At 44.1% G+C, this 144,179-nt stretch overlaps 2 protein-coding genes across 3 annotated transcripts; one reads left to right on the top strand and one right to left on the bottom strand.

The window, feature by feature from the left end:
• Positions 1-20,096: 20,096 nt before the first annotated feature.
• Positions 20,097-21,109, bottom strand: LOC147624090 (EPIDERMAL PATTERNING FACTOR-like protein 5). The gene is made up of 3 exons (XM_086820951.1): positions 20,955-21,109; positions 20,691-20,785; positions 20,097-20,586 (listed from the first exon to the last, which is right to left on the bottom strand). The coding sequence occupies exons 1-3, from the start codon at positions 21,058-21,060 to the stop codon at positions 20,377-20,379; spliced, it is 411 nt and encodes a 136-aa protein (XP_086677077.1). The 5' UTR covers positions 21,061-21,109; the 3' UTR covers positions 20,097-20,376.
• A 50,733-nt stretch (positions 21,110-71,842) lies between these two features.
• Positions 71,843-122,434, top strand: LOC147624089 (uncharacterized). 2 transcript variants are annotated; one of them, XM_086820949.1, is made up of 6 exons: positions 71,843-71,977; positions 72,069-72,183; positions 73,090-73,440; positions 74,964-75,118; positions 80,087-80,204; positions 122,104-122,434. In XM_086820949.1, the coding sequence occupies exons 1-6, from the start codon at positions 71,963-71,965 to the stop codon at positions 122,304-122,306; spliced, it is 957 nt and encodes a 318-aa protein (XP_086677075.1). In that variant the 5' UTR covers positions 71,843-71,962; the 3' UTR covers positions 122,307-122,434. The 2 variants fall into 2 exon arrangements, with proteins under 2 accessions (XP_086677075.1, XP_086677076.1); XM_086820950.1 differs by lacking the exon at positions 80,087-80,204 and having other exon boundaries at positions 122,104-122,340.
• The last annotated feature ends 21,745 nt before the right edge of the window (positions 122,435-144,179 follow it).

Raw genomic sequence — 144,179 nt, 5'->3', positions numbered from 1 at the left:
GATAGGACCACTACTCCTAGTATTCATAACATTCCTGGCAGTGTTCGTGTGGATAGAGTTCATGTATTTGAGCAGTCAGGGACAGTGCATGAGAGTAGTGATGATTTTTATCAGATTAGACCTCATAGGAGAGGTAGGTTTGTGCACATGGATCTAGAGGGCTTTGTATTTGATTTGGGCATTTTCCTAGATCCAAAGATTAGAGAGATTGACCTATCTTTAGATATAGGTTATACATGGATTCCGTTCATGGATGTAGTCCATGATCATGATGATGATTTTACAGATTGCGAGGATGACATGGTTAGTGATTTGATTGGATGATGATCATATCCATAGTAGATCATATGGTATAGATCTTGAGAGATTTGCATTTGATCTAGACATCTCCTTAGATCCTATACTATTGGAGATAGATTTATCATGGGATTTAGTAGAGGAATTATTGATGGAGATACACCATGATTATGAGGATGACCTTGGAGGCATTGAGGATGCCATAGATGATGATTTAGGAGATGATACATTTATCTTTCATGTGAGGATACCTCTTCATTTTTTTTAGTGATGACTATGATGATGTTGACGATTATGTTGATATCTTAGATTATCATACACACATAGAGGGTCTTGCACATCAGGATACAGTTCATGGGTTTGATCACACTCATGTACTCATGTCTTTGACTTTTTGAGTAAAGCTATGGGGGTTGATGATGGCATGGGTTTCCATTTGATTTTACATGAGGCTGATGCTGAGATGAGTTCATTTGGCTCCCATGGGTGTCTACATGATCCTACGATCTTTTGCAGAGATGGGGTATTCATCTTTGGGTGCATTCTATGCCACTTGAGATGCCACTTGAGACGTACGGTGGATGATTATGTGGCACGACACTCAGATGCACCTGCGACACACCTTTGTCCTACACGATGATTCTTTTGTGCCAAGACCATTTTTCATTCTGACCATGTGTGATGGTTTCATTTGGTGGATTCCATGGATGTTAGATTTGCATTATGGTCATGAGGATGGACTTATGAGCTTTCCTTACAATCTAGGGGCTACTACATCAACATTGGAGGTTTGTGATGTGCACCATATCTATCTGCTTGACCCAAGAAGGTTGACCAGCCACGTCATTGACATTGGCTCTCCACATTTTTCATTCAATCCAAGTGGTTCAAGGTCCATTTTGCTTTGGAGTCTACATGGCTTGGTTTTCTCCTTTATTTAGGCAGATGTGGATGTATGGATTATTTCATCTTCAGGGTGACATTTGTATCTTTTCCATTTGACCTTGGATACCCGACTAGACTCATCATCTCGACAGGAGTCCTTTGTATTTTCCATTTGACCCCGGGGGTCATGAGATCCATGTATTGGTATTGGTGCTCTGCGATGGTGTCACTTGGTCATGTATTTGGTTCATTGTATATAGCCTTTGTATTTGTTTTGTGCATGACTTCCCTTCGATTTCAAGGATAAAATCATTGTAGGAGGGGATAGATTTGGTTACACATGCACATAAGGGATGGGACCTAGGTACTTGGGCTTAGTCATTTTTACATGTACTTTTGGGGTCTTTGGTCTATATTAGGCATATGGCTCATGGGAATCGTTCCTTTTTTATCATATTCACTCTATATAGACATCTATCTCTTCTTGGTGCTCATGCCCAAGCTTCCATGGCCTTCTTGGCTATTACCCTAGGATAGTGACCTACACCCATGATTACTCCATGCCTTGGGTATTACCGTAGGATGGTGACCTACACCCATGTTATCACTCCATGCTTTGAGTGGCCAACCTTCTTGCAGTGATGCACTCCACTTTGCAGCTAGTGAATCTCCTCAAGGTCTAGCATAGACAACTCTATGCAATGACCATTTAACCCAACATGCAGCTATCATATTAGGGTGTCCAACGCGAGCGCTCTATAATGCCAACTTTATGCAACGACCATTTAACCCAACATGCAGTTGTCATAGCATTATGGATTCCAATGCCTTGGTGGGCTAATTGGGTGAAGTAAAAAGAAGTGGCCTGCCTGCTTAACACCAACATACCTCACATCATCATGGGCTTTAAGGTGTTCACAAGCATGCCAATACCACCCTCATGCTTACCCCTGCCATTAAGTATCTTTGCTCTTCTTTAGTAGATTCTAAGCTCCAAAAATAGCCACTATTGAGACAAGAAGCCCAAGCCCTACATGTATGAAACCAGGGCTGATAAAAAGCCCTGCATATTCTTCATGAAGGGCATGCTAAGGGTCTTCAAGAATTGGCAGTAGAAGTCAAAGGGTATGATTCTAAAGTTGGTCAGAGCCTGCTAGGGCTTTTCTTGTAGACGGTATCTATGGAACTTGCCAATGACCTACTAGGGTTTGTAGAAAAGGGTACCTAGCTCTGTGCAGCATCAAACTTAAGTTAGAGGAGCACACATTTAATAGATAATATTTTGGTTTGTGGTAGAGGTTTCATTACAACTAAAAGAAGTTCAAAGTTTTCACATGGTCATTTGGAGTAGTTCATAGATAGTTCTTTACATATCACCACCTCTTGGATGTGTATTCATTGTTACACTTATGTACCTTTTCTTTCATGTGTACAAGTTTTTGTGGTTGTATGGATGGTATTAATGCCAAAATTAAACATTTACATATGAGAAGTTGTAGGAGCCACATGGTGCATGGTGCAGTAGATTAGGAGCCAAGGGAGTAGAGAATGAGAGATGCCCTTAGTGTATTAGGGAGAAGATGATATGGTAACATGAGAGCTTAAGTTTGACTCCACCCTTCTCATGCGTATATGATTGATAATGGTTTTATTTATAATTTGGTTTGTGAATATTACATGTGTAATATATGGACATTGATCACTTGGGTTTTTTCTATTTTCTATTTGATTCTACGCTTATTGTTGTGAGTCCTTGAGGGCTATTGTCACTATTGCATAGGATAATGGGTGACCAAGTCCCATGATGGTTTTTTATAATATGTTTTTGTCTGCAAAATGCATAGACTACTTGGCTATGCACGATATATTGGATCAATGACATGGATGAGACTCATATTGTGTATATGTTTCAGAGGGATTATGGAAATCTCATCCAGGATTAACCTCGTGCAATATCCAATTTTTGATAATATTTTATCATCGGATTCTCTGAGTTCTCTATTCTGCACTTTTGTGTGCGGTGGTGATTGTCCATGATGATAACCTAGTATCTTCTTTTGGATATGGGCTTATGATAAGTGGCTGTATACAATCTTGTATCCATGAGTGCTTGGCTGGATGTCCACGAATAGATAATAAACCATATATATAATCTCTTGTCTAATCATATTTGGGAACTTCTAAACTCATTATGACACCATGCTGCTAAAACAATAAGCATTCACGATACATCTCTGAAGCTCTCTGAATTCTTGCAAGATATCTTGGTCACAATAAGATCGCAGCAGCAACCGCTGGTGCGACTCATGCATATAGTTTTTGTAAGAGTAAAACATTAGCTAAGATACTCGGATGTTTTATTTTTTGTATGCTCTAGTTTCTAACAGGTTCACGAATTTTGAGAATGCATTAGCCTTTGTATATTTGTTTGACCTTGGGTAAACATCATGTTTGCAACTGCGAACATACTAATTGTTCACTATTCCGGGTTACAACAATTAAACTTGCATTAGTGTTATGAATACATAGCCCCTATTTAACCAGTTGGTTGGGGCATATTAGGAGAATGTCTCCCAGTTGTTTAATTAAATTGTCAAAGGTAATAACCTCGATTAAGGTATGTGGGAATCAGCTTTGTAGTGATCCTGAGTAGCTACTAGTCTTATCGTTAACTTCTTAAGTAGGATAATCACTAGATACAGTTGATATATTTATAGGGTAATTGATCACATAAATTGGGCAACTACAAGACTTGATTTCTAGAGGCAACGCTTTTTTCCTCATCCATGCAAGGCACAGCCGCTGGCCTAGTCTTCTAGAATAGAGTTGCCCGAGAACCTATTTATCCAGCGTAGGGCTTTCACTTAATCTGTTGGAAAGCTACCCGACTAATCGGGTCCACCCGCGTCCGTAGGATGGTGCCGTCGGGGCATTCCATCCTCCCACTTTCCACCCTACTCACGCGTCAATTTGTTTTCTAATTAATCCTACCACACTGTTTGACATAAATAAACATGTTCCTTAATTAAGGCCCTTTTCACAAGGTTTGTTAAAACAGCCTTTTTCTACAATACAATCATACCAAAGACAAGATTTATAAAAACAAAGTTTAAACATGAATCAATTTCATACAAGCCAAACCGGCTCTCTTATTCTTTTCCTTTATACCGCCGATGATCTAGAATTCGGCCTTCCAGCCTCTACATGCTGGGCAAAACCCTACGGGACCATACACCTCATCGTCGGCCGCTGGCAAGGACTCAAGCCGGCCTGTCGCCCTCTCAGGCTCCATCGCTCGATCCTCCCGCCCCTCAGAGGGATGTCTACGCACTAGGGTGGGCTAATTCACCGCACTAGCCTGGGCCCTCAGAACTAGGCAGCATCATAATCACTCGCCTCAATCGGCAAACCTCATTATCCCAATGGTATGAGGGATACCATGGGCCAACTCCGGGCCTTACTAATGTCTCCGCCGTCCGGCTATACAAGCACAAGAACGGGGCAGCGTCAAGGCAGGGAGAAGTTGTACCTGTACCTTAATTTAACCAAGATAACAATCCATTTACTCACTAAACCATAGGACTAGAATTCATGTTACCTTCTTAAGAAAACAATCCTTTTCTCACACAGATTTTAGCATTTCAACTTGAGATTGCGATAAGACATTCTTTATTAAGGCATATGCTGTTGTTTAAAAGAATACAAACTTTAAATGGTAAATCAATCAAATAGATCACTATAACAATCAATAGAGAATCCGGGGCCATACCTCAACCCCTAAGAAAATGATATGTAATTGAAAAACAAAATATGTATATACCTTGTAGAAATTTGTCGTTTATCGTTGCCTTTGCTCGTACAAGACGTATGAGAATAGAGTCTTCTCATACCTTGTCTTATGATTGAAATCATCCAATCATCCCCAAGCTTTATCTCCTCTTACTCGTACTGTGACTCTTCTCTCTTTCTAAGGTCTATGGCAAAATAGCCTTCTCTTACAGGACTACGGTCTACTATTCTTTCTCTACAAGAAAAGCTATGGAGTTTTGGTCTCTTCCTTCGAAAGACCATAGAAATCTAAGCTTCTTTTCTAAGATATTAGATAAGAATGAAGGGATATATACATCTCAAACTCTAGGATTACCTTGAGACTACTTGCTGCCTTCTCACAGTTTTCTCTGTGTAGAGACCCTAACAGAAACAGCAAATTGTTTCGGCCATAACTCTCTGATAAAAACTGAGAATATAGTCATATAACCAGTCAAAAGAACGGGAAGACATCTAGTCTACAAGACAACGCGGGCAGAATAGGCAAAAACGTCTGTATATAGCCACAAACGCACCATCTTTAGAAACGCGTTGTTTTTCCACATTTTTAGTATGCATGGACTCTAAATGTGTAAAAGTACTCTAAATATGACCTCTTATTACCTAAAATCGAAATTCTATTTTTGGGGATACTTATCTCTTAATAGAACTATTCTTATGTTCTTTTTTCTTTTAGGATTTTTGGAGCTAATATTTTTATTCTAACACTTTTCTAATGTTTCTAGCCTTATTGTCTCACTCTTTCTAATTACACTCTCTTTTCTTATTGAAATCTATATTAAAAGAGACACATACATACATGGCTTGGGAGGGACCTTACAATCCTGTTTTCTTCTACCCATATGCTTTTTATGTTTTTATGCATAGTTAAGTGCTCTTATAAAGCATATTTACATGAAGTACAAGAATTAAGTCATATAGACTCTTATTGAACTACTCTGTGGTGTTTGAAGTAGTCACTTGTTGGTGAGGATTGAAAGAATTACATTGACTTGCGAGGCTAATATAGATATCTTCACTAGGGATTGAAAATCATTGAGTTGTGAAGATTGTGGCATTGTTTGGAGAGGTTTGTAATTTGAAGGAAAATTCCAGGCGATGGGTTGTACCATTGACCAGGCTTTCGCCCACCATGGCCCCCCATCCAGAGATGTACCTGGAAGTTGTCGATGGTGAGGCTTTGGTGCAAATATTCTCCAGTGCATATGGATATGTACTCATGGAGTAGCTGCTACATTAATTTAACCAAAAGAATAGTAAGCAATAAGCTTAACAAATATATAGTGGCTATTGTGTGATATGGCTTAATCCATGATGAGACTTAAATCGTGAAAGTGCAGGTTCTTAAGCCTTGAGATGGAACTCCATGAATTTGTAAATTTTGACCTCGATTTTTTTCTCCACGTAGACTGCTAAGACGTGAAACACTAAGGCGTGAAAGACTAGACATGAATGGTCAGGACGTGAGCCATCATGACGTGAATGAGCAGACATGAGACACCAAGACGTGAGCCATCATGACGTGAATGAGCATACATGAGACATGAGACACCAAGACATGAAAGACCATGATGTGAAACATATGACATGAATGAGCAGACGTGAAAGTCATGACGTGAATCTGTAGACGTGAAAGTCATGACGTGAATCTGCAGATGTGAAAGTGCAAACGTGAAAGTCATGACGTGAAGATCCAAGACGTGAAATCCATGACGTGAATCTGTGAACATGAAAGTCATGACGTGAAGATCAAAGACGTGAATCTGCAGACGTGAAAGTCATGACATGAAGGTCCAAGAGGTGAAAGTCATGTCGTGAAACATGACGTGAATGAGTAGACGTGAAAGTCATGATGTGAATCTATAGACGTGAAAGTGCAAACATGAAATGAAACTGCACAGCAGGGACTGACATGGGCCGTGAGTTTACAACTATATTTGCACATGCTTAAGATGGATCATTTATCATTTCCAGAGGGGTGGCAAGAGCATTGTTATTTTGTTCTTGATGTGCTCTTAAGCCTCCGTATTTGATCTTGAATTTGTTACTGAAATGATGTCGAGGTAGTAGAGAAGACTGCTGCTTAAACAGACAAGCTCTTGTGTTGGTGCTGAATGCACGAGAGTGGTTTTGTTTGCTTGCTATTGCTTGGGCCTCCATTATCGAACTTTAGGTGAAGTTGTTGGGGTTGAAGTTGGTGGTGAGGTTTTCTTCATGTTGTTCAATTTTGGCAACCATATGATGATATTACCATCATAGTATCCTTGTTGTTGAAGCACAGGCACCCATCTTTGATGAACACTGTAATTTGGTGGCCGATGTGATTGGTGTTGAGGCTTCCTTCTTTGTGCAAGCTTAGGGGACTTGGTGATACGCTTGGGGACCCAAGCTTTTGTATTTCTTTGGTAGTACCCTTGTGCTTGCAATAGTGTTTTAGGTACCCACACTTGTTGCATTGGTGGAGTTCTTTGAGGAACTTGCATAGGCTCTTGTGGACGGTGTTCTGGAGTACTCTTCTTCTTCCTTGGCTTTAGAGTACTTCATTTTGAGGAATAGGTTTTGATTGTCGAGGCACCCAAATTTGATTGGCACCTTCATAGTAGCCTTGAGCTACAAGTAGCTGCTTCTCCACCCACATTTTGATACTATTAAGATATCGTGATTGTGGTAGTCTAGGTGGAGTTTTCTTTAGGGTTGATGTGGAAGGTTTGGGGCCCTCCTTGACTTTGGTTGACACTGAGGCTGTAGGTTTGAGACTCATTGGCATTGTTGATGATGAGGTTTAAGTCTCTTGTGGAGTGGCTGTCGATGACGAGGCCTTTGAGCATGTGGTTATCTCCTTTGGTGAAGTTTGTTGATGAAGATACATAGGCTCCGAGGTCTTTCCTTTGAGTTCCATGTTAGAGATAGATGGTTGGGATCTGGGAAATTCTTCAAGAATAGCTGCTTATTGCGAGGCTTTGGCATCAAACTTCATAGGTGAGGATGGGGTTGAAGCAGTAGAGGCTTTATGGAGTTGGTTGTTGACGCAGATGGTAGGTCCTTGTGTAGAGGGGCTTTTGTGGAAGAGGCTTGTATCCTTTTGCATTCAGCATCATAGATATCCATTAAAGTTAGATCCTCTTCCTCGCAGTATGGTATTGTCAACTTTTTGTCATTTTTGACTATCATGTGATGACTCTATTGCTAGCAAAGCACAGTGGTGCTTGGGCAACAAGAGTCCATTTATGCCCCAAGATCAAATCTGCTTCTAACACGTACTCAAGCACAAAAAACTTGTAAGTGAGGGGGTTAGTTTCAATATATATTGTATGTTCAAAGTACCCCAAACATGGCATGTTCAAGTCTTGTGTAAAGGTAATCCGTTTAGGATGTGCCGTGAGTGTTGATTGACCTAACAAGTCCCATAGCTCCAGAGTCATGAGATTGTGTTCTCGTATTGGATAAAAATGTGCTTGAGCTGTGGTGCTTTTATTGGCAATTTCCAAACCAACCAAAATCCTAGGGGTCTTTTTATTAAGATATGTTAGAAATTCCAGCTCCTACAAGGCTTCTTCCTCCCGTAGCAATTGTACATTGCATGCAGGAGTGTTCAAGGTGATTGTTTGCATGGATTCATCTAGTGAATACAATGATTCACTTATCCAAGGTCCACCAAGGATGACATGATACTCAAGGGAATCTAGGGTGACATGAAATGTAAATTCCATATCACCATCGATTGTTCGAGTAGTGTATCTAAAGTAGCCTAGAACTTCAATGTTTTGTTCATTGGTTCCTTTTGCAAGACCATTGCTTGCCGGGGTGAGTTCAGGTTGTCCCACAATGAATGTTATGACTTACTCGAGGATCAATGCGCGTTTGCACTAAACATCATTGCCTATAGGGAAATCCAACCATACCATGATAGAGTCTTCCAAAGGAACCATGGGTGCTTCGGTTAGTTTTTTGCTTCAGATCCTGTGTCTGTTTCATATTCCCATTCACTTTCATCCTCTGTTTGGGTCTCATCTTTTTCAAGAGTACCCAATGCGTACAATGGCACACTTGGCCCTCTGATAATTCTTAATGAGTACTGTTTGGAAACTTGCGAATCCTAACATTCTTGGTTTATTTAGTTCGTTATGTCCTTGTATAACTCAGGTTGAGCTATTAAAGGTACAAGTGTTGATATATGATGCTGGCTTTATCATGAGAGAAGAGCATTCCTCCAAATGAGGTTTTGAGAGACTGTTTTAATTTTGTAAGGGAATTATCGAATTCCTTACATGCTTTCTCAAGCCTATAGTTCGTATAATCTGTCTCAAATGACTCTTCTGTAGAGAATGTCTTCCTCTTGAAAGGGAAAGCGATACTCCTCTAGGCTTTGTATCTTGGTTGCTGGTGTAGGTTTGGCATTATGAGGCTCAATCACAACCGGTGACCCTGTGAGACATTCAACCATCCTAAGCATGCACTCTTGAGCCCGTTTTTTGCATTGTGCATATGTCATGTGATCATTATTATCCATTTGGGGTGGTTGGGTGGGTTCTAGTTTCTTGATTGGTCTATGTGGTGCACTGAGCAAAGAGTAAGAACTTGTCTCATCCTCACTTAGTGATGTACTAGAACTTGTTTCGTTCTCTGACTTTCTTTGGTTTGTCAGTTTTTCACTATGTCTACCCATGCAACGAGATCGAATTTTCTTTTGGTTTTTGTATCCTATGTCGCACATATGGGTGTTGAGGTTTGTGTGGTGGTCTTTGAGGTGGATGCATCTACATCATGTATAGCTTTTGGCTCTTTTGAGTTTATGTCCCCTTTTGGGTTTATGTCCTCTACAGATTCCTTTTCCCTATCTTTTACTTCGACTTTGGTTTCGATAGTTTTTGTCCCTTGTCTTTCTTGGGTTTAGAAGGTTTTGTTTTCTCTTTTGGGTTCTCTTTTAAAGCATGTTCTTCTACCCATGTTGAGGTGTTGTCTTTTACATTCTTTTTGACTGTTTATCGTGCCTTGGCTTGTAAGAGTGTAAGCACATTCAATGGCACTGTGGACAATTGCCTGTTTTGTACACTTAAGATGTTAAGAGTTGTATTTTGTGAGACAAGTTGCATTGAAGCAACTCGTCTTGGGCAATCTTGGAACATGTGATCAATGCCACATCGTTCACACATTGGTTGCAAGGTGTCAGTGACTATAGACATGGAAGTATTCCAAACTGTGCACTCTGCCACCTTGTGAGGTCCACGACAGAACACTGAAGTGTCCAATTAACTGATTCCTAAGAAGTTTCTACCCTTTGGACTGTTTTTGTTTTGTGCACAGGAGATGGAGGTTTTGAGTCCATTGTGGATGAAGTGGGACACTTTTTAGTATCATGATCAAAGGTTTTACAATACATGCAGTATAGAAAAACAGGTGCCTTGTATGTATAATGAGGATTAGGATGGTCGCAGTGATTGCATTCAACACAAGGCATTTCGCGCTCGTCACTTTTATAGACATTAAGAATGTTTGGTTTTGAAGGTTTTCATCTCTTCTGGATATGTTGGCTGTAAGGTTTTAAGCAAGACTGCATAAAATTCCAAAAATGTCAATTCTGAGATCAATCTTTCTTTTGCCATTGCTTCACTTGGTTTAGATTAGGAACATCTCATAGCATGATCATCTTCTAGCATGTTGTCATCTAAACATATTGCTTCTTTTTGCAACATTGATCGAATGTTTTCGGATTGGATACAATGATCAAGTTGTGTAAGCTGTTATTCTTCAAGCCCATCATGAAACATCTCCTCAATTGAACATCGTTTAATTTTTCCCATGACTCACAACGTGAGTCCAGGAGTTTTATCCGAAGGATAAAATCTCTAATGGATTCATTGGGTTGACGTTCAATTGAATAGAGTTCTGTTACTGCACTCCACCGATCACCTTGTTTGGAAAAGCCATGTATAAAGGCTGATTTCAAGGTTTTGAAGCTGGTCTTGATTGTCGACATTAATGCGATGAACCATTGACTAGCTTTTTCTTCTAAGCATAAGTTCAATGCATGTACCTTAGTGGGATAGTTGGGATTTCCAAAGGCTTCACATCTCTGTTCAAACATTTGAATGAATTGAACAAGGTCTGTTGTTCCGTCGTATTTGCCCATAATTTTAGAAATTTGTACGATCGTATTTCTATATGAGTTATTGAAGCCGTATGTGAGTGCTCTTGTTGGAAGAGACTCACTGAGTCCTTGGGCCACCCCCCTTCTTAGACTAGTTAGTATGTCCAAGATGTGGGCATCCAGGAAAGGGTTCGTACTTATAAGATTTGCAAGAATGTTAGGCAAGGGGCCAAAGCTTGGTGGAATCGAAGTGACAGGCGGTGTAAAACCTGATGGCACGCTTGTTATTATAGGCATGGCCAATGGCATTGGGAGCTGAATTTGTGGCATGGATCTCAATGGCTCGAAGATGTCAGCCATTGGGTTTAGTCCTTATGTGATTCCTTGTACTCCCTCTATTGTGGCCATGTCAGAGTGCCTAAATGCTCCTTAATGAGCAGTTACAAATTATTATTTTTTGCTTTTTATACATTCCCACATCCCGTTATAGCCTCAAGAGGCTTGGCGTACTCTTCGTTGGATCAAATGGGTGTCCGTTAGCTTAAGCACTATACTCACGTAAACGACCCGAGATATTTTTTTGAAAAATGTATATGCTAGGAACTTCCCAAATGGAAGAGGAGCTCCTAAAACCTATTTTCCATCTCTGTCTCTAAACGAAAAAAAAAATCTGAGAATGTTTTCCTATTTTGCAGTACATTTTTAAGGGTGATCCAAAAGGAATTTTAAAAAACTCTGTATGAGGGAGTTGTAGTATTTTTGGAGTACTACAACTTTGTTTCCTTGAGTCGTCCATGATTTTGTCGTTTAGACCCTCAAAAAGTAGCCCGAATATGGCTTGTTGTCATTTTCGCGCTATTTTTTGCAATTCTTCGTGGTTTTTGGGCTGTTTTTGCCTCGATTCTTGGGTCAAATTTTGAGGCTATTGGTCGGAGGCCAAAATGATCAATTTTGACTTCGAACGACCATGTCCAAAGTCGAAGAGCTCGATGTCAGCTTTTCGATGAGCCCTAGAGTGCCTTCATCGAATCTACGGTTTAGGAGATATGGGCCTCCAAACGGGTGGTTTTCAAAAACACTTTTATTTTTTTTATTTTTATTTTGCCTCATGAACTTCTGTTTCACGCCGTGAAACACTTTTCACGCGTAAATCGGACTTTATGTGGAAATTAAATTACCATTTTTTTATTTTTTTAATTTCTAATTTTTTACCGCGTGAACTGCACTTCACGTGGATATTAAATTTTCTTTTCTTTTTTTTTTACCACGTGAACTTCTGTTTCACGTCGTGAAACACTTTTCACGTGTGAACCGGACTTCATGTGAAAATTAAATTACGATTTTTCTTATTTTTTATTTTTTATTTTTTTTCCCACAAACTTCTGTTTCACACTGTGAAACACTTTTCACGCATGAACCACACTTCACGTGGATATTAAATTTTGATATTGATTTTTATTTTTTTTAATCGGGTGAACTGTTTCACGCCGTGAAACACTTGTCACACGTGAACGGGACTTCACATGGAAATTAAATTACGATTTATTAATTTTTTTAGTCGCGTGAACTTCTGTTTCACACCGTGAAACACGTGGATATTAAATTTTGATTTTTTTTTTACTTTTTATTTTTATTTTTTTCGCGTGAACTGCTGGTTCACGCCTTCCCCCATAAACCGAACTTCACGTGGGAATTAAATTATGATTATTATTTTTTTGTCTCATGAACTTTTGTTTCATGCCGTGAAACACTTTTCATGCGTGAACCGAACTTCACGTGGATATTAAATTTTATTTTTTTAACTTTTTATTATTTATTTATTTTGCCGCGTGAACTTGTGTTTCATGCCATGAAACACTTTTCACGCGTGAACCGAACTTCATGTGGAAATTAAATTATGATTTTTTTATTTTTTATTTTTTATTTTTTGTTGCGTGAACTTCTGTTTCATGCCATGAAACACATTTCACATGTGAACCGGACTTCACGTGGATATTAAATTTTGATTTTATTTTAATTTTAATTTTTATTTTTTTGCCGCGTAAACTTCTGTTTCACGTGTGAACCCGACTTCATGTGGGAATTAAATTTTGATTTATTTTTATTTTTATTTTTTTGGTTGCGTGAACTTCTGTTTCATGCTGTGAAACACTTTTCACACGTGAACCGGACTTCACATGGATATTAAATTTTGATTTTTTTAAAAATTTATTATTTATTTATTTATTTTTGACACGTGAACTTTTATTCCATGCCGTGAAATGCTTTTCACGCATGAACTCCTCTTCACGTAGAAATTAAATTATGAATTTTTTTATTTTTATTTTTTGCCACGTGAACTTCTGTTTCACACCGTGAAACACTTCACGTGTGAGTCGGACTTCACGTGGATATTTTTTTTAAATGTTTTTTTTCATGTGAACTGTTGTTTCACGCCTTCCCGTGTGAATCGAACTTCACGTGAGAATTAAATTATGATTTTTTATTATTTATTTATTTATTTTATTTTTTTTGCTACGTGAACTTCTATTTCACTTGCCGTGAAACACTTTTCACACGTGAACCGGACTTCACGTGGATATTAAATTTTGAAATTTTTTTCGCGTGAACTGCTGTTTCATGCCTTCCCCTATGAATTGGACTTCACGTGGGAATTAAATTACGATTTTTTTTTTTTGCCGCGTGCGTGAACTTCTGTTTCACGCTGTGAAACATTTTTCACGCGTGAACCGGACTTCACGTGGGAATTAAATTACAATTTTTTTACCGCGTGCGTGAACTTCTGTTTCACGTCGTGAAACATTTTTCATGTGTGAACCGGACATCACGTGGATATTAAATTTATTATTTTTCTGCCGCGTGAACTTCTGTTTCACGCCGTGAAACACGCGTGAACCGGACTTCACGTGGAAATTAAATTATGATTTTTTTTATTTTTTTAGATTCAAGTGAGAAATACAAATTTTTCTTTTTGGGGGGGATTTTTTTTATTAGAATGAAAGAAATATAGATATTTTTTCAAAAAAGGTTAGTGGAATCAAAAAAGTCATCCCTTTAATGACACACACCTTACACCCTTCATAAATGACCCCCAAAATGGACAAATCGACAACTCATGAGCATCTTCTCATTGAATGCTCATTAGCCTTAATGAGTTATGTAAAAAAGTGATTGAGAATTAAGCCAAGATTAATCCTTTCACTAATCTTTCCCTCTTTTGTACTAATCAAGGACTCATTAACCACTAATCCCTAATTAATTCACACAATTGAGCACACCATTGGATAGAGCAAGGAAAAACTAATCTATGTGCATCAACAATTGTATAAATTAATCTAAATTAAAAGATTAATTAGACTCTTAATTATAGTCTCTTTTTTAAGGTAAAATTAAGCAAAGAGAGTCAAATTTCTCCAATTGGTCAAACAATTGATGTGATTAGGTGTTTTGATGCATCTAGATGCTCTCAAAACACTCAAAAATCCCAATTTTGACTACTCATATGATTAATTTAGACCCCAATTAACATGTTTTCTAAATTTTTTAGCCTCTTGAACAAGATTAATCACCCTTAATGATAAAAACTAGTCCAATAAGAGAAATTAGTCAAATTCAAGGATTTTTTTTATGGTTTTAAATTTTTTTTAAAAAGATTAATAATGCTTGCTAACACTCTAATCCAAACAATTTCAACAAAAAGCACACAATTAAACTAAAATCAATGATCTTAGATCTATGTTTAAACTAAAGAGAGCTAACATTCACTAAGAAATGCATTCTCTTGCATTGTTTGATGCAATGGATGCAAACTAAGCCTAGTAAAAACTCTTTGCAAACCCTAAGCACATGAAAAACCATAAAAATAATAACAAAATCAACAAATTAATCTAAAAATTAAACAAAAAGCATTCTTTTCAAAAATAAAAAAGAGAGCTATGCTACACCAAATCTCACACAAATCACCATCAAATCCACATCTTTTTCATGGAAAACCACTAATCAAGATAATGGGCAATGGGTTATGCATAGATTAGAGGCAAAACGATGGAAAAAGCCAAGGGATGGCTCCCCGACAGCGGCACCAAAAATGTTAAGGCTCACCCTAACCCTCCTTGAAACACATCCAAAAAGAGCTTACCTGGTGAACCGCAACTATCGTGAAGATCTTTCCAATGGCCAAGCTCGTAACCCTTGAGGTCTCCAAGCTCTACAACTCCTTGAGAAGCAATTCCACTGCGTCTCCCGCGAGCGTTGTCACACTGTCGCATTGCACTACGGGTCCTCGTCCCTCCTCTCACCTCACTTCACTCATACACACTCACTAGCATGCATTAGGGAGAGAGATTAGCAAGAGGATTAGCAAGCAAGACTCAATTGCACAATGAGAGAGTATGTTGTATTATGAGAGAAATTCACTTATATACATGGCCATAAGTGTTCACACTCACTTAAACTGTGGAGAGCAGGCACTTTAGGCTCATAAGAGGCCTAATGCTATTACAATGACTACTCTCATAATATATCCATGAAGTGCATCACTTAGGACTTCATCCTATCTTGCTACCAGACGCTCTTAAAGTGGAAATTGCCATAAATACTCCATCACACCATTACGGGCGCCCGTCCAAGTTGTAGCTTTGGACACTATTGCTTGATATCTTGAATGCATGACCCTTTGGTATATCTACCGTGAGTCCTTGATGTAAGATAATGGCGGTAGCTCTTGTTAATTCTAGAATTGGATTAACAATGGTGGAGGAGATAGATAATATGAGGCTCAACAAATTTGAGCCACTTGAGGGAAGTGCGAATAAGCTTGGAGTTAATTGAGCTTATCCACACTTAAGGGAAGTGTGGATAAGCTTGGAGTTATTTGAGATTATCCACACTTGAGAGAAGTGTGGATAAGCTTAGAGTTAATTGAGATTATCCACACTTGAGAGGAGTGTGGATAAGCTTGGAGTTAATTGAGCTTATGAAGTGATTAATGCTAATAAATTTGATATCTAGCTAATGTGAGCTAAGAGTAGTGCCTAAGCTTGCAATGGAGAAGCTCATGGAGAGCTCATGACAAGAGGGGATGCTCTGATACCCATTAACACTCTCTGCCTATAGCAAGTCTTGGGATCTATGGCACAATATTTCTCAACAGTATCAAATATTAATTGTATACTCTAAATCTCTTGCAAACAATTAGGACTCACAACTTTTGGCCATAGTGCTTGGCCAATTTCTAGACCATCACTTGTGACATCATAATTGGATCATCTCAAGAAGGTCATGTATAAAAACCATCACCAATTTCTTCCATATGATCATGAGAAGAAGTTTGTTCCATCTACAAAGGGAGCTCCCCCACATCCTTTAATAGTAGATCATTAGAAAGTGGTGTGGCGAGGATCAACCCAAATGCCACTATCGGTACTCAATCTTATTTTCGCTTCCGTACTGGACAAAGCTAAAAATCAATCATCTTCTAGATCCAATGCACATCATAAAAAATATGCCATCCAACATTTGGGACACTTAATTGGTAAGAGATATTCTCTTTCAGCTCGAGAGAACTTGAGATTGATTGATCATCTCCTAACCACTTGGCCGAGCATTCAGGAGCATTCAACAAAACAGAAAGGTGGTTTTACCCATGGAACCTTAGATCTTAGCAAAGAAAGAGTATAAGAGAGTGAAGGATCAAATTGCATCCTTTCGTACACCTAAAGTTGTCATGCTTTCTTCTTTAAAAGGAGCATTCACAAAACAAAGAAGGAGCAACACAGTTGTATGGACTAAAAACACATGATTGGCAAAAGATGTTAAATGTATGTTCAATCTTTATTTATAGTTTTCATGCTTTTTTAATTATGATAATGCAACATTAATTACAATTTTTTATTGTCATTCTTCCCATATGCATTAGTGGGTGTGGAGATCAAAAGTGTGCGAGGCCATATGCAAAATGGGAGTAGTAGTAAGATATGCACAAGAGAAATTCAAACATGGTTTTCTTTTGTTATAATGCTAGTTCAAAGGGTTGGTTGTGCATTAGGGGAAATTTGGATTCAAATTGGGCCCTTTAAGGATTTGTATACATTCTCTCTACAAAATGGGCTCATGGTGAAATTTTTGTAAATCAACTCAAAAGTGAGCGGAGTTTGGACATTTAGAATCTACTCTTTGAGACCTTTCTAATGATATATAGCAAGTTTGCAAGAGATTTGTGATAATATAAAACACTTAGCTAAGGTGGATGTAGCCTAAGTACACTCATAATGATGAAAGATTAACACTAATAATACTTAGACTCAAGTTTAATTAGATTAATTAGACTTAACCTTGAGAGGTTGCTTGAAAATGACCCCTTTTATGTAAGGGAGATACATATTAGCTTTACTTGCTCATGTGGGATTATTCTTGCTTGCTCATGTGGCAACATGCTAGATTAACACTCTCTCCCTAGCAACTCTTGGGATCCATGGCACCATATTTCTCAACAGTATCAAATATTAATTGTATACTCTAAATCTCTTGCAAGTAATTTTTCATATTCAAGAAGTCCCCAAATTCGATGATGATGTCATCACCAAATTTGGGGAATTCTTGAATATGAAAAATTTCCTATCATACTATATATCATTGGAAAGGTCTCGAAGAGTAGATTCAAAATTTCTAAACTCCACTCACTTCTGAGTTGATTTGCAAATTTTTTCACCATGAGCCCATTTTTGTAGAGAGAGAATGTGTAAGGGCCCAATTTGAGTCCAAATCTCCCCTAATGCTAGTTAAATTGAGTCATCTACATTCTACAGATACATAATCTCCAAGGAGATACATTCATCCACTATTGATGCTGATTGAGTAATGGAGGTGGGAGGAGTGAGGAGAACTTCCCAAGATCTAGACTCGTGACTAGCTAACTACATCTTGTGGTACACTTAATAGATGAATTGTCCATGTGTGGTGTTATGCATGCTTGATGGATGTTCTTCCTCGAGCAGCTCATGAAGACCTTGAAGGATTTTTTAAGGCAAAGAGCAAGGCCAGAAGGAAGCATGGCAAAGGGGTGGTTAGGGCAAGAAGTGTGCATATTTTAGATTATCTCTCACGATAACTAACCTTACATCACATCCAAAAGATTGTAATATTGAAAGGCTTAATGAAGAAATGGAGAAGACATAAAAAATATGGAGAGGTGGTGACTCAGAGGAATGTGAATACACAAGAGGATGCGACCCTCAAGTAAGTGTGCCTCTATATCTCTTAACTAACCTAAATAGAGTCACATTATATGGTATTCAGTTTCAAATATATAATTCATTTGGTGTGAGTCGTAGTATAAGGTTAGTTTCATATATATAATTCATTTGGTGTAGTCATAGTATAAGGTTTACAATACCATGTGGTCCGAGGGAACGAACTTTCACACTCGACATATAGATACAAAGAGAAATACATAAGATTGTGGAGCTATGCAAGTTTTGAGCAAGAGAGTGGAGCAATGCTTGATTATTGTGGCATATTCCACATTTATATATTGGATGTGAAATGGTTGAAGGATGTGGTGTATCGAGGTCCTGAAGCAACCGGTGAAAAAGTATCCAAATAGATTTATGGCTCTATAAAGTTTTGGCAAATAGAGAGAGACACATTTGAGCTACCTCACCATGGCATTAAAAAAAAAATTCTAGTTTTTGTTATATAGTTCCTTTTGCATGTTTAATTAACAATGTGAGTTTTTTCGTATTAGGTTGTGTTTCAATTGGACCTACATAAAAGAATTGGTGGAAGTTACTCCTCGTTCAAAGAGTATTTTTCAAGAGGCGGATGTTGAAGGGCTCATGAATGAAGTGTGAGTTGAAAATGAACATGCCAAGGATCAAGTGCAAGATGCAAGATGCAGAGAGAAAGATACCACCAACCAATGAAGATGAAGGTGTCCCTATCCAAGATGAGGACGAAGCAATCGAACCCGAATACACTAGTGATGATGATGATGATGATGATGGCAAGTCCACTATAGCTAGCAATGGGGTACATTATTTATTTTCTCAATTAGTAACGTTAATTTCATATTTTTCATATGAGTATTTCTTCTAAATATAATCATGTCAATCTCGGTCCTCCTCAAAAATAAAGATGCACCACGATTGGTCTCTCTTGGGCATCTATATTACCTCCCAACACAAACTAACACACATTAGCATGATAATTAGTCTCTCTTGGGCATCTTCATTACATCCCACCACAAACCAACATTTGCTCTTAGATGTCGGTGAAAATTATACTATTGTGTATGCCTCTCGAATTCTATCTCAGTACGTGGCTACATCCATGTGTATAGTTGTGTGTATAGCCCCGCATGCTGCAATGTGACCTGTAATGTTCACTCTTTGTAGCCACTGTCACCACTCTCTCACTAGTTGCACGACTACATCACACGGCTATGCGCTCATCCTCTTGTAATGTTAGATGTAAAATGTAAAATGTAGGTATCTCTACATCCAAAAAGAAGTATTAAGAATATAATAGCACCATTTCATCATGTGGTTGTTGACACGGTGAAAACAATATTGGCATTCAAGAATAGACACAATACATTGTCATGCTAATATGTGGTCAATGCTTGGTTGATATATCCTTGCCTCGCTTTTGTGACCTATTCAAGGTCAATGCTAAACTATGAGACTTTTCAAAAAAGAATCGGCAATGTATATATTACTCTTGGATAGCTCTTAGAAAGAATTGGTGGTATGTGAACACTTGCAATGAATTGCGGTACAAGCTTTGATTCGCTTCCATTGAAGAACTCTTTTAAAACTAATTTATTCTCTCTCTTTCATATTCTCTCTCTCTCTCTCTCTCTCTCACCACAACATTCACACACAAGCTTCGATTGGTTTCCATTTGGAGAACCCTTTTAAAATTAAATCCCTCTCTCTCTCTCTCTCTCTCTCTCTCTATAAAGTTCAAACCCTTTTTTCATGGTAAGATCGCAACCAAAGGATAAAACATATGTAGTCATATCATTATATGAGCGATATACTCTATGCCATCTCGGAAAGCATTGAAACACCTCCCAAAGACAAAACTTGTAGGGCGAGAGAGAACAGGCGGTGTGGTTGTTTGGCCCGAGCACATAATTGGAGGCTGGAGCAGCAGCAAGGTGAGGCCGCCACCCATGATACAGAATGAGTTGTGTGCGGCGAAATTCTACGTTATACAGGAGTAGATTGGTATTACGTATTAAACAGCTATAATTGAAGTATGAAGCGTTGCAGCAATTAGGGCATGTAGATCTTCCCCCCGCATTTGCATCGCCAGGCCTCGGGGTAATAGCCGGAGACGTTATGGGTGCCGGGATGGACCACGACTCGAGCCGGGGTGCATGGCCTGCAGCTGCCGCACTTACAGATGCATTTTGGCGGCCTCGATCCCAAGCGGCTGTTTGCATCCTCCACCACTGGCCCCTTCATCTCCTCCTTAATGCCCACCTGCATCAGTTACGCATTATATACTCACTATAAATGTGCTCGCAGCCTGTCAATACGCAAAGCAAACTCACACGCGCCATAGCTTCAATTATCACAGCTTGTACCTTATGAGACAATGTAGGCGTCCGCACTTGCAACCTACCACAGTGATCATCGCCGCAGCGCAGTACACTGCTGTCTGCTCTACCAGAAACAACTCCTGCAAAACAGAACAGGTTAATTAGGTGTTATCAACCACACTCTACAACCCCCTAGATAGTATTCTGTGAGAAAAATTAAGGTGCTGCGTTCAGCAACCAGCTCCTTGGCTTCACTGCTTGGGCATCATGACAACAGCGATTTTTTCAATTGCAGAGCTAGCCCCTTACCTTGATTATTATATACAGCCTGGCTACCCACGAGAATCAGTAAGAGAACCCTGTGCAACGACACTGTTCTCAACACAGGCGCGCGGCTTTGCCCTCGTTTTGTCATGCTTTTTAGCTTTTTCCTGTGCACAATTATCAACGAACAACAGCATAACCCATGTGAATATATTGCAAACAAATACCTAGCTGTCATTATGGTTTCCCGTGTGATCTTATGGTAAACGGTCCAAATCTATCCAACACGGAAGCTGGTAGAAAACACAAAGGTCAGAGTTACCAGTACACAGTGTTAGACAATTGCAGACACCCAAGTCCTTCGCCCTCGCTGCAACACGTACAAGGCTCTTTGCTTTGCTACCTCTCGTTTTCACTGTCGCCACTGTTCACAACACCTATCACACTGTTCACAACACCTTTCACACGTGAACTCAGGCTAGGGATTATAAATAGACCGACGTAGCTGCCTTGCTTGCACACACCAATATTTACCCCTCTACTTCACCCAAAAGCCTTCCATTAGAATCCCATTATTCCCAAAAAAGAGCCCGATTTCTGAGCTCTAATTGCTACCTGTGTAAGAAGAGCAACCTACTTCCTTAGGTTTGCCTTTCCCTGGTGTGTATGTACATTGTCAAGATCTTGGCGATATTTGGAATGCAAGGTCGCTACAAGAACTAGCTGTGCTGGTACAAACGCCTGGTGGTGGAGCATCTCCGCCCTGAAAAGAAGTGCATGTTTGGCCATTGCTTGAAACTTTTCCCGGGCCTTTCTGCCTCCATTGTCCTTAATTTTTTGCAAGGAAAGGGATCGAGAGAGAAAAAAAAAAGTACATACATGTCCTTTTTTTCTTACTCCACTTAACACAACAATGCCCATGATCACTTTGCATGCAGGGCCTTGTGGTTTACTACACCATCTCCAGTGTGAAAGCCAAGAGAGAGTGCCCATCATCCATTGTGAAGCTCTGCATTTAAAAGCACTCTTTTGCCCCTTACATGGCATTTCCTAAAGGGCCTAATATAGCACACTCGTTTTGGCTTCTTTATCATTAAGGCGTTCATGTTTGGGACTTAAAATACAAATGAGTCCGATGTATTCCATAGGAGTGATAGACAACACTATGTAGAGAAGCTCCAACCAACGAGGTTTGAACTCTCAAGATGCATGTTTGGGATTTCAAAGGATGCCTTAGGAAAAGAAAATCAACAATTACTTGTGAGTTTCTTTCTTTTTAGAAGGATGTCCTTTTTGGATTAGAATTTACCCTTGACATGTGCCATCCTCTGTGTGTGTCAGTCTCTCTTTACACACACACACACGCACGCACACGCACACACACACACACACACATACATAAATACATAGATACATGCACACACACACACACACAAATACATAGATACATACACACACTCATACATAAATACATGCACACATAAATACATAAATACATGCACACATAGATACATAAATACATGCACACAAATACATAGATACATACACACACACATCCATAAATACATAGATACATGCACACACACATAAATACATAAATACATGCATGCCTCTTGCACGCGCACACACACACACACACACACACACACACACACACACACACACACACACACACACAAATACAAGGGCTGCTGCATCAAAGGGGGATCCACATCCTACACAACTATATGAGCCAGCGACACAAGCTCCATTGAGAGGATCAGTAACTACAATAGGGGGGAGTGGACGAAATGTATGCAGCCCTGATGTCTCAGCCATCCTCTTTAGGCCAGCACAAAAACTGGTGTGTGTAGCTTCCTTTGTCAGTTCCTCCTCAAAGCTTGCCGATACAATCTACAATACAAATAATAGAAAGAAGACTTCAATCTCATTAATCATGGAGAGTCCTAACACAATCTAGCTATATGATAGTATTTAGTTTATGCTTCATAATACAACTATATAGCAATCATCATCCTTAGGTGGAGGCTTCACTATAGCTATATAGCACATATCTCCCCTTGATGAGACCTCTTGAATGCTATGTAGCACAAGGTGTGCTATATATCATAAGGTGGTCCTTAGATGGAGGCTTCACTATAGCTATATAGGAGATATCCCCCCCTTGATGAGGCTTCTTGAATTCTATATAGCACAAGGTGTGCTACATAAAAGGAGCCTTTCTATGACACAATCTTTCTTACATATAGCATGTGTTGTGCTATATAGCACAAGGTGTGCTACATAAAAGGAGCCTTGCTATGACACAATATTTCTTAGATATAGCATGTGTTGTGCTATATAGCACAAGGTGTGCTACATAAAAAGGAGCCTTGCTATGACACATAATCTTTCTTAGATATAGCATGTATTGTGCTATATACCACATTCTCTACTATATATCACATTGCTATATAGCATCATCAGTACTGTATAACATACTCATTATGCTAAATAGGATCATGAGTGATATTTAACATATTCATTGTGCTATATAGATAATGTACCATGATATATCTAAGACAAATTAGCTATATAGCACACTAATTGTGCTATATAGGAAGCTTACCATGCTATATCTAGGAAAAATGATCTATATAGCATACTCATTGTGCTACATAGAAAACATACCATGCTAGATCTAATATAAATTAGCTATATAGGACACAAATTGTGCTATATAGAAAGCATACCATGATATATCTATGAAAAAATTCTTATATAAAGCATGGTAATTATGCTATATAGCAAGCATACCATGTTATATCTAAGAAAAATTTCTTATAGAAAGCATGGTAACTGTGCTATATAGCATTATTGGTGCTACATCAAAATAAAGTTGATACACAATAGGTAACCAATGCTATATAGTACACTGGAAACATAATGTAGACAAACAAATTTTAAAAAAAATTATAAGGCACACACCTTTGCATCATTTACTTTCATCTCTAGCTTGGCAATTTCATCCTATGGTGTGGCCAGAAATTTTGCTATGAGCTTTATGAGGCAGTCTCGATCACCTTGATCTCTGTGTGCAAGCTCCCGCTCGAGCTGACTACTAACATAGCTACTATTGATTTGCTGAGAGCACCCTCCACCCTATGCGATCTCTCATTCTATCTTCTAATGTCTGGTTTGATTGCTCTACAAAGCATCTCACATTCCCCAACTTTTGAACCGCTACATTGTGCAACTCAACTAGCTCACTCAGCTTTATCTGGGTGAATTGAATGGGTGTTGTCGGATGTGGATGTGCACATGGACCTTTCACAGTATGTTGCTTTGCATCCTCCTCAGATACAATCATCATCTGCTCTTCCCAATTTAAGCGCTTCTTTTCTAGATTGTGTCTCTCCTCGCTACTCTTCATTGCCCTCTCTGCGAATGGAGCCCAAGCGATGGTGTATTGCTCCTTGTTGCTCTCAGCCCTTTTTGCAGCCTCACAATTCTCCAGGGCAAATGCTTTTGCAAATTGATGCCCGATCTCGTAATTAAATGGTCCTTCTTGTTGATAGACATCCCAATGTCGATGGACCAAGCATTCTGCAAACTCTGGCTTCACATGATATGATTTAATCTTCTTGCTATTTCCTAGAAGGGGCTTTGAGCAGCACACAAAAACAGAGCTCCAATTTTCATGAGAGATGTCATTCTTCCCATACAAGGTGTGGGGATCCACTCCTACAATGGAAAGACCCCGATCTTTATGAAAGTCCTGTGCATATAGTGACAAAATTTTTTGTGGTGAGGTGGGGCAACTTCCTTGATCATGGATGTGCTTCCCTCTACTTTCCCAGAAGAAGCTTGTGTCTTCATTGATTGAAGAGCCTGACCTTCCTATCCTTCAGCACCACATGCCAAAAAAAACACCAATTTAGCATTGGATGCATTAGTATTCTTGAATGAACATAATCAGGAGAGAGAGAGAGAGAGAGAGAGAGAGAGAGAGAGAGAGAGAGAGAGAGAGAGAGAGAGAGAGAGAGAGATTAATAAAATGCATGCAAGCTTGTGTGTGTGTGTGTGTGAGAGAGAGAGAGAGAGAGAGAGAGAGAGAGAGAGAGAGAGAGAGAGAGAGAGAGAGAGAGAGAGAGATTAATAAAATGCATGCAAGCTTGTGTGTGTGTGTGTGTGTGTGTGTGAGAGAGAGAGAGAGAGAGAGAGAGAGAGAGAGAGAGAGAGAGAGAGAGAGAGACCTGTAATATTTTAGCAACGTGCAAACTATATGTGTGTGTGCAATATGTAAACAAGAGAACCTGTCCATGTGTGCAATATGTAAACAAGAGAACCTGTCCAGTATGTATTGCATGTGTGCAATATGTAAACAAGAGAACCTGTCCAGTGAACACATAGAGTGGGAATACACAGATAGTAGAACAAACATAGAGCGGGAATACACGACAAGGAAGATAACACCCTAGGATACACCATAGTCCAAACGAGTTTGAAATGATTGTGGGCTCATTATTGTTAGTAGTGGCCGTCCTATTGTTAGTAGTGGGGAAGTTGGTAGCCCCCTTCCTATAGTAAGAGCCTTTGCTATATAGCTCTTTCATAAAATAGTTTAAAATTGTTATGTGCCAACTAAACTTATGCTATAAATTTGGGCTATATAACTCATATAGTATTCCACCATACCATGCTTAGACCCTCATACCCTCAAGTTGTACATACATACACACATACATAGACATTGAATATGTATCTACTCACACACATGCACACACACACACATGCACACAATATGTATGTACTCACACACATATAGACACACACACACATATGCACACACATAGATACATTGAACATGTGGGACCATTGGCTTACTACTAATCATAATAACACCATCATCTACAACCTCTCTATGTTCCTCTCTTGGCTCCCAAGAGGCTACACCATACATGGCTATTGGTCTTACTAAAGTGTCAAAGAGCCAGTACTTATTACATGGCTCTAAGAAATGTGCTCTAAGGCACTATCTCTTGGCATGGTATATGAATGCATGGTATGTCTATGTGTGCATGACATATATGAATATCAAATAAGCATGCAACATAATACTTATGCCAAGTGAAAAGATTACAAGAAAGCTATTTTTTCAAAAGTAAGCTACTTTTGAAGCAAAGCTATTCTTGAAGAAGTTGACATATTTGTAAAGCACACTTTGACTTCATGTTTCCTACCCCACCTGCTGCCCATTTAATCTCAGTAGAGAATGAAGCACCAAACACCCTCACCATAACATCTTCTTCCTTGGGTATAACCCCTTCACCACTCTCCTTAACACAACCTGAGCACCTCACCACTTGGCAGTTGTCACTTGTACTCAATTCAAGGCCATACAGGGAATAGCACCATTAGTTAAAGAGCAAGGGGAAATCTCTTTGCATATTCCTCACAACTTAGTGGATCACACATTTTTGGAAGCCTTCAACAAGATGCTTTCCTAATGGTGGACACGCCTGTGCCAATTGTCCACTTCTACCTAGCACAAAATCATCAAGTTTCTCAATGGGGACTCTCCTTCAAGAAACTCAAGTTGGGGTGTCAATCTACCAAATTGTTGGGAATTTGCCACATTGTTAGGCACCAACTAGGTTTAGTTTTCCATCAAATGGAGAGAGAGGCCTCAGTAGAATCTCATAGTGGTGGTGAGTAAAGGCAAGAAAAAGGTAAGAAAATTGCAAGGTTCATGGGAGTTGGTTTATCCAGTGCCTCCCTCACAGATTACTGAAGTCCCCAGCTCACAGTGCAAATTAATGGCACCTCTTTGCCTAACGCAATAGTAGATGGTGAATCAAGTGTCAACTTGATGCCTCCATGCAGTGGGAATTCATATCACTCGTCCAACCAACTTCTATGTCCGCATGGTAGACCAACGTAAAGTGACCCTCTTGGGTTAGTGGAAGGTGTCAAGGTACAAATTTAGGATACCACCTTCTTAGCTCATTTCGTGGTTATCAGCCTTCTAATAGTCAAATGTGCTTACTCCTTACTCTTGACCTTGGTTAAGAGGTGCAGGTGTGCTGCATGATTCGGGGAGAGATACGTTATACCTTCCTTAGTAGCGGGGCTCCGAGGAATTCCAGTTGGAGGAGGGATTATACCAAGGCATGCAAGGGGCTACAGTGACATCCACATTGTGTCCATGCCAACAATAACTAAATCTGAAGAAGGCATAGTGCCTTATGGAGAGGAGTCAGAGCTATCAGATGATTGGTTGGAAGTTGCCCAGGAGATCACATGCTACATGGTTGAAATTTTTGAGCTTCCTCCTCCACTGCAACCCTCAGAACAATTTGGAGTGGTTGGCCTAGGGGAACCAATTACGGACCTGAATTAGGACAAGCAATTAATCACTCATTCGCTACCCAACCAACCAAGGATAATAGTTCCACTACTCTTTGTACCACTCACCGACACCAACAACATTGTGATTTCCCTTAATGAGCCTACCATCCGCCTAGAGGAGCGCACCCAAATTCATGGAAAGAGGAGAAATATGGGGAATTTTCACTTGCCCTTGATCCGCACCATGCTCATGACCCAATTGCCCTCTCTAAGGCAGCCAAATAGGTGACCATTCTAGCGTGCCAAGATCTAGTGAGGGAATGTTAACCAAAACATACTACCTTGCATAAGAGAGGGAGAGAAGAAGAGAATGATGCCATGCAAGGGTCGATTCAGAGACTTACATTTAGCCAACCCTAATGAGGGATAAGTCCCCTATGTGAGGCCGTTAGGGGCTCACTCTGCCACCACTTGTGTCACCAAAGTGGAGATCTACAAGCTAGGTAATGAGCAAGAAAGAAGGGAGCTATGGAAAGATCTACATCCACTCAATGCCAATGTGCATGCAAGAGGGATCTTCTGAGGAAGACAAGAGAAGGGAGAAGAGAAGCTATACTAACACCATCCACTCCATGCACACACAACAATTAAGCAAGCAAGCATTCACAAACACAAACATGCAATGATAAGCGAGAGAGAGAGAGAGAGAGAGAGAGAGAGAGAGAGAGAGAGAGAGAGAGAGAGAGAGAGAGAGAGAGAGAGAGAGAGAGAGACTCAATTGTGACAAATGGGATTGCCCCTTTTCATATTCCATAAAACCATTTATATACATGAGCTCACTTTTAACAATGGCCGATTACCCATTTACAATTGGGAGCCCAAAATTGGCTTCCTAGCTCTATGTACATCTAGCTCACTATGACTGGCATTACACAAGCCGTAAGCTTAGTCATCCCATATATCTTTTTTCAATAAGTGCTTAGCGTAGTTACAAAATGGTAGATTACAAGAAGCATAACCACGCTTGAAAAAGGATGTTAACCATAGTGGTTAACATAGCCCCCTCCTTAATTCAAGTCCGTCCTCGGAGCTGGCAAGGGATCTAGTGGTGTAGTATGGGGTTGAATTGTCATTCTAGGATTTGCAGTCCAATACATTGCCATTATGTCACCTAGCCAGCAGAACGTTTTTCTCGCCTCTCATTTAAGGGGGGTGACCCTAGTAAAGGCCACCTTACCCACTGGTACGTCGGAATCTGATTAGTCATGTGAACATCGTGACGTGTTGCTTTTCATGAATCCTAGCATACTCCCAATTGGGATAGGTAAGACTAGGCCCCTTTGTCAAGCTTTCCCCCCTATGAAAGTTTCCCTTCATATACGGCTCGAATGCATTCCAAGAGGCCCACCCAAGTAAGAGCTTAAATCCTCACTGGCTCTGCAATCCCTAATCAGAGAGCCTGAACATTCGGTTCAGGCCTTGGGCCGGGAATAATATGCTAGAATTCCCGTTCTACCTGCATCTCTAGACATTTGTGGCTAAGGTCCTATGTCTTCAAGTCAGCCTATTCTTTTTGAAGAATCTCATTAATGAAGTCGTGTCGTGAGGTGGGATGTGGGGGGGCCAATGGAAGACTCTCTAACTGGTCCAGAAGGTTGTCTTCATCATATCTTCGATTGTTTGGAGGCACTAGGCAAGCATCCACTGGATGCACTCGTAGTAGCTAAAACGTTGCTTCAGCATTGGGCCTTTGTTGAGGTCGAAGGCCAATCCTTGACTGCCTTCATGGTAATGGCACCAATCTGGGAAGGTCTCCACGAGAGTTATGATGACATTAAAGAACCAGATTGTGGTGGCCATGGCTAGATCTGGTACTTGCTCTGCTGATGAAGTCATGGAGGCGCTTGTCCATGGTTTCTTTGGTGTAGGGGTTCTGTTGCATCGGAGAAGTGAACCATGGGAAGTTGTAAAGAAGTTTGGGATTCCTAGCTTGCTCCTGATGGAAAAGATTCTAGGCCAAGTGGTAGCAGATCAGCAGATATTCGGGATTGATCCGGAGGTGTCACAGCACCTTGTAGTATTGGTCCCATATGTAGGGATTGAGTAGGTAAGGACGCCGCTAGGTTGGCTGCTCGCCCATGAGTTTGAACATGATGGGGCGAGAAGCACGGTGGGGGGGCCTGTTGTAGCCACGGCGTTGATGAGGGGGGTGCTCATGCTTCCACCCGTGATATTTGGCATCGAGGTAGGGTCGCAAGATGTGGAGGTCCTATAGTCGATGATCTTGGTGATGGGAGCCTCCTAGAGTTGTTGACCGAGCAGGATACTTATGGCCTACTTGAACTCCATGCGATCTAGTGGATCGTGCCAATTGAGTGGGTTCAACGATGGGTCCATCTCCTCCTGTTTGCAAGGTGGTGGGGGGGTTACCTTCTTCCAAGGGTTGGGGGGAAGGGATCTTGAGTGGCAGTGGTGGGACAAAGGTGGAGGGGTGGCCGATGACGAGGCGATGGCGGGACAAAGGTGGAGGGGTGGCCGATGACGAGGCGATGGTGGCAAGGCTTGCGGTAAGGAATGGAAGAGGCCTAGCCGATGTTGAGGGTAAGTCTGTTATGCATTTTAGTAGGTCTAAGTGGAGAGTTAAAGTGGTAGGTGAGGGAGGAGTGGGTAATAGAGGCAGAATGGGGAGGTGAGGGGGTGTAGAGGGCTGTGTAGAGGGCTGTGAGGGGAAGAAAGGGAGTGTGGTGGTGCCAGGTGGGGTGGGGTGGGGTGGGGGTGGTTGGGTGCTTTTGCTGTGGTGAGAGGAGCTCGGAGGAGGAGGTTACTGAGGGAGGTGTGTGCTCAGGGGGTTCACCTTAAAAAATGTTAGTGTACCACGTGAGTTCAGTAGGAGGGGTTTTTAAATTAGATACATTGAGAAAAATTAACAAAATTACATTAACAGGAGGGGTTTTCTAATTCAACTTTAGAAAAAAATCCGTTAGTTCATAAGTAAAGAGGGTTGTTTTATTGGGGGGAAAATTTCACTTATGGGGTTTTTTAAATACCTCTTGAACGCACGTGATACCAAGGGTTTTCTAGTAGTGCACTCCCCGAGGGTGTGTGCCCGGGGGGCTCCTCTGTTGCTGTTGTCGTCGCGTTGTCCTTGTTGGAGGAGGTGTTGTCGGGGCTTTTGGCATGGAAAAAGGCCTTTGCCTCTACTACGGCTTCTTGGGGGGTGAAATCCATGGGGAATGCCACATGCAAGTTGTCAAATTGCATTATGCCGGTGGCCTGGATAACCTCCATTTGTAGATGGCATCATTGGTATAGGATGACGAGGCCCTCTTTGAGTACCGCGAGCTCATAACACCAAAGAGATTTGTAGGCTGCATAAACAATTTTCCAAAGTATGCGGTGTAGGAATTGGAGGCCCTCTACTATTTTGGGGGAGGAGTAGGGGTAAGGGCATAGCCCATCAAGGATGGCGAGGTCTATGGATTTAGTGTGTTCGGTCTGTTGGCCGTGCGAAGGAGATGGGCCTAGTTCAGAAGGTTTTCTTGGAGAGGATGGACAATAAGGTCAAAAAGATGGTGGGGTGTGAAAGAGAGTTGTCCTTGAAAGAAGAGGGTTGCCCAGGAGGGAGATGCTATGGGGTGGGAGTTTGGGTAGTATATAAGAGAAGGTGGCTTAGGAAAGGGGTTCATCAATGAAAATATTGTGTTGTAGTAGGTTAAGGCAGATGGTTTGGAAATTGAGCTTAAGGGTTTGTGATGGGTTCTGGGGAGGAATGGCAGGAGCGGGAGTTTCGTGGTGGTGTCCACATCAGCACGTTGACCTTTTTCTCGACCGCGCTGGGGATAAGGCCAGATGGGGTGGGTGGGTGTTGGGCTGCCCAAGCTTCTGCGTCTTCCAGTTGGGAAATTTTTTGATGGAGGGCTTCCTCTGTGACCTCGCAGTATTGTTGGAAGTCGAGGTTGAGGGTTGCTTTGGCTTGGGTTGCTCTTTGGTGGAGGTCCTGTGTTGCGGCCTGGGCAAGGGAGAGGTCATGCAAGGCCCGCTGCTGCTGCTCTAGTTCTTGGGCCTCCTGTAGCTGTCTTTGAATCTCTGAAAGGGAGGAGAGGGTGCTGGCCAATGTCCACTCTCTCTCCTCCAGGCCCTGTTGGAGGTTGATATTGGCAATGGTGGTGTTGTATAGAGCTTCCTGGCTCTACTACTCCTAGGCCTTTGTAAGCAACATCTATTGCTACACCACCATTGCCAGCTCTTGCTGCTGCCTATAAATGTAGTTCGTCATTTGACTGATAAGCTCACAGGCCAAGTGAGAGAAGCCCAAGGTGAAGTCTGGCACTTCCCCATGTGATGTATGGACACCTTCAGAATATGCTTCATGTGAGCGAAAGCTCCCTGTGTGCACCCACTGGAGGGTTTCTAAGGTATTTTTGTGAGAGGAGGCAGGAGAAGATGGGCCAACTTCTAAGTAATGAGGAGGGAAAGGAGAGGAGCCCCCGTGTGGTGGGGTCTCATACATGTTCTGCTCCAAAACTTCCTTCCGATGTGCTTCCTCCTTAGAACCCTTATGGTGGGCTTCAGCAGTAAGCTCCTCAGTGTTTGGGCCCAGGTTGGACTGGGGTGGAACTTGCTTTTGTAGCTTGGGGTCTGGGTGATGGCGCTTTGGGGGTGGAGAGGTGGGAGAGGATTGAGGGGATGGAGAGAGACTAGCATTGCATCTAGTCCCTAATGGCCCTGGTGTGGAGTTCGTCCCATTCGGTAGCGTGGTACAACACCTTGGTTAGTAGGGACGTGACCACGAGCTTTCCTTGGGGTTGGCACATATGGAATGGAGCTCTTTATGTAGGTACTCTGCCTAGTTAATGGGTGTGCCTTGGTGGACCCTGGCTAGTGTGGAGAGGCTACATCGGCTGAATCTATCTATCCATCTAGTGGTGCAAGAAGGACAGGGGCATGACAAGTTCCTCCTGTGTAATGTTTACCCACTCCATCCCATCCTTGGTGGTGGTGCCTTGGTAGGTGCCACGGGTCAGACGTGTGGTGTTGGTCAGGTGCACATATGGTTGGTCCATCCTTGGGAGGTGCAGAGCTTCTTGGACCACTTCGAGACTTTAGGGGATGGTATGGATCTAGCCTATAGCATTTAGCATCTGTCTAGTTGCAGCATTTGTGTTGTAGGTCTCTGTGAAATAGAGGCAATTGAAGAGATCAGGGTCCCGAGTTCCAAGGTGGGTAGCCCGCTCAGACCAATTTGCTCCTAGTGGGCGACTATGGCTGGATTTGCAACAACAGCTCTGTAGTAAGGGTCTCTATAGTAAAGGAGCTTTTGCTCCACCTTATGATTTTTTTTCATAAGGCTGTGGACAGTGTGTCCACCACTGACTTGCTTCATCAAGTTCTCCCTGAGGTGGGACAACTGTGCTGCTGGGGTGTGCCGGCCAGACTCCTCAAAGTGTCCCCTAGCCGAGCGCTTCTTCTTCTGTGGAGTGTGGGTGAGGACCTCTAGGGAGGATTTGGAGTGTTTGGCCATTGAGGTAAGTAGGTGCAAGCTTAAGAAAAAAATGTGTAAGCAAAGAGTGAGAAAAATGAAGTGGTGGGCCCCTTTTTATAGGTTTACAGGAAGGACATGACCGTGGCAAATTTTGGTACGGTCATGACATCTCCAGGCTACAATCGTGGCACAGTTGTTGGAACAAATGTATGCTTCAAAGGTGATAATGGTAAGGTCATGGCTTCTGGTTGGCAAATGGTTGGTATAGTCATGGTAGATGGGATATTGAATGGCTTCTGGTTGGGTACGGCCATGGCAAATGGTTGGTATAGTCATGGTAGATGGGATATTGAATGGTACTGTCGTGGCTGTTGCTTTTTTTCTTAGCACCCTATAGGCAAGTTTTGTACCCTTGGGCTATGTAGCCAGCACCCCATTGTGGGTTTTGTATTGACTTCGTGCCCAGTTTGCCAAAGTGAGAAGACGGTTCCAATTGGGTGATAGCGAGGTTGGTATATTCCTTGGGAGTTTAGAGGGGTTTCAAGGAGGGAGCAGCTGAGGGTGGAGAGGCCAAGGGTTGTGTGGGACTACTCCGAGGTAGCCGGATAATGAGGGGGGAGTAGCCGAAATCGAGGATATATCACAGTTAGGGACCATAGGCTTTGACTGGAGGGGTAAGTGTGCATCGTGATGTTTTTGTTTTCCTTTTTCCTATGTAGTAGCAGTGGTGGCAGAGGTCACTTTGGGGGCTTCCATTGGAGGGTTGGTAACTGGTGAAATGACAAGAGTAGGGAGTTGGTACCTTGGTGATTTGGGGACCCAAATTTGGTGATTGCCTTGATAGTAATTTTTAGCATGAAGCAGAGGTTTGGGGATCCACCGGTGGTTCGTTGTTGGGAAAGGCTTAGGGTGTGGGCGAGGATGGTTCGGCCTTGGGGAGCATTTTGGCCGACGATTGTTCTGTACCCTGTGGGCTTGGGGTTTTTGAATGGGTTGCCTCCTTCAAGAGAGATGAGGAGATGATGTTGCCGATATATGAGTATGGGGAGTGGATTGGTAGGGTATCCACAGAGTAGTGGTATCTTCATAAAACGCTTGGGTTGTGAGAAGCTTCTTAGGTATCCACTGGCAAGAGTGTGTGCCCTATATGTGTCGGCTAGATTTGCTAGTAGGGTTAGTGGTGCTAGTTTTGTGGGGGGGTTAGCAGGCGATGGTGGCATTGGAGAGGGCGTATTGGGCTACTGTAGAGTTGGGTAGTGGTGAGGATACGCGAGGTAATGGGGTGTCCAGAGTGGGGAGCAGCCTCTTTTTAAGTGGTATGGATCGATGTTGATCGAAGGGCAAAATAATAGTGGTGAGGGGAGGTGGGTTATCATCTAGGCATGAGTGATCGGAGGGCACGGATTCTTTGTTCACATCATTAGGACTGTAACATGGCCAGAGGCCATAGCTACCCAGTTTCCTTGGTGCCGGTAGATATCACAGTGGGTGTTGTTGGTTGTGTTGGCCTATTAGGGGGGTGCTTGTTCTGGGAGATCTCTGCTATATACCTAAGCATACTTGGTAGGTCACATGTTGGAGACCGAGAGGTATGGATCTAGGTAAGTCATTGGAGGCTCATCTTCTAGCTAAGCTTGGCAGTCTCGGACCAATTCTTGGGCTACCATTAGCCTTTCCTTTTCCTCAATGGGATTAGGGTATTTGGCTAGCTTTTTGGGGAGCTAGTTAGGGTCAATTATCTCCTTGTCATGGGTGGCTGAAGGTAGTTGTTGTTCCTCTTCAGATGAAGAAGTCAATGTATGGGTGGTTGTGCCATCTTTTGAACCACTTTCAATGACTACCTGGCTATCCCCTTTGCCAAATTTTGTGGTCTTCTTTTGCAAGCATCTAGTCGTGCATGCTTGATCCAGGACATTCTTTTGAGATAAAACTTTTGCATGTCCCTGGTTTTGCGAGGTCAATGCCTCTGCAGCGTGAGCTACATTTCTTTGTTCATTGCATTGAGAGGGACCATATGGATAAAGCCATTTCTTACACTCAGCAAGTTAATGTTGGTGCTGCGATTAGCTTCATGAGCTTTTCCTATTGTGTCTGCCCTTAGCGACAGTCCTTATACATGTGTTCGATCCCACACCCGCCGATGCATAAAGAGGTTGGTGCAGAAGCACCTATGGAAGTACTTGCCATCCCTTTTTTGATTGGATATTCAGCTACTCAGTGAGGTCCTGCACAATGGCAACATTGCATGGGTGGTCGCTCAGCCATAGTATTCATGTCCCTTCCTTGTGTGGAGTTGGGGTGGCTAAGTATACATGGAACATTTGGTCTCCCTCCATCACATAGTGGCTTAAAATCTAGGAGGGTGGACTACTTGGTTCAAGAGACTTGTAAGTGGGTCCTTTAGTAACTTCCCCCTCATCTCCTTCTTCAAAAATTTCCAACGAACATGTGTGACTTGTGGTAATGGGGGTTGAGGTGGGAGTACTGGGGGGGAGGTAAAGGAATCTTTGGTAACCTAAGTATTCCTCTTTGGGCCACTTCCCAGTCTGGTTAAGGTGCGTTATGAAGTGTAGGTGCTGGCAAGGCTAGCGATTGCCTAGGGTTTGCTGGCAGGGCTTGAGGAAGGGATCGAGCTTCAGAAGCCCTTTGTTGATAGCAATTGGTAATTTCACGACTTCCCCATCTTTGGCAGTATGTGCAGTAGAGGGTGGGATGGGGTTGCGGATGTGGACACTTCTTTTTTCAAGAGCTTCGTAAGTGGATCCTTCAATGACTTCCTCCTCATCCCCTTCTTCAAAAATTTATAATAACGAACACGTGTGACTTGTGGTAATGGGGGTCGAGGTGGGAGTACTGGGCACTAGGCGGTAAGGGCATCTCTAGTACACCCTAAGGATTCCTCTTTGGGCCACTTCTTCCCAGCCTGGTTAAGGTGTGTTATGAAGTGCAAGTGCTGGCAAGGCTAGCGGTTACCTAGGGTTTGTTGGCAGGGCTTGAGGAAGGGATCGAGCTTGAGAAGCCCTTTGTTGATAGCAATTGGTACTTTCACAACTTCCCCATCTTTGGCAGTATGTGCAATAGAGGGTGGGATGGGGTTGTAAATGTGGTTAACTCGACAAATCAAGCACCACACTAGCTCCTTCTTGGGGTAGAGATGGGGTTGACCAACTGAATCCCGATTTTGGCTGGTTCTCTAGTGTTGGGTCATTTGCTGCATTAATGCAGCTGTTCGACCTATTTTCCCAAGGTGGACTCCTTGCTTTTTTCCTCAGATTTGCTGCTAGTTGTTTTGAATGAGGCCTCGGATGTACCTTCGTGAAGTTATCGGGAACGTGTTCCCTTGAAGTTATCCTCAAAGTCCATATAGCACTCCTGCATCATTGCTCAAAGGAGGTATGGGCTAGGGCATACAAATAATTATGTAAGGGCACGTCATTTAGGCTTTCCAGAAATCTCCCAATTAGCCTTTCGTCAGAGAACTTGTCTCTGGCACTACAACACAGGAGTGGAGATACCTCACCTTGTTGATGCAATCCCGGATGTTTCCCCATCCTTTTGTTTGACATTTTGTAATTACTCACAAACAACGAGACTCCATCGAGTTCCTTAACCGGAGTATCCAACCTTGAAGGCCTCTTTCAAGGCTCTGAAGGTGAGGCCAAAGGCACTCAACTTGACTCGATCATCCACATGGATGAATGCTTTGCAAATTTGATTAAACATCTCTAAGTGCGGTACGGGGTCTCCCATCAAACTTGGTGATTAGTTCAGAGATGTTAGCAGGTTTGTTTCTCTCTTACTTGGGCCCTTGTATAGGCTGGGTTGGTGTTGGGGGTGTGATGTCAGCAGCAACTAGCCCCTCCTTATTTCCATGGCTATCCTTAACATTTCAGGGGTTAGCCATCCTGCCATGGCTAGAGCGAGTGTTGGTTGGGGAATCATAGGTAGGGGAGCTGGGTCGGGTGGATAATAGACCATTGGGGGTCCTTGTCTCATGGGAGGATTGGGATGTGCTTCATATGGGCCCATATGGTATCATTGGGTATGCTCCCTAAGGCGGGTATTGTTGGTACATTGATACCCTAGGCTGATATGATGGGCTGCATAGGCCCTCTCTCTCTGATAGGACATCTCGGGCCCTTAGAGAGCTAGTTCTTGTCATGGGTTTAGCCTTGGTCTCTGGACTTGGTATGAATCGCCCATTCTTGAGGTGGACATGGCCCTCTGACCGGTGGATGATTCTGGGTTTAGTTACTTTCACTTTGCCTTATCTCCGTTCTAGGATCTAGAGGCGGCGTGGGCTCTCTTTCAGGTTGGTTTTCCATACCTCTATCCCTGGGATGTGGCTTGTTTGACTATGCATTTCCCAGGATAAAGCTCCGGAGTCTCAAAGCAAGGCTTCTCTGTGAATGGGTAGGGGATGTAGGATCTTGCTCTAGGACAAGTGGTCTGTCCATGCACTGAGCTTTCGGTACTCCTACTTCTAGGTTAGGAGTGACTCGTCCTGTGATGGGATGATCTTCACTCACACTAGTGCTATCAAAGACATTCACACCGTTTGACTCCAAGCTGTGTTGACTGTCACGATGGGTCTGATCTTATGAAGACGGGAGCGTTAGGAGAGTTTATATCGTCAAATAGAGGGTTAATTCACACCAATTTTCCAGAGCGTAGTGCATGAATGTGTCGAATAGCAGTGTTGGACCCCCCTGTGTGAGTGATAGTCTCTCTGTCTATGTGTTTCTTTAGGTTTTTTTTTTGGAATGGTACGGCCATACACTTTCACGAAGGTACAGGCATATGCTAAGATGAGGACATGGGCATACACTTCCAAGAAGACACGAGCATGGCTATAGGACGGAATGGATGTGCACTTGTAGAAAATGAAGGAACGTGCATACGCTCCAGACAGTACAGGTGTATGCTTGCAGAAATGGAAGACACAGCCATGGCAGGGAAGAAGGAACGGGCGTACGCTTAGTTGTGGCATGAAAGAAGGAACGTACATGGCAAAGAAGACATGGGCGTGGCAAAGAAGACATGAGCATACGCTTCCCAGTAAGGAAATGTAACAGGCATGGCTTGAGGGAAGAAACGGTCATACACTCGAGATGGTACGGGCGTATGCTTTAAATGGTATGGCCATATGCTTCCAATTCATAGGGATCTTTAATGGTGCAGGTGTGATAGCCACCCATTGAGATTCCCTCTAATAATATAGTTGTACCCCTTGTTTAATGCTCTTTATACTTAATTAATATAATTTATTCCTTTTTAAATGCCCTCTCCTCAATTTAATGCTGGAGATACCAAAAGATATGCTTTGGAGAATGGAACGGGCATTGAAAAGTTGCCACAACCATGGCACTGAGAAGGGTATGGCCGTACGCTTCTCAAAAACCAGACCAGAGTGAAAATCTTGCCTCTTCTCCTCCTCAGATTTCTGATGATTCACGTACTTCCTAGATGTTTTTTTGAGTTTTTCTTTTTGTAGGAAGGTATAGCTAGTCTCTACCTACCCAATGATGCCTAGAATGCCTCTAAGGAAATCTAATTAATTGAGATTAATTAGAGGATTAAGATAATTATACAAAAACTTAACAAATGTTGAATAAAACCAAAAATTACATGAATCTCAAGAGCAAAGTTCAAGAACCTACTTGTGTCTCCCACACCTGATGAAGAATTTAACACTCCTCATGCTCCGTTGATCTCCATTTCTCCATGTAAGAGTAAACTAAATCAACAAACAAGCAAACAAACACATACAACATGCAACAAGTGGTGGATTTGCACTTCAAAACCGGGCAATGTGATGGCTCTAGTAAGTGAAATGTACAGAGGACCCTAAGCTAAATGCTCATCCTTGGCAGCGATGCCAAAGATGTTAACCAAAAGATACTACCTTGCACAAGAGAGGGAGAGAAAAAGAGAATGATGTCATGCAAGGGTCAATTCAGAGACTTGCATTTAGCCAACCCTAATGAGGGTTAACTCCCCTATGTGAGGCCACTAGGGGCTCACTCCACCACCACTTGTGTCACCCAAGTGGAGATCCACAAGCTAGGTAATGAGCAAGGAAGAAGGGAGCTATGGAGAGCTCTACCTCCACTCAATACCAATGTGCATGCAAGAGGGATCTTGAGAGAGGAAGACAAGAGAAGGGAGAAGAGAAAAACTATACTAACACCATCCACTCCATTCACACACAACAATCAAGCAAGCAAGCATTTAAAAACACAAGCATGCAAACATAAGCACAAGAGAGAGAGAGAGAGAGAGAGAGAGAGAGAGAGAGAGAGAGAGAGACCAAGACTCAATTGTGACAAATGGGATTTTCCCTTTTCTTATTCCATAAATTCATTTATATACATGAGCTCACTTTTGGCCGGTTGCCCATTTACAATTGGGGGCCCAAAATTGGCTTCCTAGCTCTATGTACATCTAGCTCACTATGACCGGCATTACACAAGCCGTAAACTCGGTCATCCCATATATCTTTTTTCAATAAGCGAAAGGTTGTCACTCCCAAAAAGAAAACCAGTATGATTTGTGTATGTGTTGATTTCCATTCTTTTAATAAAGCAACAATCAAATATGGATTTCCTCTCCCTTTCGTGGACAGGGTTCTCGTGGATATGGCCAATCACAATCTTTATAGCTTCATGGATGAGTTCAGTGGCTACACAACCAATTGGAAATACACTCGGATGATAGGGCAAAAACAGTCTTTGTTACACAATGAGACACATATTTCCACAATAAGATGTCCTTTGATTTGTACAATGCACTCATTGTCACTAACATCTTTAGGGAATTCCTCCTCAGTTTCCTTCGTGCTTTCATTGATGATTTTTAAAATTTCACTAGTACTCACTTATCAACTTGTCTAGAGCCTTTGCTAAACACCGATTTCAACTATCCTTAATATTGCAAATGTCAGTCATCCAAGCTGTGCCTTAGCCCTTTTAAGTGTCATTTTCTAGTGGTGCAAGGTACCCTACTTGGTCACATCATCTCTACACAAGGAAGCCCGGCAAAATTGTAGCCATCCTCAAGTTTCCCCCTCTCATTAGTCCCAAAGGAACTCAAGTATTTGTCGCCACACTAGTTACCATAGAAGATTTATCAAGATGTATGCTGACATAGCCCTACCACAACTAACCTATCTAGTCTAGCCTTCCACTCCCTTCCCATGGTCCACCATAGAATCTAATGCTTTTCCTTATCTCAAAAAATGGCTCACTAAGGCTCCCATTCTCATCCCACCTGATTGGTCCATCATCTTTCATGTCCATACAGGTTCAAGCCATACTGCTATTGGTGAAATATTGGCCCAGCCCAGCAAGGAACATTAAGTGGACCGGCCCATCTACTATGTCAATTGCTTACTCAATACTATAGAAAGGAATTACAGCACCAGTTAGCGAGAAGGTCTAGTAATTGTATATATATGTCAAAAATTCTGGCAATATCCTTTGGGGGTATTCATTTCATTGCGATCACCAATCATCATGCCTTGAAATACCTTCTCAACAAACCACAAGTGGCTGGGAGGGTATGGCAGTGGCTCCTCCTTTTTTAGGGGGTTGACTTTGAGATTCTTCTTTAACTAGGAAAACATCATGTCATGACAGATCATCTTTCTAAAATTGACTCCAAAGAACCAACCACACACTCAGGTATTGATTATGACCTACCTAATAATGTCCTTTTCAAAGTGGATACTACCTCGAACTTGTATAGGGATGTGCTCTTGCTTGTCTACAAGCTCCTACCCAATCGGCTTCTTCCCCAAAGACAAGCATCATCACTGCTGGTCAAAAGCAAGCCCTTCCAACTTATGGACGGTAAGCTACACAAAGTCCAACATGATGAGGTTCTCTATAGATGTGTCATCCCTCATGAAGTGCCACACTTAGTGGAAGATGCTCTGTAGGTGGACACTACCCGGGTGTCACCACAGTGGTCCATCTTTTTCAATCCGGATTGTAGTGGTGGCCCACCATGTTCAAGGATTAGAAGGAGTTTGTACTCCGATATGACAAATGCCAAAGGTGTGGCCCCAAGCCCACCAAACAATCTCATTGTCCTCTACACATTTCTCTAGCATGGTCGCTATCTTTGAAAGGTGGGGGGATCAATTTTGTTGGACCAATTGAACCCGTTGCCAATACTAGAAGATGCAAGTACCTTCTCATGCCCATGGATTGTGCAACAAAGTGGGCGGAGGCTCAAGAAACAAAAGAGTACACTACCCAGATAGTGGCACGATTTTTGTACGAGCATATTTTCACCAAGTTTGGATGTCCACTTGAAATCATGAGAGGCCAAGGCTCTAACTTTATCAATGAACTCATCTCAACAATTATATCTAGCTACCAAATTTTCCATAGGAAATCCTGTGCCTACTATCCTGGAGCCAAGGGCGGCAAAGCGACCAAGGCTCTCACTTTGTGAATCAGCTTATCTCAACCATTCTAGCCAACTACTCACTTAGAGCCAATGGCCAAGCCAAGAGAACCAACAAAGTTTTGTTCCAGTTTTTAAAAAAGATGTGTCACTAGCACCCAAAATAAATGGGTAGAAGCTCTCCTCGGCACTATTTGGGCTTACCGCACCTCTTATAAGGCCATAACTCAACAAAACCCATTCCAATTGGTTTTTTTCTTGGAGCAGTCTCCCCTTTTGAATTCAATAGTGGATCACTCCAAGTATGTTCCACTCGCCTCACTCAATCCATGGCCATGCATACCGCCAACATCCTCCATCTCTTTATTTTAGAGGAAACATGGACGAGGGCCTCCCAAGCACTTCAGGCAGAGTAGAATAGAAGAAAAGCATGGCATGACCATCACTTGCACTAGCCACACTTTGGTATAGGTGATCTAGTAATGGTGTACCAGGCGCGGTTTCTCAAGTATAGCAAAATGTTAGTTCCAGCATGGGAAGGACCATTCATCGGAGCAAATCCTAGATCATAGAGCCGTTCAACTCCTCACAACCATGGACGGTCAACCTCGACCATTGATCAATGGATCAAGAGTTAAGCTATACTGAAAACATTCCAATTTAGACCCTCAAAAGCCATCTTGAGCCTACCACATTGCCCACCCTATGCCAGTCCAAGCTATCCTTTTGTTCCCTTCTGTCTTCTCAACTTTGGTGTCCACTATTTTTTTTTAAAGCCACATCCTATTTTTTCTCTTGTCCCCTTGGTACTATGCCTATTACATTATTACCCCAAACCAAAAAAAAAACATTTTGCTTACCCCGTCCACTTCACATTGCTGCCACCCATTCCACCCACCCTTTAAAATTCACCCATGCTAGTCACGCTTTTTTTGAGCCCAATACTATACCGTCTCTACATCACAAAGTCATGATTATAATTTTCTTCTTTATTTTTATTTTTTTAAAGCCACACCCATAGCCCTTTTGACATTGGAACACTAGCACACTCACACTTGTCCATCCACCCTCTCTATTTTGGTACACCACCATGCCTTCATCCCATCGAATTCCAACCACCTTGCCCTATATTTGGCTACATGATTTTCCTATGTTAATGCCTCATCCTTGTTAACACTTTCCCTTGGTATGTTGGCACATTGCCACACCGAGTCATCAAATCTGAGCTTTTTTGGCACACCACCTCACCCATCACCCTCCTTGCTTTTTTTGGCACATTGTCTCACCATCACCTTCCTTCACTTTTTTGGGCATCTCACCCATCACCCTCCTTCCCCTTTTTTTTGGCGTCGCATCCATCACCCTCCTTTCCTTCTTTTTTTTTGGCACACTGCCTCACCCATCACCCTTCTTGATTTTTTTTTTTTAGCGCACTGTCTCACCATCACCCTGCTTCCCCCTTTTTTGGCACCTCACCCATCCCCTCCTTGCCTTTTTTGGCACATTGTCTCCCAACACTTTCCTTCACATTTTTTTGGTGCCTCAAACATCACCCTCATGCTACCTCAGTAGTTGGCTTTACCATGCTCCATCACAGCCATAAGCCATAATGCCTACTGCAACACCTCAACCCAATGTTGAGCAAACGGCATAACAACCTATGTTGCAAGGGGGATTTACAATGCATAAAATGTGTTGTTATCTCCACTAGTCTTGGGACCTCAACCTCCACCCCCAAGGATCACACCATTGAATCAAATAGGTTTTAAGGAACCTTTTGAGTGTCCAGTATATGAGGTTGACTTGGACAATGCCTCACATGTCACTGAGGACTCCACAGAGCTTTATCTGAACTACTATGTAGTTGATGATGAAAGTGGTGGAGTCAAACCAGTATACCAACTACCCACAGTAGGAAGAGGTCGAGACATCAACAACTCTACTGTCAAGAGAATGCCTCTTCAATGCTATCATTGTCAAGGGACCACATCGATTCTTTGAGTGTCCCATTAGAAACCAACCAATTACCCAAGTTGTATCTTCCAGTATGCCACCTGCAACCTGTAATCATTGTGGCATAGATCATTGGATCAAAGATTTCCCAATGAAAGTGGTGGTTTCAAATCTTCAGAATGGTCCTACAATCACAACTCTCAACATGATCGAAGTGGGTGATCAAACTTAAAGATCAATTCTGAGAAATCCTAACCCACGTGTGAATGCAATAACAAGAGTGATGGCACAAAACACACCTGTTATGGAAAAGAAAGTAGAAAACTAGGCTACTTCAATAGTGGGATCCAAAAAGAAGACGGGCCATAGAAGAAATAAATCCATAAAAGGGGGGAAAACATAGAAAATGGAATGAGTGAACTTGGGAACACCTGATAAACGAGTCTACGTGAATGATATTAATGAGGATTTGACACACATGCTGTTACTAAGAAAACTAGAGACACTCAAACAAACAAAAAGGAAAGGATGCAGTCCCTAAAGAAACCAAACAAAGAGAAACTTGGTTCATGCCCTAACCCTGTAATAAGAATTGGAACAACTTCATGAGCTCAGGGATATGGTCACACATAATAAGGAGGAGTTAGAACCAATACCAAAACAAGTAAACATCTCTCACACTATTCATCCAAACCACCTCAAGCCTATCATAACCCACAAACCCTTGGATGTACCTAGTGTCATCCTTAAGATTAGTGAGAACTCACCTGTCCAAAGGGGGTACTCCCTTAAATATTCCTAAGTTGTTGGAGTTCATGGCTTCTCAAACAAAGACCACAATGACCACGCTTATGTGTGGAGATCCCGAACTCTTCAAAGCATTGAAATCTCTTTTAAATGGAGAACTCAACATAGGACTACCACCATTTGTAGAAATCCACAAGACTCAACCCTACTATGGAATTTTGCTGACTCAAGTCATAGAAGATCCAAGAAGCCAAGTAGAGGATCAATGGTCAAAATTCCATTGAATAAATTGGGTTAATAATTTGAAAGTGATGAATCCAACACATTACTACTAGTCACCCCACCAAGGGCATCACATAGTAATGGGGGTCCTTGATGGTGGTACAGGAGTTAGTATAATCACCAAAAAATGCTAGGAAAAAATGGCCAAGCTTGAAGTCTTAGACATTGTAGTTAAAATGGCTGATGGTGTTGTTACCAAACCAATGGGAATGTTACGCAATCTTAAAATCAAGGTGTTGAAACATCAGGTGAGGCATACGTTCATTATGATGGAATTTTCCAAGCAACCTGATTCTTATGAAATGATCTTAGGAAGAAAATTTATGCATGAAGCTAAAATGGTCCATGATTGGTCCAAAAACCATGTCTACCTTAGAGTAGACCACGTGACTAATCATGGACATCCAATGGGTAGTGGTGGACTATTCAACCAGAGATTTGATACTACCATTAATTCAACCCCTTTGCAATACTACTATACTTGCAAAGAAGAGACCGATGTAGGGAAGGATCCCCCTACAAAGATGCTAAAAAACAAGCTATTGAGCCTGAAGATGATCTAAACTAGATACATATGATGGCTACAATCGATATCTTGGGAGCTAGAGGATCTGCATGGGTTACACCTAATGGTGAGGAGTTGCCTAAGGTTGTACCCCTATGAATGATGTGTGCTCTACCTTTTGATACTAAGGGGATTGGCTATAGTATTAAACTTGATTCCACATAGGATGACTCAAGCACAAATAGTGAACTTGATTCCACATAGGATGACTCAAGCACAAATAGTGGTGTGCTCTACCTTCTGATATACTGAGGGGATTGGTTATAGTGAACTTGAGTCCACATAGGATGACTCAAGCTCAAGCACCAATAGTGGTGAGGAGTCTAAAATAGAGACTGAAAGCAACACCAACTCCTTAGTCACCACCACAAGTAAAATAGAGCTGACAACATCAAAAGAATCTACATTGAGTAGGTCCAAATCTGATATAGATTCCCAATCTGAAGAAACTACATGGAGTAGCTCCGAATTTGATACAGATTTCCAATCTGTATCAAATTTCCAATCTGAAGAAAGGGATGAAGTTCTTTAGAACACTAAGAAGCATCTCTGAAGATCGCAAGGTGTAAATGCTATGCAACAAATTATCGTAGAAAACTGCAAACAAGAAAGAACAACTATCACCCAATGGCTCTAATACATGGGTGCAACATCAAAAGTTTATAGACGATTAGGGAGAGGAGTTACAAAAGATCAAGTATTGTAGGACACCCCCAATTGATATAGCTAAGGTGAAAGTCTCTACTAATGAACCAAAATCGAGTTGCTCAACCACATGATGAAACAAAATCATGAACTCGCATAGAAGGAACGAGGGGCTAAGGCTACAGCTAAAGCAACTGATGAAGAAAAGAAGAATGAGCCTAATTTGCACCTATTACCTGAGCATTACAAGTCATACACCATAGGAGAATGCGAGTGGAGTCGTCTATTGTGATAGGCCTACAGAGGTCAAGGAAGTAACCTTGGCTAAACCAGGGGAAGATCCTAAACCTATCTAAATAGCCAAAAGGACTTAAATAAGGCCAAGGAGTATAGGGAATTATTTGCTTGGACTTATCCTGACATAAAGGGAGTTCATGCTAGTGTTGTACAACATACCATCTTAATGGTACTAAATGTGAGATCAGTCCAATAACGACCCTATCCAATGAATCCTAAATATGCCAAAATTGTGAAGGAAGAGATTAACAAGCTTATTGAATGTGGATTCATTTATGACATCAAACACTCAGAGTGGGTTTCACCTATTATGGTTATGCCTAAGAAAAATGGGAAACTTAGAGTCTGTGGATCTCAAGAAGGTGAATGCTACCACCTACAGGGATCTCAAGAAGGTGAATGCTACCACCTACAGGGATCACTACCCCTTGCCTTATTTTGAACACGTGGTAGAGCGAGTTGTAGGCAAGGAAGCTTGTAGCTTTTGAGATGGATACTCAGGCTATAATTAGATTTCCATCGCACCTGAGGACCAAGATAAAATAGCATTTGTTATAGAAGGTGGGGTGTATACTTATCATGTTATGCCATTTGGCCTAACTAACACACCAGCCACATTCCAAAGGCTGATACACCACCTTTAAGGAATTCTTAATAGAGTTTGTTGAAGATTTCTTAGATGACTTATGTGTTCATTCATCATGGAAAGAACATCTAACATGCTTAAGAAAGATCTTTGAAAGGTGTAGGCTTTACCGCATATCATTGAATCCTTTCAAATGCCAATTTTGGGTTAAGCATGGGACATATAGTGTCCAAAAATGGTATTTCTACAGATGAGGGCAAAATCAAAGTCATTTTAGACTTATCATTTCTCACAAACTAAAGGGAGTTTAAAGATTTATGAATCATGTTGGCTACTATCGACGGTTCATATTATTCTATGATGAGATAGCTCAATCTTTATACAAGCTTCTTAATATGTTTACGTGGACAGAAGAATGCCAACAAGCCTATGACATGTTGAAGCAAGCTTTGGCTAGCTTTTCCATACTACGAGTGCCAAACTGGGATGTTATCTTCTATGTGCATTTGATGCTTCTAGGTTTACAATTGGATACCAAATGCTACTCTAGGTTTACAATTGGATACCAAATGCTACTCTATTCAAGGTTGAGGTAATTCCAGAGTGAAGCGAGAAAATCGTTAACTTTTAGCTAATATTTTTCTAGAAGGAAAGGAATTGAGGAGGCAAGAAAGTTGTCAAAAGAGAGTGTGCCTTACCAACTTATTGCCAGAACTCTTTATAGAAGAGGTAAGGATGATATTCTTAGACGCTTCCCATGGGAGTACGAATATCTCATGATCATGGAACAAGCACACAAGGGGCTAGCAGGTGGACATTTTGCCAATAAAAATCACAACCAAGAAAATACTCCACTCAGGGTACTAGTGGCCAACCCTTTTTAAGGACTATGCACTATTTGTAAAAGGTTGTGATGAGTGCCAACGTTGTGCCAAGCCACAAAAGAAGGACATGATGCCATTGCATCCTATTAGAGTTGACTAGCCTTTTGAAAAAAGGGGCTTATATTTTATTGGCCCTATTAGTCCTATTGCATGTAGCACACAAGCATGCTTCATCATTGTTGCCATAGATTATGTAACCAAATGGGTTGAAGTAAGAGCTTCACAAAAAGTGGATTCCATGGCGAATGCTAAGTTTCTCTATGAAACATCATTACTTGCTTTGGATGTCCATTTGAGCTAGTGAGTGATTAAGGTAAGCATTTCATCAATGACGTTATAAAAAATCTCACTAACACATTCATGATCGCACACCGTAAGTCGACGTCATATTACCCACAAGCAAATGGCCAAGCAGAGAGTACCAAAAAGGTTCTTATTTTGATATTGGCAAATAATGTTGATGCTTGACACGCTGACTATGAGTTTAAGATCACAATAGCTTTATGGGCCTATTGCACATCATAAAAAGTTATAATTGGTTGCACACCATTTAAGATGCTACTTGGACTTGAGGCAGTAATGCCTTGGGAGTTCATGATCCCTAGCTTAAGGGTAGTTATAAATGAAAAGCCTGATGGTAATGAATCGACTAACCAGTTGTTTCTTTTAGAATAACTTATAGAGGAAAGACAAATTGCAATGCAAAACATGCTGATAGAAAAAGACCGAAGAAAGAAAAGGGACCATTTAGGGTTTGTAAAGTACTCCACAAGGTACTATATGTGCTGATTACCGAAGAATCCTTACATGCTTCTAACGACAAGAAATCCGCCATGGAAAGAACCACTCAAAATAAGATCCAAGCCCAACAGGAGGCAAGAGAAAGATGGGAAAAACTTCAACAACATTGGGATACAAACCTTGGACCTATTGCACAAGCTTATGTTGCAGAGCTAATCGACAACATGGAGGATCAAATTGCACAAGCTTATGTTGGAGAGGTTATCAACAACATGGAGGATCATATTCTTGCTCTTATAACACCCATTAAATTGCCTAGCCCCTATGGTAAAGTGTTCTATAATGCGATGTTTTTGACATGGGTGATAGTCACAATCTACTCTCCTTTGCTATGTGGAATCAGTTAGGCAAAAATTACTTGAAAAGTCAAACATGAGAATAGATATTATAAGTGCCAAAAATACCAAAGTACTTGGTTTGCTTAGAGCTATCATCTATGGTGATAACATGCACTTGGTTGGTAGCTTTTTGGTTATGCCCATAAGCACTTTAAAACAACATGTCATTATTGGATGGATCTGGATGATAGCGGCTCAATGAAGAATCGATTGGGCCATAAAGAGTGTCTCAATGGAAAAAAAATTATAACCCTACACTTTTACACTCCATGAACATTGCCTTTACAACATCAAATCCGTTGGACTAGCAACAAGCATTTGAATGCCACAATAACAAAGTCTCAACATCAACATGATTCGGTGTCGTTCCCTCCCCATCGACATCCACTTCACCACCATAAGGTTCTTCATCTTCAAGCTTCACATTTGCATCTATCTCCATACTGAACCAACTACCAGCAGAGCAGCAGCAGGGCATTAGCAAAAAAAGCTGCAATCTACCCTAAAGTGGGTCCCTAAAGCCTCTCCACTTCTCAATCACCAACCCACTATCAAAAAAATCCAGAAGGCCCCATCGCACAACAAAAATCAATCCAAACCACAAGTTACGTCTTCTTCAAGCTCAAGGCTACTACAAGGGTCACACATGGATTTGGGTATCGAAGAGGAGGATATAGATGTCTATAGCCTCATCATTCACAGACATATCTGCATCCTCTTTGGCACCCAAACCCATGTGCCAATAAACAATCTCTACCAACCCTAATGCCATAGTAGACAAGGGAAAACAAATTGATATACCTTCATTGTTGCCAACTTCCCACAAGATTTGGATTTCAAAAGCTGTTGAAAAGATGGCCTAACCCTTAAGAAAAGAAGACTCTAACAATGCCTCCAATTTCCATGAGGCCTCTACAAGTTCTTCAATGCGCCTACTCAGCCTCCATTTTCAAAAGTACTTCAAGAGATCCCAGTACTTGAGGAAAGGCCTGCTACCCAAAAAGTTCTCGCATCAATGTCAACACCTCTCAAAGAACCTACAAGTCCTATTCATGCTTATGAAAGTATATTACCACCTTTAAATCCTTAATTACTCAACAACATCAACAACTAGGTAGTACAGCCCAAAGTAAGAGTCCCAAGTGAATAAAAGCTGGAGAGGATGGCTAAGAAAGCTTACATAAGCCTCCACCATAAAGTCTAGGGATGACCTCTGCATAGAAAGGGGGGCATTTCCATAAAGCCTAAATCTTTACCCCCCATGTTTTCATGGCCATATCAGGAGAGGGAAGATTGGAAAAATCTAAACCATGACAATATACCTTGCACCAACATGTATAGAAATATAGCACCTATACACATACTAAAAATTCGACTAACACCATGAAAATTTTAAAAAGATAATGAGAAAGAGAACATGTGAAAATAAGAGAATGAAGTATGACTCTGCTGTTACTACAGACCATGAGAGTGGATTTTTCGTGGATTGATACGAGTGACCCTATCTTGGACCCGGATTTCTTGGATTGGTACTATTAAGGGCAGCTAAGTATTTCTCCTTTCCAAACCCACTCACGCTATTTTTATGCACTACTAGGGGAGACATGTCATAGAGCCACCTTTGTGGACCTGTTTTAACTACAATTTCATCCCCTTGCACCATGTCTTAGTTGTGAGTGTCGCATGTTGTACGTAACGTCCTACTTATGCCGGCACTGTAGAACTTATTTTAGGTGATATGGGATAGGACTATTGCAGTCCATGGTAGGGGAGAGACCACAAGGACATATGAAGTGAGTATACTTTACCCACTAGGAGGATCCTATCAAGTAAAAAATGCACATGAAGAGCTTATAGAGTAAGGGAGGAGGGCAAGAGCTTATGCACTTATAGTGTCATTCTATGAAATAATGTTATCGAATCCTTTTCCCTTCTCGAGCATGGTGGGTCATTTCCTAGATAGCTTAACTAGTGGTGGCTACTTAGCTCACTTACCTATAGTACCCATGCCGTATTAGTGAGGATAAACTTAGACCGTTTTCTCATACACCAGAGGAGACATATAGATTAGAAGTAAACCATGAGGATAATGAGCTTAGTGACACTGAGTATGACATAGCGTATGGGTTACGGCTATCTGATGATGATCTATTGTGCTAATTTTTGAAGATTTTTAAGGTTCACAGGAAGCATAAGGGAAGTTCTCAACATTATAAGTACAATTCGCAAGATCGACTTCCCAATCATACAACTAATCAAGTGTATTCTAAACCCATCGTCAACTAATGCTATTTCTTTAAATTTTAATCTTTTTTTAATTCTCAATTTAATGTTTGTTCAAGTGCTTCCTTGCATCGATCTGTGAGATTGGTCTATCACTTTTCTAGTTATTACTTGGATAACCATTCAGAATTTGGTCCTAGTTCAACCCTTCCGAGTGTGGTTGGGAAAAGCCCCATGACAAGTGGTTGTTTCTTGCATCTTTTCCATGGTGTAAGGGCCTTCCAGCAGTAGCAGACTATAAAATCTATATGGATGGAGGACTACAACCAAAATAAGATAGCTAAACTAATCTAATTATCCTCCTTCTCTAAGCTATGCTGGCACATGTGACCCTCGGTATCATCATCACCTATGACGTCCTCTTATCCACGATGCTCGAGGGAAGGTGAGGCGGTCTAGCCTCCTACAATGAATCATATACAAAGCAAACACTTGTTACTATTTAATTAAATATACAACATTACTAAGATGAAAGAATATAAACAATTTTGTGCTATTTGACCACATATATCTGGTATAGGCTCCTCTCCATATGCCATGAAAGCTCTGCCCATGGTCACTTGTATCCATACTGAGTTACATCTCGAATCGCATTAGTAGTAGTAGTTAGAGCATGTGTATAATCTTTAGTCTACATTTTTTCAAAGAATACTCTTGTTGATTTTTATAAATATGACTTTATTTTAGTACTAAATATATATCTAAATTTATTTTAGTACTAATTATATATATATAAACTAGGGACAAGTGGTGTTGTACTTTTAATGAAGCCACATTTGTGCCACCCTTGCCAAAGTAGGTGACAATACCTTTCTTCATACTCTCATCCCCACTACTCTCTATTACACTCCTCCTTACTGATGCATCCATCTCTGCATGCTCTTGACCTCATCTCTCACATGTGTCCATGTCTTTGTTGAGATATCAAGCTCAACTAGTGCTATGGACATTGATGACTACCTAAGTGATAACATCCACACTTATGCCACCAGCACGGTCGATGAGATTATGGTTGATAGGTTTCACATTGGCATAGTTATAGTGCTAGCTCATGTAGTCAAGTTCACATATTTAACCAACCTTTGTAAGTTATAGTAGGAGAGTACTTTCCCATATAGTATATACTCTTATCTCTTTAGTTTATGGTTGTAGAAAAGAGAAGAAGATAGAACAAAATTTAGCCATCCATCTCTCTCTTGTGTCTTGCTCTGTCTTGTAGGTTAAGGTATGATGGATATATATCCCATCATTACATGCTCACATTGTGAAAGCAATGTAGGAGTTGGAGCCCACTTGTTTTGAGCAAGCACTTGGAAATAAAAAATGGGAAGATACCATGAATGAGGAGATGGTAGCATTGGATGAAAATGCAACATGGGAGTTAGTGCCTTTGCCTAAGAAAAAGAAGGCAATCGGATGTATGTGGGTGTATAAGGTCAAGCATAACTCAAATAGATTAGTGATGAGCAAGTATAAGGAAATATTGGTTACTGAGGATTATGGGCAGACCTATGGTATTGATTATGAGGATTATGGGAAGACCTATGGTATTGATTATGAGGACACATTCAGCCCGCTTAGAAGAATGGCAACTGTGAGAGTTGTCATTACTATGGCTATAGTAAAGGGTTGGTCTTTGTTGAAAATCACAAGTGTTCAATTATGGTTTTTTGACCTTGTTCTTACCTCATGATTTTGTCAGTTTGAGTTTCCTCAGCTTACAGGTTTACTCGTACACTGTGATTCTAGTTGTACGCCATAATTTTTGCCATGTGACTACAGAATCACGTCAATTTTTTTTATGATTGTAGAATCACATCACTCCTACATTGTGATTTTAGTCGTACACCGTGATTTTGGATCATGTTAACTTCGTCAACTTGTAAAATCGTGCAGATTTTACCATGACTACAAAATCATGTCGATTTTGTTGTTGTGACTACAAAATCACATCGCTCGTATATCGTGATTTTTCCATACGTCGTGATTTTTATCATGACTATAAAATCATGCTGATTTTTACCGTGATTACAGAATCATATCTCTCATACACTGTGATTTTGATCATATACCATGGTTTTTTATCACATCGATTTTGTCATAATGACTATAGGATCATGCCGATTTTTGTTCGTCTAGTCACGAGTGACGATCCAGATAAGACAAGGTTTACTATTTTTGGCCTCCTAATCCCAAAAATCATGGCAGGAATCTTCGAAAGATAATCACGAAGGTGTGATCACAATCGTGATTTTGTAAGTTTTTTTCCAAAAATGTGATTTTGTTGAGAAATTAAAATTCAATTTTTGGGAAGTTTTTTTCTCTTGAATTTACTAATAAAAAACCAATGTATTAGTGAAAATTAGCAAAAATCAAGAGTTTTGTTTATTTTTTATGAAATTTTTTATTGATTAGGCTATCTAGTATGAATGCTAACATGCTAATGTAACCTAGTATGAATGTTAACATGATAATGTAAATCAACTAAAATAAAAACCCTAGTTAAAATGTAAAAATTAAGCATCTAAGCTCTAGGTTAACATATAAAAGAGATCAAAAAGAAAGAAAAAACTCGACCATTTTCATAAAAAAAAATATCCATCAAATCCCACTCTCATTTATTGCGCTCCACTATTCAAGAGTGTGAGCAATGGGTAAACCATAGATTAGAGAAAAACAAATGATAAAGCCAAGGGATTGCTCCCCACAGCAAGCGGTGCCAAAATGTTATGGCTAAGAGATAACTTCAAGGGAGCCACTCACCTCAATTCACCTCAACGTGTCATATAGGAATCTTTTCGATGGCTGAGCTTATAACCCTTAAGGTCTCCAATCTCAACACCACCATGGGTAGCTTGTCATTCACCTTCTCCTGTGAGCATTTTCACACCATCATGTTACACTTTGGGCACTACTCCCTCCTCTCACCTCCAATCATTCACACACACTCAGTAGCATGTATTAGAGAGAAGATTAGAGAGAGGTTTTGTAAGAGGCATAGCTCAATTTCACTATTTGAGAGTGTACTTACATTATGAGAGAAATTTCCTTATATACATTGTCATAAACGTTCACACACACTTAAAATGTGGCTAGGGCAGGTGTCCAAAGCTTCTATTTGGCCTACGTCTTGTACATTGCTTCATCTCATAATAAATTGATGCGCATTATAACACTAGAGAGCACATCCTATCTTACTATCTACCACATGCTCTTGGAGCAGAAAACACCATAATTATCTATTGGATCTTTATGGTTACCCATCCAAGTTTAAGATTTGGAGGGGGTTATCACCAAGGGAGCTTGGTGCAAGGAACTTTAGAGGAAGTTTTTTTGGCTACTCACTCTCTCTACTTTTTCAAAACACTCTCTCTAGCTCTCCCCACCACCATCTCCTCCCACCACCTTCTAGCCCAGCTCCTCTGCTCCAACCTAGCTCCTCTCTCTCTCTCTCTCTCTCTCTCTCTCTCTCTTCTAGCACACTCTCCTCTCCCTCTGCTCTCTCTCTCCAACCATCTCACATCTCTCCCTCTCTTCTCTCTCTTCAATAATCCCTCACATCTCTCCCTCTCTTCTCTCTCTTCAACAATCCCTCCCATCTCTCTTCTCTTCTCCTCAGGGGGTCACTCATAAATATGACATGGGTTCAACAGAAGGGGTTTTTCAAATCTCTTTTTTACACATTTTTTTCATACAGAAGGGTACCATTTAAAGGATATATTTACAAATTGAATAGAAAAAGGGTGTGTTTTATTCATGAAAATTTTATAGATAAGGGGTTTTAAATTAGTCCTTGAATGCACGTTATATAGAGAGTTTACATATAGTGAACCCCCTGAGCTCTTCTCTCTCTCTCTCTCTCTCTCTCCTACTATCGCTCTCTCCCTTCACTCTTTTTTCTCTCTCACCATCTCTCTCCTACCATCTCTTTCCCTTATCCTCTCCACCCCTCAGCTCTCTCTACTACCATCTCTATATCTCTCCCTCTCCTCTCTCTCTCTCCTACCATCTCTTTCTCTCAGATTCTCTCTCTCTCTCTCTCTCTCTCTCTCTCTCTCTCTCTCTCTCTCTCTCTCTCTCTCTCTCTCTCTCTCTATCTTTCTCTCTCTTTGCTCACTCTCTCTATCTACCATCTCTTTCTCTCTCTCTTGTATCTCTTCTCTTTTGTATCACTCTCCCTTACCTCTCTCTCTCTCTCTCTCTCTCTCTCTCTCTCTCTCTCTCTCTCTGTATCACTCTCCCTTACCTCTGTCTCTCTCTGTCTTTGTCTCTCCCCTACCATCTCTTTCTCTCTCCCTTATCCCTTATCTCTTGTCTCCCCCCCTCTCTCTCTTCCTCTTCTCATTCTCTCTCCCCCTCGTAGAAAGGTAAACCCCGGAAGAATAAAAAATTCATAGGATTGAGAAGCTCCTAAAATTACACGAAAAGAGATTGTATAGTGTGTGGATAACTGAAATTGTTGAGAAGAGAAGAAAGCTCCGAGTGGACATGAATATCAAATTCAGAATCTTGGAGAAAGGAGATGAAGTTTTGTTATTCTCCTCAAGAATGGGACCTCATATAGGAAAACTCAAAATGAGGTGGACAGGCCCATACAAGATCATCAAGAAAATGGGGATAGGAACTTTCGAATCAGGAAGCCTAGATGGAGAGAAGTTAAAGACGGTGAATGGATATAGGCTAAAGCTGTATCATGGAAGGGTGTCAGAACAAGAAAAACACAAGCAGGAAAAGCACATTAGGAACCGAAAAGGAACCAGGGAACAAAATCCGCATCCAGTCATGATTCAGAATTGGGATCGAGACAGGATTCTTGGAAGAGAAAAAAAGGAGAAGCAAAAAATCAAGATTCAGAAACTATTGATGTACATGTACTTTTAGCATGCATAGAAAGTGAAGAGCTAGCTGTCAATCGCATGGAGGCAATGGGAATGGTGGCATCCTATAAAAGAATGCATGGATGGAAAGGGAAAAGTGTCACATCAGTCTTATCCCACCCCTCATAATCAGCCTCATAATCTATGTAATAAGCACTAAGAGGCCATATCTGCAAAGATTTTGAAGAATCATGAAAGCATCAAGCAATTATGGTTGTACCAAGGGGAAGCGTGCCATGACAATAATTTGGGTGCACTGTAGATTCTCATTCAAACTTATGCCTTGCTTGGTTTGCATTTCTCTACTGTGCAACACTAAGCTTCGATGTGTTCCCTGCTCTCTCTTACCCTCCTCTAGCTATGCGTTGTCTGCTGGCAAGATGGTTGAATTCAAATACCTATCGTCCACCTTGTACAAAGAATCAAATAGACATGTAGAATGGCTGGAGAAGATGGGCTAGTCGAATTTGCAAAGCTGCCCTGGGAAGAATTGCAACACAATTTCAGGGCAAGTGAATAGTTGGAGCATCTTCAATGCTCCAATGTCATCACGCTTCCCTTAGGGGAGAAGAAGAAGTTGACACCCATGTATTTATCATCAGAAGTTTTCTGCTTATCGACAGAGGGGGATATCGAAATCAAGCTAGTAGAAGACGAAGATCTCATCACAAAGCTCAGCTCGCTAGAAGGCAAGGCAAAGAAATACAAAATAACAGGGAATGCTGATGAGGAAAGAAAAACGAAAATGAGGTTTATAGTGGAGATGATCAACCTTACACACAAACGCTACTACATGTCTAGAAAGACTTTTGGGATGGTGAAAGCTACAGAGGCTAGCATACAAGTGGCATGGGTAGAAGTTCTGTACCATAGCCTCAAAGATCAGATCAGCAAGCTCACAAGGCTGAATACCAAAACCAAGATCAGGCTGTATCTCGAGGCCATGTTCAAAGGAAGAGCTCAAGTAAGAGCAGAAAGAGAAAAGGTGAAAGACCCAAAGGACCACACTCCTAGGAAACCTAAAATCACTAACCTGTTTGGAACGACCTCGGAACCAACCATCACCACCACCGAGTAGGGTAAGAAAGGAATGTTTGAGTTTGGGGAAAGGAAGGTTGGCACCAAGAAAAGAATGTTTGAGGCCCTAATCAAAGGAAGAGATCAAGTAGGAGAAGAAAGAGAAAAGGTGAAAGACACAAAGGACAACACCCCTAGGAAACCTAAAATCACTAAGCCATCAGGAAAGACCCCGGAACCAACCATCACCGGGCAGGGCAAGAAAGTGTTTGAGTTTGGGGAAAGGAAGGTTGGCACACCAAAAAGGGGAATCTCTTTAAAGGAGGTTCTAGTTGGAGAATGGAGGTGCCCACAACAGTCTACAAATGGTAGAGGACTTGGCTGCTCTAGGCCAATCTATAATGCTGACTCGGAGGCTGGAGTAACAACAGTAAAAAACATCCGGACAAGAAACATTTACCCACTATCAACTTCCACTGATGGGCCTCACTGTGCCAGAATCTACCCCCACGATACAAATCGAGATGAAACTCCCTCAATCAAGACCCACCATGCCCAATTTAGCCCTAATGGTACCAGGCCTGTCCAACTTTTTGGAAACCATAAAAATGGAATGGGTGCAAGGAGCACTAAATTACCTATAGAAATGCATGACAAAAGGCCTCAAAGAAATGTCCAAACTACAAACCATCATCAGAGGAAAGGATGTGGCATGTGCTTAGAGCAAAAGGGCACTATAGGAATTGAGGATCCAGTAAGAACCATTACAGAAGAATTATGCAGGAGGAAAGCAAAAGCAAACCAGGTGGAGAGCCTACAAAGCCAGTTAATGGAGCTCCAAGAGGCCAACAAAGGGCTAGTACAGGAGGTAGAAGCATTAAAAAGAAATATTGCCACATGGGGCCGGGAAGCCCACCGCATGCAGGAGGAGCTGAACAGAGCCATAGAGAAACAAGTGAGCATTGAGACACATGTCGCACACACAGATCAGGGAGGAGCACCTAAAGATAATAACGAATGTCCAAAATAGGGTAGACAAAGACAAAGTAGAAGTGGTGAAGGTGGAGGCGCGACTGGCGATACTGGATGTCAAAGAGTATCCAAAAGTCTATGAGGTGGAGGCAAAGAGAATGGAACAGTGAGAGAGACACACGCATTGGAAGACCTCAGGGAGGTGTGGGGGGCATATCTGGAGAAAATGAAATCAATCATGGAAGCACCCACAAATAGATAATTCCACATAAGGGAGGAGACATGAATCTAGATGGAGGATTAGGAAAACCAGATCTAGATACAAAATCAGGACTGGAATCTAGAAAGGCCTTGCATGTGCTAGCCTTCGATGGAGTTGGACAGGAAGCAGGAGGCAGCAGAGCAAAAGCTGGGAGTTCAAAGAGCTAACAAAAGAAAACACTGAGCTACAGGGGTAGGAAGTGGAAGTATAGAAGTTTTCAATCCTAAAAGGAGAAGAAAAGAAAGTAGCAAAACAGAAGCAAAAGGTAAGGGCAAGGAGATAGTACTATGGACCGGCTTAACAATAGACAATATCCCTGCAAATCAGCTAAGGGAACATACGTGGGCAGCCACAAAGAAATTTTAAGAGAAGGTGAATGATGAAGCATCATTGTGAGTTCAGGTGGAAGAACTAGAGGTAGTCATTGAAGAGTACAAAGAACAATAGGAAAGAGATGGCTAGACCATCAAATCTCTCATGAAAGAGGTAGAGGCAGCTACTCCCACAAGAGTGATAAGGGGCAGGTCTGGAAGGATGACTATCAATGAGCTCAATGTAGCATGGACTGTAAAAATCAAGAGGACAAGAGAATAGATGGATGCCTTGAGAAGGGCTCATGTCGCAGAATTACAATCCAAGGATAAGATGATTTTGGATTTCCAAGGTTGGGAGAAGAATGAAAAAAAAAGAGTGATAATCAAAGCTGCAAGAAGAATTGCGACAGAAAATCATAAGTACTTAGATGTAAATAGCACTACAGTGCATGCAATAAACTAGTGAGCTCCGCACAGCAAGCAGGAGCCATGAAGCCTCCCAACTGAATCAAAATAGTTGATTTCATGACAAGGTTGGAAGCACCTATAGGCTAGATTAGGCCACAAGGACACGAACCAATCCCCTAGTGTACAGACCACAAAGTTGGACACTGAGCTGTGGGAGGGAGTGGGGGAAAATTATGACGAGCGGATTCGAGTGAAGAGGCAACAACTAAAGCAAGGAGCAACACTTCCTGTGCCCCTCACCAATGGAGTATGCTGGAAGAAATATCAAAGGGAGTTCCTGGATTGGACCAGTCAAGAATACCACCATATGGTTGGAAGTGGAGCCAGGGCAACAGAAGGGGAAAAAGAGAACCATAACAGCCAATTTTTGAAGATGATGCCATCTTTTTGGAGTACAAAGAACCCCACGCCTTTGCATCCAACATAGCAGTAGTCGCTATGGCAAGAGCGAGGGCCAAGTGACCGAATGCAAGGCCGATTGAGGTGCACTTGAAGAGGGCAGATTAGAAGACCATACTAAAACAGGCATCTTTGATCTGGGAAGTCCATGATCCTGGAAAGAGGTCCTAACCTAGCTCAGAAGAGGCAGTGGAACCTCCCCCGAATCTCATAGTATATAAGGCATCGGCATTGGTCCTCTTTCTCAGGCTTTGTGTGACAGAGCTGGCATATCATGTCCTCTGGTGCGATCACCTTGGGCCCATATATGGCAGTCTCCACTCTCAACTGGTGGGACGAGGTGCGGATCTAGCCGATCGCACATCTCACTCCAAAAGATAGGTGTATGTCCATGTAGTGCGGGTGGATGATGAAACCATCCTCAGGAGGTGATCTCTGTAGAAGGTCATCTTCATCCCCAGTGGTGGACGACTAGGTGAACTCCATGTCCTTTGAGTATCCACAGAGAGAGAGAGAGAGAGAGAGAGAGAGAGAGAGAGAGAGAGAGAGAGTTGTATTAACGTCTTCAAAAGGCCAAAATGATCTATGAGACCAAAAGGTTACATCATATCCATGAGGTACATCATCCTGGGTTCAAAATAGTAATAAAAATCTATAACTATAAAATCTGATCTAGGTACATGAGCAGAGAGCTCTCATATCATCCTAATACATCCCTCATGGGCCGTTGTGACATGGTGCTCAAGGTGGTAAAACTGAGCTGGTGCGATTGAGAGACGTGATGCGATAGTTGGAAGTACTCACTATAATAATGAGTGTAAGTACAAGGTACTATACACCTAGGGATAAGTGTCCCAACACACCAAGGGTGTCTTTACACACGAGGAAAAAACCCAAGCCAACACTTGGTAAAAAGTGCTCTTGTGTAAGTGATTGTTCACACCAAGACTTCCATGAGGCCAAAGGCTAACATTGATGCTGACAAGAAGGGCATTTAACAAACGCAATGCGCGTGTTCTCCAGAAATTCTACTACACCACACTCTCACTTGGCTCTCTCTCTCTTTAGAGTAAGATGAAGATAAAGACATCAAAAGTGAGATTATAATTCATCTCAAGATTATAAAGTGACCCTCTCTCACCTTGTTATAACTTACAACAATAAAATTCTTCACCCCTCCGTGACATAAGGCGGGATGCTACTATTAATTGTCCTTCTTGGCTACTCTTGACATGTGTCTCCTTCTTCATCCCTCCGTGACATAAGGCGGGATGCTACTATTAATTGTCCTTCTTGGCTACTCTTGACATGTGTCTCCTTGCATTATTTAATGAAAAGATCTTTGACTCAGCGATTAGATCTTATCCCACCTTGAGTCCACACAAATACACATGTCAAAAGTTTCCCATGTCCACCTAGGATTTCTAGAAGGATTCCATCAATTATGCACTCCTTCAATCCAAGGAAATATCACACTTTTTTGGCTGAGGAGTAGAGACATATCTCAATGATTGGGCTAGTACATGTTTGGAACAATTTTAGACCGGATTTGTGCAGTGGTGGGGTACCTTGTGAGCCCATCATGACACTTGTAGTGACTTTTATCATTAGCTTTAAGGCCATACAAATTGCCACATGACTTGTAGAAGTTTTAAGGATGGCGTTTTTAAAAAAATATATATATATTTTTAAGGGGGGGAGAGGGGGGGGAGAGAGATTTTCCCTTTGAATAGGGACCCCAACCGTCTCATTCATCGTTCTTGGTATTGGTCTCTCCTTCTCGCCTAGGCTTACCTTCTCTCACTATTGGAGTAGGCAGGAGATTCAGATTTCAGCCCCAAACACACGCAGCAAGTTTCAGCCTGATGCAGCCAGTAATCCACTTGTAGACAGATTTTGTCAGCCTGATTTGGGTTGTAAAGGAAGTTAGGTTTTCAGTAGTAATTTCAGTTTAGTTTAGATTTCATCCTTAAGCCATAGTTTTGGCAAGCCTGTGCATAGAGTTTGCTCATAGAAGAATACATACTATCTTTGTGTGCGTGTGATTTGTTCTAGTTATTCTGCTACTCTTTTTCTCTATGAATCACATGCATTTTGAATAGATAGGCCTTTCTCTGAGCAAAAGTGGCAAATGGCTCTTACAGTTGCTTTGACAAAAAGTGCGTGTTTGCATTTGCCACGTCCAGGGTGATATATTTCAAATGGGCATCCCTTTAAAACTCTTTATGCCTGATGCACCTTAATACGTACTAATGCAAAATCCATTGAAAAGACTTGTAATGTTCATTTAGATGGGGCTGCTAAGAGGGCATTCAAGAGTAGACTCTACTTTCAATGGTATGCAGGTTCAGGATGTCTGTATCTGTGGCTACAAGAGCGTGCATTGGATGGACAAGGCACAGCTGTGGTTAAGGGGCTGCTCAAATGTTTAGATCTCATCGAAAAAGACCCTTCCACAATCGTCCTTCATGCGATCGTTGTGGTGCTCTCCAAGAATTGCAGTGCCACTGCCCTTGGGATGGCTGGCAAAGTCATAGCAGGTTTGGTGGTGGATTCTCCTTTTCTCTCTCTCTCTCTGAATCCAACACTCTCTCCACTTCGTCTTGTAGGGCGCATTGCTTGGGAATAGCGTTATTTTATGAGGAGGATGGCACGGGTCTTGCCCTTCAGTTCACACGCTTTTGGATTTCGGCGTTTCCTGCCTCTTCAGGCCTCCACAACCCCCCACCCCCCCCATGGACCACAGAGACCCGCATGAGCCACGTGTGATTTCATGAGCAGCATCGCCACCTTCTGGCATATATGATCTGCCAGATGCAGTGAGGCCATTGACACATTTGTCACCCCACGGACACCAGTGCTGGACCGCTCCCATCCTCCTTATAAAATAGGGGCTAGCCTGCCTCTGCTATCCGGGCGACCGCACCCCATGTGACTGCAAGAGCGGCGCTCAGATCAGATGTGAAGGGTCCGAGGATGTGCTACCATACCTGCTAGGCCTTGGAGCAATCCCAAAGGCAGTGCCGCTGGCTCTCCTCGGAGGTGCCGCATCGGTGGCAATTGGCCCGCAGCTGAGCAGGCGCCATCCAAGTCGTGAGGCTCCTATGAGCCAGTAGCCAAAGAAAAAGTAACGGTCCTTGATGAAGGATGCAGGCATGGCTTGTCAGTTTGGCTAGGCGGCAGGGGTGGGTGCCAGCGATGGACTGCAGTAAAATTCGTTTATGTAGCAGGCAGGCAGTGTAATCGAAGAAAGGAATGTTCCCCTCTGGGGGGGGGGGTGGTGGTTGTTGGGCATTACTGCCGGATCGGCAGGCCACTGACGCTTTCTTGGGCCCACTGCACATGAGCCAGAGGGCGGTTGTCCCAAAGCCATAGACACAAGGATGTGATGCTTCTGGTCTCTAGAGGAGGAGGGTCAATAGATCGTTTCCATCCCTGGCGCCCCACAACCCAGATCCTCTGCGGCGGGGGGAAGAAAGGTCATCGCCAAGGCTACCAGTGGGAGGGCAGCAACAGTTGGCCCCAGAGGCCAACTCGAAGGTACACAAGCTATGGCAGACCTTTCCTCGGGTGCTGCCTCCTTTTTCTTCAGTGTTGAAAGTGGCTTGCTTCTGTGTTACAGGGAATGAACTTCTTGTAAGTGGCTCATGTTACAGGGAATGAGCTTATTGTAAGTGGCTCAAGTGTGTGGCTCTGGAACAAATTGAATAAAAATTCGGAAGAAATGATGGGGACGGGAGTTGATTTTTGGTTATCAGACCTAGGAATAGAATCCCAAGGTGTCACCTTATATATTTATGGAAGGGAAGGGTGCCCTGATTCCCAATCCACCTTAGATTGCTCATTTATGTTGATTCAGTATTCGATACAGCAAACGGTAGGTCTAGATAAATAGTTTAAACATGTGAACTCACGCAGTAAAATATTTTTTTTGCAAGAAAATGAACATCCATAAGGTATGACCAAATTACCAAAAAAAAAATCGAGGTTAAAGTTTTGTAAGACTCCTACAAATGTAGAGGGTTGGTTACCCGGCACACTAAAGTGGTGGTTCTTTTCTGGACAGTATGTCCATGTGACACTCAGGACACAATGTAACACACTTTACACAGACTTGAATGTAAGCATAGAACAATGCACAAGAATACTGTAAACACTACTTGTATTACATCCAAGAAGTTGTTACATGCCCCTCGAATGTAAGCATAGAACAATGCATAAGAATACTGTAAACACTACTTCTATTTTACATCCAAGAAGCTGTTACATGTTCCTCATTGCATCGTGCACACCCTTTTTTTAGTGAAATCACTGTCTCGTTAAGAAAAAAGAAATATACATTCATAGCTATCCCAAATCAGGGCAGCTACTACTCAGTTCAGAAATAGTGGGAAAATGCTTCTAATTGCTGGAAGGAAAGTCCCTTGATTTCATGAGAATCTCGGAGGGATTGAAAAAGGGCTCTCCGAAAAAAAACAAACAACTAGATAGAATCTCCAGAGAGGAGCAACTGATTTCGAGCATGATAGATAGTCCACAATGCCCAGAATCTGGTCCAGTCAAGGAAGTGTGTATAGTTTGGTAGGGGAGGACAAAAGCAAGCAAAAAGCCAGAACATTCGATCGAAATGCCTCCTCGAAAAACGAGCTTGAAGATGTGCATACAAATCATCAACAAGAAAATCGCGAGTGTGAACAATACCACAAAAGGTGAGGCACTGTCTCTATAGGATGAGAGCACCGCCTAGGAAGTAGTGGCAATGCACCTTCGTACCAAAAGAGATCCGACTGGGAATACTCCAATGAGACATCTCCACATAAACAATTGTTGCTTGAGGGGCAATCCACTCTTCCAAATTCTTTTCAATGAAGCTTTCCACCAAGCAAGAGATTTTGACATATGCCAGAGGCGATTTGCATGATCCTTGATCGATGAAGGTGGTAAGAGTAACTTATAAGCATTAGTTGTAAATAAATTGCCAAATGATACACAAGTATATCTTGGAAGGTGCCTATCAAAACGCCAATCTTGAATTCTTAGTGTTTCCTCAAGCATTGCGGCTGGGGATGCATTATTTCCGAAATGAGTCTCTAGATTGACCGAGCTTGTAACCCTTGAGGTCTCCAATCTCAACACCACCATGGGTAGCTTGTCATTCACCTTCTCTTGTGAGCATTTTCACACCATCATGTTGCACTTTGAACACTACTCCCTCCTCTCACCTGCAATCATTCACACACACTCAGTAGCATGTATTAGAGAGAAGATTAGAGAGAGGTTTGTAAGAGGCATAGCTCAATTTCACTATTTGAGAGTGTACTTGCATTATGAGAGAAATTTCCTTATATACATTGTCATAAACGCATTTAAAATGTGGCTAGAGTAGGTGTTCAAAGCTTCTATTTGGCCTACACCTTGTACATTGCTTCATCTCATAATAAATTGATGCATTATAACACTAGAGAGCACATCCTATCTCATTACCACACGCTCTTGGAGCAGAAAACACCATAATTATCTATTGGATCTTTATGGGTACCAATCCAAGTTTAAGATTTGGAGGGGGTTATCACCAAGAGAGCTTGGTGCAAGGAGCTTTAGAGGGAGATTTTCTTGGCTACTCACTCTCTCTACTTTGAAAACACTCTCTCTAACTCTTTCCACCACCATCTCCTCCCACCACCTTCTAGCCCAGCTTCTCCCCTCCAACCTAGCTCCTCCTCCTCCCTCTCTCTCTCTCTCTCTCCAACCATCTTACATCTCTCCCTCTCTTCTCTCTCTCTCCAACCATCTTACATCTCTCCCTCTCTTCTCTCTCTTTAACCATCCCTCCCATCTCTCTTCTCTTCTCCTCAGGGGGGGTCACTCATAAATATGTAAGCGTAGCATGTCGGTTCAACAGAAGGGTTTTTTCAAATCCCTTTTTACACACAGAAGGGTACCATTTAAAGGGGATATTTACAAATTGAATAGAAAAAGGGTGTGTTTTATTCATGAAAATTTTACAGATAAGGGGTTTTAAATTAGTCTTTGAACGCACCTTATATAGAGAGTTTACATATAGTGAACCCCCCGCGCTCTTCTCTTCTCTTCTCTCTCTCCTACTATCGCTCTCTCTCTCTCTCTCTCTCTCTCTCCTACTATCGCTCTCTCCCTTCACTCTTTTTTCTCTCTCCATCTCTCTCCTACCATCTCTTTCTCTTACCCTCTCCACCCCTCAGCTCTCTCTACTACCATCTCTATATCTCTCCCTCTCCTCTCTCTCTCTTACCATCTCTTTCTCTCGGATTCTTTGACTCTCTTCTCTCTTCTCTCTTCTCTCTTCTCTCTCTCTCTCTCTCTTTCTCTCTCTAACTATCTATCTATCTGTCTGTCTCTTTGCTCACTCTCTCTATCTACCATCTCTTTCTCTCTCTCTTGTATATCTTCTCTTTCGTATCACTCTCCCTTACCTCTCTCTCTCTCTCTCTCTCTCTCTCTCTCTTTTGTATCACTCTCCCTTACCTCTATCTCTCTTTGTCTTTGTCTCTCCCCTACTATCTCTTTCTCTCTCCCTAATCCCTTATCTTTTGTCTCCCTCTCTCTCTTTCTCCCTCTTCTCATTCTCTCTCCCCCTCGTAGAAAGGTAAACCCTGGAAGAATCAGAAATTCATAGGATTGTGAGCTAGATGCACGGGCCACACCTCATGTCTCATGCCTCATTCCTTATGGACTCAAATCTCATGACCCACGGCTCACGTCTCACGTTTGATTGGACTCTCAGATTTTTTTGAAATAGGTCTAAAATTTTTATTTTATGAAATAAACACACTTGGGCCAGACTAGTGTGATCCATTTCATAAAAATCTATGATACATGAAGCATGAGCCCCAGTTAGCCATGAAATGTGATGTGTCGTGAGTTTAGCACACTAGATGTGAGACACAAGACATGAGATGTGAGTCATTTTATACAAAAAACCATGGCGTGAATCAGATCGTTATGAGATGTGAGCCCACAACTTTGTTTGAGCGCAAGCTGCGATTACATCCTTAGAATCTAGTATCTCCATATAATGCAAGATTACATTGCAAGAATAAAGTATCTCCATATGAGATATAAACCTTATGAAAGACTCCATGACTTGTCACTCATAGATCATATAGATTGATTCATGGTTGGAGAGAGAGAGAGAGAGAGAGGCTTAATGACCATCTCTATAGGTCTAGACACTACATCTTTGATGAGTGTTTATGTGAGGCAATAGACATCCTAGAGATAATCTAGCAAGATAGGGATGTAGAAGTCATCCATCCGAACCAAGAGATAGTGGGACAATCATCCTTAGCCTCAGTGTGGCTAAGGATGCCCAACTAGCACCAGCAAGTGTCCTAGTCAAGGGCATGAGAATTGACGAGTCAGCAAAAAATCTACTCAATCAAATAGGCCAATAGTGGCAGGGCTAGCCCCAAGGGAAACCTTGCAAGGCCATACCTAGAGCTAGCCCAATAGTGGCCAGCCCTAGATCTAGTTCCTCAAGCTAGACACCCACACTTATTTCCACAAAGAGATATGGTTTAGTGTGTAATTTGTGTCCAAAACCATAAAATTACAGAGTTTCCATTGCTGAGGCCTAGATAGCAACAATATTCTGCTCATTGGCAGTGCCATGAGAACCATGACACATCTTATATTATTGGTACCAAGGAAAACCAACCCAAGTGGAAAACCAACCCAAGTGGACTCTGGCACCATAACAGATGTTCCCTGTGTTAAGACATGGAGCATTACAAGTGCCATGAGAACCATGACACATCTTATTGTTGGTACTAAGGAAACCCAGCCGAGTGGACTCTGGCACCACGATAGATGCTCCTTGTGCCAAGGCCTAGATAGCGACAGAATTGTGCTCATTGCTAGTGCCATGAGAACCATGATACAAATTGTCTTGTTGGTACCAAGGAAACATAATATGGTGAACTCTGGCACTACCATAGATGCTCCTTGTGCTAAGGTAGCCATTAGCCTTGGCAACACCACTAGTTACTCCTCAACAGAGGTCTAAAATAAGAAGATCTCAAAAAGTACATGAAAATGTAAAACATGATCAGTTGTCTTGACTATTGAAAGTGGTTTGGATGCGAGGACAGTGAGTGATCTCCTGCTCAAACCAACTCTTCCCAAAAGGAAGAAACCCATTGCTTATGCAACCTTTCAAAGAATCTCAAGGATCACTCGATGACCCTACCTCCCTTGTAGAAGGGATAAGGAGTGATCTGCTCTCAAACCAAACTCAAGGAGTACCCAATCACGTGTTGGAGAAACAACGAATGAAACAAGACCAAGAGCTTGTGAGGAAGGTGCAAGCTGAATTAGAGTCTATTATTAAGCAAGTGGTTGAGTACAAACCACTGACCCCACGCAGATGCCACACCCTATACCATAGACAATCATAGAACCTATGGGGAGCCTCATAGGAAACCATAGACAATCATAGAACCTATGGGGAGCCTCATAGCAAACCAAAGACCTTGGCCGAACTTGGAAGAGCTAATTCTGAAGCCTTTGCCTCGAACCAATTCACCCAGACCCTGAATTGTGAGATGTATCAATGGAATCAGAGGCAAAATTTAGTCTTCCATGGTCATCATAGTCTTTATAACATTTTCTATAAGGTGATTTGCAATGACTTCATATTGTCCCCTTCTTCAGAGGCACCACCTCTCCTAGGGAAGATTTAGTGATAGGTCCATGTGAGAACGGACCAAGTGAGTGTGAATATTGGACCTAGCAAGCCTCACATAACCTACTTGTACTTATAAGTCTGAGTTTTCATAAGTTCTCTTTTGCATGGAAATTCATAACTTTGAAGAGACTTATTTGACTGGATGATTCGGAATCTAAGAGTCCACACAATTGAAATTGAAGAGGAGGATGATGAGTCATGCCACATTGAGCACTCTCCCATAAGGATAGGCCAAAAATGCCCATGAACAAGCTCGGATACTATTTTGGAAGTGAAGAAATGAACGTTGTATTACCTATCCTTGACAGTCTCTATGTGATTTTTGATGATGGTACTGGTGTCAGGATAATCACCAAGGATTGTTGGGAGGCCTACGGAATCCTACCACTCATAAGCACAAGATTTGTGGTCAAGCTCGATGACAGGAACATAACCAAACCATAAGGCATCCTACAAGATGCAAAATTTAAGACCTTTGGGCTAAGTTTTCACCACTCATTCACAGAAGAGAATCATACACCATGTTCCTCAAAAAGCCTTACATTAGAGTTGCCAGGCTTGTTCATGATTGGGGATTTACATCTGCAAAGGCAAACTATCCTTGAAAATAGACTTAAAAACATTGAAGACTCAACCCATGGATTGAGGCATTCTCATCTCTTGAAAATAACGTGAAATAGGAAGACTCAACCCATGGGTCCCGTGACTAGCCGAGCAACTTCAATCAACATGTGTAAATGTTGTAACAAGTTGTTGGATAGTGAAGATAACCCGGATTATGAGCCTCTTTTAGAGTATTCATGTCTTGTTAACCATGGGCACTACTCCACATAAGCTTGAACAAGGTTTGCAAGACTAGACGGGATGGAAATTACCTCCATGTTCATTCTTAGTGGAGTATCCTAGAAAACAACTATTTTGAACTAGGAGTAGTTTAGTGAGTCATCTCCTCCACCAAACTCGTGGAAGGATTCTACTCCTCCACCCGCAGAAGGAGCCCACCCAGCAAAGAAGGAGAAAACCACATAGAAACCCTAAGAAGTATCTTCTCCCTATGGAGATAGATCTCACTGGCTTCCCTGTGTTGAGGTTGTGGCTCACCTACTCTAGACATTGGAAAGCTAACCTAAATAAGATTACCCTTCATGCTAAGACAATGGCCAATAAAGGTGACAAGTAGCCCATGCGCTTTGAGCAAGACAAGATCTGTCGAGCCGCCATACACAAGCTCAATAACATCAAGAAGGGTGAGGTAGAAAAGGACGCCAAACTCAAAGAGCTTACTGAGCCTCAAGAGGAAGATCTGAGGCAAGTGCCCGAGTACTCTAAGTCCTACAACATTGGGGGGAAAGTGATACATAGTCAGAAGTCTTAAAGAAGCCTTGGCAACAAGGAGCATCATGCCTCCAATGACAACCGAGCCAAGGTCAAAGAAGTAAACCTCACTAGCCCTAGTGAAGAACCTAAGCCAATATTTACTGTTGCCAAGATCCTAGGAATCCCAAGCACGAACAAACGGTCAAAAAAGAGCTAGACAAACACAAGCTCATCTCGATGTGAGTTTTTTGGATGAGATTGAACAAATCGAGTGTTTGTCTTCAATAGTGATCATTCCCAAAAAATAATGGAAAGCATAGAGTGTGTGTTAGCCTCAAAATGGTTAATGATGTGCCCATAGTTCGCGATGACTATCCCCTACCATACACATGGACCACATGTTATCTAGAAATAGTCGATGTCGAAGCAAAGGCTCACAACTTCTTGGATAGATTCTCACACTATAACCAAGTGACGATCACCCAACGAATCAATACAATACAACATTTTCTACGAAGTTTAAAACTTCTTGAATAGCTTCTCACGCTATAGCCAAGGGACGATCAAATGAGCTAATCAATACAAGACAACATTTTCTATGAAGTTGGGAGCTTACACTTATTGTGTCATGCCATTCAACTTGACCAATGCCCTGGCTACCTTCTAACACTTGATGTGTACAACCTTTAAGGATCTCCTTCCAAAGACCTTAGAGATATTCATTGATGACCTTTGCTTACACTTGAAGTGAAAGGAGCATCTTGCTCATCTTAGGCTTGTTTTTTAGGTTTACTGGCTCTACCCACATCTCATTGAACCCACTTAAATGCCAATACATTGTGTCATCCTTGGACACATTTTCTCTAAGAGAAGAGCATCTTCAGAGATGAGAGTAAGATCCATGTGATCTTGGAATTTCCACCACATCGGTGGGTGGCATAATGAGGTCCACGTCTCCTAAGATATGTGGTCCTTATTTGATAGGGATTGAAGTCGAGACTTTGGTGCCATAGGAGGGTAAAATACCTCAGCAAATTTTGTGTGAGCACCTCACGAGTCTTTGTTAGACTCTGTGTGAATTTTCACATTGAGTTTTTCTATGTGAACATGATATTTGGGTTTGGTCGCCTGTGGAATAGGCACTCGAGTATTAGGAGGCACATGTTGGGCAAGATCTTCAAATCAACACCTTGTTGGATCCCAATAAAGCTGCTACTAGAAGCTCAAGGTTTCTATAAAGGGAACACCTACATTTGGGTTATGAGGTCAAAGAAACCCGCACCACAAGCCTCTATATACATGCGTTTAAACGTCAAATCCAAAATGGAGTGGAGACCACAACCCGCACCACACGCCTCTATATACATACCATTAAACGTCAAATCCAAAATGGAGTGGAGACCACAACCCGCACCACACGCCTGTATATACATACCATTAAATGTCAAATCCAAAATGGAGTGGAGACCTAAAGTTGTGCCTCGACACCACTCCCAAAATTTAAGGAGGAGTGGAGAGCGGTAGTTTCCACCTCAACTCACGGGCTAACACTACCAGCAAAGCAGTTAGAAGAGTTCATGGACATTTCACCAAGCCCTTGTGTGTGGTCATACCCTCATCATTTCAAATGAAAAAAGAGCCACGTATGGTGTCAAAACCCTAAGAGAGCTACGCACACACTCGTGTCTTGGCTTCGCCAAGCGATGTGAACACTTTAAGGGATTACCATGGTCCTAGAACACCCCCATGCAGTACGCTGCAATGCTAACTCGCCAATTGGAAGGTCAAAGTTCAATTAAGTGCACCAGCAAAGTTGGTGGTAGTGGCGTCCATTCATCACGCATGGGCATGCGATTTTCTGCCTTTTCTCATTGAGCCCTCATGGTGGTAAGCCCAAGACCTTAATCCATGTTGTACATATGTAACATAGCACACCTTATGAATTGTACATACACATATACCAAGAACGATTCAAAACTTAGACCTAGAAACCAAACCAAAACAAAACAAAAACAAAAACCTACCCACACTTGCACAATCACAAAACACAGACACCCATATGTGCACACACCCATGCACACACTCTTAAAAATACACTCACACTTGTGCACATGCACTTACATTCCTCACCCATATGTGCACACTCTCTTAAAATACACTCACACTTGTGCACATGCACTTACATTCCTCACCCATACGCACACATGCACAAAACAAAGCCATAAAATTAACCCCCTCCCCCAGCAAAAATAAAGCCCCTTTTTTACATTTATCCCTTCCCTCCTAATGTTTTTTTCCTTTAACTCCTCTTCGTTTTAATTTTTAGCCCCCCAAGAAAATTTACCCAAAATAATAATAAAAACAAGAATTTATCCCTCTTATGTATGTATGTATGTATATATATATATATATATATATATATATATATATATACATATACATACATACATACATACATACATACATACATATATATATATATATATATATATATATATATGTATGTATGTATGTAAATAATAAAAACAAGAATTTATCCCTCTTATGTATGTATGTGCATATATATATATATATATATATATATATATATATATATATACATGTATATATACATGTATATATATATATATATATATATTTGTATATATATGTATATATCCCTCTTATGTATGTATGTGCATATATATCCCTCTTATGTATGTATGTGCATATATATATATATATATATTTGTATATATATGTATATATATGTATATGTATATATATATATATATGTATATGTATATATATATATGACCCCTCCCTACTTTTTTTTTGTTTTTTAGGAGACCACTTTCTTCTTAAAAAAGTTAAATTAAAAAAAGGGGTGCTTGGTTCTGAGCCTTGCCTGTACTCGATTAGAATTTCACTCTACTGGCATGTAATTTCAATACCAACTCTTCCAATTTTTAAAAAAGTCAATAAATTATTTAGTGAAAGTAATTTTACACATGCATGGAAATGCTCCAGACCAAGATATACTCCTTTCACCATTTCTTATTAGTCGCCTAACTGCTCCCTAATTTGTTGCTTTGCAGTAAGAGAGGAAGCTCAAAAGATGGCTGCAGGCAAGGTGATTGTAGCTCAATTTGGGTGTAATTAGGCGTCTTAATTATCATCTTCCAATTCTTAATTCTTAATTGTTTTCAAATTGTCGCCTGCAGGCTTTTGCATTTCTTTGGGCACATGTGAAAACAGCGAACCAGGATAAAGAGCTTCAGAACGACATCAACAACATAATCAAAGGCACCTACAATGATGAGATCACAGGACCAAGGCGTAAGATAATAAAGCAAGCTCTGTTAAAATATACCCATAAATTCAAAAGAAACACTGTAAATTAATGGAATGAGTGTTTGATGCATTTAGTTAGAAAGACCCAATTATTTATTTGTTTTTCTTTTCGGCAAGTTCAATATGTTATATTTTTATTTATAAAAAAAAGGCACATAAGATTGTTTTTTCTTTGTAATATTTATTTAAGAGAAAAGAAAAAAGAAGCTCCACATTTTCGTAGTATAAAATAAAACCCATTTTTATTTATTAAATATATAGTATATATATTTTCTCTGGAATATATATATATATATATATATATATATATATATATATATATATATACCTATTGAACTTTTTCTTAAAAAAAAGTTAAAGAAAAAAGAAGAGTTTTTTCTCATTTAAGCAAGAAAGCTTTCATAAACCAACAACAAAAAGAAAAGGATGTAGTCAAGAAAGCCCAGCTGTTAGAAGTTTCAGAAAAATGGAAGTTTTTTTTTTCAGAATAAGTAATTTGTTTTTAAATTTTAAAAAAGGGTGACATGTTTAAAACATAGATTCATTTAGGTCAAAGAGTCCCACTTATTTTTTGAGTTTCATAGGGTGCTTTGCATTCAACCAAAAAATACAGTTGTTTGTATGTATACAGACACACACATATATATCTATATACATACATACAAGGGCATATGTGTATACACACACATTATTTTGTTTATATATATAAGTGTATGTATAGGTATGTATGTATTGTATATAACTGTGTGAATGTATGTATTATGTGGCATTTTGTGAAGAAAGTTTAACATTTGTAATTTCTGAAAAAAATTTGAAGGGGAGGTTCTGTACTGATGTCTTGAGAGTTCATGGTCTGTCTTTTGTATTTTTTCCTTTTTTTTCTTTGTTCAGAATTTTCAACTAGATCGACAAAAGCTGTGGGGTTTGTCAAGACACAAAAGGCGGCGGTTAATTTCCATCCCTTGTCTCCGACTTTCCCTGAGGCCAAATTCTATAGTTTCTGGCATCAAATGGGCCAGATCAATTCTGCGACTCGGTTCCTCGAGGTTTTGCTTAAGAGGCTGAATGAGCTTGACAGGGAAGCTGCAGAAGGTGAAGAGTTTTCAAACAGGAAAATCTCAAGACGGTCGTGGGCGTTTGGTCTGATATATCATTCTGCCGATAGAGGTTCTGATTACCTACCCGGCTCTCCTGCACTCGAGCGGGCATTCCGCCTTCCTCCACCTAAAGAACGGTCTTTCAGTATCCTTTTGTAAGGACATGACATCTCTCTTCAGAATGGGCTTTATTTTGTTTAAAAGACTTTTATAAATCAGTTCAAATTGTTTTTCTGTCCGCCGGCTGATATCGTTGGTTGGCTCTCTGGAGAGGTTACGAGGCCTTCCTGGTCCAAGAACATCACCTTGCAGCAGCAGGTTGCACCCAGATGTTATATGGGTGCAGTGACACTTTTTTGGTCCTCTACCTTGAGCTCCTTGTACAACCAATGGGACTTTGCATCTCAGTGAGAGCTGCTGTAATCGATTTTTTGGTCAAGTAGCTTGATCATGCTTTTTGGTGATTCGAGTGTCCAGACAAGCGGCTTGTACAAAGATATATGGAGGTACAAATCCACACACATGACCACGCCGCAGCTTGACATATGCGAATGGGAGTTCTTTCACCAAATTATCAATTACTCATACTGATTACTTCCCCAAATGATCGGATCTGGGGTACTTGTCTGAGAACGTGTGCAATGGCTTCTTCATAACGATGGTGACATGCTCATGGGTTTCCAACATGTATGCCTCACAGTCAGGGACATGACCACTTTTTGGGTACGGGTGCGCTAGGGGCTCCCTCAGGCAGATGGCTTGGTGCATGGAAGGTGACTTCAACATGTTGAAAGAGTTGCCTGCAGCCTCAAGATACACAGGGTGGTTGCATGGAGACCTCCCTATCAGGCAGTTAAGAGTGGACCCTGGGAAGTGCTACTTTTTGCCATTCAAGGGCAGGATGTTTGGCACCTCATTGGATTTTGTCAGGCCCCTCATGGCCTTGCCACTACTCTTCCCCTAAGCTGGCTAGACTTGATTGATTCTACATGGATGAGTGGGTCAGTGACGTTGGTGGGATGGGCTTTACATAGTGCGAAGTCCTGTTTTTCTCTTATCACTCTCCGAAGTGTCCTTTAGGATAATGAAATGACTATTTCAAGGCACAGACATCCAACAACAGATAAAACAGATCTAACAAGAGGTCCCCTTGTAGCCTAACTTGGCACCACAAGGTAGCGTGCCCTTGATCCCAGGCAAGGGACAGAATCACTGAAGTCTTTTTGCTTCAGCAGGATCCTAGGAGTCTTTAGCACCGCCAAATTCATTTATCTCCTGCTGTCCGAGCTGTTTTTGAGCCTTGAAAGCGAATGCATAAGCTATGGCAAATTCTCTCAAGGATAAACCTCAAGAGTTTGTTGAATATTAGGCTTTAATCCTGTTTCAAGTTTTCTCATCTTTTTTTCAATGGGCCTCTTTTTTACTCTTACCTTATGAAAGGATCTACTCTTGGGGAAAAGAAAAGAAAGAGGAAGCAAGTGGGGGGCTTGGCTCCCAAAACAAACTCAGAAAAGACTACGTGACTAAAAATAGGGGTTGGACAAACAACAGAAAAAGACCAATTTAAAAAGAACAAAAAGAACTTCCCCTCCCCCAAAGCGCTGTGGAAGAGCAACACTTAGTGATGTTTTCTGTCTATTTTTTGCATCCTTTACTCAATCCACACAGATATCAAAACAACCATGAAAAGTACTGTTTTAAACACCATCTTACTTTTAGCACTTTACCACGAGGTAGACCTTGCAAAGCAGAGCACTGTGCATCTGCTTGAGCTGATGAAACAGAATGCTCAGGACAGGCTTAACCAAACTTGGCAGCAAACTGTGAGTCGGACTTTCTCATTACTTTTTGATTTAAGTACTTTGAATGTCTAGTGCACTTCGTAAAATCTTCTTAAATGCAAGTAACTATTACAATTTGTCTTAATAATGGTTGGTTATCCTCCATGACATTCGACCCTTCACCTATGATGTGTTTTTTCTCCTGATGATTTGAGGTGAGATGGTGGATTCATAACAGGTTTTTTTTTTCTTTTGGCAACATGGAGATTCCTATTGAGTATGATCTATTCATACAAAATCACAGCTGGGAGCTGGAACAACATAAGGGCTCATCCTGAAATGTTGGGTTATCCCAATCAATATAGGACGCTGATAGGAATTTTTTGGGGCCAAAAGAATATGCTCATAGAGATGCTCACCCCAACCCTAGGAGGAAAATAAATCAATAAGATATGGTTAGGGACCTTAGCAAATGTAGGTTTTTGCGTGGATATTTCCGCAGGCTGTAATAAGCTGATATTAGCTTCCGTGGCATGAAAAAAGCCAAAAAGATTGCTCTGGCTCCCTTGTATGAGTGCCAAAGTCTATGCAAAAATCTCTTATGAATCAATGGGGTGATGTCATAACTCTCCCAGTACAACATGAGTGTAAGAGTCCTCTGAATCTGTCCAAGTAGGAGCAGTGTGGCATTACAGACAGTGTAGCTGAAAAAAGGCTGACTTCATAGGATTGGGTGTAGCAATCTACTCCCACTCACCAAGATCCCTGTGAAGATATCTGATAGGACATCCACCATCAACCATAAGCACCAAGAGACAATGTTAGGCAGAAGGTCAACATGCAAGTGCTTTCCTGAACGACTAACTACTCTCTTTGGATGAAGGGCAATGCTAAGAATAATCTCCATTCAATCTCCATCCTGGTTGGATCGAATAAAAAACACGATCTCTCTCCTCATCCTGATCCAGCAAGGCTACCACCTGTAATGGCACTCCTGTCTTGGTGAAAACTCCCAGCCACCAAGGAAGATGTTGGTCGTGAAACGTGCCAGTAATCCACTCATGAGGTATAGCTTCATCAATTCGATTGATTTGACTAAGACTCCCTCTGAGGTGCTGGGTAGATGCGAATCGCCGATCCATAGAGAGATTTTTAAAAGTTTTCCAAGTAGTAACTGTCGATGCACATCTCTCCCAGCCAGGCCACTGCATATATCCAGAGGCACCCAAGGGTTGCCCAACCTCATCTCTAATGAGGTCATTCCACATAATGGGTTTTCTATTTGCCTCATCCTCTGCTTCAGGAAGCCTTTGTCTCAAAAAAGGTCTCATGCTACTCCAGGCTTTGATAATGGCAGCTATAAGTGGAGACGAAAGTACTCTGCCTCACTGAAGATAAAACGTGAACTGAGCATCCAATTTCCACCACTACGAGGTGTACAACTGAAAATGTGAAACATAAAGAAATTATTCCAAGGCTCAGTGCTTGGAAGGAATCCTTTGTCTGTTAACTTGCAAAGTAATGCTCTGCACTATATATCCGGATCTACAATATTCAGGCCCCTTCCTATTTGGGGCGTATAACAGTATCCGAAGCCACTTTGCCCCGGGTGTCTAGTGTACCATCCAAAACTAACCAAAGAAAGTTACGGACCGATCTCCACAACTGGCCAATGCATTCGTGAGAGAACCACCAACAAGAGGCAATGAACCAGGCAGAGGCAAGTAGTACTTGGTTAACCACCAAGGCTCTGGAGGCTAGATCCAATCTCCTAGAACTCCAATGAAGAAATGCTCATGAGTATTGGTGCAAAGAGTCACTTACCCAAAAACCGACTGACTTATGCCAATTAATGAGAGCCCCTCCAGCCAGGCAAAACTCCTCCAATGCAATCCGAACGAAACATAAACATATGTGTGAGGCCTCAAGGAACATAGCAGTATCATCAGCAAGCTCAGAGTCCAAAAGCTCATCCTCACTTCACAATGGGAGACTCAAATCAGAAACTTTAGAAGTGGAGCGAAGAAAGATGCTCATAGCCTCGGCAACAATGAGATATAACAGGTTTCTAAAGGACATCCCTATCGTACAGTATGAGAGATCCGGAAGGGATCACCTCTACCGCCGTATGTGAGCACACTATTGCGGGCATCCCAATACAAGTATGAAACACCTCTTATCCAGTTTTGAGAGAATCCGATACATCTAAGAGTTCCTTCAAGGAAATCTCAATCTATCGTATGCCTTCTCAAAGTTTAACAATAAGATGGCTAGGGGCTGGTGGCCCATTCAACGGTTGTTATGTACGTGGTTACTAATCCGAGGATTAGTAACCAGGTACATACGGCTGTGTGTGTGACAGCTTGCCTACAATGGATGTGCAGGGTAGGAGACGAGGAGAAGAGCACTTTCTCTCATAACCAGGTTGCCAGCCAGCGCACAGAACCTTCTGGCACCCTAGGGCTTTGTCAGCGCACAACAGTGCTATCTCTGCCCTGACGCATATCTGCTGGCTGCCCTGTTGTCTGCTCTCCCTTTGCTGTGTTGTGCCATCAATGCTGTACGCTGCATCAGCAACTAGCTTATCTCATGCGCTGTGTGCTTCTGCCATATTAGCTTCTGGCGCAACCTGCTCTGCACTCACCATGTGGCTGCACAAGCCAGCCCATGTTCCCTTAGGCGCCTAGCCCCTGCTGTTTGATGCCCAGGCCGACTTAATCTTATGTCTAAAGGGGGGTCTTGTATGGAGTGTATCCTGGTGGTATGGGACGCTAGGATATGCTACATGCAGGGTTTCTCGATACATCTATATTCCTATTTGGTGGATTTTTGGACCGAAGGGAAGTGGCAATTGATTTGGGAATCAATTACAAGAAGGAAGGAAGAATGTGATTGTGGATTGTAGATGCTCCTACAACAAGAGCACATCCATAGTTCCACCTGTAACAGCAGCAGGATGGAGCTGGTCCTTCACAAGGCGTTTCCTACTAAGGGTGGGAAGCCCCCTGAGGCCTTGGACATTCCATGAGACAATCTTCATAGTAAAGATAGGGTTTTGACCCTGGACCTAAGCAAACACTTAGAAGGGCCTGTGCCCGTCTCTCATAAAGCTGGAGGAGGCGGTAATCCTTGGAACAAAGTCCATTGTTATTCCCATATCTAGGACTATGCATAGTCTCTGCATACGTGCACAATACATGAGCGCCTTGTGACCAGATACATCATGCTGTACATCTTGCAAAGCCTCATGAGAGGGCGACATGTCCAAGTGTGCATCTACATGATCCCGCATGCCATGTACATCCTGGACACTGTCCAACCCGAGGAGCAAGGAATCAACAAAATCATTCTAGCCTGAAGCGTCATCCTTTTACAAAGATGACTCAACAACCTCATCACTCTGACCCAATAGATCATCATTCTGTAGTACATTGTCTGTGGGTGATGCATGATCCTATGTCCCAACATTCTCACCAAGAGGGTGGCCGTGCGAAAAGACTTGCCACTTCTCGTGGAACGCTGGCTGAGACGGAGCCACTGTCCCCCCTGAGAAGGGCATTTGTGCTCTCTCCTTTGACCCCCTAGCAAAAGGGCAATCCCTTGGCAACGTGCCCCTACTGGCCGGCAGAGGTCAGGTCTACGTGCAATCTCCATACGTTGCTTCAAGGGACTGCGAGGTCCTGGGAGCAACACAAAGTTCTCAATAAGTTCACTGTCATGAGCAAGCACCATAACCCTAGGAAGTGACTACCTAAGCAGTAGAGATCGACAAGGCAGGGATAGGGGGCACCTGTAGGACCAGCCCAAAAGCTGACCCAATGGCCACCAGCATCGGACAACATGCATGTGGAAGACCTAGGAGTGAGTGTAAGAGGAAAGTGGTTCCGGTCTTCTTCAACACGGTTGAAATAGCTGGTGTCATGAGCATCAAAGTCCACTTGGAAGAAACCTCTTCCAAGTAACCTCACATCTTTGAAGTGGAGTGCAAAGTCGGAGGGCAACGCTGCAAATACCCAGTCAGGACCCTAGTCCAGAGTCATAGGGCGTGTGCAGGGCACCTTCACAAGCGTCAAGGGTGCCCCTCGTATTGGGTAATCCCCTATTCCCAATCAGGAGCCTCGAGATGCGATGGATGTGACTTGTTGTTCGTTGTCTGTCCAGAATCCTGTGCAGGGCACCTTCACAAGGTTCAAGGGTGCCCGAAGCCCTCGTATTGGATAATCCCCCAGTCCTAAAGTTTGTACATTTTGTCTAGTGGACTCAGGCATAGCCTTCAGACATTGTAATGCCTTCGTGAGTCCATCCACAAATGAAAAAATGGGAAATGTCAATCAGTTTGTTTCTCATGAGGAGGCGGCCTCACATTGTCCATTCTCTTGTCGACAATCCTGTTCTGGCCACCTTCACAAGGTTCTAGGGTGGGAAAAACCCTTGTTTTTGTTAACCATTCCCAAAGCTTGTACATTGTAATTTGTGTCCGACCGACTCAGCCACAGCCTTCGAACGTCTTGGTGCCGTCTTGACCTTGTCTACAAATGCAAAAATGGGAAATGTCCAAATTGGTGGCACCTTCCTATAAAGGACCTGGGCCAGGGGGAGTCAAGGTGTCTAGCGGCTTATGGTAGCCTTTACAGACCCCCTCCACAGCCTTCTTACAAAAAGAAGTGCGTGAGGGGAGCGAAGGTGTCTCATAGCCTTTTTAGCCCCCTTACCTAATTCCCTCCTCTGTGTGGAGAATAATTCACAGCCATCGCACAACGTCAAGCAGCCATCACATCAGTTAGCTAACCCACAAAAAGTGTGAAGTGTCTTTTTCACATTCATGATGGAGTTCTTTTCATGCCAAATGTCATTATCTTGTTCTTTTTCATGCCAAATGTCATTATCTTGTTCTTTTTCTTTTAAGATCTGCGGATATCTTCTCTACGTAAGCTACTTGTTATGATAGGTACTGATTTTTTGAGGCGTGAACTTTGAATCTCACTTTCTTTGAATGGACCATGACTTTAGGTTCTGCATATTTTGAGCCTTGATCAACAAAGGCAAAGAAAATCCTTATCTACGATGGTGGGGCATTGTGCGGCTTGTATGTCTAGTCATATATCATCTTTAGATAACCGCATAATTGGTAATGACCACTCCAAAATCTTAAAATTTCTTAGTTTTAGATTTGTCTCAGAGGAATAATTGAGTCTATTGATGCACACATACTTGAAACTATTTTAATGCATAACAAATATGTGAGTTGATGTACCATTATTTTACCTTCCTTTTATTGACGAGCCTTCTCCAGACATTGCTTGACTCGAGAAACCATATACCTGTTAGGAATGGATTGTTGTATGCACTGGGCTTGGAAATTGAGAAAAATATCACACTCATGAAAGTGGACATGGAGTGCCAAACTGCCTTACTTGCATCAATTATGGGAAAAACTTTTTAGTATACCAAGCACCCACATGGGTGCTCTACACTCACACTAGAAGAAAGCATAGCAAAATGAAGTCTAGAAGGGAATAATACAGGCACAGAAAAAAGCCAAAAAATGTGAATTTTTGGCTTTACCAAGGGAAAGGAAACGTGAGGTGTTGGGAGACTTCACACTTGGAGATGTGTACCAACTGTGTAAAATGCTCTACTTTGGAGCTGATGGAGGATAAACGCCTATGTAAAAACAGCTCAAAGAAAAGTCATCAGAGTGGGTCTTCAAAAACTCTTAATCCGTACTTGCAAGAACTTCAATGCTGAGATGCTAACTGGTGGATCCATGATATTTTCTGCATGGGATGCTGCTGGCTGAATGGCTTGGTCCCCTTAAGCTGGTTGTGGAACTATGGGTGTGGTGTTCACTTTGGTTAACATCTATGAAATTCAATACCATGCATGTGATATTGACACCTTGTGATGTTTAAATGACACTAGACCTGCAAAAGTGCCGCATAGTCATCGTTATGTCCACACACATGAAGGACACTTGTGGGTGAGCCTGTAATCTGAAATTAAGAACGCTATCTTCATAGTCTTCTCTTTCCCCTGGCGTCTTGTATGATTATCCACTGCAGTAGCTTATTTGTTCTACAGGCAGGGGGCCTATTTATAGGTACCATTTTCTCCATTTTTGTGAGTCGACCAGGCTTTTAGTTCTAATTGGGCTGCATTCAATGAGTCGTGGAGGTGGTTGACTGCATTGACAAACTTGTGGGCTTAAAATTCTTATTATTGATAAAGGTTCAACTTCACACTCGTGCGACGTGGGGACCTAGTCTTGGACAGCTCAATATAGGCTGCCCGGTCTCAAACTGGTCATCCATCTGTGCCCAATTTGCCCAGCCCTTTGTGTGGTCGCTATACCAGGCCTCTTTCTGGGCTCCCCATGCTGCTGCTCGGCCTGTTCCTTGCCCTCCAGCCTTCTCGCAGGTGCCCAAACAGCTCAGAATTTGCCTGTTGAGCCTGCCTGTGTCATGTGGGTCCTAGACTTGTTCACACCAGTCCTGGCTCTTACCTTGGTAAGTTGCTTGGACATGTGTACATTCTATAATCCAAGTGGGTACATGCGTGTGAAGTTTCCTGCAGTTTACGACTATATTTATGACCTAAAATGATAGGGAAATGCGACTGGTCTTTGGACTGGGGCTCACAACATGCTCAGTGCTTATCACTAACCCTTAGAAGGTGACTGGAACTGTGCACTTGACTGTTGAGATATCTCCACGTGTGGCACCCAAGTGCAAGGTGTATGTGACGACGTGCACTTGAGCTCCCCTCTTACGTAGCTTGTTGACGGGGTTGACAGTGCTTTTGGAAAATCTATAAACAATAATGGGTCTTGCATTGGAGAAGCTGGTGCTCCGGGATTAAAAACTGTTACCTTTTGGAGGCAATTGGACTTGGCCTCATCTAGAGCAACTGTAGCAACGGTTCCACTGAACTTGGTTTCATGTTTAGTCTGATCCAATGGACAACGAAACTGTCTACGGGCATCAGAAAACTAGGCATTTCTATGCTTCTTGTATCTGGTGGTATTATTGGGAGATTTCCTCCATGATCTTTTCCTCTTGCTTGGTATAGACTAAAAAAGTCATGAGAACTTTTTTACATGATTAGCTAAAGGAGAATAAGAACTAGCAGTATAACCAACACTATAAGCTACTTGTTGTGGAGAGAGACTTAGCACAAGGAATAATAACTTGAACTTTTATATACTTGAAAGGAACATGTGGAATACCAGTTTCACCTTTGACGATGACTAGCTGGGATACATTCTTTGTCATAGACATTAGGTGCTTGGTCCAATCAGGTGTGGTTTGAAACTTGTGGAACCACCTTATGCGCCCAAGAGGCACTGCAGGAGGAATGGGATGCTTTGATTTTGATTAGACAGTCCAGACCCCTGTCACAAGTAGAGTTGAGAGATTTTATCAAATGTAAAAATATGTGGGAGGAGATAGAAAACAGGAGAGCTCAAAAAGGGAGATTATTGTCAAGAAAGCTGTACTTTGGTCAAGCTCAAACCCCCTCGAAATTCTTCATCAAAGCTGTCAAAGAGAAGAGGGATAGAGAATACATATCCAAGGCTAGGGATAGCAATGGTAAAATGATCTTAGACCCCAAGGAATTGGCTGCTGCCTGGACCACATTCCTTGGGGATACTCTAAGCCTGAAGGAGGATGAGTCCACGGAAAGATTCTTTGCTGAAAATTGGCTTCTGGACATTATCCCTCAGGCAGTGGAGATGGACCAAGCCAAATGGATTGAGAGGAATATCTAGGAAGATGAATGCTTGGATGCTTTGAAAGCAATGGGGAAGTATAAATCCCCTGGCTAGGATGGCCTTACTGTGGAGTTTTTCCTTGTGTTTTGGTCATATCTCAAGGTTCCAGTCACCTACATAGTGAATAAGGCCTTCAAGCATCAACAATTGGAGAAAAGTGTGAAGGAAGGGCTAATCAAACTGATTCCTAAACACGTGGCCTGCGAATGTTTTTCACATTGGAGGCCAATCACCATGCTTACAGTCTTGTATAAAATCATAGCTAAAGTTGTGGCAATGAGAACGACTCCTTTATTGCAAAAGGTGATTTCCCCCAAACAACATGGTTTTATTAAGGGGAGATCCATAATGGGCAACATATATGCAGCCCTATTAGGGAAAGAGCTGGCAGAGAAGAAGAAGCAAAAATGCATCATGCTGCAACTGGACCTAGAGAAAGCCTATGACAGAGTCCATTGGTCATTTATTAGCAAAGTGCTTGCCAAGTTGGGTTTTGGACCCTTAATCTCAAACATTATTTATGTGCTCTCAGCTTTGGTGCTATGTCAAGTCTTATGCTCAATGGCTTTGTGGTTGGCTCCTTCAACCTTAAAAGATCGGTCAGACAGGGCTGCCCACTTGCTCTATTGTTATTTGCTGTAATTTCTCATCCTTTGATTCTAGCTCTTGAGTTGGCAGCTGCTGAAAATCAAATGAAGACATAGCGGACTGGCTTATGGACAAATTCATAGCCAAATTTAGAGCTTGGGATAACGTATATCTTCCCTTTCATTCAAGGGTAGTTATAGGAAACATGGTGTTGTTGGCATGCTTTCACTTTTTTACTCCTTGTATAGATTTTACAGTTTGCCTCTGGAAGAGAGCTCTAAGCTATGCTACAGCTTTTCTATGGAAGAATAAGTAGGGCAAGAGACCATGTTCCTTCTTGGCATGGCAGAAGGTGTGTAAACCCAAGAAGGATGGGGGAATTGGCATCCTAGACATGGAAACACATGCAATGACGAAAATGCCAAAAATGTTGACTTCCTTTCTACAGCGGAGTCAACCTTGGACTAGGATGCTTAAAGAGCTTTCTCTGTATATGACTGTGAGTTGGCAAGGCAAATGGAGGGGACTCTCTTGGATTGATAAGATTTTTTCCCATGCTCCACTTGTCCTTAAAAATATGTCCTTTGCTGAATTTTTGATTAAGAAATGGAAGAGGTTCATTCCCCTCATGCAATGGCAAGGATCTCCCAGAATCACGGGAAATTCACTATGCATGTATAATGTTTGGTGGTCCCCAGTTTTTCTCCCTCCGTTAGCCCTCATTGAGCCCAAAGTGAGCAAAAGACTCAACAACAGAGGGATAAGAAGATTTGAGGATTTCTGGGATGGTCCTCTTATGCGGTGGAGAGATGATGAACAGAGCTATCTGTCATGTATGGTCTCTCAAGATTTGATAAGAATCATCTGCATGTAATTATTGGTAAGCTCAAGATGCTAACTATCAATACTTCTCAGCTCACGGAAAGGTGGATCAAAGATTGGGGGTGGACAGATGGACTTCCCCTTGGTCGGGAATCAACTACCAAGAGGTGTGACCATAAAATCACATACAAACTTACCATGCTTTTTTTTTTTTTCAGAAAAGTGACTTCCATTAAGTATGAATAGACCATGCAAAATCACGGTTAGAAGCTGGAACAAAAAATCCTCATCCCAGAATGTATAGTGATCTCAACCAATCTAGGGCACAAAGGTGCCAAGAGAGACCTGTGGGGGTCGATGAGAAAAAGATCCCTTGATCCCACTTCCTCATGAAAACAGTGTGCTTTGCTTGTGCAGATCTGGATGGACCAGATGGAGTGAGTCAAGCAATAGCACCCCAAGTAACATAGATGGTATCTCTCAATCTTCTCATAAGCTGAGCTATAGAGCCCCAAATCCTATGAGCAACTCTACACCCCCAGATGCATATTGTACTATCTCAGAAGCTACCAAGCATTTAGGGTGGGAGGGGCACCAAAAGTAGCTCTCCACTGATTAATAGGGAGGCCACCATGTAAGAGCAACCAAAAAAGTGGGAGATGTGGGAGATCTGGCTCCTCATGTATGAGTGCCAAAGTCCGTGCCAAAATCTCTTTTGAATCAATGTGTTAATGTCATAACTATCCCAGAGCGCCATGAGTGTATGAGTCCTCTGTCACCATTTGCTCCCTTCATCAATCTTGAGCAGTGTTTCACACACTGAGCAGAGCCAAAGGTGTGAACAGTGGAGCTTTCACTGACAAAGTTTGGCCTGAGTGTAGTAGTCCTATGTCACTATTTGGTCCCTTCACTAGTCTTGACCAGTGTTTCACACACTTAGTAGAGCCAAGGTGTGAACGGGGATTTTTCCACAAAAGAAAGCTGGAGCTTTCATTGAGAAAGTTTGGCGTGAAAGATGGCTTCTGAGCGAAAGCAGCATGGGATTTTATCATTTAAAGTGACTTATAAGGTCTATATTGGAGCTTTCACCGACAAAGTTTGGCTTGAGTGTAGGAGTCCTTTGTCACCATTTGGTCCCTTCACCAGTATTGACCAGTGTTTCACACACTAAGTAGAGCCAAGGTGTGAACGGGGATTTTTCCACAAAAGAAAGCTGGAGCTGTCACTAAGAAAGTTTGGCGTGAAAGATGGCTTCTGAGCGAAAGCAGCATGGGATTTTATCATTTAAAGTGACTTAAAGGTCCATAAGTCAGTGTGTTCGCCAACAAGCTTGGGAAAAGCATAAAGCTGGTATTTTGGGCATATCAGCTACTTTCGACAGAAAAAGGAAAAGCACTAGGCCAAAAGTAGGGCTGGTCGCCTGTATTAAAGCAGGGGAAGGGTGGAGCTATTATCATCACCAGCAGGCGTCTTTTCCCCCTAGCTGGCAACAATCTTGTTCTCTCTTTGCACTGGCCGTACTGTGCTACCCGGTGAGTGAGCGCTAGCCGTACAGTTGTCAGGTGTTGTTCTTTGGCCAGATCTGTCCGTACAAGAGCTGCCAGCAGGTACAACTGTTGGTCGTACAGAGCATCTAAGCACAACTCATCTTCTCTCGCGTCCGCCTACACGGCCGTACTGTAGCTACCTTTTGGAGCTTTTCTCAGATCTGGCCGTACAGTTGACTACAGCCAGTTGTTTTTCCTTATTCTCTGTCAGCTGTACAACAGTAGTACAGCCATACACACGTGTGGTATCAGTCAGTGCCTTTTCTTCTCAGATCTGGCCGTACAGCGGGCCGAGATTGAGGCTTGTTCATGGACTGTCTTGGGGACAGTATTGGACAGCCTTTTGCAGCTGTTTTACTGACGTTTTTGTGGGAAAATCTTGTGCGAGTCGCACCTGCATCTTGGGTTCTTGTAAAAAGCTTCTATCTGAAGCAAGAAGTTCCTACGAGGGGCCGGCCGTTCCGGCTTAGTGTGCTGTTTATTCATATTTCTTGTGGCTTCCTGCTGTGTACTCTTTGTTTGAATACTTGAAGTGTCTGTCTTTAGTTCCGGGTCTCTGTATATTTGTGACAGTGGTATCAGAGTGCAGCTTTTCTAGATTGTTTGGAAAAGGGAAAAGTTTTTGGGAGAGACTCAGAAGATTTTTCTCTTCAATTTGATACTATGGACAGGACATCAGTGTTGGGATACGACATCAAAACATTGTTTGAGAACATGGCTGTAGAGTTGCAGAAGACTTTGGATGCCCAGAAGGAGTTTTATTGAGCAGCTGGACAAGCTCCTCGGGCAGTAGCCACACAAGAGTCCTTGTTAAGCAAATATCGACACTACCCATACGTAGAGAGATTATTGTCCAGAAAGGTAGCTCATGATTGATCGGTTATGGATATTTTCGGAGATCTAGCCGAGATGTATGCCAAAGATCCCGCAGACTTGGCTTTCAGATATCTCTGGGAGAACAACGACATTGAGAGGTACAACCAAACAATGAAGTTCTCATCCCAATACCTCCTGAATAATACAGGAAACACACACCTGAGGATTTGGATGAGTAGTCATTCTATGAGAAGAAGAGGGGTTGAATATATATACTTTCACTCTTGCATGTTTGTGCAAGAAGAATCCTTTGTCTATTGCTGTGTGTTGCAGGTAAGTACTTTGAGCAATTCGGATACCTATCTCTTTTGGCTGCAACGCCACTAAACTGCTTCATGATTTTGATATTCTATGTGATATGGAGTCATTTTGCATATATCTGACAATTATATTGGCGTCAATCAAGTTTCTCATTCCCTGTTTCGTGGGATGGACTATGTTTTTGGCTCCCTTTCTTTGGGATGCAGTGGACTTACGGAACTCATGGATATCTCATGGATCGAGGATTTTTTTTTGGGATTTCTATTGGCGGTCGAAATGTCTGTAAAACTATTGGCGGCCGAAATGCCGGTAAAACTATATGTAGCAGATATGTTTATGGAGCACCAATATATTTATGCATGTGATTCATTCTCTTCTTATGTTCTACACTCGAACCCACCTCTCCTTCCAGGTCTATGAATACCACCACGGAGTGCACGTGGTAGAGTGAACTTGAGCCCGCCTCTCCTCCAAGTTGTGTGGTCAGAGTACCAACACTAAGTGTATGTGGTAGAGTGAACTTGAGTCCACCTCTCCTCCAAAGTGTATGCTTTGAGTACAGACACGAAGTGTGTGTGGTAGAGTGGACATGACGCCTTGTTGGCAGGGGACTTATGTCTACACCAAGGGTCATGTGATCTAACATCTCGCAGGGGACTGTCTCTATGACAATTGTGGATGGATTCACTCATGGAAGGGTGGTAACCCTTGTGAGTGAGTGACTCTGTTTAGTGAGAGGAGTTGGTGACTCTGATTACTCACTATCTGAACTCATGGAATCATAGAAGAATTAGCGACTGTGTCCAGTGAGTATTTCATGAACTCATGGAAGGGTTGGTGACCCTGGTGAGTGATTTCGGGTTGGTGACCGTGTGAACTCATGCAAGAGTTGGTGACTCTAGTGAGTTAATATATAGACTCATGGAAGGATTGGTGGCCCTGGTGAGTGAAGTCTTGTGGAAGGGGAAACCCTAACGAGCATATATGGTTTCATCGAAGGGTGTTTGGCTTGGGCTTGCTTATGGATCATAGTAGTGTTGCTCTTATGGCATGGCAAGATGTTCTGTGGCTATGTATTCTGCTTACTTTATTTTTCCAAGTACTTAAAGCTATATTTGGATTCTTGGGTATTTGGGACACAATTGGCTCTTGTGCCTATGTCTAGTTAATATCAAAGTTGTGGACTTGGCTTATGAATTTATGAATATTTGGGACACAATTGGCTCTTGTGCCTGTGTCTGACTATTATTAGATATATATATATATACCTAGATGAATCCAAGAACATGCCCAAATTCACCTTTTAGGAACGTGCATGTTATATACTCATGGTAGTCAACCCACAAGACTATATAACTATCAACTCCATTATGCATAGTATGGACTAGATACTACGACATCCCCACTAACGTCATTAGTGTCCAATAGTGGGCGTAGAACTCTGTATCAAGATATGCTCTCACACACGCATCCCCCCCCCCCCCCAACACACACACACATAAGAGCATATATTCACACAAAGCCCTTCGTACTGAGTTTCTGTCAAACCTCCGGAGATGCAGGGTAGACATAGCCATAATGAAGCCTAGCACTAAGGGAAGTAGCAAATAGAAAGAATTAGTACAGTAAATAAGAAGTTGATAGGACAAATGCACCGCTAAAAAACGGTGTGCTGAAGACCTGCGAGCTCCCCGAACCTCTGCCTCCCCCCTTCCTTCCTCCGTCCACCCTCCTTCCTCTTCCGTTGTTCGCCCCTACTTCTGCCCGCCCCTCTTCCTCCCGCTGCTGTCTCCTGTCTGCGCCCCATCCCCTCTTGCTCTCCTTGTTCGCCTCCCCTCCTCTCTCCGCCTCCCCTCCTTCCTCCGTCTCCTCCTTTCTGTGCAAACTTGCTGCGCTGCCCTTCCTCACCCGCCGCTTCCTCTCCTTCCTCTACCTCCTCCATTCTGCGTAGCCTTTGCTGCGCTGCCCTTCCCCCGCCCTTCTTTGCTTGGTTTTTTTTTTCTTTTTTCTTTTTTCTTCTTTTTTCTTCTTTTTCTTTTCTCTTTCTTCTTTTTTCTTCTTTTTCTTTTCTTTTTTCTTTTTCTTTCTTCTTTTCTTCTTTTTTCTTTTCTTTTCTTCTTCTTCTTTTTCTTCTTTTTTCTTTTCTTTCCTTTTCTTTTCTTTTCTTTTCTTTTCTTGTTCTTCTTTTCTTCTTTTCTTCTTTTTTCTTTTCTTTTTTCTTTTCTCTCTCTCTCTCTCTCTCTCTCTCTCTCTCTGGTGATGGTGTTTAACACCACAGCACAGTGGGTTAGGAGGTCAATGCCCACCTTTACATATGGTCAGGAGACAGTGGAGTATACAGATGCATATACTTACCTTGGTGTGGTTTTTAGTGGCCCACTATTTTCCTTGAGGAGAGCAGCGGAGACCAGATTGACCAGAGCTTATGCAGCATTGGGGAGACTAGAGAGGATGTGTTCGCAGGTTCAGTTTCAGGAACCTCGAACAAAGCTGTGGCTCTTTGACACTTTGGTCACTTCAGCCATGCTGTATGGAGTGGAGATATGGGGACCCTCAGTGGATCACCACAGCTGAGCTAGTAGCACTGATGGATGGAGACGTATGGAGAGGTCCTTGGTTTCTATGATTTCCCGGATGATTAGGGCCAAGGCCTCCGTACCACATGATATTATCCGTGCAGAGATGGCTGCCCCCCCATTGGTAGTAGAGGCACTCACTCGATCAGTCTCCTTTATACATAGCACTTGGGCTCTCCCTAGAGACAGATATGCTCGCTTAGCCCTGGAGTCTTCACGACAGTTGGCATCACAGGGAGACGGATCATGTTGGTATGCACAGATGACAGCTTGGTTCCAACTGCATGGCTTTAGTATGGACAGGCTACCTCCATTTCAGTACTCCCTGGATGCACCCTCCCTCTCTCTCACACGGGCAGAGATTACCAGACTTATCAGGCAAGACTTGACTCAGCTGGACACTAGGAGGACATGGATACAGCCGACACACGAGCTTGGTACGAAGATGGCTTTCTATAGAGATCATCTTCTCCAGCTCATGGAGGATGGGTTTGTGATTAGACCCAGCTACATGGATACTCATCTTTCTCATGGGGTACGGTGTGCTATTGGTCAGATGCGCACATCCTCACACCAGCTATAGATTGAGACTGGCAGATTCAGAGGAGTACCAGCTGAGGCCAGGATTTGTCAGCTGTGCCAGATGGAGCCAGAGACAAAGTTACATTACATATGTCACTGTCCAGTATATTATGAGATACGAGGCCGTTTTCACTGCCTGTTCAGAGAGGCTTTGGACCACTTTCTAGAGTCATGAGGTACCAGGATCAGAGATGCCTCGGATTGTACTTGCTCGAGCTGCGTAGACATAGAGAGGGTCTCCTGAGAGGGAGGGGATCAGAGAGGGAGAGACACCTACAGAGGCAGATTACAGACTTCTTTCGACCAGAGATTGAGCAGTTAGGTCAGCAGGCATTGCAGCTAACCCCAGAGTACAGCCGCACCAGAGGTACACTGATTGATCGGGCTATAGAGCTGGGGCGGTCCAGGCGCCCCAAGATGAGAGGCCCATCTCGACACCGGCGGAGACTACAACAGAGGATCAGGATCATACTAGCACGGCATGGGAGACGTCCAGTCAGAGTACTCACCATGGAGGACATTGAGGATATCCGCCATCGACCGATGAGAGACATCTTTGGATAGTGATGTGTATGATGCTTACCTTTGTTGCTGGAGTTTTCCTCCTAGATGTTATCCATTAGGAGTTCCTGGTACCGTACTTTTCCTCATAGTTGTTTCAATTTCAGTTAGTTGTTTAGTTGTTTTTAGCTTTCCTTACACAGACATTGTATCAGATCCACCAATTGTTGTAACCTTTTTGGTCTCATAGGTCATTTTGGCCTTTTGAAGACATTAATATATCATTTCATTTCATTTCTCTCTCTCTCTCTCTTTTCTTTTTCTTTTTCTTTTTCTTCTTTTTTCTTCCTTTTATTTTATTCTCTTTTATTGCCCTTTTCCACCCTCTCTTCCTTTCCTCCGCTTCCTTGCCTGCCTCTTCCCCTTGGTTCGGATTGCTCCTCATCCGGGTTCAAGTCGGCCTTTTTCTTCGATTAGCATCATGGCTAATCATTCTCCCTCGGCCGGCGGGCGAACCATTGTTTTTTCCGAAGCTGAACTCGCGGTCCTCTACGCTGAAATAGAGAAAGACTCCAAAACGACCCTCATTGCCAGAATCTTTGGATCTCACCCGTCTCTCCAGGCTCGGGATTGGGTCCCGGTGGCTCTACCCTCCGACCTCGCTCCACACTTTCGAGATGTCAGGTTGCTTGGAAGAGGTTTCTTCCAAGTGGATTTTGATTATGAGGACGCAGCCTCAGAGGTTTTGAAGGGTAGCCCTTTGCCATTGGGCCCGAGGAAGATATTCTTTCTTCCCTACTCCAGCTATTTTGACCCTGTTGAGGAAGACCGGAACCGTTTCCCGATTACTCTCAGATTCCCAGGTCTTCCTCAAGCATATTGGCCTATGTTAGAGGCCATCGGGTCTGTGGTTCTTCAAGTGCCCCCCCTCCACGCCTTACCGACATCTTCTGCCCAGGTGGTCACTACCTCGGCGGATGCTGTCCCCAGGGTCATGGTTCTTGCCTGTGACATTGAGCTCTTTGAGGACTATGATTTGATTCCGGGCCCCTGCGGCCCTTTGAAGCAACGTATGGAGATTGCAGGTAAACTCGATCAGTGCCGGGTTTGTCATCATCAAAGGGTCACTTTGCTCGAGATTGCCCTCGGGCTCGAGGTCGTAGGAGGCCTCGTAAGTGTGCTTCTCAGGCGCCACCTCCCTTGGTTCCTCCCCGTCCTTCAGTCCGCCAGGTGTGGGGAGCTATCTCTCATGCCCGCCCCCCTGGTGCGATTGATGGGAAGGCCTCCTCGGATCATGTACAGATAGATGATGTTTCTGGTCAGAGGGATGTGTCAGCTGATGCATCTTTGCAGAGAGATGATATCTCAGATCAAGATGATTTTGTTGAGTCCTCTCTACTTGGAGGGGGCGATATGCAGGATGTTCAGCGCAGTGGGGATCGTGTATTGCAGGATTTTCAGCATGATGCCATTGCCCTTGATGCCCCGCAGGGCGAACAGGTTTCTCGTACATATGCAGGTACTGTGCAGGGCCTCGGACAAGGGCATGTCAGTGGACTTTGCCCCGTGGATTTTCCCGTCCTCCAGCATTATGAGAGGTGTCCTCAGGCTGTCCATCGTCTTCTTAGATCGGGGGTCAAACCCTCTTCTCTTCCATGAGAATCGTCTCATGGAATGTTTAGGGCCTTGGAGGGCTTCCCACCCGTGGTAGGAAGCGCCTTCTGAAGGACCAGCTTCACCCTACTGCTACAGGAGGGTCTATGGATGTGCTTTTGTTGCAGGAACACAAATTGGATAGATCTCAGTGTGGCAAAACTAGTAGATGCTTTCTGGCCACACCTTCTGGTCCTCGACACTTGGGACTAGAGAGGGTGTTTGCATTTCAGTGGCAGCATCTGTTATGCCTCATGTTATTGGGCACGGTATTATCATTCCTGTTAGAGCACAGTGGATCTTGATCATGCGTTAGGGTCAGAAATTGGGAATCTTGAATATCTATGCACCTAATGTGAGAGGTGAAAGGGTGACCTTTTGGGACACCATTACAAATGTCATTCCCCAGGTTGATCATTGGATAGTGGGAGGAGATTTTAATATGGTTGAGCAACCTTCTGACAAGAAGGGTGGACGCGAAGGGGGTTTACACCCTTCGGAGTGAACCTCATGGGAGAGGTTCACGCTTTTCTTTTTTGGCAGGGATTGCTGGACTGACGATGACTTCCGGAGAAGGCCAAATTCCTTATCTTTCTCTTGGCATAACCACAGGAGCGGGGATGAGAGCATCTTTGCACGTCTGGACAGGTTTTATGTGGATGATTGGTCCTTGGACAGAGGAGGTACCATTGCTATTATGCCTGGCACCACCAAATCCGATCATTGCCCCGTCGTTTTGTGTCTCAGGGAGCAGAGTGTCCCTACTCTTAGACCCCATTGGGAATCTTACGGCATTTCGGATGACATTCAGAGGGTATTTTGGCGGAGATTGTGGCATTCTTATAGGAAGCCACAGATTTCCTCCTTTATTTGGGTTTCTCTTCATGGTGGTCTGGCCACCAATCTGTGGAGGTCTGTTATTGGTGCTTGCCCAGCACGCCCTAGATATGTAGGAGTTTCGGAGTCAGTTTACCATTGTTTATGGGAATGCAGGGAAGCACAGAGGGTTTGGTTTGCGATTGCACACCTCTTTGGTAGGATTAAGAGGGATGCTATCATTTCTTTTGGTTCTATCATTTGGTTGACACAGTCTGGGCCACAGCTGAGATTCGAGGGGCCTGACAGGAGCTTGGCCATTATGGTTAGGCAAGGAGTTGCTCGGCAGTGTTGTCTTTATTAGGATTTGCCACTTTCACACTTTGTCCCTCCGGCACAGAGGTTAGACAGCTCTTGGGAGATTATTGCTAGCATCTCAGCCTGGAATATCTGGAAGGCTAGATGCACCGAGGCCATTGAGGGTACTCCTGTTCTTGTTTCTCAGTATCTTTGTAGGATTTGGAGTGATATTATTGACACCATTATGGCTACCTGTGCCAGAATCCAGGGATCTTCGAGGGCTGCGGAGAGGAAGCGCGGCCAGTTTATGAGAGAGTGGGACATTGGTATCTTTTTCACATCCTCTCATTCGGGACCGTATTGGCAGCACAGGGCTCTTGATTGGTTGAGATCTCCACCTTGCTTGGTGTGAAATCTCCATTTTGTAAAATTTTTTCATACTTAATAGAAGTCTCCTTTTTGAAAAAAGAAAAAATGCACCGCTAAAGATAGAAAGAATTAGCACAATATCAATTGGCCGCAACTCGGATGAGAACTTCACAATGTGAAGTCTGCATGTCCACTAATACAGTTGAATCTACCCAAATGAATCCAGGAACATGTCCAAATTCACCTTTTAGAAACGTGCATGTTATATATTGATGGTAGTAACCAACAAGGCTATATAACTATCAACTCCATTATGCATAGTATGGACTAGATACTACGACATCCCCACTAACGTCATCAATGCCCAGTAGTGGTTGTAGAACTCTATATCAGCAGTGGTCGTAGAACTCTATATCAAGATATGCTCTCACACACGCACTCCACACACACATACACACACATAAGAGCATATATTCACATAAAGCCCTTCGTATTGAGTTTCTATCAAACCTCCGGAGATGTAGGGCAGACTCAGTCATAATGAAGCCTAGCACTAAGGGAAGTAGCAAATAGAAAGAATTAGTACATCAAATAAGTAGTTGATAGGGCAAATGCACCGCTAAAGATAGAAAGAATTAGCACAAGAATTAGAGTTGTTGACTCCGGATATGGATAAGGTTTCTTTCGTGATACGGTTGGCTCTTGTGCCCGTATCTGGCTTCGGATCGTGGATCTAGATATATGACTTTAAATGCTTGGATTATGGAATAATAAAGATCGGCAGTCGATCTGCTGTACTTGGAGGATATTTTAATGGTATCAGGCTTATATAGTTGCGGACAACTGCTTTATAAGATAAGAGGGATGTTACCATTTGGTCCCTTCACCAGTCTTGACCAGTGTTTCACACACTGAGCAGAGCCAAGGTGTGAACGTGGATTTTTCCACAAAAGAAAGCTTGAGCTTTGAGTGATAAAGATTGGCGTGAGAGATGGCTTCTGAGCAACAGCAGCATGGGATTTTTATCATTTAAAGTGAGTTATAAGGTCTATAAGTCAGTGTGTTCACACATCATTAAAACTGGGCTGGACTTATTATTATTTTGGGCATGTTTATGTGGACAAAAGGAGGCGCCTAGAGCAAACTTGGCCAACAAGCTTGGGAAAAGCATAAAGATGGTATTTTGGGCATATCAGCTACTTTTGGTAGAAGAAGAAAAAGCACCAAGCCAAAAGTAGGGCTGGTCGCCTGTATTAAAGTAGGGGAAGGATGGAGCTATTATCATCATCAGCAGGCGTCCTTTCTCCCTAGCCGGCAACAGTCTTCTCTATCCCTCTTTGCGCTGGCCGTACTGTGCTACCGGGTGACTGAGCGCTGGCCGTACAGCTGCCAGCAGGCACAGCTGCTGGTCTTCTTTGCGCTGGTCGTACAGAGCATCTAAGTGCAGCTAATCTTCTTTCTTGTCCGCCTACACGGCCGTACTGCAGTTGCCTTCTGGATCTTTTCTCAAATCTGATCGTACAGCCTACTACAGCCAGCTGTTTTTCCTTACTCTCTCTGATAGTAGTCTTACAGCTGTACAGAACCCCCACATGTGTGGTATCAGTCAGTGCCTTTTTCTTCTCAGATCTGGCCGTACAATGGGCCGAGATTGAGGCTTGTTCGTGGACTGTCTTGGGTCCAGTATTGGACACCCTTTTGCAGCTGTTTTCTTTTTTTTTTTGCAACTGGTCTTTGGCCCAAGATCCTCCCATAGTTACCAAATTTCACGGTCCATAGATAGCCACCCGTAGGTGCTTATTTATCCACCCATAGGTGATGCCGCCGAGGAAGCACCAAGGGGTTTTTTTTTTTTTTGAAAGGAGACTTCTATTAAGTATGATTTTTTTTTTACAAAATGGAGATTTCACACCAAGAAAGGTGGAGATCTCAACCAATCAGGAGCCCTGTGCTGCCAATAGGGTCCCGAATGAGAGGACATGAAAAAGATACCAATGTCCCACTCTCTGATAAACTAGCCGCACTTCCTCTCCGCAGCCCTCGAAGATCCCTGGATTCTGGCCCAGGTAGCCATGATGGTGTGAATAATATCACTCCAAATCCTGCAAAGACACTGAGAAACAAGAACGGGAGTACCCTCAATAGCCTCGGTGCATCTAGCCTTCCAGATATTCCAGGCCGAGATGCTAGCAATAATCTCCCAAGAACTGTCTAACCTCTATGCCGGAGGGACAAAGTGTGAAAGTGGCAAATCCTAAAGACAACACTGCCGAGCAACTCCTTGCCTAACCATAATGGCCAAGCTCTTGTCAGTCCCCTCGAATCTCAGCTGTGGCCCAGACTATGTCAACCAAATGATAGAACCAAAAGAAATGATAGCATCCCTCTTAATCCTACCAAAGAGGTGTGCAATCGCAGACCAAACCCTCTATGCTTCCCTGCATTCCCATAAACAATGGTAAGCTGACTCCGAAACTCTTGCACATCTAGGGCATGCTGGGCAAGCACCAGTAACTGACCTCCACTGATTGGTGGCAAGACCACCATGAAGAGAAACCCAGATAAAGGAGGAAATCTATGGCTTCCTATAAGAATGCCACAATCTCCGCCAAAAAACCCTCCGAATGTCAGTCGAAATGCCGTAAGATTCCCAATGGGGTCTAAGAGTAGGGGCACTCTGAATGTGTCCCAAGATAATATGTCTGGCATTCCGCACCGTATAACTGAAAAAAGGCATGCTTTTCAAGGGGTTACAAGCATTCTTCCACACCCACTCACCGGGGTCCCAATGCAAATGTCTGATAGGGCAGCCACCATACAACCAAAGGCTAACACTCTCTGTGATCATCCTTGGGGGGGTGTCAACAAAGACGTGCTTCCTACCCTCCAACAAATCCCAATCCACTCTGTCATAAGCTTTTTCAAAATCAAGCAAAAGAATGGCAAGAGGCTGGTAACTAGCCTTTGCCTACTCGACAGCTTCCCAGAAAGAAAAGATGTTATCAAATATACTCCTTCCTTGGAGGAACCCATTCTGGGTATCATGGATAGTTCTTTGGAGAATCGGTTGCAACCTTATACTCAAGGCTTTAGCTAAGATTTTATATACAGATCCAAGGAGGGTGATGGGCCTCCATTGCTCGATGTTAGTCTTGTCCCCACTCTTGGGGATAAGGTGGATCAGTCCCTCCGTGAGGTATGGAGGCATCATACCCGACACCCACATTTCCTGAAGGGCAACAGTGATAGCATCTCCAATATGATCCCAAAAAAGAATAAAGAAGGCGGGAGAAAGACCATCATCCCCGGGGCATGAACCACTAGAAAGAGCATGCAGTGTGTGAAGGAATTCATCCTTCGAGAAAGGGGCATCTAGGGAAGAACACATAGCATCTGTAATGAGCCTGGGCATGCACTCCCAAACTTTTTACTGTGCCACATCTCTCTGAGGGGAGGGCACCTCTGCAGTCAACAAAGACCGATAAAATTCTGAAGCAATATGCCTCACCTTATCAGGCTCAATCTAAACCTCACCCTGTGAATCCTGCAAGTACCTCACAGAGTCCCTGCTAAGGGAAGGCCTGTGTGCTAAAAAAAACTCTTTGTTGCATCTGCCACCCATCTGGGTCCAAAAGGCCTCGTTCGCATGAAAGGCGAACTCAGCCCTCCTGTCCATGGCAACTGCAGCTCTGCTCTAACTGTGGTCAAGAGGTCTGTAATCCAAGTCGCATGTGAATGCTTTTCATGTTCCCTCTGAAGAGCAGCAATCCTATGCCCAATAGCTCTCTCCTTGTCCTGAGCCTCCTGCTTCTTAGACAAGGCAATGCTATGATAATGATGGCTGGTCCTCTCAAGAGCTAGCGCAATATTATGACGAGGATTAGGACCGTCACAAGATCTCCATATCTCTCTGATCCCAAGGGAAATGTTAGCATCTAGATAAAGAGAGTCAGGGATACGGATACGGGGAGAGGCTGAGCGAGCCCTAGGCTCCCTGAGACACAAAACGACGGGGCAATGATCGGATTTGGTGGTGCCAGGCATAATAGCAATGGTGCCTCCTCTGTCCAAGGACCAGTCATCCACATAAAACCTGTCCAGACGTGCAAAGATGCTCTCATCCCCGCTCTTGCGGTTATGCCAAGAGAAAGATAAGGAATTTGGCCTTCTTTGGAAGTCATCCTCAGTCCAGCAATCTGTGCCAAAAAAGGAAAGCGTGAACCTCTCTCATGAGGCTCACTCCAAAGGGTGTAAACCCCCTTCGCGTCCATCCTTCTTGTCAGAAGGTTGCTCAACCATATTAAAATCTCCTCCCACTATCTAATGATCAACCTGGGGAATGACATTTGTAATGGTGTCCCAAAAGGCCACCCTTTCACCTCTCACGTTAGGTGCATAGATATTCAAGATTCCCAATTTCTGACCCTCATGCATGATCAAGATCCACTGCGCTCTAGCAGGGATGATAACACCGTGCCCAATAACATGAGGTATAATAGATGCTGCCACTGAAATACAAACACCCCCTCTAGTCCCATCTGCCGAGGACCAGAAGGTGTGGCCAGAAAGCATCTTACCAGTTTTGCCACACTGATATCTATCCAATTTGTGTTTCTGCAACAAAAGCACATCCATAGACCCTCCTGTAACAGCAGGGTGAAGCTGGTCCTTCAGGGTTTGACCCCCGATCTAAGAAGACGATGGGCAGCTTGAGGACGCCTCTCATAATGCTGGAGGATAGGAAAATCCACAAGGCAAAGTCCACTGACATGCCCTTGTCCGAGGCCCTGCACTGTGCCTGCATATGTACGAGAAACCTGTTCACCCTACGGGGCATCATGCTGAAAATCCTGCAATACATGATCCCCACTGTGTTGAACATCCTGCATATCGCCCCCTCCAAGTAGAGAGGACTCCACAAAGTCATCCTGATCTGAAATATCATCTCTCTGCAAAGATGCATCAGCTGACACATCCCTCTGACCAGAAACATCATCTATCTGTACATGATCCGAGGAATCCTTCCCATCAATCGCACCAGGGGGGCGGGCGTGAGAGACAGCACGCCACACCTGGTGGACTGAAGGACGGGAAGGAACCAAGGGAGGTGGCGCCTGAGAGGCACGCTTACGAGGCCTCTTGTGACCTCGAGCCCGAGGAAAATCTCGAGCAAAGTGACCCTGTTGGTGACAAACCCGGCACTGATCGGGTTTACCTGCAATCTCCATACGTTGCTTCAAAGGGCCACAAGGGCCTGGAAGCAAAACATAGTCCTCAAAGAGCTCAATGTCACGGGCAAGAACCATGACCTTGGGGACAGCATCCGCCGAGGCAGTGACCACCTAGGCAGAAGATGTCAGCAAGGTGTGAAGGGGGGGCACGTGAAGAACAAGCCCAAAGGCAGACCCGATGGCCTCTAACATAGGCCAATATGCGCGCGGAAGACCTGGAAATCTGAGAGTAATCGAGAAACGGTTCCGGTCTTACTCAACAGGGTCAAAGTAGCTGGAGTGGGGAAGAAAGAATATCTTCCTCGGGCGGAATGGCAAAGGGCTGCCCTTCAAAATCACTGAGGCGCCCGAGTTCGTGCTGAAGTGACGTGAACCTGCGTTGCTGCCCCCGCCTGCCCTTTGTTGCCTCCGCCTGTTTCTTTGCTGCTCCCGCCTACCTCTACTGCCTTCGCACCCCCCTTCGCCTGCCCAACTTCTACCCTTCGCTAGCTTTTCAGTCCCCGCCTGCCCTTCAGCTACCCCCGCTAGCCCCTCTGCTGCCCACCGCCTGCCTTCACTTGCCCCTTTTGCTGCCCCCGCCAGCCCCCCTTTTGCTGCCCCGCCTGCCCTTCAGCTGCCCCCGTCTGCCCCCCTGTCAGCCCCTCTGCTGCCCCCCGCCTGCCTTCGCCTGCCCCCTTTTGCTGCCCCCACCAGCCCCCCTTTTACTGCCCCGCCTCCCCCTTTGCTGCCCGCCCCCTGCCTTCTTCAGTCCCCGCCTACCCCTCTGCTGCCCCCGCCTGCTCCTTTGCCCTTGCTTCCCCAGCTGCTCCCCACCTTTGCCCCCCTTCCTCTGCTCCCGTTTTCCCAGCAGCTATTTTACCTGGATTCAAGTCGGCCGCGAACTTTTCTTGATTGGTCTTATGGCTTTTTTTGCCGCAGCCAATCGCTCATCACCCCCACTGGCCGGGAGAATCATCAATTTTTCACAAGACGAGCTCACCTCTCTTCAGCACGACATTGACCTTGAGGTCCAGACTACCCTTGTTGCGAGAGTTTATGGTTCCCACCCTTCTCGTTCACAGGCCGGTGAATGGCTTCTAGCAGCTCTTCCTTCGGAGCTGATTGTGCACTTTCAGGATACTCGTTTACTTGGTCGAGGCTTCTTCCAGGTGGACTTTCATTCTTTAGAAGCTACTTCTCAGGCTTTGGCTAGCAGCCCCTTTCCTCTTGGTCCTAGGAAGATTTTCTTCTTTCAGTACCAGGTGGGCTTTGATCCAGTGGTGGAGGATCACCGCCTTACCCCGGTCTCACTACGGTTCCTTGCTCTTCCTCGGTCCTATTGGAAGCTTTTAGCTTCCATAGGGGCATCCTTTGGCCAGGTTCTAGAGGTACCAATCCTCCCGAGCTCTCCCGCCTCAGCTTCCGCGGCCGTTACCGCCACTCTTGATGGTGTACCCCGGGTCCTTGTGCTTGTTCCTGATCCATCGATTACTGATGATCATGTTATGCTTCAGAGACTTGACAGATCTCATTTCTGCTAGAGGATGGAGATTGCAGGCAGACCTGACCAATGTCAGATTTGTCGTCGACGACGACAGGGTCACATTGCTAGAGATTGTCCTAGATCGAGGGGCCATGCTAGGAGGCGGCGTGGTCCTGCCCATCAGAGGCCTTCTGCAGATGCCGAGACTCCAGCTGCTCCTTTGACATAGCAGACCACACAGCGTTGGGTTGTGGTTAGGGATGGCAGGCACCCTCGGACCCCCGTACCTGCCCCTTCACCCACTCTCCCTGTGGAGCACCCTAACTCCTATGCAGCTCTTGCCTCACAGGATTTGATCCTTTTTTGGAGGATGAGGCCTTGCAGGCACATGATCTGGATCCCTCACAGGAGGATGCTGGATTACAGTTACAGGATGATTGCACCCTTGAGGATGATGTTGCACATTCGCATTGTCATGGTACCTCTCCAGTTCTGAGGACTAGCCCTGGCTTTTCCCTGGAGTGGGAGAGAGGGGTAAGGTTTACATCGTCAGATTTTCCCTCCTTTACCTATGCGAGACGTACTTCCGCCTCTAAAGGGGTCCTTCGTCTCGACCACGAGATCTGGTTGTTCCTACTCTGAGTCTTTGTGAGGATTGTCTCTTGGAACATTCAGGGTCTTGAGGGTTTTTTTCCACGTCGAAGGAAACAAATTGTAAAAACCCAGCTTCATTGTGGAGTCACAGGTGGACCTATGGATATATTGCTCTTGCAAGAGCATAAACTGGATGCTAGTCAGTGTGGGAGATCAGGCAAGCTTCTCTCGGGACACACCTTTTGGTCACCGGCTGTTGGTACCAAGGGTGGTGTTTGTATCTCTGTTTCAGCTTTGATCTTGCCTTGCATCATTGGACATGGTGTCATTTTGCTTGCGAGAGCGTAGTGGAATCTTCTTATGCAGGGTACTACACGCATTGGTATTCTCAATCTCTATGCTCCTAACCATAGAGGTGAGAGGATTTCCTTTTGGAAATCTCTCACTACATTGATGCCTCTTGCCGACCATTGGATTATTGGTGGGGATTTTAACATGGTTGAGATGCCAACGGATAAAAGAGGTGGACATGAGGGCTTGGTGCATCCTCTTGAACGAGCATCTTGGGAGAGGTTTATACTCTCCATTCATGGTAGAGATTGTTGGCATGAGGATGACATTTTGAGGAGTCCATCCACTCTTCTTTATTCATGGTCTAACAGGAGAAGAGATGTAGGATGTATCTATGCACGGTTAGACAGATTTTATGTGGATGATTGGGTGCTTGACAGAGGTGGACATACTTTGATTGCTACAGGCACTTCCAAATCGGATCATTGCCCAGTGGTTTTATGTATTAGAGATCCGAATTGCCATGGATCAGCACCCCATGTACGCATCCCTGATCATTTGTTTTCAGATGCAGAACTATCGCGTCGTATGCTTGATATTTGGAGATCTCATGACTTCGTACAGGCCTCTCAAAGCCTGGCCTCTGCTCTCTGTGATATTAGTGACTTTTATCACACATGTGCCCTGTCTAAGAGGCAAGAGGCCTTGGACTTAGAAAGGGCTATTAGACGTAGACTGGCTGCCTTGCAGAAAGAGCACGAGAAACATCCTCATGCTCAATGGGTTGCAGATTCTTTATGTACTATTAGAGCAAAACTTCATCACTCTCTTGAGCAGCGTGCGGAGTATCGTTTCCATGCCCAGGAATCCTTTTGGACATAGATGGGTGGCAGATGTAACAAACATTTCTTTGCTTCTCACGGCCCATCTCATGCCAAAGATAGTGTCAGGCAGTTGTAGGATTCACATGGCACTCTTCACTTAGATCCTCTCATGGTTAGACAGATTGCCACCGATTTCTATTGCCAGCTTCTTAGTGCTGAGCCGCATTTTGATCTGAGACATAGGGCACATAGGAAGGTTTGGAATGCATTGCCACATTTGATCACTGAGGAGATGTGTGCCGCTTTGGATGCCCCTTTTTCTATGCAGGAGTTCAGTCATGCTCTTCATGCCTTACCTCATGGTAAGTGTCCAGGGGAGGATGGCCTCTCCCCTGTTTTTTTCACTACTTTTTGGGATGAGATTGGGACTGAGATAACATCGGCTTTGCAGGAGATGTGGGACACAGGTTCTATGCCTTCTTCTCTCACTGAGGGGCTTATTTATCTTATTCCTAAGAGCGGGGATAAGACATTGATTGGCCAGTGGAGACATATCACCTTACTTGGGACTGCCTATAAGATTCTTGTTAAGGCAGTGAGCATCAGATTGTAGCCAATTTTGCAGTATGTTATTCATGATACCCAGAATGGATTCTTACACGGCAGGAGCATCTTTGATAACATTTTCTCGTTTTGGGAGGCCGTCGAATGGGCTAAAGCGAGCAATCAGCCCTTAGCCATTCTGCTCTTGGATTTTGAGAAGGCCTATGATAGAGTGGATTGGGACTTTCTTGAGGGTACTCTTAGTCATATGGGCTTCTCTCAGAGATGGATCAAGGGAGTTTCATGCATGTATCGTGATGCCCACAGTAGAGTTCTTGCTTGCGGTGATAGAGGAGAGTGGTTTCAGATTTCTCGCTCAGTATGACAGGGCTGCCCATTAGCCCCTTTATTATATATCATAGTTGCAGAGGCCATGAGCATCTTTCTCCGCTCCACTGCTGGTATTTCAGGATTGAGGTTGCCTCTTCGTAGTCATGAGGAGTTAGTTGACTCTGAGTTAGCTGATGACACAGCCCTGTTTTTGGAAGCTTTATATATATGCTTATGTTCCTTCCGGGTAGCACTAGAGGAGTTCTGTTTGGCAGCAGGGGCACTCATTAATTGGCACAAATCTGTTGGTTTTTGTGTTAGTGATTCACCGAGAGTTGATTGAGGTGCAGAGCTTAGTTTTACTTGGACCAGCAGAGGATGTACTGCTAGATATTTGGGATGCCAAGTTGGGATTGATATTTCTCCTGCACAGCAGTTTGCCCGGTACTTATGAGTATCCGAAAGAAGCTCCTCCATTTGAGCTCCAGGAGATTAGATTTAGCCTCCAGTACTTTGGTGGCTAATCAGGTTTTGCTTGCCTCAGCTTGGTTTATTGCCTCTTGTTGGTGCTTCTCTCGTGCGTGCATTGGCCAATTGCGGAGATTGATCCGAAATTTTCTTTGGTCGGGCTTGGATGGTACCTCAGACACTCATGCTAGGGTAGCTTGGCTCACAATTATTCAGCCCAAAAGAGAGGGGGGCTTGAATATTATCGATCCGGATGTTCAATGCAGGGCGTTGCTTTGCAAACTTGTGGTCAGAGGTTTCCTACCAGGCACTGAGCCTTGGAAGGATTTTTTCTTGTCTCAGATTTCTAGATGTACACCCAGGGTCGGGAGAGACTGGATGCCCAACACATGTTTTTTGTTCACAGAGGCTGATATTAGGGCACCATCTTCCCCTCTCATTGCAGCCATTGTCAGAGCATGGAGAAGCATGAGATATTTTTTGCAACAAAGGCTTCCTAGGTCTTTGGACGAGGCTGACCGACAACCTATTATGTGGAACGAGTTCATTAGGGATGAGGCTGGTCGGCCACTTGGTGCATCTCGTTATATGCAATGGTCAGGATGGGAGAGATGCGCATACACAGTTCTTGCTTGGAAGACCTTTAAGAGTCTTCCGGAGGATCGGAGAGTTGCATCCACTCAGCATCTTAGGGGCTCTCGCATTCGTATTGATCAGATTCATGCAGCTATTCCGCATGAGTGGCTTTCTGGGACCTTTCACGGAGACTATCATCCGAGTTGGTTGGGAGTTTTTTCGAGGATAGGCATACCTCTGCAGGTCATTGCTCTGCCAGGCTAGGAGGATACAGATTTCCTCATGTATTCTATCATGCCTGGTGGGAGATTGAGGAGATGTAGTATGGAGGAGATCATACCAAACACTAGGCTTAGTCCAGTGAGGATTGTTGGTCGCTCGGGGAAGCACTGGTCCATTGACCCTTCTCCTCAGATAGTGACTCATGGCTCTTGGTGTTTGTTGCTATATGGTGGCAGTCCTATCAAATATCTTTAGTGGGATCCAGGAGAGTGGGAGTGGATTGATGCCTTCGATCCTTTGAAAAGCCTTCCTTTTTTCTATTTCACTGTTCGGAATGCCAGGCTTCTCCTCACTCGACAGATGCATAGGATCCCTACTCTCAGGCCTCATTGGGAGAGCTATGATATTTCTCCAGTGATACAGGGCAGATATTGGCATAGACTTTGGCACTCATACAGAAGAGGCCAGATCTCTCATTTCTTTTGGTTATTCTTACATGGTGGTCTCCCCACCAATCAGTGGAGATCAGTTTTCAGTGTAGCACCTTCCTGTCCTAGATGTGTGGCAGATTCTGAGTCCGTACAACATTGTCTATGGGAGTGCAGCATTGCACAGCAGATTTGGGGTCTTGTAGCCCAACTTATGGGCAAATTGAGTGGCCGAGCCATGCATGTGACCTTGGGGGGCAGTTGCTTGGCTCTCGTAGTCCGGTCCGCAACTTTTTTATGAGGGCAGTGGTATAGATTCTGTTTTTTTCATTCGTAGAGGTATTGCCCAGCATGGTCTATTGCAGGATGTTCCTCACTCTGATTATACACCCCCTAGACAGAGGATTGACACCAGTTGGGAGATTATTGCCAGTATTACAGCATGGCATATCTGGAGAGCTAGATGCACGGAGGCTATTGAGGGTGTCTAGATTTTTGGGTCTCAGTGCATTAGTACTATATGGGGTGATATCATCCACACTCTTATGGCTACTTGGGCTCGCATTTAGGGGCCCTCTCGTTCTGCGCAGGCGAAGCGTGTGATATTTATGTGGGAATGGGACCATGGCATGTTCTTCCTCTAGTACCACATGTCTTACATGGCATCATGATGCTCCTCAGTGGTTGAAATCACCTTACATATAGGGGTGATTCTATTCTCTTCCGGCTTTTAGCTGTGATTGTTGTATGCTTTTCTCATACTTAATAGAAGTCTCTCTTTGAAAAAAAAAAAAAAAACCTTTGAGGCTGCATCCTCAGAATCAAAATCCACTTGGAAGAAACCTCTTCCAAGCAACTTGACATCTCGAAAGTGTAGAGCGAGGTCGGAGGGCAGAGCTGCTAGGACCCAATCTCGAGCCTGGAGACGGGACGGGTGAGATCCAAAGATTCTGGCAATGAGGGTCATTTTGGAGTCTTTCTCTATTTCGGCGTAGAGGACCGCGAGCTCGGCTTCGGAGAAAACAATGGTTCGCCCGGCCGAGGGAGAATGATTAGCCATGACGCTAATCGAAGAAAAAGGCCGACTTGAACCCGGATGAGGAGCAATCCGAACCAAGGGGAAGAGGAAGGTGATCAGGCGAAGGAAAGGACAGGAGGGTGGAAAAGGGAACAGCAAAAAAGAAAAGGGAAGCAAGGGGAAGAGGTTGGACACAAAGGCGAAGCGGGGTGGGGGAGGGGCAACACAACAGCGCTGCGCTGAGGGAAGAGGCGGAGGAAGGATGGGAGGCGATTAGGGGAGGGGAGGCGAAACGATCAACAGGAGGGCTAGGGCGGGCAAAGGCAAGGTGGGGAGGCGGAGGAGGAAAGGGGGCGAAGCAGGAAGAAAAGCGAATGGGCGCAGCAAAGGCGGAAGGAAATGAGGAAGAAGGAGGGGGCAGCGAAGAAGGAACGAAGCGAAGGCAGAGAGGATCAGAGGCGGATGGGAATGATTCAGGTAGCGATGGAGGAAGGAGGGGCGCAGCGATGGAGGAAAGAGGGGCGCAGCGATGGAGGAAGGAAGCGATTCAGGGTTCGGGCAGCTCGCAGCCCAAAAGTTTACCTTTTAATATCACCAAGGGGGGTTTTGAACCCAGGACCTCTTGGTCCTAGGCAAACACCTTCACCACTTGAGCTATCACCTCATTGGCCCTTTTGCAGCTGTTAAAAAAGAAAAAAGAAAAAAAGAAAGAGACTTCTATTAAGTATGAGAAAAGCATACAACAATCACAGCTATAAGCCGGAAGAGAATAGAATCACCCCTATATGTAAGGTGATTTCAACCACTGAGGAGCATCATGATGCCATGTAAGACCTGTGGTACTAGAGGAAGAACATGCCATGGTCCCATTCCCGCATAAATATCACACGCTTCGCCTGCGCAGAACGAGAGGGCCCCTGAATGCGAGCCCAAGTAGCCATAAGAGTGTGGATGATATCACCCCATATAGTACTAATGCACTGAGACCCAAAAATCTGGACACCCTCAATAGCCTCTGTGCATCTAGCTCTCCAGATCTGCCATGCTGTAATACTGGCAATAATCTCCCAACTGGTGTCAATCCTCTATCTAGGGGGTGTATAATCAGAGTGAGGAACATCCTGCAATAAACCATGCTGGGCAATACCTCTACGAATGAAAAAGACAGAATCTGTACCACTGCCCTCATAAAAAAGTTTTGCAGCTGTTTTGCTGATGTTTTTGTGGGAAAATCTGGTGGGAGTCGCACCCGCATCTTGGTTTCTTGTAAAAAGCTTTTATTTAAATAAAGAAGTTCCTACGGAGGGCCGGCCGTTCCGGCTCAGTGTGCTGTTTATTCATATTTCTTGTGGCTTCCTGCTGTGTACTCTCTGTTTGAATACTTGAAGTGTCTGTCTTCAGTTCCGGGTCTCTGTATATTTGTGATATCCTCTTAATCTGTCCAAGTAAAAGGAGCATTGCATTATGGATAGTGTAGCTGAAAAAAGGCTGGTTCTTCATTGGATTGTCTACATCAGTCCACTCCCTCTCATCTTGTCAATCTCCTTCTTGGCTGGATAGAATTAAAAAAACATGAGTGATGAATCTTGATTTCGAACGCTTGTCACTTGCTTGGGAATCAACACTTCTGCCGCCCCCCCCCCCCTCACCCACCCACACACATGGCGGCAAGCCTGATCCCTGGGCCATTGCACCCCCGCTGTCCTCGCCATTGTCTTCTCCCCTTCCACCTTCCCCATCCCTGCTTACAGCCTTCCTCTGAGCTGTCGCCAACCCCCACTCCTGCCGTCCCCCCCCGCCCCCCGCCCCCCCCCCCCCCCCGCATCATCCCCCCTGTGGACCCGGACAGGCCTCCCTCCGCCACTGTGCCTTCATCACGCCTGCATCCTCCCTCCTACTTCCCGCTGTCTGCTGCCCCTCCTCCCTCTCGTTTCAGCCCTGCGTGCTGTCCTCTGCTCCACAACCTCTGTGTTTCTCCTGTGTACGGCCCTTTTGCCTCTCTGCTGCGTGCCTGGTTCCACGCTCCCCGTTCGTCACTAGCCCTCCCTCTTCCATCGCCCGTCACTTTCCGAGCAGGTTTTTAGCTTTCGGGTTGTTCTTCATTGGCAAGAGTAGGCACTTTTGGTCTTCATTGGGTAGGCTGCCCACTGAAAGTGGCAAAAGGGATGTGATTGTGTATGAGTTGTCCCATATGAACATGGGTGTTAAAATACCTCAAGTTGTATAAAAAGGGCATGTACTGGAGTGTTTGATTCAATTCATTCGATTGATTGCAATTGAACTCTCTTGTTTATTGTGTTTCAATGTACTCCCTATTCTACTCGCATTCTGTTTATGCTTTATCAGCAATCATGACTGCTACAGATGTAGTAGTCTTTCGCACATCTGGTGGGACGACGTTGAGCTTCCATCACTCCCCCGCCCCAGATCTCGAGGTTCCTTTTGTGGCTAGTTCTTTGATTGTGCCATTATTCGTCAAGAGCTCCACTCGCCTGCCTCACTCTTCCCTTACTCGCCTCCTCCAACTCGACCTCTGCAACTGCTTGTATACCTCCTGCCTCACCCATCCAACCTGCAGCTTCTCCTGCTCCCTTCCAAGCTTCACCCCCCTCTCCACCAGCGTCTACACCTCAATGCCATCATTCTCTGGCTGCTGCCACTGTGGCCTGCTTGCCGTGTCCTCGCCATCCAAACTGATCGGTGCAAGGCCGCCGTTTCCCATTTCTGCCCTGCCGATTCCACTTGCTATTGGTTGCCCAGCGCTCCCTCGCACCCTTCAAACGTTGGTGTCCTTGCAATTGCCTCCCTCAGCATCCACTACTCGCCTCCTTCACACACGGGCAACCCACTACTTCTTGCCTCCTCCACACCATAGGGAAGTCCTATCCTCCATTACTCACCTGCTCGCCCCTTCACACATTTCAGCCTTTAGTTGATGCCTTCACACACATGGACAATTCCATGCCCTCATGAGCATGACAGCAGCCAGGCCAAGCCTCAGTCACTGCCAAGAGGCTTCAGCCTCATCACGGGCCCCACCCTCGCCCCACCAACCGACTGACCTGCGGCCTTATTCTCTGATCAGAGAAGAGGGTCATGGAGCCCGCTCTGTGCAAAGACGATGGCATGGCCTCTACCCTGAGAAGGGTGCAGCAGCAGCACAGCCATAGGCAGAGTAGCAGCAGAGGGCACATGACGACTGCCTTGGCTCACCTCACTCGCCCCCTTATACCCACAACCTCCTTATCTCACCTGCACTTATCACCCCTCACACCGCGTGGTGCAGAAAGTTGGTCAGGCTGATGGCTACATTGGGTCAGCTGCATCTGATACAGTGGGTAGCCAATGCTAAATGGCAGAGCTGGCTGCTTCCTTGGCACGTGGACTACATCACTGCTACTTCTATTTGGAGTCTGGACTTCATCAACACCTCTCTTTTGGACATGAGCATGTGCTTTTAGTCTCAATTGGGTGTGAAAGTACCTCAAGTTGTATAAAAAAAGGCATGCCCTTCAGCACGTGCTGCTTTAATTTGTGGCATGCATGATTTCCTATGTTGTCTCTGCATCCAAGTTAGGTCATCATCAAAGTAGATGGGGTCCCCTGGTAGGTTTCTCAGATTAACTCTCTGTCTCATGAAGGTTTGCCTGCTCACTTCGTGTGCAAACTGTAGCATTAGGGCTTTACTTTGGGTGGGGTCCTTGGGTGGGGCTTTCCTCCATATCTTGGTGAATGGAAGTGGTGCATCCTCCGCGTGGCCTAATTTTATGCATAAGTTTCGGCCGTCCGCCTCAAGGGTGCACCCCTCTGTCTTTGGAATACCTGTCAGGCGTATGTTCAGACGATGGATTCTCCTCATCTTCTCTTCATCTAGTGTGGATTGGACCATGTGCGTGTCCTCTTGTACTTCTTTCTTAATGTTTTTCTTGACTACTTCCACCCATCCTTCTCTTACTGCTTCCATCTTGCCCTCCAGGGTTTTGGTAATCGTCTGGGTGAGCTCCTCCTTCATGGCTTCTTTGTCTGCCTCGAGGATTTCCCCTTCTTCTGGGCGTTCACGCAGTGAAGCTACTTCGCCTTTAAGCTGGGCAATCTCCTCCTGCATTGTTTCCTTTTCTTTCTTCCATGTTCGAGGAGGTTCTTCTGGACAGTGTTGAGGTTGCTGTCCGTGTTTTTCTTCAAATCCTTCAGCATCTTTTCGAGCTTTTCCATACGTGCCTCCATGACGTTTCTTTTGTCGTTAATCCTTGTGGGCTGTGACTGTTACTTCAACAGACCAGGGTTGGTCTCAACATGCTGCTGACCTTCAGGAGAGAGAGAGAGATGGAGGGGACAAAGGGCGGGGTGCAGGCGGGCAAGAGGGCGCACAGGTGGGAGGGAGGGGAGGGAGAGATGCGCAGGAGAGAGAGACGGGGGGAGGGCAGAGAGAGAGCGAAGGGCAACGTGAGGGGGGGGGGGCGAAGGCAGGCAGCGGGAGAGAGAGCAAGGGGGGCGTAGGCAGGCAGCGGGGGGGGGGGGGGGGGGGGGGGGGGGGGGGGGGGGGGGGCGGCGCGCAGCGGGAAAGAAAGAAAGAAAGAAAGATTTTATTAACGTCTTCCAAAAGACCGAACTCGGCCTATGAGACAAATCGGAATACCTGTATGGGGTATCCTCTGTCATCCCAACAAAATGAAAAAGTACTGAATAAAAAAGCTGAATCTGGGTGTGCAGGCGAAGGGTAGGCAGCGAGAGAAAGAAAGAAAGAAAGAAAGATTTTAATTATCGTCTTCCAAAAGACCGAACTCGGCCTATGAGACAAATCGGTGTACCTGTATGGGGTATCCTCTGTCATCCCAACAAAATGAAAAAGTACTTAACTAAAAAGCTGAATCTGGGTGTGCAATAAGTACAATGAGTGGTGGAGGGGATGGAGCTCTACTACTAGGAGAATGCAAAGCTATATGCATGGAGTATACAATCATGATATGCAACCTAGCTAGCTCCATCCTGTACCATACTGGGGGTATAAAATGGTATACATCAATGAAGGGGGTGTCCACAGCCCCCGGAAGAACATGCCTGGGTGTGCTCTGAAACGAGCCAGTCGCTCCGCACCCTCTGTGTGAAACTGAGCTCTGATCTCTGTCATCTCTCTCTGATATAGGCGTGGTGTCCGAAAGCCAGGTGTCCTGTGTCTCCTGCGGGCTCTGAGTGTCTCTGCTCTTTGGAGAGTAATTCCCTGCCGTGTAGGGGGTGGGAGTGGGATGGATCTCTGAAAAAATGTAGTAATCTGTGTCTGTCGTCCCCCCTCTGGAGCTGTCTGAGCCTGTAATGATGTCTCTCTGTGACGCTGTATGTCTAGAATGAATCTCCCCAGTATGCGCTGGTCTGTTGCCTCAAAGATCTGGCGTAGGGAATGTGGCTCTCTGAATAAAATGGGATATCTCTCTCTGATGGCTGTATATGCTCTGCATCTGCATACACAATGCTCCTCACTCTCCACCTCTCTGCACAATCTGCATACCCTCTCCTCTCTGGGGATCCGTGTTGCTCTGCCAGTCTCAATCTCCAATCGGTGTGATGAAACTCTAAGCTGACCAATAGCCACTCGGGAGCCGTGTGGTAAAAAGCCCTCCATGTATCTAGGCCTCTCTATAAATCCATCATCAGTGATACTCATGAAGTGATCTCTGTAGTATAGCATCTTCGGTGGAAAAGGCTATGTAGGCGATATCCATGTCTCTCGTGTATAGAGCTGCCATAGGTCCTGTCTCAATACTCTGTTCCTCTCACTATGAGAGAGACGGATATGTGGTGCATCCCTGTCATACTGGAATGGTGGTAGATGATCCATGTCTAGGCCATGCTATGAGAACCAATGTGTGACCTGTGCATACCATGATCCTCTGTCTCCTGCCTCAGCCAGGTGTCTAGATGCCTCAAAAGCTCTGTATGACAATCTGTCCTGTGGCATCTCTCTGAATCTGTCTAGCAGGCATATAGTCTGAAATATGGCCTCTACCATCATAGGAGGCGCAGCAAACTCTGCTCGGATAATGTCATGAGGTACTGACGGTTTGCTGCGTATCATGCGTGCCATCATGAGGGCCTGTGGTCTCGCTATCTGTGTCCACCAATGGGTAGCAAGGCCCGGCGCCCATACCGCTGCTCCATACATCAATGCCGGTGTGACTAATGTGTCAAATAGCCACCGCTTCGTCCGGGGTTCCTGAAAATGTGCCTGGTGGCACTGTCTCTCTAGCATAGCCAATGCTGCATATCCCGTGTCTGGTGAAGCGTGTGGCTGCTGCAGAGAAGGTAACCCCTAGGTACACGTATGATGTCACCACCTCCACCTGGCGTCCTGCGAGAGTGAATGTCAGCTGACTCCTGCCCTGTCTTGATGTATGAAAGACCATAACCTTGGTTTTCCCAAGGTTCACAGTAAGACCCCTCTGTGTGCAGAAATCATCGAGTGCATGTAGATGCTGCTGTAGACCACCTGGAGACTCAGACACTAATACAATATCATTAGCATAAAGCATAATTTGTACTGAGGTACCTGCTAAATCAACTCCATCTCCGCCTCCCCGTGTAATGAAGTCAGCCACCTCATCAATGTATAACCCAAATAGCGTGGGGGAAAGTGGGCATCCTTGCTTCACACCAATGGTGCTAGCAATAGTCTCGGACATACCTCCTGGACATCTAACTCGCCCAAAAGCTTGCTCATATAATGCATAAATGCCCCATGTCATATCTGCTGGTATGCCAAGAGACTACAGGCGCTGAAGGAGCCTCTCTCGTGGTACTGTGTCAAATGCCTTGCGGAAATCCACAAAGCAGGAATAGAGCTTTCTCTTCCTCACTCTGGCCTGATCAATCATACATCTCAAAGTGAATACATGGTCAGTGGTAGAGAAAGCTCTCCTGAAGCCTGCCTGCCCTGATGAGCGTAAACCTGCTCGCTCAGCATATAAGCTAAGCTCTTGCTCCAACACTGCACCATAGAGTTTGGCCAGCACGTGGCCAACCATAACTGTCCTGTAGGTGCTCGGATCGAGCATATCCCCTGTTTTGTGAATCGGCACAATGGTGTGCATCGTCCACTCCGCAGGCAAACCCTCTGCTAGTGCCCTGTTAAACAGGTGTGCAAGAAAACGAGCGAAAGAATCTACTGCATATATGAGATGCTCACCCTGCAGGCCCATATGGTCGGCGGCCCGTCCATGCTGTAGGCGGCGGATAGCTTCCTGTACCATCGAGAGTGGGTAAAGAAGCTAGCTGTGGTAGGTCGAGGCTCCTGTGGCTGAGGTATAGGTGGCTGCTGTGGGGCGTGGTATAGGCCCTCTGCATATGTGTGCCATGTCTGTGGGTCTGCAATAGGTGTTGGTGTCCGGGGCTCTCTGAAGTGCCACCATGAGACAGGGCTATCTCTACTCATGAAGAAATGAAAGATCTCTAGTTCCTGTATCTCTGCGAAGGCCCGCCTTTTGCGGCGAGTAAGTCTCTTCATCTCTCTCCTCGACTCCTGCTCTGTGATGGCTCCCAAGGCTCTCTGTATACGGAGCCGTGAGTATAGGGCTCTGCACTCGTCATCATACCATCTGTTTTGGGGCATAGTCCCAGATCTCGCAGGCTCTCCTGAGTGGACACGATGTGGGAAGCTCTGTAATGCAGCCATGTGTAGGAGTGATGCCAGCTGGGCTGTAATGGTATCCATAGGTGCCAGGGGATCCATGAGTAGGAGCCCATCCTCTACTCTGCCAGTGTATATGTCTGCCATGTCATGTGTGAAGTAGATGGTAGTGTGTGGCGTCGGTATGTGGGGGGCTGGTGATACTGGTGATCCGGCCTGGTGATCCGGCTAGTGAAAATGCCAAGTATGTATGATCTGCCCCAATAGGACAAGGTGGAATGGAGAATGAGGTGACATGTTGTGATGCCTCGAAAGACCCCATAATGTAGTCTACCACCGTGCCTTCGGTCCGTGTATGACCCCCATGTGGGAAGCATGTCAGCCCTCCTGATCCCGGCCACTGTAGCATCCCGTTATAAATAACGAGACGATGCCTGGCTCCCAACTCTAGTAAGTGGTCCCCATAATGTCCTCTGTCTGGTCCAGTGTCCTCTGATGCCCGACTAGCCCCTATCTCCTCTGGATCAACAGGGTGGAAGATCTCCATGTCATCATAGTCATACACCTCACACTGTCTGCTCTGTGTGTGGGCATTGAAGTCGCCCGTAAGAAATACTTCCCCTAGTGTAGAATAATGCATAATCTCCTCTAACAGACAAGTGTATGGCGAGGCTCCGTCTCCTCCTCCTGTGGCATGTCCTCTGTAATGACATAGGAGGATCCTGATGGAGGAAAGTAACATAGAGCTATGTATATAACCCTGTCCTGTGAGAGCTGTAATCTGATCCACATGTATCTGGCCTCTGGATCCTGTGCTACCACTCTTAGTCTGCCCTGTAGCTCCCGTCTGAATAGAACTGCTACTCCCCCCGACCCTCTCGAGGTATCCTGGCGTGTGGTCCTCCTGTATGCTGACTCCCACTGGAATCCCTCTACTCGAGGTAGCCCTCTCTCTGGGCTCTGATGTGTCTCTGTCAGAAGTATGATGTCTCTCCCCACCATAACATGCTCCAGTCGTCCAGGCTGCACCGATAGTGAACCATTACAGTTCCATACTGCCATGTGTATCTCAGCGGCCTGGTCTGTGTCCCATAGGCCCCAAACCGCTAATCCATGGGCCGGCCATCAATGATGACCCGACCATCTCGATAGAAGGCCTTCTTGCCTTCTCTCCTCGCGTGTAAGACTCGTGGCATGCAAGCTCTCCTATGCTCAAGCTGCATCCTCGTGAGATCATCATCCAAGAAAATAGGAGCTCCCTCTAAACCCCGTAGTATGACCCTCTTCCTCATGAAGGTGACCCTCTCCGTCTCTCCTGCAAACTGTAGGATGAGGGCTCGCTTGCGTGTTGAGTCTTTCTCGGCTCATTATGCTTTGGTGAAGGAGAGAGGGTGCTCTTCCTTATAGCCGAGCTTCATGCATAGAAGCTGTCCATCTTTCTCGGGAGTGGAGTCGGGTGTCTCGGCTATACCTGTGACTTGAATGTTGAGGCGGCGGGCATGCCTCATCTTCTCCTCCTCAATGGTGGTGTGAATGATTTTGTGTTCTTCCCTTTGAGTCTCCTCCCTCACTTCTTTACGGATGTTCTTCTTCACCACCTCAACCCATCCTGACTGCTTGGCTTCGAGTTTTCCCTCCATGTCCTTTGTGATCTCCTTGGAGATCTCTTCTTTGATGGCCGTGAGAGTGTTGTCATTGATCTCCCCTTCTTCTTTGTGGAGGCGACAGCAGGCGGCGAGCAGGGGAGAGCAGGGGCGAACGAACAGGTGGCGAGCAGGTTCGAAGAGAGAGCCCTGCTCGAAGAGAGAGGGAGGCGCGAGCAGGCGGCGAGCAGGGGCGAGCGAACAGGTGGCGAGCAGGTTTAGGAGAGGGAGAGAAGTGACGCTTGGTGTGTGGTAGGAGAGCAGGGGCGAGCGAACAGGCGGCGAGCAGGTTCGAAGAGAGAGGGAGGCGACAGCAGGCGGCGAGCAGGGGAGAGCAGGGGCGAGTGAGCAGAGAGAGTTGTATTAACGCTTCAAAAGGCCAAAATGACCTATGAGACCAAAAGGTTACATCATATCCATGAGGTACATCATCCTGGGTACAAAAGAGTAATAAAGAAAGATAACAGAAATCTAGAACTATAAAATTTGATCTAGGTACATTAGGAGAGAGCTCTCATATCACCCTAATGCATCCCTCATGGGCCGCTGTGACATGGTGCTCAAGGTAGTAAAACTGAGTTGGCGCAAGAAGGCCCTGCGATGATGGGAGATGATGGCCCGGATCCTCTTGTGGTGGCGTGGCCGTGGGCGAGGGCATGGGGTTTGGGGCGTTGAGCTCTGCATAACTCAGTGGCTCTATTGAGTGTCACACCTCTCGGCCGAGCTCTTGCACTAGAGTCTAGCCTATGGTCAAATGAAGAAAAAGAAGAAGAAGGAGTAGAAGGCGTAGGAGGAGGAGGAGGAGGAGGAGGAGAACAAAGAAAGAAAGAAAGAAAGTTGTATTAACGTCTTCAAAAGGCCAAAATGACCCATGAGACCAAAAGGTTACATCATATCATAGTCACAAGGGACGGGGGACGATAACGGGGGACGGGGACAGGACGGGGGACGGGAAACGGGGACGGTGTCACAAACCCCTATATTCTAGGGACATGCGGATGCGTGTCAGGCCTAGAAACATGCGGATGCATGTATGTATTATACCTGGGCATGTGTATGGATCATATGAGTGGATGCATATGAGTCCAAGGACATGGCAGGACATTTGTGGACCTTCGAGCGGTGCCCGTGTGGATTCCGGCCATGCACACATGGTGTGTTATGATGGCAGGCGGAATATTTTCAAGTACAAGAATGATGATAGGTGGTTTATGGATTATTCTTTTTGGCTCCCTTTATTTGGGATGCATTGGACTTATGGAACTCATGGTTCACTTACCTTGTGTAGTGTTCTCTTGTCCTACGTGCTCTCTTGAAGATTGTTTCTACCATGTGAGGGTGGAACAATAGAGAGCAGATGGAAGGGAACATGGGCACTTCAAAGGGTAGTGACAAGCACAACATACCCTTTGTAGTGTTCTCTTGTCCTACGTGCTCTCTTGAAGATTGTTTCTACCATGTGTGGGTGGAACAATAGAGAGCAGATGGAAGGGAACATGGGCACTTGAGAGGGTAGTGTGAGTTGGTGGCCGAAATGCCTACAAACTATTGGTGGCCGAAATGCCTATAAACTATGTGTAGCAGAAATGCTTATGGAACACCAGGTTATCTATGCCTGCGAGTGATTGTTTTATCTCTTGAGCCCACCTCTCATCCAAGGTGTGTGGTCAGAGTACCAACATGGAGTGCAAGTGGTAAAGTGGACATGACAGGACTTATGTCTATGCCAAGGGTCATGTGGACCGATGTCTTGTTGGCAGGAGACTTATTTTGTCTCGCCCATTTACTTGGGACATGGATTATGATATCTGGACTTATGGGACTTATTTTGTCTCACCCATTCACTTGGGACATGGATTATGATATCTGGACTTATGGGACTGATTTGTCTCGCCCATTCACTTGGGACATGGATTATGATATCTGGACTTATGGGACTGATTTGTCTCGCCCATTTATCTTGGGACATGATTTTGATATTGGTATTATGGAGACTTATTTAGTCTCGCCCATTTCTTTGGGACACGGATTCTTCAGTTATATTGGATTTTTGAGAGTGTCTCGTCTCGCCCAATCGATGGGACATGATTATATCTTGAATATATACCTTGAAGCTTAAAGTTGCGGACAACTTTTAAGACGCTGGGGAGGATGTCACCAGCCTGGACATTTCCTAGTCTGAAAGGGGTCTGGTGGACTCCAGGGTGCTTAAATATTTGGAAAGTACAAGCTTTGGGAATGGGGGATTATCCTAGAATACAAAGGACCACACTCCTAAAATTTAGGAGAGTTGCTATTTTTGGCTCGACTCCGATGGAAATTCTGTTCGCGTCATTACATCTGGAATTGAGCAGATACCAAGAGTTGGCAAAGTGCCTATGACAGAATGTCTACCAGTTGGGATATTTTTAGAGGTAAAGATTATGGAAGGACCCATCTCTTAGATTGGGACATGTGGCAAGAAAGTGGACCAAAGTGAGACAAGTGGCCTGACACTTGTTAGAAAAAGGATCAAAGTGAGACAAGTGGCCTCACACTTGTCACTTCAGCTATTGTGTGGCTCTCCACTTGTCATCGTAGCCTTCTCTTGCCATTTTAGCTCATGGGAGGCCCAAATCTATAAATTGGAGCCCTCTCTCTTCATTAATAGAGGCTCTCTTGCTGCACACTAGCCTCTACCACCGTTACAGGCTGCCCTAATGATGGCTACTCTCTTTCTCTCTCTCTTGAAGGCTGCCCATGAAGAATACCGGCTGTTGGGGACTGTTTTGGAGGCTTCCATCGCGAAGAAATACTGAAGGCAAGGGTATTTAATCATTTATTATGATTTCTAGCCATTGTACTTGTTGCACCAGCATTTGTACTTGTTGTACCTATTGTACCAGCCATCGTACCGGCTGTACCACCCACTGTACCTGCTGTACCAGCCACTGTACCTACCGTACTAGTCATTGTACCTACTCTACCAGCATTTGTACTTGTTGTACTTGCTGTACCAGCCACTGTACCGACTGTACCAGCCACTGTACCTACTGTACCAGCCACTGTACCTACTGTACCAGCTCTATTACATGAAGACCCGTGGTTTTTGGGGAAGAATCAGTACCCACACGGAGGTATATGGATTATATGGTTGGCTCGACGGCATTTCTACAGCCTATGTTCCGGCTTGGTAGCCTTGTGTTGGGCTGTGTTATGGCATTTGTATAGGGATAATCCGGCATCTCCCGTGGGGAGAGTAAGGCCCTCAAAGCTTGTACATGATATTATTCTCCTTGGGTAATAAAATACCCCAAGGGGGGGGTCGGCCCATTCCGGCCTCTATGCGGTGTCACATGTACAAGCTCCATTTTCAGCATTTGTGGATGTTTTGTCCAGCTTTATGTTTTATGCAAAGTGATGATGGATATGTGTTAAGGCTGTGGCCATGTTTAAATGTTTTAATATGCATTGATGGTATCAACAAGTGTGTCAAAGGCCCTAGTCCCCCGGGCACTCCCGCCGCGAGTTACAGACGGGGGTAGGAACGGCACATAAAAATTACTTTGTCAGTACCACCCACTTGCCTATACGGGCAAAGCTTGCATGTCCATGGCTGTGCACCACCTCCATGAGGGGATGGGGTGTGATTGACCTCATCCCACCATGTCCATCCCGTCGTCCTTCTACGGGTAGTCGGAACTTGAAGAGCCACTGCTACGAGGAGGATGCGAGAGAGTGTGTGAGGGAGAGTGTGTGTCTTGAGAGGCTACAGCTTGCTTGTGTGAGAGCTTGAAACTTGAGACCTTGGCCCTTGAGGCTTGCCGCTTGAGGGAGAGAGTGTGTGTGTGTGTGTGAAGCTAAAGCTTGAAGTGTGAGGGAGTGTGTGTGAGGGAGGGAGACAAGAGAGAGGCCAAGGCTCAAAGCCTCAAAGGCTCAAGGCCTATGGGCCAAGGCTAAAGGCCCATGAAAAGCCCCTCCCAAACGGCGAAAAGAAAAGGTCAAAAATGTGACCATTGCCCAAACAGTAACCTGCAGGCGTTCCCATGCAGCCGTCCCCTCTTGGATCCGTCCCCAAAACGGCGTCCCTTGTGAGGGACGCCTAGCTGGGGACGTCCGTCCGTCCCCGTCCGTCCCCATCCCACAGTGTTCTCGGGACGGCGTCCCCCTGTTCCAAGGGTCCGTCCCCTCCGTCCCCTGTGACTATGCATCATATCCATGAGGTACATCATCTTGGGTACAAAATAGTAATAAAGAAAGATAACAAAAATCTAGAACTATAAAATTTGATCTACGTACATGAGCAAAGAGCTCTCATATCACCCTAATACATCCCTCATGGGCCGTTGTGCCATGGTGCTCAAGGTGGTAAAATTGAGCTGGCGCGAGAAGGTCCTGCGATGATGGGAGATGATGGCCCGGATCCTCCTATGGTGGCGTGGCTGTGGATGAGGGCCATTGGGTGTGGGGCGTTGAGCTCTGCATAACTCTGCGGCTATGTCGAGTGTCACACCTCTCGGTCTAGCTCCTGCATTAGCTTGTGGTCCGGGTATGGTGGATGGATCGGGCCTTTGGAGTGCTGGTATGGAAGAAGTCGGTGAGAGCTCTTTGTGCTGGTCCTCGAGCGAGTACAAGTGATCTGGATCTCACTAAGGACTCCCTGTGTCTGCAGAGCTCTAGAAGAAGGAGTCCCAGGCATCTCTTATCCGGGAAGTCCATGATCCTGGAAGGTGGTCCTAACCCAGCTTAGAAGAGGCAGTGGAACCTCCCCTGAATCTCATAGTACACAGGGCATCGGCGTATGTAATGGTCCTCTTTCTAGGGCTCTGTGTGACAGAGCTAGCATCTCATGTCCTCTGGTGCGGCCACCTTGGGCCCATATCTGGCAGTCTCCACTCTCAATTGGTGGGACGAGGTGCGCATTTGGCCGATCGCACATCTCACTCCAAAAGATAGGTGTATGTCCATGTAGTGTGGGTGGATGATGAAACCATTCTTAGGAGGTGATATGTGTAGAAGGTCATCTTCATCCCCAGTGGACGACTAGGTGAACTCCATGTCCTTTGAGTATCCAGAGAGAGAGAGAGGTATAAAGAAAGAAAGAAAGAAAGTTGTATTAACGTCTTCAAAACGCCAAAATGACCTATGAGACCAAAAGGTTACATCATATCCATGAGGTACATCATCCTAGGTTAAAAATAGTAATAAAGAAAGATAACAAAAATCTAGAACTATAAAATCTGGTCTAGGTACATGAGTAGAGAGTTGTCATATCATCCTAATACATCCCTCATGGGCCGCTGTGACATGGTGCTCGAGGTAGTAAAACTGAGCTGGTGTGAGAGAGAGAGGTGATGTGATAGTTGGAAGTGCTCACTATAATAATGAGTTTAAGTACAAGGTACTATACACCTAGGGATAAGTGTCCCAACACACCAAGGGTGTCTTTACACTGGGAAAAAACCCAAGCCAACACTTGGTAAAAAGTGCTCTTGTGTAAGTGACTGTTCACACCAGGACTTCTCACAGGCCAAAGGCTAACAATGATGCTGACAAGAAGGACATTTAGTAAATGCAATGCGTGTGTTTTCTCTTCTACTACACGACACTCTCACCTGGCTCCCTCTCTTTAAAGTAAGATGAAGATAAAGACATCAAAAGTGAGATTATAATTCATAGAAGGAAAGATGAAAGGATCGGGAGAAGTAAGGTTTTCAGCTAATCTTGCCTCTCCAAATAAGAGGGCAACTCTTTGTTGGAAGAAAGTCTTCTGACTCAAGATTATATGAATAGAGACATATGATGAGTGTTGGTATGGCTCATCCATGCAAATTGGGTTATTTGGACGAACCAGATTTGGTAGAAAATAAAAGAGAGAAAACTAAGTGAGAGAGCTAAAATGTAAGGATGGAGTAACAAAGACACAAGAATGCACAAATGAGGAGGCTTCGCTCATTGATTTGAAAGAGAGAGGAGGGCTCCTTTTATAGATGGAAAGTGACCCTCTCTCACCTTGTTATAACTTACAACAATAAAATTCTTCATCCCTCCGTGACATAAGGCCGGATGCTACTATTATTTGTCCTTCTTGGCTACTCTTGACATGTGTCTCCTTGCATTATTTAACGAAAAGATCTTTGACTTAGTGATTAGATGTTATCCCACCTTGAGTTCACACAAATACACATGTCAAAAGTTTTCCATGTCCACCTAGGATTTCTAGAAGGATTCCATCAATTATGCACTCCTTCAATCCAAAGAAATATCACAATTTTTTGGCTGAGGAGTAGAGACATATCTCAATGATTGGTCTAGTACATGTTTGGAACAATTTTAGACCGGATTTGTGCAGTGTGTTTGTGTATAGAACAACCCTGGCTGTGGGGCACCTCATGAGCCCATCATGGACACGTTTAGTGACTTTTATCATTAGTTTTAAGGCCATACAAATTGCAATATGACTTGTAGATGTTATAAGGGGTGGAGTTTATTTATTTCTTGGAGGGGGGGATTTTCCTATGAATAGGGACCCCAACCGCCTCATTCATCGTTCTTGGTATTGGAGCTCCCCTTCTCACCTAAGCTTACCTTCTCTCACTATTGGAGTAGACAGGAGATTCAGATTTCAGCCCCAAACCCAGGCAGCAAGTTTCAGCCTGATGCAGCCAGTAATCCACTTGTAGACTGATTTTGTCAGCCTGATTTGGGTTGTGAAGGAAGTTAGGTTTTCAGTAGTAATTTCAGTTTAGTTTAGATTTCATCCTTAAGCCATAGTTCTGGCAAGCCTGTACATAGAGTTTGCTCATAGAAGAATACATACTATCTTTGTGTGCGTGTGATTTGTTCTAGTTATTCTGCTACTCTTTTTCTCTGTTAATCACATGCATTTTGAATAGATAGGCCTTTATCTGAGCAAAAGTGGCAAATGGCTCTCACAGTTGCTTTGACAAAAAGTCCGTATTTGCATTTGCCACGTCCAGGGTGATATATTTCAAATGGGCATCCCTTTAAAACTCTTTATGCTTGATGCACCTAATACTCACTAATGCAAAATCCATTGAAAAGACTTGTAATGTTCATTTAGATGGGGCTGCTAAGAGGGCATTCAAGAGTAGACTCTACTTTCAATGGTATGCAGGTTCAGGATGTCTGTATCTGTGGCTACAAGAGCGTGCATTGGATGGACAAGGCACAGCTGTGGTTAAGGGGCTGCTCAAATGTTTAGATCTCATCGAAAAAGACCCTTCCACAATCGTGACTCCATCTCATGAACTCCAAATAATGTGTCTTCTCTTCATGATACGGGCTTTCCTTTCCTTGGTATGCAAGCATTTCTTTTAATTTGAAAATTTATCCTGGTGTTCATGCATTTGCAGCTTGTCATGTGCAATACATAGGAAGTGTATGTATGATCTGCATTTGCACGTATTGCACATATAATCATGAGAGCAATAACCGTACATGATCCGGGCCCCCATTGAAACAATCCTTATAGTCACTCAAGGCCAAGTTCTTTGTTCATAGATCTCTTATCCTCTTAACTTAACCTCATCATATTGCAGACTCCTGTATCCCATAAGGGCTTACAACAACAAAGTTCTTATAATGTTTTTATGGCTGTTTTAGCTTGTTGACCTTTCAGTAAGTTTGTACATGGTTTTTCCTACTTTTGTCTCAGATGCAAAGTGTCTGTAGACTGTCCAATGCTACATTTCATGATTCAAAGAGACTCAGATAAAATGGCTGAAAATTGCCCACTTTACCTTGAGAATGAGAGAGTGCGTCCCCTGCCATGTCGCCAAGTGGGTAGGAGGTCAAAGTTTCCCTACAGCCGGGGGTGACCCGATGAATAAAGTGGCGGGCTAATCAACCCATAGTGAAAATTTCCCTCTCAAAAGAACAAAAGGACTGAGAGAGAGCTGTGCATTATGAATTGGGATTTGACTGCTTTGGCAGTGGACTCAAGACTATGATTATCTACACCTACAGATTTTTCTCGTCACATGTGCACCATCATGTGGTGGACGTTGTGACCTTAGGACAGGCACCTCATTCTGCCTCCTTTAGAACTTGTCATGGAGGAGTTGACTCAACCTGGTTGAGAGAGGAAACGGCTGTTCCAGTCCCTAGAAACACGTTTCTTTGTTTCAGGACCCCATCGGTTTCCATGGCCGTTTCTTGTTTCCTAAGTGATATTGTCACAGGAAACGGCCGTTTCCACCCCCCAAAAACTCGTTTCCCCATTTCCATTCCTCGAACGTTTCCGTTCCCGTTTCTCATTTCTGGTCACTATTCTCAACCTTCTACCAAATAGCAAGTTTGATAGCATGTTAGATTTAGAGACTTGAATACATAGACACTGGAGAAAGTACGCAAATCAACCATCTTTAGAGAATTGCCCTGGTGAGAGTTCAGAGCCTTAGCCCTATTATTTCATCGACTCTCACTGGCCTCACTTGGCACTATTAGCTGCCTCATTGCTGCAGCCAGGTTTGATTGAACTCTAACATGAAGAGTACTTTTTTTTGCTATGTGAATGAATCCTTAATAAGTGTAATATTTTTATGTCTTTATATGCCAAAAATGCGTCCCAAAATGCTTTATATGCCAAAAATGCGTCCCAAAATATGGCTTCAGGAGAACTGCCCCTTTGCCTGGTTATAGTAGAACCAAGGGGAGTGGTACTGGCATGACCCCACCATTTGGACGGAGGCTCGAGGCTGAGAGACTCTCCCCCGATTTTCTCTCAGACTATCAGCAACATGGACCACAGAGACCCGCATGAGCCACGTGTGATTTCATGAGCAGCATCGCCACCTTCTGGCATATAAGATCTGCCAGATGCAGTGAGGCCATTGACACAGTTGTCACCCCATGGACACCAGTGCTAAGCCCCTCCCATCATCCTTATAAAATAGTAGCTAGCCTGCCTCTGCTATCTGGGCGACCGCATCCCATGTGACTGCGAGAGCGGCGCTCAGATCAGATGTGAAGAGTCCGAGGATGTGCTACCATACCTGCTAGGCCTTGGAGCAATCCCAAAGGCAGTGCTGCTGGCTCTCCCTGGAGGTGCCGCATCGGTGGCAATTGGCCCACAGCTGAGCAGGCGCCATCCAAGTCGTGAGGCTCCTATGAGGTAGTAGCCAAAGAAAAAGTAATGGTCCTTGATGAAGGATGAAGGCATGGCTTATCAGTTTTTGCTAGGCGGCAGGGGTACCAGCAATGGACTGCAGTAAAATCCGTTTGTGTAGCAGGCAGGCAGTGTAATCGGAGAAAGGAATATCCTCCTCTGCAGGGGTTGGGGGGGTGGTTACTGCCGGATCGGCAGGCCACGGACCTTTTCTTGGGCCCACTTCACATGAGCCAGAGGGCGGTTGTCCCAAAGCCATAGACGCAAGGATGTGATGCTTCTGATCTCTAGAGGAGGAGGGTCAATAGATCGTTTCCATCCCTGGCGCCCCACAACCCAGATCCTCTGCGGCGGGGGGAAGAAAGGTCATCGCCAAGGCTACCAGTGGGAGGGCAGCAACAGTTGGCCCCAGAGGCCACCTCGAAGGTACACAAGCGATGGCAGACCTTTACTCAGGTGCTACCTCCTTTCTCTTCAGTGTTGATAGTGCCTTGCTTCTGTGTTACAGGGAATGAGCTTCTTGTAAGTGGCTCAAGTGTGTAGCGCTCGGGCAGCATGTGGCGGCAAAGAGCCAGGTCAACGGTATCTCTGGAACAATGGCAACAAAAGCTTGCCAGCTAGGTGGTGGCGACGGGGAGATTTTGGTAGAGGATCTGCACGATCATGGGGGACAGCCAGATTCAGTGTTGTTAGCCAGAGGCTACTAAAGGAGGAGGGTGGGGCTTAAGGGAGGAGATGGTGATGGAGGTAGAGAGGAGAGGTGGTGGGGGCTGTATCTGTATCTTGTTGCCTCCATTGAGGGATAGTCTACATTGGCTTGACATTTTCTTTTGCAAAAAAAAAAAAAAACAAACGATGGCTTTTGCCATCTACAGATTTTTTTTTTAAATTTTAGAAAGGAGACTTCTATAAAGTATGAAAAATTTAGAAAATGTAGATTTCACATGAAGCAAGGTGGAGATCTCAACCAATCAGGAGCCCTGTGCTGCCAATAGGGTCCCGAATGAGATGTGAAAAAGACACCAATGTCCCACTCTCTCATAAACTGGGCGCGCTTCCTCTCTGTAGCCCTCGAAAATCCCTGGATTCTGGCCCAGGTAGCCATAATGGTGTGAATAATATCACTCAAAATCCTGCAAAGACATTGAGAAACAACAACGGGAGTACCCTCAATGGCCTTAGTGCATCTAGCCTTCCAGGTACTCTAGGCTGAGATTCTAGCAATAATCTCCCAAGAACTGTCTAACCTCTGTGCCGGAGGGACAAAGTGTGAAAGTGGCAAATCCTGAAGACAACACTGCCGAGCAACTCCTTGCCTAACCATAATGGCCAAGCTCCTGTCTGTCCCCTCGATCCTCAGCTGAGGCCCAGACTGTGTCAACCAAATGATAGAACCAAAAGAAATGATAACATCCCTCTTAATCCTACCAAAGAGGTGTGCAATCGTAGACCAAACCCTATGTGCTTCCTTGCATTCCCATAAACAATGGTAAACTGACTCCAAAACTCCTGCACATCTAGGGCATGCTGGGCAAGCACCAATAATATACCTCCACTGATTGGTGGCCAGACCACCATGAAGGGAAACCCAGATAAAGGAGGAAATCTGTGGCATTCCTATAAGAATGCCACAATCTCCGCGAAAATACCCTCTGAATGTCAATCGAAATGCCGTAAGACTCCCAATGGGGTCTAAGAGTAGGGACAAACACGTGCTTCCCTAACTTGCCAACAACTCTGATTGGACAAATCTTGGGGCCCTCAATAAGGTCCTGCACATCACATCTCTTCAACTGCCATCCATCCTATACAGAAAAAAAGACCGGTACATCATCCTTCGTAGGCAAGGAGATACCCATAACTTGAAGAGGAACACCTGTCCTAGAGAAAACCCCAAACCAAGAATGATGACGAACTTCCAAAAAAGATCCAGTAATCTAGTGGCTGGGAATGGCTGCCTATATGTAATCTGTGGTCTGCATGATTTGAAGACCATTGCTAAGGACATGAGAGTTTGTAGAGGACATAAGCCATCTTTGGTGAGGCATTTCTCATATGTATGATACTTTAGGTGAAGATGCATCCAAAAAAATGGAATAAAAATTCGGAAGGAATGATGGGGATGGGAGTTGATTTTGGTCATCAAACCTAGGAATGGAATCCCAAGGTGTCACCTTATATATTTATGGAAGGGAAGTGTGTCCTGATTCCCAATCCACCTTAGATTGCTTGTCATTTATGTTGATTCAGTATTCGATACAGCAAACGGTAGGTCTAGATAAATAGTTTAAACATGTGAGCTTATGCCGTAACATATTTTTTTTTCAAGAAAATGAACATCCATAAGGTATGACCAAATTACCAAAAAAAAAAAATCGAGTTTAAAGTTTTGTAAGACTCGTACAAATGTAGAGGGTTGGTTACTCGGCACACTAAAGTGGTGGTTCTTCTCTGGACAGTATGTCCATGAGCCCTTGACACTCAGGACACAATGTAACATTTTACACAGACTTGAATGTAAGCATAGAAAAATGCACAAGAATACTGTAAACACTACTTGTATTACATCCAAGAAGCTGTCACAAGAATAGTCGGTTAGGGAAGGAGAAAAGCAAGCAAAAAGCCAGAGCATTCGACCGAAACGCCTCCCCGAAAAACGAGCCTGAAGATGTGTATACAAATCATCAAGAAAATTGCGAGAGTGTGAACAATACCACAAAAGGTGAGGCACTGTCTGTATAGGATGAGAGCACCGCCTACAGGAAGTAGTGGCAATGCACCTTCGTACCGAAAGAGATCCAATTGGGAATACTCCAATGAGACATCTCCACAGAAAAAATCGTTGCTTGAGGGGCAATCCACTCTTCCAAATTCTTTTCAATGCAGCTTTCCACCAAGCAAGAGATTTTGACATACGCGAGAGGCGATTTGCATGATCCTCAATCCATGAAGGTGGTAAGAGTAACTTATAAGCCTTAGTTGTAGACAAATTGCCAAATGATACAGGAGTATATCCTGGAAGGTGCCTATCAAAATGCCAATCTTGAATTCTCAGTGTTTCCTCAAGCATTGCGGCTGGTTGAAAGGGATGCATTATTTCCGAAATGAGTCTCTAGATTGGCTTGTGATGCATCCCCAAATTGCATTGTCTAACTGCATGTGGGAATGCGAGAACATAACCATTTTCATCCACAACGTCGCATATGCGACGAATTCCCAATGTAGAAAGATTGTAGGCCTTTCTTGGTTGTGACAATGCAAGTGGTGGATCAAATACCTTGCTCCAATGAATACTCTGTAAGATTAGTGAGTTTCTGTAAGTCCAACGGTGTGTGCAGTGACAGATTCAACCACGTTTCCAAGAGATATAAATAGAGAGAGAGAAGGGGGAGAGAGAAACGGGTATAGGGGTTTCACATAGTACACGCTGAGCGGGGAACAGGCCCCACTCCCTTTTCAGGGATTTATTTCAGGAACAATCCACGGGCCCTTCCAAGCCAGGACCAACACAACAAATGAATACAATATCAAACAAGAGTGTCGATGTCGAGGTCGGGCTAAGTTGGTGTCGAGACACAAGATTTTGGATGCTGACTCACCACGAGGATGACCCACAAGAGTCTTACACCGGGCTAGTACCAATATCCAATGTCTGAATCAAATTTGATGCTCTCAAATACCCACAAGTGTCTCTACACCAAGACCAGACAAAGAATCTCAAAAGGCACACACTGAGGTAGAGATGCTAGAAAGACGAGAGAAAGATGGTGCAAGGCTGTCCAAGGTTCCTTCCCCAAGGAATGGTTGCGGCGTTTCTTCAGATGGTGGCTGCCCTCCAAAAGCCGGCATAGGCAGTGTAATAGGAGGCGCAGGCGGCGCAAACCGGCGAACAGGTGGCGACAGAGCTGGGCGCTTGGCGGCGGTGGCAAGCAGCTCTGGGGTGGCGACTCTACTGGTGGATCAGCCGACGGAGGTGGTGGTTCTTCCGGCAGAATTCGCGGTTCAGCCGGTGGAGGCGGGCAGGCGGCTCAGCCAGGTGATGGGCGCTCCAGAGGTGGTGCTCCGTAGAAATTGGCTCTACAAGGGCAGAGCAGGGTGGTGCAAGGAGGCAGAGAGGTAGATGATGATGATGAAGCTCCTTGCTCACACAAGATGATTCTCTAGGATGATTCTCCACGAATTCTTCTATGAATCTCCAAGAGGGTGTAAACTTCTTATATACTTGATGGGGGTGCCTACTTTTACCATGCTTTGCTTTTGCTTTATCTTCTTGCTTTTGCTTCTTCTCTTTTAAATATTATTAATAATAGCCAAAGTTCTTGATTTGTGCTTTTACAGGTTCAGGGCCTTGCTTTTTGGCCTTGGAGCTGCTTTTTGGAAAAATGGCTTTTAGCTTTTTGATCCAGTTTGATGTCCTCTTTCCAATGGTGCCCTTAGCTTTTGGTCAACATAGTTTGACTTTTTACCTTTTCTTGCTTTTTGACCAAGACTTGGTGCTTTGTCCAATGTCAGCTTTAGAAACCCTGTTCCTATGTATCCATCAACCTGTTCATGTGTCCGGGCACGAGTTCCATCATGTGAAAAGAGCTTGAAGGGCCAAATAGTTACATTCCCTCCCTCTTATATCACAGTTGTCCTCAATTGTGGGGTACAAATATTCCATATGATCGTGGTACTAGCTCCATCTGGTGCTCTTGTGCATTTGGTCTTTCCTTATATATGTGGTGCCTCCTACTCATCTGGCAAGATCCTTATGCCTTTTCTTTGATCGATGTCCTTGTTCTTGATGGTGCATGTTCTTCGTAACTAGTCACATGTGTTAGATATAATAAATGCATACTCACCTTCTGCAAAAACTAGACACAAGCTAGTCAACAAACAAGTATGCATCATTCGCGTCTACTGGGTATTCCAAGTACTGGCCAGGTAGTCTGGAGCCCTGTGGACTATCACATGCCATAAATCCAAGCATTGTCCACACATCAAAAACAACACACAAAGTCAAAGAAATTCAAACATACATCAGTATGTAGTGCACAAGTAATTATCCTCCTGTTCATGGATTGTCCTGTCTGGTTTCATTGAAACCGTGCTGAGCCATCTGGCCACTAGGACCGCTCACACTATCCTCAAGGCGATTTGGTCATCACTAGGGTTGCCCGAGCATTCTTCCATAGTCATCTGGTCGCGTTGAGATCCAATACAATCATGTGGGCTATTTGGTTGCAATGACCGCCCAATTGCGAAATCCAACACAGTCATCTGGGCCATCTGGTCGCAATGATGGCCCGGGCTGCGAAATTCAATACAGTCATTTGGGCCATCTGGTCGCAATGACCGCCTGACTGTGAAATCCAAGATATCTGGCATCGTTGTCGTCCAATGGGTCATCTGGCATTGTTGCCTCCCATATACAAGTCATGCTTCTTGGGTTGTCGGGCATCGTTGCCACCCAAACTAGAGCATGTCCAAATAACCATTATAAGAAAAATGGTCAATTCTAGTCGAATATATATGTGTGTGTATATATATATATATATATATATATAATAAAGAGGGCTAGAGGCACAATCCCTCCCTCTTGAATGTGTCTTGATCGCAAGACGTCGATATACTTGTACTTCAAATATATCTGAACCAACCACTTCCTCATAAGCTCGAAGTATTTCTGGATAGTCCTTGTAGTATTTTTATGGCATCCATTTCGCATCCAATAGTGAATAATATGGATTCCTCTTGGGGTAACTTTGTACATGGTTTCCATAAACTGTCATGGAAGGGATTATATTTCCTCCAGTGATTTGAAAGGTCCAACCGATAACATACACGGTTGATCTTCTTGGTTTCCTGAAAAGGTCCATATACCATAATCCTCTAACTTTGGCAATCCAAAAATAAAATCCATAGCAATACTCTCCCATAGAGCATTCAGTGGGTGCAATAATCCTGCTAGCTTTTGTCGATCAAACTTTGACCTTCAGACAAAACATTCTCGAATATAAATCTTAATGTTCTTTTTGCTAGGTCAATAGTAATAGCTTCTCCCAAGCTTGAGTTGTAGACACTTTTGGTCTTCAAGTCCTTTGTTACACATAAACGGGTTTGCTTCATAAAAGAATCTTTCTTGATGACAAAAAAGTCACAAAATTTCCATTCTAAAATCTGTTCCAATACAATCCTAGAAATCCTCATCTAAGACTTTCATAGGCCACAGCATGGCCCTCATGGTACAAGACTGCTCCAATGCAATCTGCTTTTGACAAACTTCTTGGTAGGAATTTAATCTGATGATCTTCTGGTCTCGTTAACTTCTTGCTCTGGCTAGTTGGGACAATTTGCAGCCAAGTGTCCCTTCTTTCCGCATTGGAAACACTTCCCTTCTTTGGCATATTCCTCAAGTTTCTTGAGAGACAGTCTTCTTCGAAAGAGTGGGGGTTCGTCCCTACGACCATCCTTCTTTTCTTGATGGGGATCGGTCTTTAAACTTCTTCCTTTGAGATGAATCCTAATTGTCGTGCTTTGTCTTGCCGTCCATCCAAGGCATGTACAAGGCCTCGACTTGTAAAGCCTTGTCTTGGGCTTCTTCCAATGTTTCCGGTCCAGCCATATAAACTGCCTGCACAAGCTTAGGTTGCAATCCATTCACAAGCCTTCGCATCTCCATTAGTGGCGGAATGGGAGTATATGAAGTAAACTTCAAAGAAACTGCTGAAAATTTGTTTAGCTAAGATGCCACATTCTCACCAACTTTCTGCTTTACCTTATCCCATTCCTTTTGCACATCTACTTCAAAGTTTGCGGGTAGAAATTTCTTGTTGAACAAAATCTTCAACTCGGTCCATGTCTTCAGCTCAGTCCCTTCTTGTACTACTTTTAGACACCAATTCAAAGCGGCACCCTTCAAATGCATGCAAACCTTGCGAAGCTTTGGCTCTTCGGAGTAGTCATGACCTCCAAAAGCAGCATCAAATTGCTTGACAAAGGATAAAGCTTTCTGGGTATCCCTCTTTCCATAAAAAGCATCAAACTTGACGCTCTTCTTCCCTGGTTTGAAGTCCGTCTTGCTGGTTGAAGACTCCTTTGCCTTCGTTTTCTTTACCTATCCCGAAGAAGCTGCATTTGAGAGAGCGGGTCTAGGGATATATAATTTTTTTTTTCTAGGAAAGAGACTTCTACTTAGTATGAAAAAACATATAACAATCAATTTCTCTATGCCCTCCACGGGTAATAGATTGGGTAGCTCTGGATCCCTCTCCAATGGTAACCCCTTTGGCTCATAGTAGGTAAGCTTTTGCCACTCCTTCAGCTTCAGTAGCCTGGTCTTTGACAAAGTCTTCGAACATTTGAGCTCTTCTGTAATCTTGTTCCTTCTTGGCTCTCCAAGCTAGGAACTCTTCTTCTTGAAGATACTTTCTAAACTTTTGAAAATCTCGATATTCTACTGATGTCATGGCCGTGGTGTCTCATCAGAGATAGATTGGCGGCCTTGGTTCCCTCCTAGAAGTTCGGTGTTGGCTATCGGCTCTAGGTTGCCTCTTGCAAGAAATTGCTAATCTCCCCTAAGCCCTCATCTAATGTGCATGCAGCAGAGCCTGAAAGAAAATCCGCTTCTGCCCATATCTGCTCTATCCTGCTCCATATCTCAAGGTCTTGAATGAGACTGCCCGGAATCCTCGAGCTCACATGCCTGTCATGCCTCCAGGGGTCCTCTAAGGACACAAAAACCGTGGCATGATCAGAAAATGAAGTACCTACCAAAATACCAATCATACCCCCTCGGGTGCAAGCTCACTCATCAACATAAAACCTGTCAAGTATAGAGAGGTTGGGGCCGGTGCTCCTTCTATCCGATCTTGTAACATGCAGCAGAAGTATTTGTAATTTGAGGATCCTGTCACACAAATGCTCACATCGTCTTCTGTATCCTGAGTTTCGCGAGTTTAGCAATCCACTTTAAGACTTCAAACTTTAAGAGATTTGAGAGAGAGAGAGAGAAAAAAAGAAAGAAAGAAAGATTTTATTAACGTCTTCCAAAAGACCAAACTCGGCCTATGAGACAAATCAGTGTACCTATGTGGGGTATCCTTTGTCATCCCAACAAAATGAAAAAGTACTGAACTAAAAAGCTGAATTTGGGTGTGCAATAAGTACAATGAGTGGGGGAGGGGATGGAGCTCTACTACTAGGAGAATGCAAAGCTATATGCATGGAGTATACAATCATGATATGCAACCTAGCTAGCTCCATCCTGTACCATATTGGGGGTATAAAATGGTATACATCAATGAAGGGGGTGTCCACAGCTCCTTGAAGAACATGCCTAGGTTTGCTCTGAAGAAGCGAGCGAGTTGCTCCGCACCCTCTCTGTGAAACTGAGCTCTGATCTCTATCATCTCTCTCTGGTATAGGCGTGGTGTCCGAAAGCCAGGTGTCCTCTGTCTCCTGCGGGCTCTGAGTGTCTCTGCTCTCTGGGGAGTAATTCCCTGCTATGTAGGGGCTGGGAGTGGGGTGGATCTCTGAAAAAATGTAGTAATCTATGTCTGTCGTCCCCCCTCTGGAGCTATCTGAGCCTGTAATGATGTCTCTCTGTGACGCTGTATGTCTAGAATGAATCTCCCCATATGCGTTGGTCTGCTGCCTCAAAGATCTGGTGTAGGGAATGTGGCTCTCTGAATAAAATGGGATATCTCTCTCTGATGGCTGTATATGCTCTGCATTTGCATACATAATGCTCCTCACTCCCTCCACCTCCTCTCTGCACAATCTGCATACCCTCTCCTCTCGGGGGATCCGTGTTGCTCTGCCAGTCTCGATCTCCAATCGATGTGATGAGACTCTAAGCTGACCAACAGCTACTCGGAAGCCGTGTGGTAAAAAGCCCTCCATGTATCTAGGCCTCTCTATAAATCCATCATGAGTGATACTCATGAAGTGATCTCTGTAGTATAGCATCTTCGATGGAAGAGGCTGTGTAGGTGATATCCATGTCTCTCGTGTATAGAGCTGCCATAGGTCCTGTCTCAATATTCTGTTTCTCTCACTATGAGAGAGACGGATATGTGGTGCATCCCTGTCATATTGGAATGGTGGTAGATGATCCATGTCTAGGCCATGCTGTGAGACCCAATGTGTGACCTGTGCATACCATGATCCTCTGTCTCCTGCCTCAGCCAGCTGTCTAGATGCCTCAAAAGCTCTGTATGACAATCTGTCCAGTGGCATCTCTCTGAATCTGTCTAGCAGGCATATAGTCTGGAATATGGCCTCTACCATCATAGGAGGCGCAGCAAACTCTGCTCGGATAATGTCATGAGGTACTGACGGTTTGCTGCGTATCATGCGTGCCATCATGAGGGCGTGTGGTCTCTCTATCTGTGTCCACCAATGGGTAGCAAGGCTTGGCGCCCATACTGCTGCTCCATACATCAGTGCCGGTGTGACTAATGTGTCAAATAGCCACCCCTTCGTCTGGGGCTCTTGAAAATGTGCCTGGTGGCACTGTCTCTCTAGCATAGCCAATACTGCATATCCCCGTGTCAATCTAGCTCTGGCTGCGGAACCCATGGTGAAGCGCATGGCTGCTGTTGTAGAGAAGGTAACCCCTAGGTACACGTATGATGTCACTACCTCCACCTGGCGTCCTGCGAGAGTGAATGTCAGCTGACTCCTGCCCTGTCTCGATGTATGAAATACCATAACCTTGGTTTTCCCAAGGTTCACAGTAAGACCCCTCTGTGTGCAGAAATCATCGAGTGCATGTAGATGCTGTTGTAGACCTCTTGGAGACTCAGACACTAATACAATATCATCAGCATAAAGCATAATATGTACTGAGGTACCTGCTAGATCAACTCCATCTCCGTCTCCCCGTGTAATGAAGTCAGCCACCTCATCAATGTATAACCCAAATAGCGTGGGGGAAAGTGGGCATCCTTGCTTCACACCAATGGTGCTAGCAATAGTCTCGGACATACCTCCTGGGCATGTGACTTGCCCAAAAACCTGCTCATATAATGCATAGATGCCCCATGTCATATCTGCTGGTATGCCAAGAGGCTGCAGGCTTTGAAAGAGCCTCTCTCGTGGTACTGTGTCAAATGCCTTGCGGAAATCCACAAAGCAGCAATAGAGCTTTCTGTTTCTCAGTCTGGCCTGATCAATCATACAAGCGAGGAGGTTTACGCTCATCAGGGCAGGCAGGCTTCAGGAGAGCTTTCTCTACCACTGACCATGTATTCACTTTGAGATAGCATATAAGCTAAGCTCTTGCTTCAACACTGCACCATAGAGTTTGGCCAACATGTGGCCAACCATAACCGTTCTGTAGTTGCTCGGATCGAGCATATCCCCTGTTTTGTGGATCGGCACAATGGTGTGCATCGTCTACTCCGTAGGCAAACCCTCTGCTAGTGCCCTGTTAAACAGGTGTGCAAGAAAAGGAGCCAAAGAATCTACTGCATGTATGAGAGCTCCCCCTGTAGGCCCATATGGTCGGCGGCCCGTCCATGCTGTAGGCGGCGGATAGCTTCCTTTACCATCGAGTAGGTAAAGAAGCTAGTTGTGGTAGGTCGAGGCTCCTGTGGTGGCTGAGGTATAGGTGGCTGCTGTGGGGTGTGGTATAGGCCCTCTGCATATGTGTGCCATGTTTGTGGGTCTGCAATGGGTGTTGGTGTCCGGGGCTCTCTGAAGTGCCACCATGAGATAGGGCTATCTCTACTCATGAAGAAATGGAAGATCTCTAGCTCCTGTATCTCTGCGAAGGCCTGCCTTTTGCGGCGAGTAAGTCTCCTCATCTCGCTCCTCGACTCTTGCTCTGTGATGGCTCCCAAGGCTTTCTGTATGTGGAGCCGTGAGTATAGGGCTCTGCACTCGTCATCATACCATCTGTTCTAAACCGAATAATTCTTTTCGGCGACATCCAACTTTCGACTCTAGTAGGCCACGAGTCTATTGTCCTGCTGGATAACTGCACCTATGGCTACATTGCTGGCATCGGTAATGACCTCAAAAGGTTCATCCCAAGATGCTAACAAAACAGGCGCTTCTGAGGCAGCTTTTTGGAGTGCACAGAATGCATCAAGCGCCTTGCTTGTGACTAGACTTTTTGTCTACGAGTCTTCAACCCCTTGAGCAAGTCGGTCAGAGGTGCTAAAAGGTTAGAAAACTAGTGAATATGGGTGCTGTAGGCTTGACAAAGACGTACTAAAGAACGGATCTCTTGGGCGGTTTGAGGGAAGTCCCAATCCAAGATCTCTTGAACCAATCGAATTCCATCGGAAATGATGATATAGCCCAAGTATTGAACCTCTTTAACGCCGAAGATAGACTTTTTGGCATTTATGTAGAGCCCATTATCTCGCAAAAGTTGCAAGACTTTCGCCACATCTTTCTCATGCTGCTCTGTGTAATGGCTGAGAATACAAGTATGTCATCAAGAAAGATGAAGACACGCTTACCAATAAGGATTGCGAAAATCCTGGATATCATTTTATTGAAGGTTGCTGGTGCATTTGTAAGCCCAAAAGGCATGACTATGAACTCGTAGTCACCATGCTCTATCCGGAAAGATCTTTTTTGAATGTCAGCTTTGAAAATGCGGACCTGATGGTAACCACTCTTGAGGTCGATCTTAGTAAAAAAATTTGCACCGTCTAAACGCTCCAAAATGTAATTAATCCTTGGCATAGGAAACTTATTCTTAATGGTGAGTTTATTCAATGCCCTGTAGTCTACACAAAGTCGTGCAGACTTGTCCTTCTCTTGGACAAATAGGATGGGTGCAACAAATGGTAAGGAAGAAGACCGAACGAATCCGGCTCGGAGGAGCTCAGATAATTGTCTTTCTAGCTCACCCTCTAAAGTCTTGGAAAGACATTAGGGGAACTTGCTAGGAGGTTCTGATCCAGGGACCAAATCGATATGTCCCTAAGCATAATGTCCTGATGTCTAGACAGGAGGTCTGCTAACTGTGGGATTGAAGATGGGATAGGTGCTACCGATGAGGTAGAGGCTGTCTGAGTACGAACATAAAGTAGTGCTCCTTCCGCTCCCTTGTGGATAGCTCGTCGGGCCTAGAGGTGCGAAATCAATGGGATGCCAAGAATGCTTCTATCTCCACGAATCATGACGGGCTCAGGTAAACCTTTACAGATAGTAAAAGTGTCCTACCCCCTATCAGGAATAGGCTCATATTGACGAAACCACTGGATTCCTAAGATCATGTTACACCCAAAAAGAGGCGAGAGAATGAAATCTCGTTGGAATGAGGCCTTCTGAACTTCAAAGGCAAACTATTGTGCCTTCTGAGATATGTGGGTGTGGAGACCAAGTGTGAACCCATCCACATCCAAATGATATGGTACTAATGTACAACTCATCTTGTTACCCAACTAGGAAGAGATGGCATCCTCAGAACTGACCATGTCAAACAGGACTACGAACTGCCGGGCCTTGGTAGAGCCATAAGCTCGGATGAGGCTTTTCTGTGCAACATCGCTCTCACCCTCCTGCTTAGCATCAAATACCACGGATGGCATAGGATGCATAGAAGGTAAAAGCTGAAGTGCATTTGTGGTAGTACGCGGGGCTGGAGGAGCTGGAGATGCTATGGCAACTGTGGTAGAAGAAGCTTTGGAGGCTTTCACTGCTTGCCATTTGTGGCAATCCTTCTTACCATGCCCTATGGTATGACAGAAAAAGCATTTGTTTTCTGATTGGTATTTCCTTTGCTCCTCTGGAAGAAGATAACCTCCACTGATGCCTGCTTTAGCCTTTTTCTCAGGGGTTTTCTTAGGCTTGGATTCCTTATCCTTCTTACCACCTGAACTAGAGCTATTACTGTTGTCCTTCTTAGCATCTTTAGAAGATGCATTACCTTTCCCTGGCTGCGCAATAGATTGTTGCTGCTGGGGTTTGGTATTGGACTGTGCGCCTGCTTGGGCTTGCCTCCGTTCATCTTCATTTCTTCATTTTGAGCAAGAGTCAAAGGCTTGTTATATGTATTGGGTTCAAAGTTGCGAATTGTGAACCGGATGTTGGGATCTAATCCACGAATGAATTGATCCATCTTGGCCTGCTCAGACCTAACTGTTGTGCTAAAGTTAAAACCTTTCCGGAAAACTGAAGCACTAGTGATCCGTTCTGTTTGAGTCCATAAAATTCATCTGCCAGGCCGGTCATATATTGGGGTGGAAGAAATCTGGTCATGAACAAATATATCCCAGCTAAAAGCTGTGACACCTGTGCTCTAGTTTGTATGAAGACTAGACCAATGTTGTCACCAAGTGACTGCCTCACCTGTAAGGTGGGGAGCCACTCCGTGGACAATGTCCTGAGGATCTGTAATCCTAGCTAAATAGAAAATGAGCAGTAAATTGATGAATGAACTGATTAACTGCTAAATGATCACACTTACCATCATACTTATAAATATTCGGTTGACTTCAAATGACAGTAGTTGATGTTGCAGGCTGTTGGCTGGTGGTACCTGAGGCTAGGGAAATTGAAGAGAGGTGTTGGTATCCAAGATGCATGGCCTCCTTTTCTCTTTGGTGCTCGAGTAACATACGTTCTCGATTGAGCTCTCATTGGTGCTCCTGAGCGGCGAGTTCAGCCTGACGTTGGTCTTCTTCGATCCTGCGTTGGGCTTCCTCATAGTTCCGTCTATCTACTTTTTCTTGCTGCTTTCTTGCTTCAGCCTCTGCTTTTTCTTCTCTCCGTCTAGCCTCGTCTTCTCTTCTTTGTTGTTCCATCTGAAAGAAGAGGGAGATGTAGTTGGGGGTTGCTAGAGGTGGAGGAGGACGTGCTGCTGTTGCCTCCAAGAGTTGGAGACGCTCCATGAGAAGCTAGTTCTGAGCTCTGAGTAGAGCTATGGTGTTTACTGTAGTCGGAAGAGCAGGGTCTCCTTCGGGGGAGACGTCTTCTGGTTGATGGGTACTCTCCTTTGTAGACATGATGCTGAAGTCGGTTATTGTGTCGCAACGCAATTTGACCATCCAAGGATGCCCTCACGCTAGGATACGGTGTTTGTGGACAAGCTGAATCTGATACCAATGTAACATGCAGCAGAAGTATTTGTAATTTGAGGATCCTGTCACACAAATGCTCACACCGCCTTCTGTATCCTGAGTTTCGCGAGTTTAGCAATCCACTTTAAGACTTCAAACTTTGAGAGATTTGAGAGAGAAACTATACGCCGTATTGGGTCCCGAATTTCCCATTGAAGGGCCCCCCTATCCCGTTACCGGAATAGTATTTGCTTATTACTTTGAAGAGACTGACAGTGGACTGACGATAAGCCAAACGCAAGATCTTGGAGGACCAAGAGTCGGGCTGAACTGTACACGGCTGTAAACCGGCCTTCAGAAACCAAAGGGCGGTGAAACAAACACTCGCACATAAAACACTTCAACACCATTGAGGACCTAGAAAAGGAAAACAAACAGGGGGAGCTAGAGTGCTCCTGCAAATAGTACACGGACACCGATTGGCCCCAAATCGCAGTGGCGTCCCTTGCGGTATTTCTTTAATTGATTATAAGAGCTTTGATTACAATATAAGGCTGGGAACTCAGCTGTCACAGTAGAACCCCTGAAGCCTGCAAAGAACCTGCATCTGGCTTCTTGTCCACTCGGCATCCACAAACAAGTCCAGCCAATGTTCATATCAAAAGACTCTCTCATATTGAGTCTGCATACAGAAGCTTTCTCCCATGATCAAGGCTGCCACAACCATCCATAGCCTCTCACACTATGAACAGCATCACACCCTGACCATCCAGTGCTCCTGCATCACAACACAGACTCCCAAACTATCTCTCAAAAGAGAACTCGCATCACAGCACAGCATACTATACAGTTGACACACCTGTACCAACCCTCTCTACCTTCCAAGGGTATATCCATCTCTGTCATGGATTCCTTATCCCCTGTCTAACCAGTAGCAAGGCTGTACCATACATGTGTCCATTCCTGTACCCTTTGCCTGCATGTGACCTATCTCCTGGAGAAACCCAAAAACATGTCTCTTCGAGAAAACCTACGACCTGTTTCCACATGAAACCCTTAGGCCTGTTTCCCTTTGAAACTTCTGTCCTGTTTCCCATACATCTAGTTACCTGTTCCCTCATGAAACATCTGGCAACATAGAGATACTCATAACTGTAGGTCCCTCTGTTCCTTTCTAGCAGGAAGAAAGCCATCTGCTCCATGAGCACGCAGCCATGCGAGCTTGCATCACTCCCATGCCAAGAAACATAACCACAAGACCTGTACTTGCAGTCAAAAACCCAAGCACATAGCTGAATTTGCGACCAAACAAAAACAGCCCATAAACTGTCCCAAAACAGTCCTGAATCAAAGCATAGAAAGGCTGAAAGTTCCATCAGTTGAACGCCATCGACATGATGTCTATGTTCATGGAAAAACAGCCCTTGTCCACCTTTGTGTCAAGAGAAAACCAACCCTTGTCTACTCTTCAGCAGAGGGAGAGAGAGAGAGAGAGAGAGAAAGGAGGCCTGTGTCTCTGTTCTGAAGCACAGCACAGCAGCCAGCCCTTTAGTCTCCAAAAAGCATGCGCCTGAAGCTTCTGTAGCATAGCCCGCCTGCAGCCCTTCCAAAAAGCTTGATATGACCAGCAGCGCAGACTTCCTGTAGCTATACCTGACTGCGCCACCTGTACTTGCATCGCCTGAATCTGCACCTCCAGCAGTCAGACCTGCCACGTGGGCTGTACCTGCAGACAGCAGCCGTACACAGACCTGCCACGTGGGCTGTACCTGCAGACAGCAGCCGTACACTACCTGCATAGGCCTATCCATGCGCAGCCAGCATGCAGTCCACCTCTTCCCAGAAAAGCACACGCTTCCTCTTCAGATAGGCGCCTGAATATCCAGATGAGCAGCCCTCCTGACTAGAAAAGCACACCCACACAAAAGATAGGCGCCTCCTTGCTTTTTCTGCCCAACAGCCCCTCTTTTACCAAAAAGCTCACACGTGGCCCCAAAAATAGCATAAGGGCCACGTTTCTTCAATGAAAGGCTTAATAAATGATTTTAAAGGTTTTTAAACCTTCAAAGCTAAAATCTCTTTGCCCCCTTTCACACATGGGGTTATCCACACATGGGCTTCCATCTTCACTCCCACCTGATGCCATTCACACTGTCCACCATGTCCCCGTGCACATCCGCATCTTGTCCAGAGAAAAACACAGGGTCGTGACATACCCCCCTCTTGAAAAATGGCAAGCGTCCTCGATTGCACTCAATGGCACAGTAAAGCATCTTATGAGCAAAGACACCCCATATGGCAAAAACAATGGCCTTCCAATGCATCTGGATGATAGAACAATCATCCTGCACAATAAGCCACACTGTCCTCTTGCTTGTTCCTTCAGAACCTACAGCAAAAGTCTAAAACCAAATGGAAACACGTTAACTGTGTTAGCCAAAAACAAAACCATGCATCATTCTACATATGACAAACATATGCATGACACATACATGCATTCGCAAACAATATGATCCTCAAAATGCTCTACCTATTCCAAAGTAACAGTCTAAGGGCTGCTCGCAAGCCTTACGCCCATGGGCATCCCGCAGGACCCACGACTGAAGGTAAAACATGAGCATATGCAAGCACTCAATGCATCCAAACACTACATCCAGTAAGTACTTTCCCACATATATCTCATGGCCATCCCGCAGGAGTTACACCCAATGGTGCATCCATGAACATAATAAAGCACTTGATGTATCATACCAACATACATGCAGCACTCAACACAATGCAGAGTATTTCCCAATGTATTCTCAATGATACCAGGATCCAATGGCACCAGAATACAAAAATACCTCTACCTCAAAAAGTGTATGCATACATGCACAAACAGAGTTCGATCCATATTCCCATGAACCAAACCAACTCTAGGACTGCTCGCAAGACTTATGTCCTCCATAGAGTTATCCATAGTTGCAGTTAGAGTTCCAGGTGCGCGCGACTGTGAACCATACTCAACCATCATCTCATGTGTCTAGAACACAAAATCATAGAAGTCCCATAAGCAGATGTACTGTCAGCCTCCAGTACCTTCGGGTGAATACAAAGATGTCACCAAGCGACTCCTAGATAACAACTGAGCCTGTCTGTAACAAGGGAGTGGAGGTGCTACCCCCCTCTTGAGCATCAGGCAATGCTCCAGACCTATGCTCTGCTGAACCTGAATGAGCCGTAACAAGAGTCGACTCCAACTCATAGGCATCAAGATAAAGCTGCAAATCCTGAGGTGAATCTGGTAAGTCACCCTCCTCCATCCACTTCGCATCCATCAGTGAACCTCCTCCATCCACTTCGTATCCATCAGTGAACAGCTCTTGAACTTCACAGGATAGCGACGGGAAACCTTACCCTGTACCTTTCTTTCCTTATGTGCCAGTATATGCTCAGGAATAAGAACCTCGTCAAGTTCCTCCACTTCCATCGGAGCCTCATCTGATACATCCTCAGGCACCCAAAACCTGCTTGCACTCCACCCAAGGGGTAAGCACAAGTCCTCGATGAAGCATAGTAGATCACCACTGCTAAACATAGAAAGAAACTGTCTTCCGAACCCATGAAGCCTCCGTGAAGATACCACCGGTGACAAACTGTCGAAAGCCATAGCCTTCAACGCATCTCCTGCACCATAACTCTTCAACTACTTCTTGTTCCTGGCCGACTACTTCTTGTCCTTGGTGTCTTTTCTCCTGAGCTTCATCTTCAGCTCTTGCTCTTCACCTCATATAGGCAAAGACACAAAATCCTGCACTGTGTCCTGCACTTCCTTTTCACTTTCCTCATGTTGAAGCTTTTGATGTGACTCTCATGAGACAACCACGAGCTTGCCCCCTTAGGAAAGTTGGCGATTGTCCCAACCAAAGCAACCACGAACTCGCCTCCTTGAGAAAGTCGACGATGTGTCCTGGCAACGGAACCTTGTAAACCGGCCTTTAGAAACCAAAGGGCGGTGAAACAAACACTCGCACATAAAACACTTCAACACCATTGAGGACCTAGAAAAGGAAAACAAACAGGGGGAGCTAGAGTGCTCCTGCAAATAGTACACGGACACCGATTGGCCCCAAATCGCAGTGGCGCCCCTTGCGGTATTTCTTTAATTGATTATAAGAGCTTTGATTACAATATAAGGCTGGGAACTCAGCCGTCACAGTAGAACCCCTGAAGCCTGCAAAGAACCTGCATCTGGCTTCTTGTCCACTCGGCATCCACAAACAAGTCCAGCCAATGTTCATATCAAAAGACTCTCTCATATTGAGTCTGCATACAGAAGCTTTCTCCCATGATCAAGGCTGCCACAACCATCCATAGCCTCTCACACTATGAACAGCATCACACCCTGACCATCCAGTGCTCCTGCATCACAACGCAGACTCCCAAACTGTCTCTCAAAAGAGAACTCGCATCACAGCACAGCATACTATACAGTTGACACACCTGTACCAACCCTCTCTACCTTCCAAGGGTATATCCATCTCTGTCATGGATTCCTTATCCCCTGTCTAACCAGTAGCAAGGCTGTACCATACATGTGTCCATTCCTGTACCCTTTGCCTGCATGTGACCTATCTCCTGGAGAAACCCAAAAACATGTCTCTTTGAGAAAACCTACGACCTGTTTCCACATGAAACCCTTAGGCCTGTTTCCCTTTGAAACTTCTGTCCTGTTTCCCATACATCTAGTTACCTGTTCCCTCATGAAACATCTGGCAACATAGAGATACTCATAACTGTAGGTCCCTCTGTTCCTTTCTAGCAAGAAGAAAGCCATCTGCTCCATGAGCACGCAGCCATGCGAGCTTGCATCACTCCCATGCCAAGAAACATAACCACAAGACCTGTACTTGCAGTCAAAAACCCAAGCACATAGCTGAATTTGCGACCAAACAAAAACAGCCCATAAACTGTCCCAAAACAGTCCCGAATCAAAGCATAGAAAGGCTGAAAGTTCCATCAGTTGAACGCCATCGACATGATGTCTATGTTCATGGAAAAACAGCCCTTGTCCACCTTTGTGTCAAGAGAAAACCAACCCTTGTCTACTCTTCAGCAGAGGGAGAGAGAGAGAGAGAGAGAGAGAAAGGAGGCCTGTGTCTCTGTTCTGAAGCACAGCACAGCAGCCAGCCCTTTAGTCTCCAAAAAGCATGCGCTTGAAGCTTCTATAGCATAGCCCGCCTGCAGCCCTTCCAAAAAGCTTGATATGACCAGCAGCACAGACTTCCTGTAGCTATACCTGACTGTGCCACCTGTACTTGCATCGCCTGAATCTGCACCTGTAGCAGTCAGACCTGCCACGTGGGCTGTACCTGCAGACAGCAGCCGTACACAGACCTGCCACGTGGGCTGTACCTGCAGACAGCAGCCGTACACTACCTGCATAGGCCTATCCATGCGTAGCCAGCATGCAGTCCACCTCTTCCCAGAAAAGCACACGCTTCCTCTTCAGATAGGCGCCTGAATATCCAGATGAGCAGCCCTCCTGACTGGAAAAGCACACCCACACAAAAGATAGGCGCCTCCTTGCTTTTTCTGCCCAACAGCCCCTCTTTTACCAAAAAGCTCACACGTGGCCCCAAAAATAGCATAAGGGCCACGTTTCTTTAATGAAAGGCTTAATAAATGATTTTAAAGGTTTTTAAACCTTCAAAGCTAAAATCTCTTTGCCCCCTTTCACACATGGGGTTATCCACACATGGGCTTCCATCTTCACTCCCACCTAATGCCATTCACACTGTCCACCATGTCCCCATGCACATCCGCATCTTGTCCAGAGAAAAACACAGGGTCGTGACAACGGCTGTAGAAGCACCAATGATGTCCAATCTCGAGCCTATGCACTCTTCCCAATGGATGTAGGAAGGCTGGAAATCTGAGGATGAGAGAAGGAGCTGATTGGGACTGTTCTAGGCTATGTATTAATGCTGAAAATGAGTATGAATGCTGAGTTTTACCTTCACGACGTGGCTGTAGCAAAACGATGCATATAAGGATGCTGAAAATGCAAGGGGTTCTGTAGGCTGAATGCTGTAGATG

The sequence above is a fragment of the Cibotium barometz genome, chromosome 26 (genome assembly GCF_041138505.1).
Source record: "Cibotium barometz isolate CiBa-2024 chromosome 26, ASM4113850v1, whole genome shotgun sequence".
NCBI lineage: Eukaryota > Viridiplantae > Streptophyta > Polypodiopsida > Cyatheales > Cibotiaceae > Cibotium > Cibotium barometz.
The sequence above is the reverse complement of the archived record's forward strand: the minus strand, read 5'-3'. Positions and strand labels throughout refer to the sequence as shown.

Coding starts and splice junctions, on each gene's coding strand:
- LOC147624090 (XM_086820951.1), bottom strand. CDS start 21,060: ATGACAAAACGAGGGCAAAGCCGCGCGCCTGTGTTGAGAACAGTGTCG. Junction 20,786..20,954: donor GGCTGTATATAATAATCAAG/GTAAGGGGCTAG, acceptor TCTGTTTTGCAG/GAGTTGTTTCTGGTAGAGCA. Junction 20,587..20,690: donor CGCCTACATTGTCTCATAAG/GTACAAGCTGTG, acceptor TAACTGATGCAG/GTGGGCATTAAGGAGGAGAT.
- LOC147624089 (XM_086820949.1), top strand. Junction 75,119..80,086: donor ACCAAACTTGGCAGCAAACT/GTGAGTCGGACT, acceptor CCATGACTTTAG/GTTCTGCATATTTTGAGCCT. Junction 80,205..122,103: donor TTTAGATAACCGCATAATTG/GTAATGACCACT, acceptor AATGGTATGCAG/GTTCAGGATGTCTGTATCTG.